This window comes from Diplotaxodon limnothrissa, linkage group LG17 (genome assembly GCF_057381915.1).
Source record: "Diplotaxodon limnothrissa isolate DT_005_m linkage group LG17, D_limnothrissa_male_GT1.1, whole genome shotgun sequence".
Classification (NCBI taxonomy): Eukaryota; Metazoa; Chordata; class Actinopteri; order Cichliformes; family Cichlidae; genus Diplotaxodon; species Diplotaxodon limnothrissa.
The window spans coordinates 6,151,494-6,295,672 of NC_140612.1; the positions used below are offsets into that span (position 1 = coordinate 6,151,494).

General features: G+C 40.8%; 4 protein-coding genes across 8 annotated transcripts in view; 1 reads left to right on the forward strand and 3 right to left on the reverse strand.

The window, feature by feature from the left end:
* Nucleotides 1-20,365: 20,365 nt before the first annotated feature.
* On the reverse strand, nt 20,366-71,587 carry lepr (leptin receptor). The gene is made up of 21 exons (XM_085376862.1): nt 71,391-71,587; nt 43,764-43,821; nt 42,515-42,567; nt 37,328-37,555; nt 35,975-36,092; nt 35,349-35,524; nt 33,574-33,722; nt 32,578-32,719; nt 30,784-30,944; nt 30,557-30,656; nt 30,194-30,293; nt 29,288-29,496; nt 29,019-29,173; nt 28,376-28,529; nt 28,104-28,186; nt 26,707-26,920; nt 24,426-24,620; nt 24,246-24,329; nt 24,054-24,147; nt 23,410-23,485; nt 20,366-22,306 (listed from the first exon to the last, which is right to left on the reverse strand). The coding sequence occupies exons 1-21, from the start codon at nt 71,461-71,463 to the stop codon at nt 21,386-21,388; spliced, it is 3,543 nt and encodes a 1,180-aa protein (XP_085232988.1). The 5' UTR covers nt 71,464-71,587; the 3' UTR covers nt 20,366-21,385.
* Nucleotides 71,588-84,803: 13,216 nt separating this feature from the next.
* dnajc6 (DnaJ (Hsp40) homolog, subfamily C, member 6) lies at nt 84,804-114,949 on the reverse strand. Of its 2 annotated transcripts, XM_085376109.1 has the most exons (19): nt 114,751-114,949; nt 107,127-107,262; nt 100,072-100,121; nt 98,127-98,275; nt 95,981-96,103; nt 94,037-94,170; nt 93,361-93,555; nt 93,013-93,130; nt 92,158-92,237; nt 91,831-92,024; nt 91,044-91,070; nt 89,876-90,247; nt 89,614-89,757; nt 88,848-88,949; nt 88,598-88,732; nt 88,185-88,517; nt 87,660-87,808; nt 87,080-87,256; nt 84,804-84,905 (listed from the first exon to the last, which is right to left on the reverse strand). In XM_085376109.1, exons 1-19 carry the CDS (start codon nt 114,947-114,949, stop codon nt 84,804-84,806), a joined length of 2,919 nt encoding a protein of 972 aa, XP_085232235.1. The 2 variants fall into 2 exon arrangements, with proteins under 2 accessions (XP_085232235.1, XP_085232236.1); XM_085376110.1 differs by lacking the exon at nt 91,044-91,070.
* A 7,144-nt stretch (nt 114,950-122,093) lies between these two features.
* Nucleotides 122,094-129,394, reverse strand: ak4 (adenylate kinase 4). Of its 2 annotated transcripts, XM_085375843.1 has the most exons (6): nt 129,077-129,394; nt 128,847-129,001; nt 128,045-128,164; nt 125,678-125,850; nt 124,798-124,916; nt 122,094-124,210 (listed from the first exon to the last, which is right to left on the reverse strand). In XM_085375843.1, the coding sequence occupies exons 2-6, from the start codon at nt 128,986-128,988 to the stop codon at nt 124,084-124,086; spliced, it is 681 nt and encodes a 226-aa protein (XP_085231969.1). In that variant the 5' UTR covers nt 128,989-129,001; nt 129,077-129,394; the 3' UTR covers nt 122,094-124,083. The 2 variants fall into 2 exon arrangements, with proteins under 2 accessions (XP_085231969.1, XP_085231968.1); XM_085375842.1 differs by having other exon boundaries at nt 128,847-129,393.
* Nucleotides 129,395-137,770: 8,376 nt separating this feature from the next.
* jak1 (Janus kinase 1) overlaps nt 137,771-144,179 on the forward strand; it is a 31,158-nt gene continuing 24,749 nt past the window's right edge. For 2 of the 3 annotated variants that reach the window (XM_085376290.1, XM_085376292.1), the window contains exon 1: nt 137,771-138,027. The gene's annotated coding sequence lies outside the window, so the exon portion shown is untranslated. The remainder of the gene's footprint in view (nt 138,028-144,179) is intronic. The other variant, XM_085376291.1, reaches the window with a different exon arrangement.

The window sequence follows — 144,179 nt, forward strand, 5'->3', positions numbered from 1 at the left end:
TGTGCTGACATCTTTATTGGTTGATTTGTGAGCAGTACGCGGAAGACTGAACACAATCCGTGAAGAAAAGCAATATTTCCTGAAGGCTGTCTGCTGGCTTACATAAGCAGCCTCTTCTCAGCAACTGAAATTTAATAATACTGTCTGATCTTCAATAGATGACAGTGCTACTAATGAAGGAATTGTTGTTCCGGTTTTTTTATGTGCATGTGCGAGAGAAAGACACAGCCGGCCTCCCAGGTATGAATAAGAATAGATGAATCCCAAAGGATCGCAGATTTTTTCAGCTTACTCATCACAATGTAACTACATCACTCACCAGTCTGCAGTTATTCATGTTAATGGTGCAGGGATGGTGCAACACATGTGGTAAATGGAGGGGAACATATTACATAATCTGTCCAGTTTCTTTCAGTGCCTGGAAGTGTTTGAAACTATTAAATATGAGTGTTGATAAAATATGAGCTTTGATACTGGTTCCAACACAAATGGGCATTTTTCATACTTTCTGGACATTTCAGTCATCTTGGTTCCATAACAACATAACATTTCATTTTTCTTTGAAACAACCAGATGACTATTCATGCAGCCATTTTGTATCTGAATGGTCACAGATTCTATTTTCACATGCCACATATGCAGTTTGGGGCTCAGATACACAAGAGTTAGCTTCTCATTTCACTATTGCTAGCTATAAAATTTTTCTGCACTGACCATAACACTATGACTTATTTATTTTGGAAAAAATATCAAGTAAGGAGGAGTTTAAAAATGCACACAGGAAGCTACATAAAGGCTCAGTTGCACAGGCCTCAAGCCTCCAGCTCCTTGCAATTCCTCTGGTAGTTAGCAGGCTCCTGCAGTTGTCCATGGTTTGTATGGAAGACACAGACTGGTTTTACTTTGGAGGTGAACAGTATTTTGTGTGTCGCACTGTTCAGTACTGCTCAGCAAGCAGCAAGTGTTGGCATTTCACATGCAAATTAGAGGTAACCATGGCGGTCTGCATGTGACCAAAGTAATCGCAAGGTTTTAAATGCAGCAGCATGTGTCTCTTTGCAATCAATTTAAAAGCAACATCAAGCAACCATTTGTCAAACAGTCAGGCTATAGACATTATATTCCGATGACCCGAGGAGCTAGCCGGGCTCTAGACCTGCGTAAGTGCAATTTAGCAATAAATGTTACTATGAAACACCCATTTTTCTTGGTTGTCAGCAAGTGGTCTGTAGGCCTGTGTTACTGAGGCCTTGGATAATATTGGCTGTAGATGCTGGAGGCAAAATTTCATGACTAACTGTCATAGGATAATAATAAAGAGTAAACGTGCAAGTTGTGACCTGAGCTTTTGTACGTAACCTGCTGCCAGTCAGTGTCACTTTAGCTAGATAGGACAAGTTCGCTTTCTGGTAAAAGCTCTATTTTCGTTGACATAATTTAGAAAAGACATTCTAGATTAATGAAATGATATGTGATAAAATAGCCTATCTGGCTCAAATTTTGGATACAAAATTCTCCCAAGTGTACTATTAGAAAAGAGAATGTGATGACTTGGCGTCAATTCCCTCCATCCTAATTTAATCATGTTCTTAAACTCAACAGCTCCATTTGTTTTAGCCACTGAAGTGTTTCCTCTCTCCTCCTGCTTTTCTTTTCGTCCTACTTTCCACCACCACACTGGTTTCATGGAAATGTTCAGTCAGTGCCAACACACATCATGCGCACACAATGCCTTCTCACCGAAGACAGCACCATACAGCCGGCACCACAGACGCAGTGACTGTAGGCTAGTCCTCGAGACTAGGGAGGAAAAGTGAGATGAAGCTCAACCTTGAACTGACTGTGAAGATGTTAAAAATCCCATCTTTTTTATCCCTAAAGCCAAGCAGAGCATCTTTCCATCCCAGGATAGTTACTTCAGCCATGGTATATCCTCCGACCACAGTATAGACATGAAGTCATTTGAAACCATTTCCCTTTTTAACATATGCTGGCTGTAAAGCTATGCAACATGCCAAAAAAATGTCTGCTCCGCCAGTTTGTGTTTTTTTTTCCAAATTAGCGGAGGCATATGGGGAAAAAAAACTACGTTTAGTTCAGGGAATGAGCCTGTAAAACACATTATATGAAGCTATAGTGTGTCTTTCTGAAGTTATACTCTGTCCTCTAATGGTTTAATGTGTTTTCACTGGGCACAGTTGGAACATTTGGAAAATGGACGATGTTTTAAACCTCTCCTTGGCAGAGAGTGTTGACAGTTTAGGTGCCAGGGGGAACTGCTTGTGATCTGACTGTTTTTTAAAGTGAGATGATAACGGCTGTGTGCATTAGCAACAATGGAAGTGTTACTAAGTTCTGAAAATCTTGTGAAAAATACTTTTAATCTAGAATGAGAGAAATGTCCTCTTTCTTTCTAGAATTTTTCATAGGGTATGAAGGTGAACATCACTGGGCAGATCGTAAATCCTTCTCTTCTGCTCTCTCTGTGTCCAAGATTTATCAGATGGCCGGTGCGCAACGTGTTTGCATTGGCTTCAGGTGCTTTTGGCTTCAGAATACCTCCTCTGGCTATTCTGGGTGCAAGACAAACAGTGTGATTACATAGACGAGCGGATACCCACACGAACATGGTTGCCATGACAATGAGGCCAAGCAGGCTTGAGCTCTAGTGGCTACATAAAACAATGTTTACTGCAGTGCCAGTAACAGCATAGCAGTACAGTCTAAATGAAAGCAGGTGAGATAAAATCTGTGATAAATGCAGACAGCAGACATCCAAATTATTTGACCATTATACGTAAGGTCAGTTCATAAAAAAAGTATCAAATGTAGTTAGTAACAATGTAAAAGACTTTTAAAAATATGATACTTTTTAAGTGATTCTGTTTTAGAACTCATTTTTAATCCAGTCTGTCGAGTACCAGTGACAGATTACATGTGACACATGTAATCGTTGTAGACAGCCCCCTATGTATGTTAAACACATGAAATGCAAAACACAGATCTTTCTCACTGTATCTAAAAATTGTGATCTGTACTTCCCAGTGATAACCACATCAAAGCCCCAAAGTCCATTTTTTAAAGCAGAGAACAGAACTTTTAGTGTCCTCAAGAGGCAAAAATAAAATTCAGTATCACCCATTCATTGCTCTTCTATTACTTTAAAAATGATACGAATTCTGCATTTTGGGGGGAATGCTGCAGAGGAAATTGCTCATTTCTGTTTTTTTGACATTTCCTGCTTCACCCTTGGTATAAAGCTCAGCTATCCTCTCTTTCAGCCACCTAAAATTCGCCCAAGAGGCCTTTTTCTGCCATTTTTTACCCATTTTTGAAAAGTGAGAAGGCAAACTGGTGTGTCTCTCTGGAGGCAGAGTCAGCGGATAAACAGTGAGCCGAGTGCACAGCGTGCAGCTAAAAGGAAGCTTCCACTCCCAGAGTCTTGCTGTTTTCTTCCTTCCTCTTATGCATACACAACACCCAAGCACAATTTATCCTGGGACTGATATGGGTCTCTAGATAGCTGACAGCATTTCCTTCTTTTAAGGTTCTTTTATATTTTAGTCTCATGTTTCTGTGTATTTGTTCACATCTCAGAATGTTCAAAGTAAATGCAAGAGAACTGAATCAAACCCTACTGGGTGCATGCTGGGTGCTGACCCAGGTCCAAAACCTGACTTAAGCTAAACAAAATCTAGAGGATTAAAAGACAAAGGCCAGAGAGACTGACTGCAGTTCAGCTGAATCAATAAAGTTAAGCTTTATTTTGTTATGCAATATGCCTTCTAGAAAAAATGTTTGTCTTTTTTTCCTTGTAAAGTCAAAATGTTCAAAAATTAACAGATTATGTTCATTGATGTGGGCGATATATATCATGAAGTATGTAAATTATACGAGTGTGTCTAATAATTAAAGCTATTTTAAATGTTTGGTTCGTGCTATCATTGCATTTTATTTAGAGCATTTTGAAGATCACAGTCATATAACGCTGTTTTCCCTGAACACTCATTTGGGATCAATTTGAGAAAACTTTTCAGTTTATCAGATTCCACCAATGAGAGCAAACTAACTGGAAATTCAACACCAGAATCTCCCTGATTAGCTGCTATTTCAGCTTAATGTAAACTACTGAGTGCTTTCAATAGTGGATTCCTGATCAATATTTAGCCCGACCAATGAGTGCAGCGAAGATCCATTAGCACTCAAAGCATTCATGGACTCCATTCTCAAGAATGTCATCGACCACAATACTGGTATCCATGAAACCACCAATACTTAATATATGCACAGCTCTGTAGATGCACTGATATGTAACGCACAAGAATCTTAGACATTTCAGCTTCACCTAAATACCAACAGAAGATACCTGCATTTGAAGAGCGAAGTTCATTACTACATTAGACTGTGATGTCACAGGCCTAAACATATTGTTCAAGGGTAGAAAGCATAAAGAGTGCATACGTGCAAACATCAGCCCATACCAGAATTCAGTTTGTGTTTGTGGCAAACCCATTTATTTTCATACATCCATTCATTCATTTTTCTAACTGCTTATCTGAATCATGATCATGAGTAATGACGGCTCTCACAGCTGTGGGAGAGTAAACTTTGTAGATCCCATCAAAACTCCTCTAACTATATTTTTTCCCATGGACCATGTTTACTAAGAAAGTCTTTCCGGGCTAGATCATGGATAAGGGAAGGCTGGGAAACAATATAAGCTAGTATCGACAATAAGATGGTTTGCACAGACACAGCAGTGCTAACAATGTCCGTGCAGACATGCAACAACAACTGCTGGTGAACAGCATAAAATCAAGAACTTTTAGTATTTGAAGAAATAAATTAAAAGTATTGGTTGAAAGAATGCTGGCCTCTTGATGGCACCAGATAAAAAGGAAGCTTTTACAAAAGGTGTGAAAAACGATCCTGAAAAAAAGGGAGGGGGGGAATCACAGCTGCTCAAGGGTCAAGGCACAAAAGCCATTACTATGATTTTAGGGGGTGTCAAACGAGTATGTAGTTTTTAACAGCTTCATAAATCAGCCAGTTCAACATATATGAATCCACAGGGATGTATGTATGTAGTTGTTTATTTAGAAATCAAGTATTCTTCTAGTTTAGATCCACCAGAGAGGACAGGGATGTAGTCTAACAGCAACCTCTGAGCTCCTGTTTGCTGAACATGTTTAGCTGAGTGGATTAAAATGATGGTAGTTGTGTGTTCTCAACTGATGTAAATGTAAATGTTAGGCTAACAGACTGAGGTGATGTTAGCGAGGTGTGACGATGCACACTGGGTTGGTGAGCACTGAGACACCCAGCTGCCAAACCGCAGAAGTAGATAGTTAAAAGTGGAGCTTGTCTAGACCAACAAAAAATCCTTTTAAAACCTTTAAGAACTTTAAAGCTTATTAAAATATTTTAAGCTTCTTTTATCTACGATTTTTAAGTGTGTAATTTCCCGATCAAGTTTGTCCACTTTTTTTGCACAATATCGGTTATACAAATATCTTATTAGTTTCAGCTATCACTTAAGTGCTCAATGGGTGCAATCCACGTACTATAATGTACTAATAATGTACTAATAATGTACTAATAATGTAATATTTACATGGTGATGACATTCTAATATCTTTGCCGATGGTGTTTACTTTTTTCAAAACTGTATACTTAAAAATAAAATAATTAAATTCAGATATACTCATATCAGCCTTCCACTCACACAGTAATTCTCACACCAACTCTCGCACGTCTGTGGTGCTTAAAGTTAATATCTACAAGGATAGCGCGTTTAATCTGTTGGGCTGTGTGGTAAAATTCCATCATGAAAAAGAAAAATGCACAAACGGGACAAAAACATCCACAGAACCACCTATTAAAACCTCTAATTCTGACAAACATGTACATAATTAGAAGTGAATGTACGGCATGCCTGAGAGTTTGCACATTAAAATTTCCCTGGTAAGTAATAAAATCATTGCTCTCTCGTCCAGAGAAACCAAAGCTGTGTTGATGACGTGGAGCTCTTACGGGCTGCTGCCAGTGTCAGTGTCAGCCATTGATTTTCCCTGTACAGGAGACAGTGGTTTCGTTTGGAAATGCACATGTCTGCTAATTGAAGCAGGCAGTGTTTGCGGCTGGTGTTTATGTCTGTGTCAGCAAGGACTTTAATTTTACAACCTACAACCACAAGAAGCCCCACAGATGCTTAGAAGGCTGTAGAGAGGCAACTTTTAGCTTGCAGTCAATCGACTGATCGTGTTAACCTGTATTCAGAGCACTGACACGGTCTCTGTTTTTTTCCACTTGAGCATGTTTTCTTCCACAGTGGGTGACTAGTGTATAGACTGCACATAGATGATGTGAGATGCCGGAAATAAGGAGGACTTCCTGCTTACATTGTCGTGCTTAAAAAAGAATCTTCTTAGTATATTGTCTTTGTTATCCTGCTGGACATGAGAAAGTTGTTACCACAGTCATTTTAGAGTAAAGCTAGAGCCACAAGGCTGTTAGCTTAAACACTGAAACAGAGGGACATAACAGAATCTTCCCTCAGCAAGGAAATAACTCAACAGTGCATAACTCCTCCTGAAATTAAGACTACTGCTACTTCAAGTTTTACTTTTTCAAGTTCCATATTTTTATTCCTGGACTCTGCTAGAGCATTTGGATTTGCTTACATGGACTACTTGTTCCATCTGCTGCCCTCAGGGAGAAGGTACAGGTCTATACAGGCCAGAACATCCAGACTGGCCAACAGCCTGTATCCACAGGCTGTGAGGCTCCTGAACTCTCTGCCCCCCTCTCACGGACAATAACCATATCCAACTTCTTAATAGCAATGAACTGGTCTGCATTGGTGCATCATATCTTTATTCTCTTCCCCCTCCTGCCCCCCCCCCCCCCCCCCCCCCCCCCCCCTCTTTCTTAAATAGATAACTATCATATCTGATATCATATCTCACAGTACAATAATATTGAATGGGTTGCATTGTTGTATTTTGTCATGTTTCTCAGGTCTTTGTCTGAATTTCTACGAACATTATTGCTAAGGATTGTCTTATTGCATTGGAGTCACACTGGGTTAAATATGTACACTTGGGTTTTAAGGGGTATTTATTATTTTCTTCTTTTTTTTGGGTTGTATGGAAGCCCCAAACGCAATTTCATTGTTCTTGACAATGACAATAAATAAATAAATACTAAATACTAAATACTACATACAATGATGTCATCACCTGGACATTAGACATGTTTAAAGTGTGTATCTACCTTTTGTAACATAAAATAAGGAAAAGCATAAAACATGCTCTACAAACTTTGTAAAATTGTTTTATTTTTCAGCTCATGTCGTCTCTAAACTAACTTTCTTTCTCATCAGAAATATATGACGGTAGTAACGGGTAACGAGAATCCATGATCCACATTTCCCCAAATCTTTTAATGCTATATGGAAAAATGTTTGCAATCAGAACACATGAATAACAGATTGACAACTGCACACTGTTAGTATATGTCTCTCATTCCAGTAATAATACTATTTTTTTTAAATAATATCAGTAAATAAATTAATGAAGTTATGATGCTTTCTGACGGATAGTGCATGATTTTTTTATTATTTCTGTCAGCAGACAGTGATTTCCCATTTCTATCCAGTGAAAACTGTTCAGTCCTGTTATGTGAGGAGTATAATCTGAATTAAAGATAATAGTTATAATGAGCCACAGATCCCAGCCACACAGCATCACCAGTGTCCTCAAGCACCACTCGATTTCATGACAGCAACCATTCAAAATACTTTCAATCTTCCAAAACCAGGAAGAAAAAGCCCACAAGGTTTCCCTTTTTTCCCACTCAGCCACAGTGTGGTGCGCGAGGAAACCACAGATCAGGACTGCTTCATCTTTTCAAACCCAAAAAGTAAAATATATTTATAAGTTAGAGTAAATAAAATACTGATTTCTAAGTAATTTATCTACTCTTACATGAAGACAGAAATAAATTTGCCCATTTTATTGTTATTATTCTTTTTTGACTCCTACACTCACTTCAGGTTAACACATTATACCTTTCATTTAAAAAAAAAAAAAAGTAATTCGCTTGTTATTCCCATTCTGTATGTGTGATCTTTTAGTTTTATATCCACTCATGTCTTCCTGTTAACTACTACTTGGACCCTGTGACAGTTTGTTAGGATGTTTCCAGATGCTGGAATGTGCAAGGACGTCCCACGAGCTGTTTGCTACTGTTGAGTGTTTTTCCTGCAGAAATCTGTGGGCTCTATGAGACACCAAGGGAAGAAAACAAAGAGGCAGAATTAGGCTGTGGTGTTCCCACAAAGTGACGTAAACCAGAATGGGTCAAGGTCACCAGAGGCCAACTATTCAGGAACTATGGTTCATGCTTCTGATGGCTACACAAAGATTTTGCAGTGGAGTAACTCGTTACATGGGATGAGGCCATCTGTTTTGTGTTAACGTCCCTGTGTGTGTGTGTGTGTGTGTGTGTGTGTGTGTGTGTGTGTGTGTGTGTGTGTGTGTGTGTGTGTGTGTGTGTGCATACTCTGTAGGTTGCTGCTGTTGTTGTTTTGTCATTCCATCAAAAGATACAAGAACAGTGACAAAGGATGTAAATATGATATTACTTTGTGGTCATCTGATTGTAGGAAACACGGACAGGCAGAGAGCTGTAATATTGGACATTTCTTTCATTAGACAGGCTTAAAATGTGTTTTACATAAAAAATATTCCCTTCATGGATGTGCATACAGGCTAACATGATTTGAAGTTATGGATAGATAAATAAATAAGCAGTGGACTGTTCTGGAGGGGGGGGGGGGGGGGGGGGGGGGGTCAGTTTATACTCTGTAATGAAAAAATGTCAAACAAAAATAAATAAAAGAAAATGAATGGTTCATATTTCACATTTTGCTTTAATTTTCAGAGATGTTAACTGATAATTACCATCCATTTCTTATCCGATATGATCATCTCAAATATGTCTTATTGTGTTCAGGTCCTTTGACGCAGAGTTTTGAGTAGACCTTAAGTATATCTGTTAAACTTTAAGCCTTTATTTTCAAAGTAGGTGAAGTAAGGTCGAGTAAAGGTTCCCAGGACAATATGAGCTAAGGACATTTGCCGAAAAGGAAAAATTGCATATTTTTTTAGGAATACAAACAGTATATTTTTAAACAGCATGTTTTTTGGTTTACATAGTTTAGTCCCCCCCTGTCCACGTAGCTCCATCAAACCCTAACCCTAAGCCTTTTTAATGGAAATACTAAATTACAGTTTTTCTCAAATGTTAAAACACAAAAGCCAATCCTGTAACCCAAATGACCAGTAGTCTAAACACATTTACTAAATGTAGCCACCATATTCCAGTACCATAAACACATGTCACATGAAGACACAATTCACAAAACACAACCCTCTGTACTCATAAATCTAAACACATTTTTCCTTGCTAAAACACATGTTGCAAAACAACTCTGCTCATATCCTCAAATGAAAGCCCATGTGATGCAAAATGCTTGCCACAGTCACCAATCTTTGAACACAGGGAACACACCTGGCGTCATTCACTACACACAATGACTCAAAATTGAAGACACTTGTTGCTAATGCTGTACCCACATGTAAAAGCAAGTTCAGAGTGCACAGTATGCTGAAGGTTCCAAACAAACACAATGGATGAAGGCAGAGTCAGGGGAAGAGGAATTTGATGCAGAGGAGGGAGAAGAGCTGGCCCTGGAAGAAGAGGAGCAGGCCAATGAGGAAGAGGAGTTCAAATGAGAGGAGGAAGAGGAGCGACCAACGAGGAAGAGGAGAAGGCCAACATGGGAGAGGAGAAGGTCCAGGAGGGAGAGCAAGACAACCTCGCACCATCATTACGGACGAGATGCGAGCAACAGCTCAGCGACATGATGCCGCACAGTGATTGTGGTGTGTGTGTGGTGTGAATAACGTAAATAAAAAAACTTCACACCCTGTTCATGTTTTCAAGATTACTGTTGTGTGCAATAGATTCTGTTTTTGCATTGAGTTGTGTTACAGTAGTGTACGTACATGCAGGATTTTCTATAGATTTATACTACTCATATGAAACTCACAAATCTAAATGCCTAATCCTCTGCAGGGATCTACGACGATCCGTTACTGTATAGTTTCTAAAATATGCATTGGCAGTTATGAAACAAAGAACCTTCTCACAAATTGAGCATTGTGTTTTCAATTGTTTTGCTGTAGTGTGTAATGCTGTGTATAGTGTTTATAGTTTTGACAGCTTCGAGCTGCTCTCTTGGTGTGGGAGTTTGAGTTTTGCAGTGGGAAGGTGTGGTTGTGTTTATGTAGCTTTAGAGAAGGGTGTTGTGTTTGGACATTGGGGGACCTGGTGGTAACGTTTGTGACATGTGTTTTAGCATTTGAGAAAAACTGTAACACTATCAACATATTGGAAATAAAACTGCCTATCCCTAGCCTGGTAGAGGAGTTTAAATGTGCAAAAGTGAGGCTTGAGATGTCATTCACGGACTTCCGGGACCCCATAGTGAGAGTCACTGCTCCCACCCTAGCAATGGGGAGGAAGTGGACCTCAGCCACATCTGTGCTACAGGCCAAATCTGCTCTTCGGCATTGTGACATGATGGGTCATGTCCAACAGGGCAGAGGAGGATTTGGTCTTGGAGCAGTAACGCCTCTGTGGCAACAGGCATCTGTAACCGAACGTGGAGGAGGTGGGAAGACAGGAGGAAGCAGCCAGACATGCTAGAGCCGTAGCACTGGCCAAGCAGGGTCGCTGGATGAATTGAGAGAGTGTTGAAAAGAGGAAACTCTCATCGAGTGAAATCTGGGGAATGGAGTCTAATAGACTAAGTTTCATCATCCGAGCGATATGTGATGTGCTACCTTCCCCAATAAATCTGCAGATGTGGTTCGAAAGGACCCAGCCTGCCCCATGTGTATAGTCCCAGCCACACTCAAGCATGTCTTGGTTGGTAGTAGGACTAGCCTTAGTCAGGGCAGATACACACAGAGACACAACCAGGTCCTCAGGTGTCTAGCCGAGAAAGTTCAGCGCAAAAGAAAATCCATTAACGCTCAACCTTTGACGAACCAAGAGGAACGTCAGTTTTCATCAACATTTGTCCGGGAAGAAGACAAACCTGGGCCCACTGAAGGTTGCCAGGGATTGGCAGATGCAAGTGGACTTGGATCAGAGGCTAATTTTTCCCACAGAGATCATAACAACTACTCTGCGACCTTTGGTCTAACTCCCAAAAACTTGTGTATGTCATTGAGCTGACGGTACCGTGGGAGGAAGCAATTGAGGAAGCATTTGAGCGTAAGAAGCTGCGGTATGCCAACTTGGCATGTAAAGAAAGTGTTTACTTTACTTTCTTTACTTCTACTAGTAAAGAAAGTGTTTACTTTCTTTACTAGTAAAAAAGAAAATGGAAACACGATTATTAATCATTGTCTTTCCACAGTTTAACGTGTCAGATCTGCATTTTGTTAGCAGAAAACTTTGTAGATACTTTGAGTTTCAAGAAATCCTGAAGTATAACACGTCAGTATTAGTTTTATAATACTCTGTCTCAGGATGATGCTAAAAAACTAGTTTGGACATATGCTACTTTAACACTGAGCTAGTCTAGTACTAATTTTTCCTAAAGAGACAGATGTTATTTATCCCAACATTAGCTTCTCTTTGATGTCTCCCTGTTGAACTGAGTCTTAAATCTTTTGTCTCACATCCAAAGTCCTGAAAGATCAGGACCCATTATGTCTTAAAAATCTCATAGTACTATAATACTATAATATCTAAGCAAAGCACTTTGCTCTGAAACCACAGGTTTAACACTACAGGCTTACATGCAGTTCTTAGAGTTTCTGAAAGTAGACTGGGACGGAAGTGCAGTTGGGCCCCTTTCCATAGAACCAGCTCATAGTTTGGATTCAGGAGAAAGTTTTTTTTAAGATTAGTCTTGAAATTTTCCTTGTTGATCAAGTTCATGGTTAGGGATGGATTAGGTGACTCTGAATCATCTATTAGTTAAGCTGCAATGGGTTCAGGCTGCTGGGTGTCTACATGTGAGACAATGAGAAACTATCCCTATTCTAATGTGTTTTGTCCACAAACTTTCTTCCCCTTAACCAGTCATGGCAGGTGCCTCAAATATTTTATAGTCTTTACCTTACATACTTTAAGCACCTTGAACTGTTAAATGGTGAAATATAATTAGAAGTGAAATTAACTACTTCACTTTTCCTGTGAGACTTAAAAACCAAAGTATAATGTAGGAGTTGCATGACTACACTAGTAAAAACAAGTCATAACCACACTGATATTTCTTCTATATCATGAATGTGTGGGCCTATGAGGAGCAGTGATCTTAGGAGACCTTCCAATAATCCATGATAGTAAAACACACACACACACACACACACACACACACACACACACACACACACACACACACACACACACACACACATAAAATATAAAGACAAATTAACTGTGCTTATACTGTGGATCCATATTAGCACTTGACTACATATCGTCACGTGTATACCAGTGATCCTAGGGTATTACTCTCAGTGCCCATTTAATTTGGGATTCAAATGAAATGTAAAAACACTCAAATTTGTCTCAGACTGCTGCCTATCTTCATGGAGAAATAAGCTGTCAGCTCCTTGGCCTACAACCTACTCTGTTTGCTCACAGATCAAAGGGATATTTCTGGAGGGGGGAGTCAGAAAATAGGGAACAAGTGCACGGAAGCCTGGGGTGTTGCCTTGCTACATGCCTGCATGGACCCCAAACCAATTAGGCTTTAATTGAGTGTCAGAGTGAAAAAAGGGGGCCATTCAGCCGAGCCTCTTTCACCCTGTTAGCTAGAGACAAGCATGCTTTGTGACACACATTCTGACTGATGTGGAGGCATTTCGTTTATTCGACCCACTTATAACAGACAAAGCTGGGTGAAAAGGCTGCCCCAGGTCACTTTCAAAATCTCATGTGCATCTCACGTTTTCACCTACAAACAAGTGGACAAAAAGGTTTTGCAAAAGATTGGGGAAAATTTGGTTGAATGTCTGTGCGTGCCCTGTGAATATGTAGGGTAACGGTTGTTTTCCACTTTTTCAAAGAAGCAGAATAATGGATCACAATGACAATGAGGATGAGCTGCTGGATGATATCCATCACTTTGACATTTTGGAAGGTTATGATCACGAAAGTCCTGGAATCTAGATGTGCGGTCTGAAACCAGCAGAGCTTTAATTACTAGGAATATGGGCTATTTAACCGAATTTAAATTACTCTCGGGAGGGGTTGTTTTGGAAGGGGGGCATGGGGAGCATGTTTGTGAGAAGGGGAAAGGCTAGACAGCCATGTGGCCTCAGTGGACTTGCAATGTGGCTGAACTTTGGCCATTTATAGTTTGGTCAGTGTATAGCAGTCTCAAGTGGGATTACATGCATATTTGACCATGTTATTTTCTGGGACTTTTAAAATGTTCATCCCCACCCACAGAAGATATTACAACAGTTTTTTAGTAAACGTAGTACTGCTTTTCAGTAATGTGGTGTAAAATGAGGGAAAATACAAGAAGTTTCTCTTTGAACTAGAATGTGCAAAATAAATATTTATGTACGCAATGCATTGGCGATCCGGCACCTCTGGAAACTCTAAAGCGAAGATAAAATTCTTGAGGAATAAATAATATTGGTCTCTAGTTCATCTGTAACACCTGCCCTATTGTATCAAGGCTCTTGAAGTTGTATACAGTACCTAGGATAGATCACTGGTAAAATTCTTGCTCTGAAATATCGCAGGTGTTTGACGAGATAGCAAAGGGCAGCAAACAGCTTGGAGGGCAGCACGGCTTCTGTCCACATGCTTTCTTCCTTACTCTGCTTTCCCTTGTTTGCTCTGCTCTGCTCACCTGTTGTTACACATATTGTTACCACATTTGTTTGATATTTCCTTGTCGATCCTCACGAATGTTGATAACGCTGACTTTATACCATTGAGCTCTCTCTGGAGATTACAGCAAGGGAAAGAAAGACATTCCTAAAACTCCAAATCTTTTCAGCATGCAGTGCAGCGGTCTCTCGCAACCAAACCAACTTTTCTTTATTTATAGAGATAATATCCAATGCAAAGCACACACACAGCTCTAAACCAGCAGATTTGCCTCATTTCAGTTGTTATCTTCTTATTTTTTTGGTGAACTTGTCACATTTTGACCTTTAACCCAGATGTTAAGACCTTCAAAGCCAACTTGGGCAAACATCAGTGGATAAAGCCTGTCACGATCAGTGCACAAATGAATGCCAGGCAATCAATGAGGGATTTACAATGAGGAGCTGCTAAATCGTTCTCCCGATTCACATTAACGGGGTTGATGACAACAGCTGGAGCATGAAGAGTGATGTCAGAACATGCAGACGTATTTGCAGTTTAGAGCAATCTGTCAGTTCACTGACGGTCAGGGCGACAAGGCCATGGTGTGCAAAACCTTTTCACAAATCTAATAAAGTCATTCTGTTATATCAACCTAACACATCACAAGTAATAGTATCAGTACTTGGTCTAAACAACAGTAAACATTTCATGGATTGCCAGCTTAGTTTTTATTTTCTTAATTTTCTTTTTTCTCTCTCTTTTTGGGCACACTCACCGGCCATCTGGTATTACACAAAATGACTAATTGTAACCGCTCTGTCTGGGAAAATCCAGAGGATTTTTGTAAACGCTTGTAATTAAACAAAAGTGGGTGTTTCCTAACCACAGTTAATCACCGTGCATTGCATCTGCATTTTAGAACCTAGCTCCTCCTGGGCTAAACATACTGCTGACACCATTTGAATTTCTCTTAAACCTCTAATGTAAAAGTTTCAGCTCATTATTATGCATTGTTGCTGGTTTTCACTGTTATGTAACTGTACTGTTTATAAGGTTTGGGAAACCTGCTGCCAGTTGAGACTAAAAAAGGCTGATGAAAATTTTCATCCAGATGAACTGAATCAACTTTATTGGGTGCTAAATGGTATCTTCTCCAACTTGAAGAATTATTTTGGTGGCTTGGTGACTTTTAGTTTGCAACCAAAAACCTTAAACTGGACAAATTCTGGTCAGAAGTTTTATTTATGTTGCGAAAAATCACAACACAACAAAACAATCGACTTAAGGAGCTTGATATTGTAAGGTAAAAACCCTACAATAAGAGAGAGAAGACTCCAAACTCAGACAACCCCCTGTGAGCAAGTGCTTTGGCGAGAGTGGGGGAAAAAAACTCCAGAGGAGGAAGACAGGACAAAAGACATGCAGTGGAAGAGAGGCAGAGATTAATAATAACTAATAATTAAATGTAGACTTGTGTTTAAGCGCAAATTGAGTAAAAAGGAAGGACTCACTGTCCATCAAGGGGAAGTTCCTGATCAGGTTTAACCATAATGAAAGTTTCAAACCAAAGCCTAAAAGTAGAGAGGGTGTCAGTCCCCATGATCCAAACAGGGAGCTGGTTTCACAGGGGATACTCTGCAAATGCAAAGAAGTCTGGTCTGCCAATGCTAAGATAAGATAAGATAAGATAGGACTTTATTAATCCCTCGGGTGGGTTCCTCTGGGAAATTCGACTTCCAAAAAAAGCACAGCAACGACCGAAGTTACAGTTACAGAATTGTTATATATATATATATATATACACACACACACACACACACACACACACACACACACACACACACACACACACATATATATAAATACAGAGACAAATATAAATAAAATATACAAAGGGGATAAATAGAATAAATAGGAATAAAAAATAAAAATACAAGTGAATTGCACATTTCAAGTATTGAGTCTATTGCACTGTTGACTATTTACAAAAAGTATTGCACAAGGTATTGTACAGTGAGGTGAAGAGGCACTACAGCTTAGTTGTTCCCCCCTCCTTTGTCCTCCTGTTTCCCCTCCCTCTCCCCTCCAGAGAGGAGTTAAACAGTCTGATGGCGTGTGGGACAAAGGAGTTTTTAAGTCTGTTAGTTCTTGTCTTGGGGAGAAGCAACCTGTCACTGAACAGACTCTTCTGATTGTTTATGGCCGTGTGCAGAGGATGCCCAGCATTGTCCATAATGTCCATCAGTTTCTTTAATGTCCTTTTCTCTGCCACTGTCACCAGAGTGTCCAGCTTCATGCTGACCACAGAGCTAGCCTTCCTGATCAGTTTCTCCAGCCTGGATGAGTCCCTCTTTGCTGTGCTGCTCCCCCAGCACACCACAGCATAGAAAAGTACTCCAGCAACCACTGACTGGTAAAACATCCTCAGGAGCTTCCTGCAGATGTTAAAAGACCTCAGCCTCCTGAGGAAGTACAGTCGGCTTTGGGCTTTTTTATACAGGTGCTCTGTGTTGCATGACCAGTCCAGTTTATTGTCCACCCACAGCCCGAGGTACTTGTACTTGTTGACCACCTCCACCTCCTCCCCCTCTATCTGAACCGGCAGTGGACCTTCTCTGGACCTCCCGAAGTCCACAACCAGTTCCTTAGTCTTTGAGGTGTTGAGTTGCAGGTGGTTTGTGTGACTCCATGCGACAAAGTTCCTCACCAGACTTCTGTACTCCTCTTCCTGATCATCCCAGATACACCCCATGATGGCCGTGTCATCTGCAAACTTCTGAATATGGCATAATTCAGAGTTGTAGCAGAAGTCAGAGGTGTACAGGGTGAAGAGAAGAGGGGACAGCACAGTTCCCTGTGGTGCTCCTGTGCTGCTGACCACAGTGTCAGACGTGATGTCCTTCAGCCTGACGTACTGTGGTCTGTCGGTGAGGTAGTCGGAGATCCAAGCCACCAGGCAGGGGTCCACCTCCATCCTGTTCAGTTTTTCCTGAAGCATACAGGGCCGGATGGTATTAAAGGCACTGGAAAAGTCAAGAAACAGGATCCTGACCGTGCCTTTTCCCCCATCCAGGTGTGAGTGGGCTCTGTGTAGGAGGTACAGGATGGCATCCTCCACTCCGACACCCGCCTTGTATGCAAACTGTAGTGGGTCCTGGGCATGTTGTACCTGTGGTCGGAGGAGGTTGAGGAAGAGCCGCTCTAGAGTCTTCATAAGATGTGACGTCAGTGCCACCGGTCGGAAGTCTGACATCTCGATGGCAGGATGTAATGTACAAGAAAACCTTTTCTCTACAACCGATTCTCCATTAGACTCCTACATGCTTATGTTTACATAAACTGAAGACATCTGAGATGTTTTAGAAGAAAGTTTAATTTCCAGGGAGGTAAAGAAGCATCTGCGCAGAATAAGAACAAAATAAATGTTCTACATGTTATTTAAGAATACATATATTATCATCACAGCCCCTGTAAGCATGACTGTTTTAGAGGAAAAACATATTTTGAAAAAACACTTGCGGCCATGACTCTGAACAGACTAATTTCTGCCAGGAAAGTCCAGCATCTCATGCGACCTTCAAAATGTGAGTTATTAAGCATAATCTTATTTTTCTACCAGAGTCCACTTTACTCCATTTTCCACTAATGAGCAAAATCTTGATGTCAAGAACGAGATTACATACTCCTACTTTATTTAGTGTGGTGTGAGTTCAAAGACTTAATCAGCTTGTGAAATCTTCTTTCTATACAGTCTAAATCAAGCTTTAGTTGTGATCAAAAAGCATTTCTGTTCTAAAATCCGTTTTTAATACAATTTATTACAGTAAGGGTTTCTTGGTGGGCGGTCAGTCACCTTTTTGAACGCTTATATGTGTGGTTAATGTGTCACAGCTGAGAGATCAGCAGGGCACCACAGAACGTTCACATATGCAGCACTTTCCCTTCAGGCCGTTTTGTCTCACACCCCCTTTGTAAAGCAGCTGGTTTGCGCATCATGAAGCAGATACTGAGGTCCAATGCTGGGGGGCTTCTGGGGAATCTGGGTCATCTGGCTAGACATAGCATCACTCTGGTAGTTTGTATTTGACTTCAGATCGGTTTGATCACAAGTGGGATGTAGTTTTTTGAAGCCCTGCAGTAGCTTCAGATCAGCGAATAGAACAATGAGCAAACTTCTAAATAACCATATATGATACTAGGGCTGCTCAATTAATCGAATTTTAATCACGATTACGATCTGGGCTTTCAACGATCATTAAAAATGACTGAGCCGATTATTAGCCCCTCCCTCATTTATCCGCGACACCTTAAAGGCCGGTCCGTGAAAATATTGTCGGGCATAAACGGGTCCGTGGCGCAAAAAAGGGTGGAGACCGCTGATTAAGAGGACCCGAGGGAAGCTCGGAAAGCTAAGCAGAAGTTATTTGGAGAGTGACTGCCGTTGGTTGAAAAGAGAGTTAAAAAAAAAAAAAACTTCAGTGGTGTTGCACACCATTTTATATTATTTTTTAAAGTCATTGTTAACCCTTTAAAGCCGGTCAGAGCAGCACGCTCCGTTTTGCGTAACTATTGTTAAATCCCTGTAGAACCTGAACCGTGTAAGCTAGCGCAATAATTTGTTTTGCATATGAAACCGGAGGAGTTGTACTTACATCTTATGCCATCAGCTTGTCCTCAGTCACGGTTTCGTTCCACATATAGCTTTGCAAAAATTGCATAAAAAGCGCTTGCAGGAACAAAAACATAATATTCCAGAAACACGCTTTGCCGTTCCTATCAGCTGTTCGTAACACTTCCCACAGTGAAATGATGCACATGCTGTTTTCTTTGCAAATTTGCATCATAGGATTGTTTTTTGTTTTTCCTGCAGTATATAAAAATTGCTGTATCTCCAAAATAAAACTATGAAGACACTCAAAATAAATTTCCTGTGGTGGGAAACTATTTTTTGCAACTTTATTGTATTTAAAGTTTTGAGGGATAAACCTCTTAAACTTCTCCAAGTAGAAATATATGTAAACAAAACAAAAGCGATTTTCAATTTTTTTTGTAGTTTATTGCACTTTTTTGCAATTTATGTAATTACTATGGACTTAATGCATACATATTATTAAAATATGGGCTATAACAGTTGTATTGATGTATAGCAACTTGAAATGCTCCCACAAATAGCACTACAGCATGTAAAAAAAATAATATAAGCTCTGGTGGACTTGGTTCTATAGTAGGTCTTAAAGGGTTAAATAAATATCGTCAAATAATCGTGATCTCAATTTCAGTGAAAATAATCCTGATTATCATTTTTGCCATAATCGAGCAGCCCTATATGATACATAATCATATCCACAGTTTCTCCGCTATCTGGTGGTTCTGTTACTCTATCATATTCTGACATGGCCTCTGTGCTTTCAAAAGCATCTCCTTGCCAAAGCTAGCAGCCATTCTCACCACCACGTCCTTCTTTGGGAAATACAAAAGCTTAAAGGGCCTTTAAGGATACAACCTCCCTGACATCACTAAAGTAGGAGCCCGCTGGGCTCCTTCCACAGTGCTTCTCTGTCACCTTGTGGATGAAAGATGCAACTGCATTTACGCGATACTCCTTCTTGACAACAGATTCTTCATGAATTTGACGACTCCTGCCTCAATCTTCAGGCTGTTTTCAGGCTTTTGGTCATCAGATTAATTATGGTGCACATTAGTGCAGTTTTTTGCACTTTTTGCATTGTTTTTTTTTACAGGTTATTACATTTTTATTTATTAGACGATCAGTCTGTGTTAACAGCTCCTGTGGTTTAAAGAAAGGAGAGATCGACTTGTCTGTGTTGTGCAGAGGGGAAAACAAATACATTTCAAGTGAGACTTTTTTGGTTTGTAACGTGATGACTAAATACAATTTCTTTTTAAATGAATCAGGTAATCATGTTGGACAATAAAAACCCTCTGTATGGCTTATATATTTTGAATATGAGGAAGGTATTGAATGAATTGATCAGCAAATACTGTCCTTCATTAAAAAATTTGAATAATGTGTATCAGACACCTAGTAATAACTTCAAATTGTGTATATGAGGGCATACAGCAATCGGGCTGGAGAAGTAACATGACTATGCAGACAGACCCTTTTTCAACAGCTAAAATATTGACAAAAGTTATCACATTTAATTTATGAAATTTACTGTGTGTGGTAGTTACCTATATATTTGACTGAAGTGACACACAAACCTTAGCCTGATGAAATTTTAATGTATTTACTGGTTCCAGCCACAAGGTGGCAGACTATTACTGCAGTTCAGTGTTAGCGTGTTGTGTATTGATAAGAAACGTTTATTTTTGTATCTGTATTTCCATGCAGTGTGAACCTTATAACAGTCCCTGTGATACAAAAAAAAAACACACTTACAATAAATACTTTATTTCACCATGAAAAATAGACAACATTCTCCATTTAGAACAACAATTTCTGTCAATCATATTTTTATATTTTCATTACTTTTCAATTTAAACATCCTCAGGATTCTCCTTCTTTAATCTTTTTCATTTTCTTACAGAATAAAGAAGCTGTCCAGTTAAGTTGTCAAGCAAAACTATAGCACAAAAATAGACGCCACGTTTCTCACATACTGGAACAAACTCTTAAACACGTTAAAGCACAAAGTGCAAAAAGGCTTGATGGTTTGATGGCTGAGATAGTCCATGCAGATGTTGATACAAAAGCTACACTGCAGTACATGAAGTGTCCAAAAGCGTTGCCTGCAGTAATTCACCACCTTCAGCTGTTCTCATTTAGTCACACCAATAGCTTTGAAGCAACATCCAAGCGTTGCTTTTACTTTACACTCAAATGTGTGCCAAGAAAGCTGAAAATATGCAGATGATGAGCCTTTTTTCTCTCTCGCTTCCTTGTTTTTTTTTTCCATTCTCTGTGAAACTCTTTAATCTTTCTGTGAATGTAGCAAAAAGGAATCAGTAGTGAGAATGAAAAGAATGGTTTTCTGTAATATGGGAGTGCAAACGTAGGCACAAAGAGCACCCTTTGATTCTGAGCATGTATGGTATGACCACCTGTGCGTAATCGGTTGTACGCCTATTGTAAGACCTCTTTTTTCCTTTCTTCTCAAAGACCGGTATGCTGCTTGCGCAGCCTTGCCTGTAGCTCTACTTTTTTTAACATCAGCCACAGATACGGCACAGTTGCAGTATGACACAGTAAAATCTGGGTTTTAATGCCCAACAAAGAAAGAAAGAAATGCCTTCTCCTGAGGCTTGTGCCCTCCTGATGTCTTTTCCAACAGCACACAATAGCAGCATTGATGAACATCAACTTGCAATCATACAAAGCTTGAGGTAATTCTTTTTTTTTTTTTTACTTTTTCTGGCCTCACACCTCATTATGCCCAAAGGAACAGATGCAAATCAGCTTTGGCAAATGCTGATGCGTCACATTATGGATTTAATGGTGCACACGTTAATCACAGCTGGGTTCAAGTTGTGTGTGTTGCACTGTGCACGTAGCAGTTCTGAACTGAGGCAGGTATGGCATGGCGAAGCCACACGTCGACGGTGACGGCAGGATCCCGGGCTCGCTCGGGTTATCTTGACTGAGCAAAGGATGCAACTCCACGGAACAGTGCCCTCTGTTCAAAGGAGTACTTTTAAGCAGCTCCACTTTGGCTTCTTCGTCTTCACTCTGCTCGTCGTCTTTCTCACTCTCCTCATCCTCTGCTGGGTAGTCCATTCCTAGATAATACAAGTCCTTCTCCCGTCTCACGCCATGCTCGTCTTCTTGATCTGATGTTTGAGAAAGCTCCTCCACAGAGTTGTTCGAGCAGGAGCGCCTCGGGTCATCCATCTCCAAACCACGACAGCTTTCCAGCTCCCAGAGGCCACCGGGAAAAGATCCCGAAATGTCAGAGTTGTTGGCAGAGAAATTTCCCTCATCGCTTGAGCTGTTATCACTACCATCCTTGTAAGGCAGATGAATGGGGGGCTGCTGGTCCTGACCGGGATTGGAGACCAGAACAGCGGTGTAAGTGACTGAAGACTGCCCAGAGTTGTCGGTGCTACCTGGATGTTGGTCCACTGAGGGATCAGCTGGCTGCAGATCATCTGCTCTTGGGCTTGAAGTAGTTAACATATCCAGAACAGCTGAAGAAGGACCCTCAACAGGGAGAGTCTCATTCTCCATGAACTGATAGACATTCAGGTCAAACCCAGGCGAATGGGAGCCAGCTAAGGCATCTGCAGGGTCTGGAAGTGGGTTTTGGATCAGGGCCGTAGTCAGAACTTTGTCCACTATAATGACCTGGGAGATGTTCTCAGAGGGCATGAGCAGCGGCCAGACCGGCAGACCTTCCTGAGGTCGGAACAGATAGTCAAAGGTGTCCACCTGGAGAAAGTTTCAGAGCTGATGAATAATGAAGCATATGGCCACGAGAAAACACTGCAGAGAATCCACTTATGATGGAAAAGACCGTTAAGAAGAGACTAAATGCATATTTTCTTGCTGTACTGATCCCTGAGGGTAGCAAACCGCTCACAAGCATTAATAACCTACAGATGGCGACAAACATGCATGACAAACATGTTGTCCACAGGTAGCTACAAAGTCATCGTGCTTCTGCCTCTTTATTTATCAAGATAGACAGGAACTACTGAAGAACTTGCATGGTAAGTGTTTTTAAATCGATTCATTTCAGTGCTCTTGCTCCTTTTCCTGGTATTTTATTGTTTTTAGTTTCTGCTTTCTCGTCTTTTTTTATTTCCTTCATTTCTTTTCTCTCTATCTTTCTGTTATTATGATTGTTTTCAAGTGTTTCCTGTCCCCGTTATCAGTGTTTTGTGTCTTTTGACTACTGCCTGTTTACTTTGATGGTTTCCTGTCTCATGTGTCTCTTTTTGTATTTACTTCCTGTCTTTGTTTTTGTCTCCTTTGCGATTTTCTGCAACATCTTCATTAGTTCTGCTTGTATCTCGTCCCTGCCTGTGTCTAATCACAAATCACCTTTGCATGTGTGTGCCTCTGCAGAGTGATTTTCTCGATTAACCTCCAACCTTTGTGCGGCACTTTTTTGAATAATTCTTTTTTGGCTGAGATATCTCTGGTCTCTTTTTAATTGACACAAAATCTAAAGTTAAAAACAATCACTTGTAATTGTAACACTTGTAAAACACTTGTAATTTAACAAAAGGTATATGTGAGGTTCCACTCGCTCTTTAAGAAAATAAGATCATGTTAATAAGCGATCGTGTTGGCAGGTAACAGCATCTGTCAGAGTCAGACTTTCTCCGACTTACACTAAGCTACCTTAGTCATTTTCCAGCATGCAGATTGAAACACTGATCAAAATTCTCTATTTTTATTTGAAAACAGTGCAAATTAGCTTCTTTCACATGATGTTGTTCTTTAGGGCTAGTATGACCTAGATGTTAAGATTTTAGGGTTAGTAAACGGATGAGTCAACAATGACATTCACAGTGTACATTTCATACCTTTTTGAAGTCTATTCCTTTAGCCCATGAACACTTCCTTGGATTGGGAACATCCTTCCATACAAACTTTCTCATCCTGGAAATGTAGCAGATATTCATGTTAGACATTTGATGCCTAAACGCTCCTTTCCCCTTCCTCTCTCGGCTCTAATTTTTCCACCTTTTATCAGCCAACATCAAGCGTAATTACACCCTGGTGACCTGTTAAATGTCACACCACTAATTTTTCATGGTCAGTGTCTCTGTGCCCTTAATTAGACTGCACCATAGAAATTACTATCATATATCATTTCTTACAGGTGTCTGTTCGGATAAAAAAAACTAATCGTGTATATTCAGGGTTAGTTTTACAAGATCAAACGGTGAACCCTAGAATTATCATGTTCTGGCTGTGTACCTCCACAAACCAGGCAAGCTACAGTTTACAGTACATCCAGGCCTGTCCAGACAAATGTAATTTACTAATTGACGACTTTTGATTGGTGAGCGCTAAAGATTAGTGTCACAGTCTCTCCTGTTCCTGAGTCACATCACTGAAAAATGGCCAGAGAGGTTTTTTTGCAAAAAGTCTGAATGTTTTATCGCTTTACCCTCTTACACATTTGTGTCAGTTTGTAAATACATTTTTCTGGAATAGCTCTTACTGGTTTTGGGAGAGAACCAGGGTGACAAACAGGATGATGAAAAGAAAGGAGATGATCATCAGCATCATGTAGGCCTCAGGATCTCCTCTGGTGGCTGTAACACACATGAGAGCTTTAACTGCGAGAACAACAAGAGGCATTTTGTCATCCTTTAGTGCTGCAGATGACACAACCCGTGCGCAGTGAGCATACCTAAAGTGTAAATCGGCTCCCCTTCTCCCTCAGCAAACACAGGGTACAAGAAAAAGCCGTACTCCTCTGAGGCAAAAAAATCACCTGATGGGATAAATGTAAATTGTTACAGCTTAGTTTACCTTAACATAACCAGACTCTGAAATAACAGTGCAACTAACAAAGAAGAGAATGTACTACCTCTCAGATAGACGGGGTGATCAGTGTAGTGCAGTCTGGCCCACGTCTCTGCTCTTGGCCCAGAGTCCTGCTGCTTGTGTGGCAACCACTCGACCACCATGAACAGAGGCACCAAGCTGTTCTCCAACAGGCTCCATGACAGTGACACACATGTGCTGTTGATAAGCAACACGTGGAATGAACGCACGCAGCGACCTGCAGTGCAGAAAGAAACAACTGAATTCATCCAGGGTCAGATGACCTCGACATTCACAGTGGCTTTTCTTTGCTTTTCTTTTCTTTTCTCTCATCTGTCAACATCGAAGGCTGAATAACGCTCACTGAGCTTCAGCTACCAACTTAAGGAGCATTCAGGACAGTGATGCTAGCACGTGCACGTGTGTAATCATGACTATTTATTTAAAGTTGCTGCTGACAGGAGCACGAATGTGCACTAATCTCACTACACATTAAACGTTAAAAGAAAAAAAGACTCTTGCAAACAGCTGTGAAAAACTGAGCCAAAGCAATTTTAGTTACCCCCAGAATCTGAATCTGAATATTTGAATTTGAATATTTTACAGAGATTTTTTAATGATAGAGGAAAGTGAAACAGCATAACTGACAGAAAAGAGTCTCTTAATTTCAAAGTGGTCGATGTGTCATTTAATTGTTCCTGCAGGGAAATGTATTTACAATGCTTTCAAAAATCAGCCACCAAAAAAAGAAGAAAAACAACAAATAAAATTCATTTCACTTCCAATTACACCAAACATACAAGCAAACTAAAATTAGATGTATGTTTTTTCAGCAAAGACCAATTCAATTAAGCGCCTTTCCACCTTTTGGAAAAGTGTTTTGTGGAATAATCTCGGAGCTGAAATGTGGGAACCACTGATCTTCCTTTTTTGCTGTGTGCAAATTTAAGTCGTCCTAACCTACACGACTTGACTTTTTAATTGCTAGAGAGTTTTCGACAGTTCTTATTCAGTGTGAGATTTGTTATGCCAGCTTGATTATGCTGCTGTAACTCACTGCAACCAGAATAAAGTGAAAGCGCTTATAAATTTAAAGAATTTTCCGAGTAAAACCTGTTTAATTCAAGTTTGTGGGCAGAAGAAAACTGGCGTGGAAATACAAATGCATATCCACTTGATGCTTGTTAGTCCTTTTGCTCTGTGTGGAACTCCACCAAAGGAGATTTCTAAGTCAGGTGCTCAATGATTTACCACAAATTTGCTGTGCTCTCGTCTTCAGGTTGCTGCTAATAAAACTCTTCTCTAATAATCAAATCATGAAAACAGTCCAGCTTTATGGACAATTAATTTATTCTGACAGTTATTCTCTGAATCATGATTAAAGGAAGAGAAAAATGTTACACAAACACGCGCGCACGCGCGCACGCACACACACACACACACACACACACACACACACACACACACACACACACACACACACACACACACTAGACATCAGCCTTGTTTCCTATGTTCCGATTACTCTTAGCACTCACTGCACTAGAACTAATGGATGTCGGTATCATGGCTCTTATGAGCTCCCAGAGATAATTATTTTAGATGTAGTCTTAAACTAAATGGATGTTTTTGGCCTCTGCTTTAAGGCCAAATATTTCGAGCATGTGTTATGAGGCTGGGGCAGAAGCACACTGGCAAATAAACACATACAGAAACATGAGTTCATCTTGGGCTTGTCAAAATCTCAACATACAAGCCTTGGTGATTATTAAAGCGCTGGCAAAAATGATGTTTCCAGTAAGTATTTTGCCATGAATGGACACCACTGACCACCTTGTTCTTTTCTTTCCTGTAAATCTGCACCTGTGTCTGTGCACGTTTGAGTGTCCATAAATCTGTAAGAACTGATGAAAGGTTCATGGACTGTTTGCTAAGAATCTTGCCCTTGCTTTTGTGAGCCTGTACATTTTTCAGTGTTCAAGAACACTTTTGATCTCAGCTAAGGTTTATATTTTCAGAGGAACGTGAAGCCTGAGATTGTTAAAACTGCCTGTCTCTTGATGAAATCCTGGATTGATTTAAAGATATTATATCAATATATGGCTTATGTGATTTATTTTATTCTTTATCTAAAACTTGACAGCCTCCAGCATGATCACACTGAGCTTCTTTTGGAATACTAATATAATGAGGATGGTGAGGGATATTATTGATTGATTGATTAAGAACAGCCTCAGGCTAGAGTGACAAGAACATCGCCTAATAGAATAAATTCACTGAGTGTGTGACTGGTCACACGTCCTGTTATATTCTCACTCACTCACCTTTGGGCTGTCTCTCCAGTGTCATGTTTATGTTGTCTGTGGAGGTCCCCAAACTATTGTAGGCTTCCACAGTCACAGTCTGGAGCTCCTGGTTCCACTCGAAGCTGTAGGAGGACGTCAGCTCGATCTTCTCCCTCAGCACAGATCCGCTTGAGGACCGACGCTGGACTATAAATCCATCCACACAATAGGAATTCCCAGAAGGTGGGAAATTCTACAAAACAAATTGAGAACATTTAAGCATTGAAAACAAGGGTCAATATGGCCAAAGCTTAGTAGTTCCTACTGAACTTTATTCATAAGAATATTCTAAATAGTGGCCTTGAATAGCTTTGCATCATACAAAAGATGGTTAACACGTGTAGTTATTTTACCAACACTATGCATATCTGGGAACTTCTGGGAGACCAGCTGCTTGACTTTGGGAGAGGAATGTCCCAGTTCCTGTCTGATAGAGCTGCTGACAGTCTATAGCAGGGGTCTCAAACTTAAATGAGCTGTGGGCCTCTGCTGGCACTGTCATCTCATGTGAGGACCACTTAAGCAGTACAAAAAACCCCAACAAGAAAACGCCCACAAATATTTCTGAAAATGTAGTGGTTTGTTTGTTGTTGCTTTTTCATTTCAAATATTGCATAACACGACAAAACTGCAAAGGCGAAGGCAGATTTGAACTGAAGCCTTTTATTAAATAACCAAATAAACACATTGGTCCTCTCTTTGTATCCGGACACGTTCGTATTTAACAAAATAAAAATGCAGACGTAAGTGTTCACATTCGTTTTTGACTATCTCACTGAACTAACAGAGCCAAACTCAGCACGTTTGTACTCTCTGCTCGTATTGCCTTCATATGAAATCATTTTTGGCTTTTTAAAGAACTTATTTTAACATTGACCTCAACAGCAAACAAATCCTCCCTAACAGAAAAAGTAACTTCAAGGGCCAGATTGCATTATATTTCTTCACGTCAATATATATTAAATTTGACTTTTGTCTGACCGCAGAACAGTTTCCACTTTGCCTCAATGCAGACAGCAACATTTCTGGGTCATGTTCATATGGCTTCTTCCTCATTATTGGATACTGATACCCAAAGACCACAGCTATCCAATAAGTGATTATCACCCTAGTCAATCAGGCACAGAGATTTCTCCCGATACTAATAAATAACCTAATAGGGAATAGTGTGGTTTATTGAAGTGTTTTCTTATAGCATTTGATCAAATAGTAAGCTTCACCCCACAGAGGAATAAAAATAAATAAAAATCAGGTTTAGCCACAGAGAAAATACTCGTTTAGCATCTTTTTGTGTTTTTAGAGGGACCTGCAGACAAGAAGAATATCACTGCACCTAACTCTTAATAAAAAAAAGCTGAATACTGTAATGTATGTACCTCAAACAGCAGCGTGATGTTAGACTGGTTTCCGTGTGGATCATCTTGACGTATTCTCCAGAAATCAGGGCCACGTTCAGGAGCTGAGGAGATCAATTAGCAAACATTACATCCACTCGCAGCCTTTACTTTTGTATTTCTCTGCTAGGAGATGGCATTTGTGTGCGCCATGTCCATTAGAGTAGAAATCACATGGTCAGATGCGACTGGAAACGAACATTCATATCAGAAGTCAAGGCTGCCACCGCTGCTGTTTCGATAACATGTTTTACCTCTGCTGTTTTGCGGAGTGGAGTAGACAGACTCGCTCCAGTCGCTCCAGTAGCCGGTGCCGTTGGTGTGCTTGCAGCGCACTTGAACCACGTATACGCGGCACATATCTGGCACGGCGACCTCTGCCCACAGAACCCGCACAGGATCCTGAAGCTGCGGACATTTTTGGAGCTCATTAAAGAAACAACACGCATTCCTAATGGAAAATGTTCGCTCTGCGCAGTACAGAGCGAACATTTGTCTAGCCTCCTTATTTTATGAAAAGACAGAAAATGATTTCTTTATATTTTTGGTATTTCGAGCAAATTTTGAGATGAGAACACAAATGAGAGCGTTTGTCCAAATCCAGGAGAATTTTTCAGTCAGAGGACTGCAGTTTGATCTCATAAGAGACACACAAGCTGAGGTTATATCAGAGCATCCTGTATCATTTAAAGAAATATTTCATTTGGCATATTTTATTCTGGGTGTTTCACAGGAAGCTAACAGCAGTAGAGTTCTGACAATCATCCAGTATCATATCATTGTAGAAATATCATTCATTCCAAACTTTAGAGGCTTTTTTGAATCATTGATTTGTGAACCCACCACACCAAGCATTCAGTCACAGCGTGTGGTTGCTAAACTGTGCGATAAGCTCACCTTCCACTTTGGCTGGGGGCTCACGGTGGATGGCGAGTAGTACTGAAACTGACACTGGAGACCATCGACTGGCAAAGGCGGAGCCTGCCAGGTCACCTCCAGGACCCCACTGCTATGGCTCACTGCCTTCACATTAGCGGGTGCGTGAGGCTTCACTGCAGGAAAGACAGAAGTTCGGTTTCTTTGTGGTAAACCTGGAGTAACGGTGCTGCTGAAGAACATCTAATAAGCCTGGAGCTCTTTAATTAAAATGAATCCTTCTTTCTCACCGTGATCTACAGGTGACAGGTAGACCGGTTTGGACCTGATGGGACCCAGTTGCGATGGCAACTCCAGCCAGAGTTTATAGCAGTTCATCCTCAGAGGGTGGATGGTGCAGGTTTTCTGCCTGCCCTCCATGCAGGCAGGACTCATCTCCCCCAGATTCTCACCCGCTCTCTCCCTCTCCTCCATCTCGTCACATGGCAGGTCGGCCCACCTGACATTAAAAACAAAAAGACACAGATGAAGTCGTGTTCTTTTTTTGTCTCCACATGAGCTGTTCTTGCACATCATAACGACTGTCTCTCCAGGACCAGTAATGCACCAATGTGATGTCATAGATTTGTTACTTCAAGGAAAAAAAAAGATTAAAATATTAAACACAACTTTACCAAGACTAAAGAACTGGTGACAACTAGAATAGTTGAAGTCTGAGCAAAACAATCTGATCTGAAACATGAAATAAGATGTTCTCGTCATCTTTAATACAACTTACATCTGCAGTACATCAGTCAGTTAGAACGAGCTTGCATAATCGTGTCAGGCCACACTGGTTTTAAAGAGAGGAGACTTACTATTGTAGTCTATTGTATTGTATAATACTAACGACTCACACTTACATTCCACTGTTGAAATAAACTTCCTGATATTGCTTCTCTAGTGCTAAACACACAGGTCGAGGGTGTGTTCAGTGAACCTGGTGTCCTGGTACACTGTGTGCGTGTGTGTGTGCGTGTGCGTGTGCGTGTGCGTGTGTGTGTGCGTGTGCGTGTGTGTGTGTGTGTGTGCGTGTGTGTGTGTGTGTATAGTAACTTCCAGCTTTTCATCACACAAAAGTTTTATGAGCAATGCAGCATCTTTTAAGAAACATAAACACTCCGGAAATATCAACTGGATTGGAAAAGGTGCTTTACTTGGATTGAAATCTGAGCTTATCCGGCTGTTTGTGAGTCCAACTGCAGTCCATGGCGTCAATGTCCCCGTTGGTTACACACTTTATATCAATGTCAGCTCCTGAAACACACAAAGAAAAACAAATTTAATTTGGGTGACAGTCACAAACACATCACCTGAGCTAGCCCCTGCACACTGAGGTTATTCTGGTTCACGCTGTTGTGCTTTCACAAGTCGCCGCTCTGCTTTGTCAAATGAACACTGAAGGGACATGGATTTCAAGCAACTTTAAAACATAAGAAACTGACTTTCGCTATAAAATAGGGAAGAGAAATACATTGGATAACACTTAGACTTGTTTTTACTGGTCCAACAAAGCTCACCTTCCACATAGATCTGGCTGTAAGGGATGCTCCACTCTTCGGTACACCTCAGGAGGTCATACATTTGATTCTCTGAAGGATGCAATGTGATCTTGCTCACCTGGTTTGGGTCAACAAAAATATTTACTGTACTGGAGGCTGTATTTCTTTTAAAAATAGGCCCACAGAAATGTTCCGAGCATCACAAAAACCTCTGCAGGGAGAGGGGTTTTTTTTGTACTTCTTACCCACTGGTTGACTGGGTGGTACAGGGTGGGTGGAGGCAGCGGTTGGAAGTTGAGCTTCCACACGGCCATGCTGGCATTCATTCTGTGGTCGTTGAATACACAGTATACTGTTACGTTCTCCCTGGGTCTAGCCACCACTTTCTTGGGGATGTAGCTCACCGCTGCACGCAGGAAAGAAAAAAAAACACGTCATTTTATGTTATGTTTACTGCCTCAAAGAAGAAATCTCATTTTTAACTTTTTATACTTTGAAAAGCCTTTTACAAAAGACACAAAGCCAAATGGATGTCACTCAGATGACAAAAACAAAGACCCTCAAACAAATCAAACACATGACTCATTCTCATTCACCCACAGTTGTCACGTAGACCTTTACAAAAGAAAAAAACAAACCTTTCTATGGAATTATGAAAACTTTGTCAAAGTTTGCCATTAAAAGAACGAGAGGGGAGCTATCCGACTCCTGTCACACAGCCACCTGAAACTTCTGTGAGGAGCACTGACTCACTCAAAATGTAACTTTTGTGAATGCTTCAGCAGGACGTCTGCGGCGTGTTCTTCTGTTCTGGCATCGTTTTAGCCAGAAGTTTCTGAGTCACCCTTCAAGCCAAGACACCTCACATCATCGAAATTACTGCTGTTTTACAAGGACGACTGTGTGGCTCGTTTTAGCGGGATTACTCAGAGCTGCTGAGTCTCACAAACTTTTAACCCCATGACACACACTACTGTACCACTGACACACAGTACATGGGCAGTCTTTGGGTAACAGTATCTATTATCTAGGAAAAACATCACAAATATGTCTGCTGTGACAATACAACAAGACGCCGTCACTTGTGCTGTGTAAAGCTTTTGGAATCAATTAGCCCAAGTTTAGTATGAGTCACTGATCAGCTGACATGAAGGCTTCTGATTTTAGTTCATGCAAACAATTGTTATGTCTCAGTTCTTGCTCTTGTTTTTCAACTTTCAGTTTCATAATTCATATTACTGTAGAGTCTTTACCTACAACATACAGCACCTTGATGCAACTGTTGTTGTGATTTGAGTTGAATAACTTAAAAAATGTTTTGCATGCACTAATGATACAGACAGTGCTTGACAGATTTATTAGACCAACACTCAGTGTTTTTACCAAAGCAATCCCATGTTAACACTTGTATTTACCTAAATCAATATTTTTTATGTTGAAATATAATTATTGTTGCTGTCCAAAAACTGTAAAGTGCACTATTAACTTTATTTGATTAGGATATCTGATAGGTTCAGTTTGTTATTTTGCCTAATAAATTAAAACTTAATTTTTAGTTTTTCTTGTTTTTGTTACAGGTGATCAAATAAAAAGACTATACAGTAAATAATCCCTTTTATGAGCTTTTAATGCTGATCATTAACCTGGAGAATGACCTCTGATGAAATACTCATATGAGTTTTTCAGTGACTCAGTCTAATGAGCTTGGATTGGACATAACTGCGCTCAGTGCTTGACCCTATCTGAATGAGCCTCTCAGAGAAATGTGAGTTGACCCACAGCCACCAGGACAGGTTTAAAATGTTAGGCTCACTGCAAAAAAAAGATAATTTTATACTTATATTATCCTTTACTCCCTGATGAATCTTACACTTACTAACTTCTTACACTTCCTTCTTATATGTTCTTATATGAAATGGAGTACCGGATCAACTGATGAATACAGTGACTATATGTGATTTTCAAACAATTCTAGAGAGATAAGAAGCTGGTCCCATGAATCATCTCCTAAGGTTCTGCTGTGAGGAAGCAGCTCTTACTATCCAGGCGGATGTGGTGAGGTTCACTCCATTCACTCCACAGTGGAGGCTCTTCCGGGCCGGAGCAGCGGACCTGAACGGTGTAGTTTAGTTTGGGCTTCAGATCCAAAGACACTCTGGGCTCTCCAGGCGCAGACACCACCTGGAGACAGATAAGGAATACTGAAGAACATGCACACATGTACCCACAGACTGCTGGGTGTTGTCCACTTGGAGTGATGACTAAGTCAAATCCATCGTCACAGCATGGCTGCTGCTTTTGTTTAGAGTCCTCTTAACTGGAACTGCAACTGGAACTGGACTGTTTCTACATGCAGCAGCTGATTATTATCGTTATGAAGCATGATGCATTTGATGAAGAATCTATTTTAATTGTGAAATGAAGCAGGAAAAAAAACATGCCTAAGAGTACACTGATGTTACTGAAGCAGATTGTGAAATCTTAGCTTGGCAGAGTGCCCAAAGCAGAGAGGGAAAGTCATTGGACAGTCTCGGTCGTTGTGTCCTTGGGCAAGGCACTTCACCCGTTGCCTACTGGTGGTGGTCAGAGGGCCCGGTGGCGCCAGTGTCCGGCAGCCTCGCCTCTGTCAGTGCGCCCCAGGGCAGCTGTGGCTACAATGTAGCTGCCATCACCAGTGTGTGAATGTGTGTGTGAATGGGTGGATGACAGGTTGTGTAAAGCGCTTTGGGGTCCTTAGGGACTAGAAAAGTGCTATACAAATACAGGCCATTTTATTTTTACCATTTATATGTGATTTATAACAATCACTATGAATCAAGAATTTTTTTTTAAAGCCGATATGATCCAAGCAAAAACACTCAGTAGATTAACCTGGGGGACTTGTGGTGAACAACCAGGCTTCAAATATTAGCTGACATTTTACATGCAAAGGTATGAAGAAAAAAAAACAGGAAATCCTGTTAATTGACGGCAAATTCTTAGTAGAACTCTCCACCTCTTATATAATCTTCTAAGTATAAATAGTTAGTATTTACCTGCCAGGCCGGGTGAGTGGTGCCAGAGGAGTATCGGACTTCATATCTCAGTGGACCAGCGTCAAAGTCGGCCGGGTCATCCCAGAGCACGATCAGCTCTGCCTCGATGGTCTGAGTGTGTGACAGGTTGCCTGGAGGACTAGGTTTCTCTGGAGAAAAAGATTACAGCAACGTAAGCTTCACAACACCATCAATATACAGCACATCTGACAAATTCATAAAACTACTCTGCAGTGCTGTCAGAGTGCATCATCACAGGTTACAACCAGACAACCCGATTTAGCTCATGGCCCATAAAAAGAAAACAAGGCCAAAAGCCTCCTTCTGGTACTGTTTGTTATTTACTGTCACTCTGACAGTATGCCACTAGAGCCATGCAAATCTAATGATAGCTCCAATTCTGAATTATTAAAATGAAATAAATGAAGCTGAATGCAATTTAATTTCTCAACCAGGCATAAAAGGCAAGTTCACTTTACACTTTAGTCTAACAGTAAAATGTCATCAAAGCATGCTACTAATAATCTATAAATCACATAACGTACACTACTGTACAAAAAGCTGCTTGTTTCAGGCGGGTTTCTCAGCAGCGTGGACCCAGACAAACATCAGACAGGTGGAGCAGGCCTGATAACAAAGCCCCGTTTCACATGTTCAACTATGACACAAACAACCTGAGATAATTAAGTCTCATAAAACCACAAAAATGCCCACGGGGCGAGAAGAGATCAATAAACATTATGAGTAACAGCCAAATCGTTCTGCTCCCACACTACTCCGCCATTAGGAACATGAAGTGCTTCTACTCCTCATCACAAAGCCTAATTTGCACATGTACATAAATCGAGATCAAGAAACAGTTACGCCCTCCCTAATATGACAACAACTGCAGCACCATTGCTTAATGACAGTTCACACAGTGCAGGTAACAGGAAATAGCCTCGAGTGCCAGTTCCTGGTGCTTCTTATAACTCAGTTGAGTCTGAATAAACTGAATCCACAAAGTGTTTTCTTTTTCCAAGAATACAGAGAAAACACAAAAAGGCAACAGCCACTTTAGCCATTTACATGATGCAAACAATATATAACACATTGTAAATACATATACGCCAAATGGAGAGCCTCAAACCTAGAGTTTTGGCTGAGAAAATGTAAAATCGACACCTCATTAAGGGGGCTCTATTTTTACAAGACATGAATAATACAAGTTTGGTTTCAAGATCACTGAAGTTCAATTAAATGAACCAAAAGGATAAAACTGCAGCGGTGCAGTGAAAAGACAGCAAAAGCCTGACTGTTACTACTCAGTTTCTTTTCTGCTCCGTGCCGTTTCATCTAAGCGGTCTGGTTGAACAAACTCAGCATGCAAAGTGCTTGTCTGTTACTGCGGAGATCTCACAGCTTGGCTGCACACACACGCTTTTAGCTGTATTCCGGTCACGGTGCAGCTATAGAAAGGTCTTTCTCCTTATCTGTCCATCATGTTAAGGTTGGACGTCAGAATGGAGAATTAACCAATGAGAGGTTCGGCATTACCGTCATACATAGACTAAATGTATTCTTAGGACCTTTCATGTGTGGAAAAAAAGAAGACTGTTTGGGAACTTGCTTCTTTGATTGGTAACCGTAATACACTTAAAACAGTGTGGTCACACATATAAAACACCAGAAAAATGACCAAATACCTGGATGTCACTGTCTTACAAGGTAAACTTATTAGCTGAAATTATTACTTTAATTAGTGTGACTCCCGCTATGAATCATGGCTTTCTCACCAGGTCGGGCAGGAACTCTGAGCAGAACTGGTGGAGCCACGGCATCAGAGATGCTGACAGTTACCATGGCGACAAAGCTTGTTGTTGGGTCAAGAGTGAGTGAGCACATGAAGGAATCCTGCGCCTCACAAACAACAGGATTTTCAGATGCGGGATAGTCACCATCTTGCTGAAATCTGTAAACAGATGGTAAAACAGTTCAGTCAGAAAGTTCTGGCATTTCTTGGTATGTTAGATTATCATGTTTCAGCGTGGTGCATTTGAGTGACATTTCACTATTCAATTCACTGTTGTGTTATATCTTTTGTTACATTTTCTTATATCTTTGTTGACTTGGAGAAAAAGTACTTTAAGTGCTCAAAAAAATGTCAAAACAGCTAATAAATCAGACTTGAGGGGGAAACCATTGAGTAAAATTCTCAAGTGCCTGTTAGGTCAGTGCTAACCTAATCGCATTAGCCTACCACAGTACAAGCCTGGAGCCAGTAAGATAAACACTTAACCCCCCAGTGAGCAGTTGAGACATCGCCAATCAGACTAAAACACACAAAGGCACACACAATCACTCATTCACACACACTCAACAGGCAAAACGCAGCCATTAACGAGAGCCGCTTCACACTCACAACTGCCGCCGTAAGCTGACTGCCATAAGACTGTCGGACGGCTGACCACGAGACCGAAGATCGCAGATTAAATTTTGCCAGTTTCCATCAATTCTGCAGAGGATGTCCAAACAGGTGCCTGAAACGAAATTACATTTGCATGTTAGGAGACTGTTGGCAGACCTCCAAATGAAGGCTTCTAAGAAAACAGCCTGGTTTAATATTCTTAGAAGAAGCCTGAGACTGAGTGGCAGTCTGGGGAGAGGCCTCCTCCAGCCTGGTAAAAAGGAACAAACCCTCTCTAGCACTGAAATCCTTAGCTGCATGAACAACCTTGGGCTCTTTGCTCAAGTAAAAGTTCTGAAATACAGTTAGCTTTCATGCCACAATCAGAAATAGAACAGACCATCAAATCTATTTACTGCACGTACAGGCTTTACATATATAGGCAAATGATCGGTTTTATCAGTTTCCCATCACTGTGGGAAACGTCTGGCTGCTGAAAGCAGTGGAAAAACATGAATGAAAGAGGCATAAGTGCGTGCTGTTTGTGTCTGTAAATAAAATGCACCCAATTCTTAATTTTCGACACCTACTTTGCACTTTATGCTACATTAATCCGTTAAAACAGCACGCTCTTCTTATCATACACAGTTGTTTTTCTGTTTTTTTACCAGTGTAAATAAGGGTTCATTTTGGGAGTGTATATCCTGCCCAAGGACACTTTGACAGGTGCCAGGGATCAAACCACCTACCTGATCTCGTCTAGCTCCAGTGTTTTACAGAAGGTGAATCACTCCTGATTGTTAGGCATCATAAAGAATCTCGAGATTTAAAATTCACATAAAGCTGGAAGCCCTTACACAACACAGCACCTAATAGATCAGTGCAAATAAACAAATTCTCTGCACCATTCCCCGTGTACTTTCAGATCCATACAACACAGAGAGGGGATTTTATAATTATGAATCCTATGTGCTGAGTATTTTTTCTCCTTGCAAAAAAAAAGAATAAAAACACACGAAATCCTAGTGAGATAAACCTTATGAACACTGACTCATCAGCCACACTGACAGGAAAGTGGGAGCAACATAAGTACACAATAGTTTTTCATCAGATGTTAATTTCTGCATCAACGCAAAATAAAAAAATACACTTTTTAGAGGTTTTGCAAAAACCTGACGACCATAATTTAGATTTCAGTATGTCAACGTACAGAAATGAAATGATCTCATTCACGTTTTGAGTAGACCCGTTTGGACCTGGACGTGATTCAGTGATCACACAGATGAGTATCTACACACAACAATGACAGACACTTTGTATTAAGGCCTAATGTATGTGTTATGAAACATGTTGGCGCTAAACTCTTACCGCCAGAGGATCGGGGATGATGTGAATCAATTCTCGAGCTCTTAAAAGTGCAGCCGGGACTGTGTGGGAGATTTGATTGGGAGAGGTTTGCTTCTGGTGAATTTGCGCTGCCTCCCTCCACACCAAGGTGGGCTGAAGGTGACTCACAGCACAGCTCATCTTGCCACGGGAGGTCCCCGGCACCTGAACGCAGAGAGGCTCCATCCTCGGGCTTCAAACTCTGAGCACCTGCTCACAGGGAGGCAATAAAATTAAGTGGGGATGACACACGAGCAGATTTTTAACAAGACCTTTACTGTGTATTACAATTTTTACTTTTTTTTTAATTTAAAGGCAAAATATGTTTTATTTTATATCTCATTAAAGTGACAGCCTACTTAAGGTCAAAGCTATCTGGAACATTTGCTTCTTTTGACTGTTTCTGTTCCCTAAAATGTTGTGCAATAGCAACGGCTCTTTCATGGAAGTTGGATGCTGAACATCTGCCGAATGTGATGACAGTCTGTGTTTGTGTCTCAGTGACAAAGGCGAAAGGAGAGAGAAGCAAGAAGCCTTTCTTAGAAAGAAAGAGTAGGGGAGAGTGAGGTAAGATGAGCCAGTGGGTAAGTTGAACCACCCCTTGTATCTAGGTAACTGTGTACATGTTTTGTCATGTGACCATAAATCCAGGAAGCACTCATCATTTCCATCCTGCTATATTAAAGAGGAGCACATTGGAGAAGGGGTAAGTCTGTATTACACAAAAAAATGTTTTTTGCTTGTCAAAGTAAAATTTCTGCCTATCAGGTAAATTGACTGTAATATTAAAACAAATGTATCTGTGTCTAAGATGATATATTATACATGTTGGTGGGTTTCTAAAATATAATATCATCTGAAGAAGTTTTCTAAAGATTAGCCTAAATTGCTAAGCTAGCCCGTTTTTTTCAAAATGGTGGCTATGGGGCAAAGTGAGCCAAAGGCTATGGGGTAAATTGATCCAATGGTTCAACCTACCCCACCATAAGGCACTGAAATTTATTTAAGGCTCTGACTTATTAAATAGTATTTTAGTTCAGTATACTGAACCCTTTTGTTGTATTTGTCATATGTTAACTATTATAGAAAAGATATCATGCCAAGGACCTACAGACGGAAGACCAGCTGGGGCTCAACACCCCTGGAGGAGATTGAAAGGGCAGCGAGTGAAGTCAAGGGAGGAAAGTCCATAAGATCAGTGGCTAAAGAAAGACAAATTGACAGGTCAACACTCAGGAGATATATTAAAAAGAGGGACACACAGGAGGTCAAATCGGTTGGCTATAGTGGAACAGCTTCAGCAAAGAGAGTCTTCTCTGAGGAGGTGGAGAAGGAGCTATCAGAGCATATCAAGAAGCTTGCAGAGCAGTTCCATGGCATTTCCCCAAAGAAATGCCGTGAACTGGCATTAGAATTGGCAGGCAGAAACAACATTCCTACTCCCAGCAACTGGACAGAGAAAGGTTTAGCCGGTAGGAAGTGCAAGAAACAACATTTCAGTAGGTTGGCACAGACTAATGTATTTTGTGTAGTTTATTACTTTACCATTACATTTTTTAGGTAAAGAATGGTTCAAGAATTTTTTGGCACGCCACCATCTCTCTTGCCGTATGCCTGAGGCAACATCTTTGGGAAGAGCTACAGCCTTCAATAAGACTACAGTTGGGGAGTTCTTTGACAATCTGGCTAAAGTGATCGACAGGTAACAGAAGTTATCTAATTGAAAACATTAATAACTATTTATGACAACTACAAACAACAGTTAAGTGAATAAATATGCGTACTCTCAGCTAACATTTTTTGCATTACTTAAAAATTTAACTAATCATCATTGCTCTTTTTTTGTTTGACAGGTATAAATTCCCCCCAAACATGATTTTTAATGTTGACGAAACAGGTGTAACAACAGTACAGACACCAAAGCAGGTAGTGGCAGAAAAAGGAAAAAAACAAGTGGGCTCCGATGAGGTCCAACCCAGGCAAAACTGCCAGCATATACCAAATTGCTGGTTGTGTGAATGATGCTTTCATGTCAGCAATGACACCACGAAATATCTCCTCGGGATTTAGAGCCACTGGGATTTTCCCTTACAACAGAGATATCTTCTCTGATGCAGAGTTTGAGCCATCCATGGTGTCAGACAGGCCCAACCTGGAGCAGCAGCCTGCCGCTGAAGGTGTTGCACCTGTGGTTTCAGCCTCTCTTTCTGCTGAGCTACCTTCACCAGACCCTGTACATGCATGTGGTTCACGAAGTGACCCCAACCATGCTCGATATGTGTCTCCCACTGATATTCTACCCTTCCCCAAAAGTCAGCAGCCCAGGAAACAAACAAATCGAAAGCGTGTGAAGACACGAATCCTGACTGATACACCTGAAAAGCAGGCAATTGAGAGAGCCCATGAAGAAAGGACAAATAAACTGAAAGGCAAAAAAGAAATAATCCACAAAAAGCAAGGAATGTGGAAGAGGAAACAAACCCAGACAAAAATTGCAGTGGAAAGCAGCTCTGAGGAGAGTGATGTTCCCATCCCATTTGAAGACACTTCTGAGTATGAGAGTTCCAGCGATGAAAGAAGTGAACCAGATGTCTCAGACCTGGTAGTTGGTGACTTTGTCATCGTAAGATTTGCATCCAAATCCAGGAGCCACCATTACATTGGCCTGGTTGACAGCTTTGCAGACAACGAAGTGAGTGCCAGATTTCTCAGAAGAATCCGAGGGATCACTAGCAGTAAGAAACCCACGTTTGTGTTCAAGGAAAATGATGAGGCATCTTTCCCACGCAAGGATGTGCTGAAGAAGCTACCTCAACCTCAACAGGCTGGAGGAACTGCAAGGAGGGAGCAACAGTTCATATTCCCCTGCAACCTTGATCATTGGAATATTGAATAGTTCTTTTGAATAAATGGTTTTGAACTGGTGGTTTGTTTAGAAACCACCAGTTTCCAGGTTTGTTCTCACAGGTTTACAACTGTTAAAATGGTTTGTTTTCACAATATGATCAGTTTTACATTTTAAAAACTACATGGTCAGTTTGCCCCAAGATGGCTCAGTTTACCCACTGACTAGGTTCAATTTACCCCTAATCTGGGGCAAGTTGAGACAAAGGAGCATTTTTTTTTAATAGGTCATTATTTTGGGCAGCGTCATCAGACATAGATTCTGATAATTACATTTGAAAGGAGACATCCTGAAATAAAGGAATATGTTATCATTCTATTTCTGTGTTATTTTTTTCTCACATCCAGGGCAACATGAGTAAAAAGTGGCTCATCTTACCTCACTCTCCCCTAAGCGTAATGCAATAAATAGGGATTTACTCAAAACTGACATAAGCAGAAATTACGAGCAATAATTGAAAAGATAAAAATAATAGCGCCTCAGATAAGACTCAAGTAAGTCTGCTAAAGACAATTCTGTTTACTGATAAATATGACCGACAGATTTTATTCTTTTGATTTGTGTGCTACTTGTACTCGTGTTTATGAAAAGCACTGTATACATAAATAATTCTTCCACACTTCTTGCTTGGCCATTCTTCACACGTATTAATTTGATCAGATTACATAAAGATAAAACTGGACCTCTGTGTAAGAGGCTACATAACCAACTCTGCCATTCATGTGAGCATCCCAGACATTATGTCTATAGAAAATTAATTACATCTTGATTTAAAGAGGACATGAAACGCTACATATATAAAGGCTAATTTACACCATTGAGCCCTGCTCTCAAAAACTGACAAACATTAGCTAACAGGTGGACTTTCCCGTCTGAGTGTAGCTAGCCAAACAACAGATCAGTGTTGCCAACTCCTAAGTAAGGAAAATCGCTATTGGGTGTCCTAAAAGTTGCTAGAAGTCGCTAAATGATGTCATCGCCTAATTTGCATAATTGGTCATGCTAATATAATTGTAACCTAAGTTGTTGAAGAGAGAAATAACAACGTGGAACGAGACATAAAGTGAGTAAAGTAGCTTGCCTCCACCAGTGTATGAATGCTAGAGTGAATGAATAGTGGCATTGTAAAGCGCTTTGGGTGCCTTGAAAAGCGCTATATAAATCCAATCCATTATTATTATTATTATTATTAAAGCATGTGTTAAATGCATTTAGAATTTATTTAGAACTACAAATTAAATTTATTTTAGCAATTATTGTTTTTTAATGTCACAATTCCAACCGTGCTCCTTTATCCGGGCTTGGACCTGTGCAAAAGTGACCCGGAATAGGCACTCTGGTGGAGTTACTTTGTGTGTGTGTGTGTGTGTGTGTGTGTGTGTGTGTGTGTGTGTGTGTGTTTATAAGTAATTTTAAACCTTGTGATCCACAAAACAGCATAACAGTAAAAGAAGAATTGACTGCGTTACAGTTAGTGCGCGAGCGGCGGCTTTGCTCGTGCGCGTTTCATTTGCTGTTTGGACGCATAGGTGTCTTAAGAGCAACCTGCACTTTCACGTCAAAAAGTCGTCATAAATAAGTCTCCAATAACACCAGAAAAAGTCGCCAGATTTGTCGCTAGTCGGTTTTTAGAAGAAAAGTCGCTAAGGGGGTCTGAAAACTCGCTAAATATAGCGACAAAGTCAGTAGTTACCTAACATAAGCTAATGTAAGTCTATTAGCTGCAACCAACCAACCAACCACATTGCCTCACGTTCGTAATGAGAGAAGATGGCATTAAACAAGCTAAAACTTTAACTTTAAGCACTTATTTTTCTAAATCCAGCTTCACAGACAGTGTTGCATCTATATCAGTTTTTGAGAGCAGGGCTCAATGGTGTAAATACGCCGTTATATGTGTAAAAGACCAAAATCTTTCTGCCAAAATCTCAAAAAATCAATTTTTACAGCCTCTTACTGATGTGGATGTGCATCTTAAGTAGAAACACATCCACGGATGGTGTACAAATTTAGTGTGCGAGATTGATAAAAGACACGTGGTGACGTGTGTGTCTTTGAAGTGTTTGGAGCATATACTTTCTCTAAAATAAACACTTTCTTAAATTAATCTTTCAGTAAACTAAAAAAAGTAAACTTTTTTTGTTCTACGCACACCACACGTGAGAAGCACTGTTTATTTAAAGGAGAAAAACTATTTAAAGGCTAGAAGAGGTTAAGCTTACAAGCTGGGAGGTCAAAGATGATGTGCTGGAGGTGGAACTCACCGTAGGAGACCAGGAACACAGACACAAGGCCTGTCAGCATTACAGACTGAACCCTGTAGGGAAACAAAGCAGGAATAAGAAATAGGAAGATGGAGCGATGGAGAGAAAAAAGAAAATGCTGAAGGATAGATTTTCATTTAGCATGAAAACAAAGTAAGGTTGTGCAAAACTCAGTGTTTTATGAGTCACTGATTGATTACTATCACTCAATCTAAAAAGGTTTTTCAAGAACAGATATGGGAAAGCAGTGGGAGTAGAAGGAATGCATTCCAGTTTTCTGCAGAAAGGGCACTGGAAGAACTGGACCGACTTCTCTGCAGACGTAATCATCTGACATAAAAACCTGGGCTGTTACAACACAAGACAATGACAGTTCACAACCGCTTAATACCATTTAAGTGCCAAGAGGTTGGTGCCTGAGGACAGGTTGAAGGTAGCTCACATTTACTTTAACTTGCTCCAAGTTGCAACATATGTAACCATGAGCTGCTCCAACAAGACACTTTCTCATGGAGTCTCTGAAAAACTCATACAGTTTCTAAAGTGTTCATCTCACAAAGCTTTCAGAAGGCAAATAAACACATAATTTAAAAAAATAAGCCAATGTTTATGTCTGTCTGTGAGGTACGAAATTTTTACTGTGCAAAAAGGGATCTCTGACTCATTTGGACCAGTGAAACGCAGGACCAGTGAAACTCAAATTTCTGTCAGAGAAAAGAAGTTTAACAGCACATTTAATCCTCCAAAGATCTTAGAAGGTTTTTTTAATGCAATTATAAGAGAATTTCTCTGTTTTTCTACATACTGTAGTTAATCTATAAGTATTGTTCTTTGGACTTAAATTGTAAGAAATAAACGTGTAAAATTACAGAAATGTTCTGGTAGCTTTTTTCTCCACTTTGGACCCACTGAATAAAGCTGAAATCTTCCACAGTAGAAGTTTTATGTCATTTAATTGTTTTCTATTACTTAATTACTTTGGTGTAGTATGAATGTTCATGGGAGTCATTTTTTTATTAGTAGGAAAAGCAATAAAAATTATAAGACTGTCCAAAATTCTTTCTCTTCTTCACATTTTTCAAAGCTGTCCAGTGGCCAAATTCTTGCCCCCGGGTCTTATGTTTGAGATCGTCAGACTACAAGTTTGTGGATACAAAATCAAAAACTAGTGTTGCTACTTCTGCATATGCAGCGAGCTCTTTTCAACACCCCACGAACAGAAGATTAGAGAACAGACAGTAATACTTACATTGTAGCGGTCATCACGAGAGCATGGACCACATAGGCTTTGGCTGTGGTGAATCTCACTGAGGACAGAAAAAAGAGACACAGCTGTTTAAGGTGCTTGGATCTCCAAAGGGACTGTGAGTCAGGACTTTGTCGTGACCTGAATAAATAGTGACAATTAAAAGTCTTTGCAAAAGGCAGAGCCAAGGAGATTCTAAATGCAATTTTTCTATTAAAAAAAAAAAAAAGGTCTCTCGCTGATATGAGCACCTCCCTCTCTCTCGCCTCACACTCAACTGCTTTTCATTCATGAAACACACCAGGCAGGAGGAATGAATATTACAGGGAGATCTTTTCTGTATTTTGCCCATGTAACTGTTCACTAGACGTCGTGAATATAGATGTTAGATAAAAATAGGCAATTTGCTTTCTTTTCTTTTCTCTCTAACAGAAATATAATCAAATTCAGATGTTTTCTGTTTATTTTTTTTCCATCGACCATCATCGTGAAGCTTTCCACTTCTGCTTGTTTCTGTGCCAAACAAGAGCAGCGAGGCAGTAAATGAATACAATCTTTTAATTCAGTGATACACCAACCCCAGACACACAGCGTCCTGGTGAAAAACAACACCACAGATGCACAGCAGGCACTGTGCGTTTGGTCTGAGTGTAATACTTACAGCACTTCTGTACAATACATCCAGCACTTCTGGATGGATGCAAACTGCATTTCGTTGCCTTGTACTTGTGACATGTGCAATGACAATAAAGTTGAATTCTATTCTATTCTAATACACCAATCATTAGCAAGCCAATCTGTGGCCAAATTTGTAAGGATCCACTGAAAATAAGAGCAAACTGGCCGACAGGTTTGTTATCTGGTGGAAACAGACCATAAAGGATTCAATGAATTCATGTAAAGCAGAAACATCAGTAGAGGAAGCATCTCATCTATTTAAAGGCACGTATACACCTGCCATCACCTTCATGTGATTCTTGGAACAGCTTTGGGGAAAGTCTGTTATGCAAAGCATTGTTATCACTTCAGTATAATTACTGAAAGAATCATCACAAAGGTTTCAGTTTCACGTTAACCTAACAGGAATCCTTTATGACGATATTACTGTATTTAACTAAAATTTCCCCCAAAAAACTCCAAAATTTTTAATGTTAATCCAATCCAACAACTTATGCTGTGCATTTCCTTTTTTTTTTTTAGCAATTTTTTATTTTCTTAACTTACAGGGAAAAAGGTAACTCAGTTCACAAAAGCTATGGTGGGAGTAAGACTGCATATAGTGTATCTCAGTTATTATAAAACAGTGCTCATGGCAGGGTCATGAAACACTTGAAGGCTTAAATGTTGTAGAGACAGATTTCTCACCCACAGTCATTTGCATGTGAGATGGAAAACAAGGATTCCCTGCTTGCATCCATGTTACAGCATGTGGAATTTGGAGCCAGGATGTTAACATATGTTGAGAAACTTCTATGGACAAAATAGTGAAATAGGAATCTGCCATGCATTTAATACCTGCATCACACTCCGTCGCACAGAAGAATTCAACACTGACACGATTCTCGCTGATTTGCAACACCTCCTACAAAGACTTCAGATTAATCACAGATGTTAATAGGATCGCAGTCACGGTGTAAACAAACTCCTCTACCATATCACAGTGTACTGATTCGTTAAAGTACGCAGGCCTACCAAGAACCAATCAAAATCTCAAAATCACAAAAAGATTCTTCCAAAAACAATAAAGTAATGAATTCCATGTGATCAGCTGTTGCACCATCTTAAAACAGGATAAATAAATCGTGCATAAATACACACCCACGGCGTCGGAAAAAGACGTGAATGTGTTCAAATAATCCTACCTTTGCCCAGCGTGCAACCAAACATGTGCAGCAGAGAAAAAGCTCAGCTGTCAATAAAGTGATGCTCACTCATCATCATCATCATCATCATCATCTGCAGGTGGAACTGAGCAACTCAGGGCTGTTATTCATGCCCTTCTTCCTACTCTGAGCACTGTTGCCCCCCCCCCCTTCTTTGGAAACAATTTAGATCAAGACGAGCATCTGAAACTATTTTCCACTTGCAGGACTCCTATCCGTGTCCTCCAGGGACTCCACCTCGCCAGCTATTCATCCATGTCTGACTCACACCCTGACTGAAGCTGCTTTGCACAGAGGCGCGCAGGGGCTTGTTTCCTCCCCTCCTTCCCATCAGCAGCCACAAAAGCAGGAACATGGTTTCTGCCAAGCTGCATCACAACAAGTTTAAAAAGTTTGGCTATTCCATTCTTAGACACTTTACAGAAAAATGTGCTCTGGAACAAGCATATCATAAAAAGTTCAAGTGAAAAAAAGTGAGAAATTAAGAGAAACTAAGAGAAAAGTTAGAGATGATGCCCAGAAATCACAATCTAAGAGAAAAGTAATAAAAGGCATTTATTATCAGGCGGCAGGTACAGAAATGACGGAGGGGGAAACACATGCCACTAAAAAACGTTAAAGCTGTCAGTTTGTCAGAAGTGGGCGACTTAACTCAGCAGTTATTCCTCACTTCTGTGTGGAAAAATAGAGGACCGCACAGGAGCGTGAAAGGTCACAGGCAGAAACACGATCGGACACGGCTTTAGTAATAACGAGAAAGGGTTCTTACGTCGCTGCCGAAGAACTTCGTGTGCGCTTCATTCAGTTGAATTTAATCCTTTCTGAAGACCTGCGCGCCTCTATCACAGCTCACTCCCCGCTAACTGAGACCGAGGGTAGCGATCAGGATTTCCCAGTGACAGACGGGCAGTTTCCCCTCCCTCTCGCAAAACGAGCCGCTGCCCAGAACGAGATTGAAGGCGGCTGAAACAGCTAAAGAGCCGAGGGAGGAGGGAGAGCCTCCAGTGCCCGGCCCATCGTGATGCGTTCAAGACATCTGCGGGAATCCCACAAGAATCTACTACGCTGTTGCTCAAGGTCTAAACTCGAGTGCAGTTTTGAAATAATTTAACCCTCCTCCATTATTATATTGAATATAAAACATGCTTTGTAATAAGTATGACAAGATAAATGGAATCATTTGTTTAAAGTTAAAACTGACTAAATCCATCTATCTATGGATGAGTCTAGTTTATGCGTCTCTTTAGCCTGCTATATGTTTATAGATAGGGTAACTACTGTATCTGGGAAGTCTTTCACACCAATAACTGGAATACTGAAAGCCACTTGCACTCGTGGGCCATGAAAATGTGCAAAACGTTAATGACTTGGTTTGCCCTCTCCTTCCAGGTTTTCATTCCATTAAAAGCCCATAAAGTGTGTGAGCCAAGTAATTTTTTGCATATCCAAAATATCTGAGTGAAGCAGTAACTTGCTTTCTCTAGTCACGGTTCCGAAGCACCACTGTTATTAATTCTTCTGCTGTGAACCTGAATCTCAAACCTGAGTTTGAGATATATGTTAACTTTACAGTAAGCACTTGTTATACCCAGTGTTGGGACTAACGCGTTATTAAGTAACGCGTTAGTCCCAACACTGGGTATACCCGAGGGCTAAGCATCACACAGAATAAGGGCTTGTCTGATCCCTGCGCTCAGAGGGTCTCGCTAATAATTAAATAATTAATTATTTAATTATGAATAATTATTATGAATAATTAAAGACAGAGAATAAGAAATGTTACACCTGGGAGAAATTAACGGCTTTACAAGAGCACCATCACGAGGTTTTTTTGTTTTGTTTTGTTTTTTTGACAGTAAGTTTGTCATTGGCCTTATGCGGTGATAAGCAAATTTTACTCCCTTCTTCTTGAGTAAAAAAAGAAAAAGACTGTCACTAAAGCACAAGTGAAACTGAGTCTGCTGATTGTATATGTGCAAACAGTCCAGTAGCCTACTTAGGGTTATTGTGACATGCAGCTTTTTCCTTTAATTTTGAATTACCTTAACAATTTCTTCTAGTCCTGGAAAAAAGAAAAAAGTTTCCCTGTCCACACCACGAAGTCAGCCTACTTTTCCAAATGCAAACAGGCAGTCTGTTATTTGAATGGAAGGTATGTCTGTATTATGATTAACTATACAGGGCTTTCACAGCAGTGAATGAATTTGTTGTTCTGAGTGATGTAGCACACAAGTGAAAATACAGAACTTACTTTATATGTAATACCCGCTGTTCATTCATTGCCCCAAATGTGCCCCAAACAGAACACGTGGTAAATACACAGGCATGCTTTAATTTTCTGATTTGGCACTGTTTAAAACGTTTTGCAATACACCAGGTTTCCAGGACATCGGGACACTTTATCAGTAATCTTAATTCTGGCTGTATCCTGTCTGTCACGTGCATTGCAAATGATATTAAATGTAATGTAATAGCATTCATTAATCAGCAGCTGCCAAACTGACCAAAGCATTGTAGCTACATTTGTGGCAGCGCATGAAGTGAAACATAATGCTACTAATTAGTATTGCAGTTGGAATATGTGGTTATTGAGTTGACTAGTCTGTCTATAGGTGTGAATTCTAATTAGTTTAATTTAGAATCTGAGACATATGATTATATTCACTGTGACATTTCTTAAGGGGCACAGTGCGTGGGTGTATGTGAATAGTGTGACGATCCACAGTCCACTTGTGACTGTTAAGTCATTTTTCGGGTTCCAGTTTGCTTTTTAGATTTGATTTTTCTGAACTCTGACTAGGCTTAGGTAAGCCCAAGAGCAGCTCGGTTTCAAGCTGAAACTGCTCTCACATTACAGTTGATTGTGCAAGCAAATTATTGAGAAACATAATTGTGTTTCCTTGTGACAGTGACCTTTAGTTATCATAATCACTGTCACAGTGATTATGTGACAGTTTTTTTTTTCGCCTGTCCTGTTTGGCTCTTTTGCCATCAGAATTATTGTCTAAAGGTGAAGAAAGATGCCCAACGGATTTACTTTACCAAATGGACCATCCCAGCCTTGCCATAATGGTCTATTTGATTCACGTTTTATTATTTATTTTATTTTATTTTCACTTGTTAAATACGAGACAGACTTCACTGGGGAAAAGAAAGGGGAGAAAGAAAGGGAAAGAAAAACAGCAGGGAAGAGGGACGGGGATAAAGGGCAAAAAACAAAAACCAACAAAATAAGCAGACAAAAAATACAAATATCTGGATCACCTATTGAAAAAGAAAAAAAAAGAGAACAAGCAGAAGAAAAAAACAAGAGCAACATAATAAACAACATCACGATTATCTATGTGAATATAACAGTAAATACTAAATATTAAACATTATTGTGCAGCACGTAAGATCGACAGCGCACAGTGTGCTTTGAGGTAGGAGCCAAAAAGGGTGTAGTTTGTGTGTGTGAGCACCCGTGTGTACACCTGTAAGCATGAGCGCGCTTGTATTTAAAAGGTTCCTTCATGTAATGATCTGCTAGATGGTGTGGGGAGCCACAGCCCCGTCCACCAGGGCATGAAGCAGGTATGGAGGAGATCAAGACTCCAGACATCCAGAGGCTCTCAGAACACAAGAGACCAAGGAAGACCAACAGAGGGGCAGCCGCGCCACTGTCCCAGAAAGAGCTGAGGAGAGTCCCAGATGAGGGGTCACTCAGCAGCCGCAGCGGCCAGCTCCCCCGCTGACCCCAGTAGGCACCCCCATAATCTACAACCCGCCAGGGAGAGGGGGCCCAGGCCCCTCCGGACCGGGGCCTAGTTCGGCAGCGCCGCCTGGCCCCACAGAGCCCAGGACAGCCGACCCGACCCCACCACAGAGAAAACTGCACCCACCCCGTCATCCACTCATCTTCCAGACTACACAAGACAATAGACGCCCAGGCTGAGATCTTCCTCCACCTCTCCTGCATCTCCTCCTCCTGCAGAGAGAGTTCCTGAAGAGAGGAGACCTCCTGCAAGATGTAACAGCCTCCCCCACCAGTTGAAGAGCCCCACAGGTGGCTCAATGAGCCGGCGGAACCCTGCACCAGGGCTGGGCCCCCATACACCCACCCACCCACAACCCTGGCAACACACCAACCGGGACCCAATCCCCCAAGGCCAAGCCAGGGCCCCAGCCCAGAGATGGAGCGCCCCCAGAACCTCACGCCTGTCCCGGACCCACCCAGGGGCAGCCATGCTACCAGGTCAGTAACCCACGTCTGTCAGCACAGACCCTCCCCTAGCCCCGCTGCACGCAGCCACGAGGAAACCGTCACCGGAGAGCCAACAGAGCCCTTAACAGGCCATGACCGCAACCCCGGGTTGAACCCTCCAAGGAAGATGCTCCTGGCTTTTCATTTCCAAATGATACTTTCAGCTGCAACGTTAACTGATTAAAGGCTTTTGCCTCAGTTTCACATCCTTCAAAGCTGCATGGAGAACTATGACGTTAATTAGATGTTTATTATTGTTACAGCGACGACAAGAAAGGTTTTTTGGTTTTACTCAAACCCTGACATTTAGGTGAACACAAAATATATGCAGTAATACACTCCTTTGAATCTTGTTCAGGAGGTAGGGACAACAATCATATGTGAAAGACTCACTGAGCAAGGCTGGAAATGCTTTTCAAAGATATCAATCCATCAATTTTAGCGTAAACACTGCAGAGAAACTTTAGAGCAGAGAGGACACTGAAAAGCTAAAATAGGCTAACAAAGACATTCACACTTACATTCTTATATGCCACATCATCTGACTCGCATGCCTTTGGATTTTCACAGGGAAATGGAGCATGTGGATGATATCCAGAGCGACATGAGGAACAGATTAAATGTTGTCAGAGACTGCAGCTGGCCCAGCAGCTCTTTACTGAGTGGCAGGAAGGACGGATGTGTCAACATGTGCGTAGTAACGTTTGCATCTGGGGACTAAATGACAGATAATACCCTCACAAATATAGTAGTGCTAGTGTGCATGTGTATGTGTGTGCCATAGTGAGATAGTGCCTGCAGTCACTATAAGCCATTATGACGTAGAAAGGATGCGTCACTGCATAAACCGCCTTTGCAAAAAAATGAGGAGATTAATTTGCAAGGGGAGTTCCTTGATCTGCGTCATGATAGAGGTGCATCACAGCCCACCGGTCTTTATGGAGATTGATTTGGCTCATTGTTTTCAGCAGCCTGCGCTGCACTGTTGCTATACTATACTGCAGGGATGCTTGGAAGAATCTGGTTTCACACATTCAAAATCCACCCACATGAGCGTCAAACAGGAGTAAAAGGACGAGAGATGACAAGTATGTTTGGTTTTCCTGCTGCTGCATTTGTCTTTAGTTACTTTTTGTCAATTTATGTGAGAAAACATATGATTCAGCTGCTTGATGGAAAACAAGTGTAAAATGCTTTTTTCCTACTTTTGGACCATTTTTAAATGGTAAATGGTAAATGGTCTGTATTTGTATAGCGCTTTACTTGGTCCTAAGTACCCCAAAGCGCAAATGTTTGAATAGTGTTATTCACACTTACAGACGACATTACTCATAAAGACAACATGCTTTGGATTGTGGAAAAGCAGCAAACTGCTGCCAAAGTTAATAGCTTTTTTTAAACCCAGATCTCTTCAGCGCTTCAGCTGACATTCTTGCTGTTGGGGATATTTGACATTTTTCATGGCACTTTCAAAGAAAGTTAGTGAAAAATTAGATGTGTAGTGTCTGACATTGTACATAAAACTGGGTTAAAATCTAAGGTTCAGTGATTAACAGACCAGTGGAAAGACAGCCTCACCAAAAGCATGACATCATCCTCTGGAATGACATCATGCTAACGTGTGTGCAGCGGTGACAACACCAACTGGTATGCTGGTATTAATAAAAATAATCTAATTATAAATCTAATTTTTAAAATTACAAGCTCAGCATCTGATGAGTGACAGGAGCAGTTTCTTTGTTCTTTTTTTTTTTACCACAAGGATCCGGTCTGCATGTGCTTTCTGTGCTGATGTTCAGTCTTTGAGGTGGTTGCTCTTTGTTGAGGGGATTAGACAAACCCTGATGTTCAGTAAGAAAAGGAAGAAGATAACTGCTCCTACATGCATCACATTACCATGTGAGTAATTGTTCCTTATACAAACTGAAACGACCACTATTACTATTAAACTAATGCACATCACATCATGGAACACATTTTTTTAAAAATATAATAGAAACCTCAACTAAAATCCACCAAAAAAAAAAAATCTCAGTTGATCTAATTGATCAATATCTTTTAATAGTAAAAAGTTATTAAAAAAACAAAACAGAAATGTCACAAATAGTTTGACGTGACGCCATGCACCATCTCACCAACAAGCCAAATGCTGTCAGAGAAGGGGGGGATCAATCCATGTCCGTGCTGCTTATGTCCACATGAATTGTTTGTTGTACAATATTTTGTATGAGCCACTAAAAAGTAGGTGGATGACCTGACAAGAGATCTACAGTATCATTGCTGCAGCAGATGAGTCACACACGGTCTCAACATTATGAGTGGATGCTGTCTAACAAACACCCCCCAGTGGCTTGAAGCATAAAGATGCCTCTGCGTCTCACAGGTTGGGAAGCCATTCATGAATAGTTAAACACATGGCATGCTGAAAAAACCTTTGGGGAGGAGATTGCATAGCGAGAGGATGAGGTCATCCTTAAGTCTGGTAAGGATGATGTCACTTGAGGGGAATGATATCATCTCTTCATTTTAAATGCATGATGTACATGTTTTCATCCCCTTCTACGTGAATTCAAATCACATTCAAAGAGTGACTTCAAATTCATGCTTGCTTTGTACCCTAGCTTTCCATATTAAGCTGTGACCCTTGCATCTATAATTTCAGCATGAAAGAGAGGAAATAAGGCAGGAAATAGAAACAGATAAATCGCTATTGTTAGAGTGTGTGTTCCACAGAAATTACTCATCTGCCATGTTTTTGTTTTCAGCTATTCTCTGGAAGGAACCCGTTTGCAGTTGGCAGGAAGGCTTATCTTTCTATAGAAATTTTATACTTCTTCAGTATTCTTAACTGTGAATTTTAAAGGAGTAAAGAGAAGACAAAACAAAACACAACTCACAAACACGCGTTGTCGTCCTGGAGCTGCTTTTTCTTGGAAAGAGAGAGCGATAGGGCAAGAGGCCAAATTATGCAGAGCAAGAGGAGCAACAGTAAACTGTGTAGATATGTGCATTAATTCATTATTTATTTTCTACACTTCTTGTGTGCCATAAGTGATCCCATAACATAATATAATATATAAAATATTGTGTATATTGCATTGTTGTGTCTATTAGACCCCATTCCCGCAAGACTGCTCAAAGAAGTCCTACCATTAGTTAATACTTCAATTTTAAATATGATCATCTATCTCTAGATATCGCTAAGTACTGCACTCCTTTAAAATGGCAATAATTACACATTTACTTAAAAAGGCATCACTTGACCCAGATATCTTAGCTAATTACAGGTAGTTGTAAAATAGCTGGCTGATCATCTGCAGAGGAATGGTTTATTTGAAGAGTTTCAGTCAGGCTTCAGGGCTCATCAAAGTACAGAAACTGATTTAGTGAGGGTTACATGTGGTCTTCTTATGGCCTGTGACAGTGGCAATAAGAAGGATCAAATCTGTGCTTCTCCAGCTAGACCTCAGTGCAGTGTTAGATACTGTTACTGTTGACCACAGTATTTTATTATAGAGCATGCTGTATGAATTAAAGGTACTGTGCTGGTTTAAATCATATCATAGACTCTAATTTGTTAATGAGGAGTCCTCTTCACACACTTTGTTTAATTATGGAGTTCCACAGGGTTCTGTGCTAGGAACAATTGTGTTTGCATTACATATGAGGTTTCTTCCTGTTAAAAGGGGGTTTTTCCTCCCCACTATTGTCAAGCACTTGCTCAAAGGGGTCATTCGATTGTTTGGGTTTTCTCTGTATTATTGTATGATCTTTTCCTTCCAATATAAAGCACTTTGAGACGAGTGCTGCTGTGATTTGGTGCTATATAAATAAAATTGAACTGCATTGAATTGTTGCCTTTTAACAAGAAGATCCTGGACTCTAATTCACTATCTGGTCTGTATGCAGTTTGCATGTTGTCCCCGCATTTCGGTGAGTTCTCCGGCTTCTTCCAACAGTCAAAAGACATACAGTTAGAGGGGTTGGGTTAACTTATGGTTTAAATTGGTCATAGGTGTGAGTGTGATTGGTTATCTAGGCCTGTCGTGACTTGTCCAGGGTGTACCCTGCCTCTCACTCCATTGCAGCTGGGATAGGCTCCAGCCCCTCTTGGAACCCTAAATTGGACAAGTTTGGAAAAATGGATGGACGTAATATAACTAATTTATTTATTATATGGTATTTTCCACTGGGGAAATTTTCGGCCCATGCTTACGGGAATACATTTTCCCTTCCAACTCCCATCTTGAATTTTCTAATTCTAAAGATGTGAATGAGTATCTGTGCAGTTCAATACAGAACATCAGATGTTTTTAGTGTGTTTGTGCTCAGTGTGCCGAATATACTGTTGAGCTCTCTGTTTTCATGTTTGTGGAAGGTCCTTGGACTGGACATCCTTGTTTCCACTGGCATTTTGCCCAGGCCACACTATGAATGTCCCTGTTAGAAACGCAGTCACGCCTAGCAGGCAGCTGCCTTGCTGCTGAGCAGAAGAAATCCTGAAAGTTTGCCAAACACACACCTTTGCCCTCATGGGTTTTTTTTTCTGAAAAGACATGACCACTCAGTAGTTGAGGGCACATGCTTGTTATATCATGAATTTGATTCTTCATCATATGTGCAGCAGTGTGTACTGACAAAAGCGTGCTTTCCCAGTTCACAGCTGTAACACGTGTTTCCTTACGGGATGTGCTGGCAGAAATACAAGCTGACACTGCTTCTGTCATTAGCTCTTGTTTGTACAGCCAAAATCTAAAATAAAAACAGGCCAATCTTTGGAAGCCACACCAGAAGAATATTACTAAGACACATGCTACCCACCTGAACATTGTTGAGACAAGCACACAACACAGTCTGGAATGTGGGGCCTCCCTGCTGCTGCGGAATCAGGGCGGTCTGCTTCTCCCCACCCCAGGGAAAAGGGTAACACCACCTGGGTCTGGGTGCAGTTTCCCCCTCCAGGGGCAAGGGTACCTAGACCCAGGGCTTAGAGTACGCTTGGGGAGTGTGATTGTGTGTACAGTGTCTCTCTATGTCCATCTCCACGTTGGGTGAGTGTTGAGTAATTGCATATGAGAGCATGAGGGTGGGAATGGATGTTTGTATCTGTGTGTGCCTGTTTGTCTGTGTCCATATGTCAGGTTGGGTATCAGACGCCACCTCTCTGGGGACATCCCAGGTCCTCCGAGGTATGAAGGTCTATCTCCCCCCACCACTTCCCCTGCCAGTGGCAGACGCCCTCAGACATCGGTGCGTTGGTGGTTCTTTGTGTCTGGGGATGGGCACCCAGGTACACACCGGCTCACTCCTTGGTGGCTGCTTGTCAGGGCCTGGAGCCTGGGGTCCGCTTGGGCCACTTCGGGGGTGGGGTGCCCTCAGCCTCTCGGCCTCGGGCTCGGTCACTCTGGCACAGCTGGCTGCCAGCGGAGCTCACGGGCACGTCACTGCAACCCCTCCTGGCTTCTGCTCCGCGGCTGCTGAGTGACCCCTCATCTGGGACTCTCCTCAGCTCTTTCTGGGATAGTGGCGCGGCTGCCCCTCTGTTGGTCTTCCTTGGTCTCTTGTGTTCTGAGGGCCTCTGGATGTCTGGAGTCTTGATCTCCTCCATACCTGCTTCATGCCCTGGAGGACGGGGCTGTGGCTCCCCCACACCCTCTAGCAGATCATTACATGAAGGAACCTTTTAAAAACAAGCTCACAGGTGTACACACGGGGACTCACACACACAAACTACACCCTTTTTGGCTCCTACCTCAAAGCACACTGTGCGCTGTCGATCTTACATGCTGCACAATAATGTTTGATATTTAGTATTTACCGTTATATTCCCATAGATCATCGTGATGTTGTTTATTCTATTTATTCTCGTTTTCTTCTGCTTGTTTTCTTTTTTCGTTCTCAACAGGTGAAATTTAAAAAGTATCTACTGTTATCTACTGTTAGCTAGTTAATTGTAATGGTGTTGTTTTTATTATGTTGCTCTTTGTTGTTTGTTTTCTCTTCTGGTTTTTTATCTCCATACAGGTGATCCAGGTGTTTTGTTTGTTTTTCGTTTTTTTTCTTCTCCCCTTTCTCACCCTCTCTTCTCCCTTCTATTTTTTTTCTCTCCCTCTCTTTCCCTCATTCTTTCTCCCTGTCCTATCCCCCAGTCATGTCTGTCCCGCCTTTAAAAAACGAAAATAAAATAAATACATAATTATAATAAAGGTCAATCAAATGGACCAATATGGCAAGGCCATGATGATCCTAAAGATCCAAACGGGACAGGCAAAAAAAAAAAGCACACAACACACTGCAACACAGGCACTCCCTGATGGCACTAGCCTATCCCAGTGTAGGTAATCTGAAATATTTTGACATTGTTATTTTTTCACTTGCGCTTTATTTTCTCTTCAGAAATGTGCAAGTGTGTGGCACAGCTGCACATTAGATGCAGTGTCTGCCACTTCTTTTTTTTTTTTTTTTTGCCTGTCCCGTTTGGCTCTTTTGCCATCAGAATTATTGTCTAAAGGCAAAGAAAGATGCCCAACGGATTTACTTTACCAAATTGACCATCCCAGCCTTGCCATAATGGTCCATTTGATTCACCTTTTATTGTTTATTTTATTTTCACTTGCTGAATACGGGACAGACTTGAATGGAGGAAAGAAGGGGAGAAAGAAAGAGGGAAAGAGAAACAGCTGAGAAGAGGGACGGGGGAGAAGGGCAAAAAACAAAAACCAACAGAATGGGCAGGGAAAAAAAAGAAAAGAAAAAAAAATGCATATATCGATCACCTGGATCACCTGTTGAGAAAGAAAAAAGAAAACAAGCAGAAGAGAACAAGAGCAATAGAACAAACAACATCACAATGATATATGGGAATATGACAGTAAATACTAAATATTAAACATTATTGTGCAGCAATAATTTAGAAGTGTCTGCCACTTCTAAAAGAGACTGGCAAAGAAAATAGCCAAGAGGCAGAAAGAAAGTGTGAGTCAGGCAGTCCAGCTCAGCCAGTCACTTATGTGCACAAAGCCCCAGAAACGGCTCTGGGTGCCAATATACTTTCACTGAATTTGCAACAGGTGACGAAGCTTTCAACATTAAGGCCTCCTGGCCCACTCATAACACTGTTGAACCATTAAAAAAATAGATTTAGCAAAAAAAACCCAAAACAAAATAAAGATGTACCTTGGGCTCAATGGTGTTATTGCAATGTGTTTCTGCTCTTTGTGCTCTTTGATTGGTCGATAAATTGACTAACATTGGAAACAGTCATTTGTTTCTAGCTTTCTGTTCTTATTTTCTTACTTTGGTGACCCTCCTGTGTTTTTGTTGAACAGATTTGCCTTTGTGCTGCTACACAGATGGAGGTCGATGATATCATGTGCACAGTTATGACGTAATAACCCCACCCGCTCCGAACAGGTTGTGTTGTGCGTGTGTGACAGAGAGAGAGAGAAAGAGAGCAAGAGAGAGTATTAGTGTGCAGCCCTCAGGTCTCACAGGAGTCATTGAGAGAGCTGCAGCGAATACATTTCATTCGATTTGTAAAGATCTGTGCTCCTCAGCTGGCACAAACACCGCCTGGAAAACAAAAAGCACTGAGTTATTGTGTGTGTGTGTGTGTGTGTGTGTGTGTGTGTGTGTGTGTGTGTGTGTGTGTGTGTGTGTGTGTGTGTGTGCGTGTGTTGGGGATGGGGGGGGGGGTGGAGCGGGCATGATGAAAAACCAGTGACTGCCAGATGTAAGTGGATCCATCTGGCTGTGACACCAGGAAGGCTTGAAGATGAACTCGCGTGGGGTGGAGCTGTTTAGCATCAGAGGCCATAGCAAAGGCCTTGGGGGCCCAGTTGAGATGAGTATTGCCTACTCATCTTGTAGTCGTGTCTTTCTTTTTTTCTATCACCCTCTCTGTCCTTTTCCCTCTGGCTCCTACACATCAGCGCACAGTCCGCAGCAGCAGGCATGACAATGTGCTGACACGAGAACACTGTACTGACTCTCACTTTGTTGTCCATTCTGCCAGAACCACATCATCAGCGCCTGATAGAATGACTTATAAAACCACAGCCTTTCTCTGGTGCACAGTTTCACTCTTATTTCTGTGCACACACACGCGCGCGCACACACACACACAAACACACTGTGTTTTCATGTCTTGTGGGGACATCTAATTGACATAATGCTTTCCCTGGCCACTTACCCATCAAAAATGAATGCCTAACCTTAACCCTTACCCTAAGCCTAACCTTAATCCAAATGTAACCCTGACACTAAAACCATATTTTGAGTCTCAAAAATGCCTTCAAACTCGTGAGGACCAGGATTTTGTCTCCATAAGGGCTGTTGGTCCCCACAAGTATAGTAAACTTTGAATTTTTGGTCCCCACAAAGACATGAATACACACTCACACACACACACTGACACACTGAGCCAGTGTGTCGCTGATTCTGTCCAAAGTAAATTATGTTTTCAGACGCTCACACAGCTTCTCTCTTACTTTTTCCTTTGAGAGACGAGAAACTCTTTAAAGGATCATTTCTCTTCTTTCCACCTTCCAGGGCAGAACACAAATATGGAAAGAATTAGCGAGAATAGGAGAAAAGAGGATTCCCAGAGCAAAACTTGTGCGTCATCAGATTTGATTATCTCGAACCCGGTGCGCTGGCCCTCGCGGCAATAGTGATAAAACAGTAAAGAAGTGAAGTGGAGTCAGGCAACAAGACCAGTAGTTGACTATCATCTGACGTCTAATATCATGACAATGAGTCTTTTGTTTCCTGCAGTGATTTAGTATTTTAAATCTTTAAGTAGACTTTCAGGCTGAATAAACTGAAACAAATTGCCTGTCATTCCCAAGTCATGTTTGATCAAATAATTTATACTACTGTATTGTTTAAGCACATACAGAACTCATTGAGATCAAATCAGATTGTCTCTGGTGTCGGCTTTGGCAACTTAAACTCACACACACTCGGGGAAAAAATACTCCAGTTCCAAGGGAACATTTATGAAACAGGTGTGTGGCACTGGTAAAAATTCAGTCTGTGCAGCATGAACATATTGTAAAGCAAGTTCACATAAACCTAGACTTAGAGCTTTTTATTGTCATTGTGCAGTTTATTGCATAGCGAAATTGGTTAGCTGGATCACAAAGGTACAAAAGTAAGAAGAGAAAACGATATACAACGAAGGGAAAAAATAAATAAATAATAATAAAAAAATAAAAACCAATATATATGTATACATATATGTGAGTGAAACTGTATACATGATGTATGCGTAAGAAACATTGAAACAGAAACATTGTGTGGCTGTATACAAGGGCAGTTATAAAATGTAATAAATACATAAATAAGGGTGCAGGGGCTATGGTCATTTAGGAAATATATAACTCCTCTACTTCCTTCTAACTCAAGAAAGCCTACAGATAGCTGCAAAAGCAATAAGAAAGGGGAAACCGAGCCCATGCAGCATTGTTTCCCTTGGCCTGTGCCCAGCCAATTTTTACATATTGAGAACACATTATTGTGGACAGAAGGGCTATAACAGAAACATTAGTAGTAGTTGTAGTTGTTTACTGATTAACTAAGACTATCGATCAAACATATCTAGGAGGAAAAAGTAGCAACATGCCAGTGAGGAGTCTTCACAAACAGCCCAAGCAGGCAACAAAACTGGGTTAGAGTGTTTCTAAAAAGAAGCTAAATGTAATTCAGTCACTTCTCTTTTTGTAACACCAGCTCTGTTGTCTGTCTAGTCACTCCCACACTCATTAGCAGCTTCATATTCTATGTTTAACTCTAGAACTCTGCTGTCCTGCTGCTGGCCTGTTAAAACTACCTGCTTTAAAATATTCGCCTGTTTTTGCTCAGCAGCAAAGCTTCCATTTCTCCTTAATGCATTTGAGCATGTGCAGTTTTACTAAGATGGCTCAGATTAACAACAATAGATTTTTGGCGGGCTGATGTCAACGCAGAAAAACTATGTGAGGACAGGTTCTGAATTACCAGGCCTCTTTTTTTGACTTTGTTTCAGAAAACACAGATGTTGACGTCTCTATGACGGATTGTAAATATTCGACCTGAATAATGTGAAACACGTCAAGATGACCTTACACAGTGCGTAGCTGAAAGGTTACATTTGTTAACAAATGGCTCTTTGAGGAAGTTCTGTGAGAAGTAAAGCAGCAACAAACACACAGACATTAATCCAACAAAATCTAATACCAAAGTCTCTGCACATAAATAAATAATATAATCAGGTCAACAGAGGAGCCTTCATCGCTGTCATCTACGCTGCTCTGCATCCTGCACCCCTGACTGGATACTAATAGGTAGCTAAGCAACTGCTGAATGCTAATGGCAAACCTAATGTCAATAAACATATCCAGGGCCATTTTTACTGAATACATGACACTAAAGTCTTTATCAACTCAAATTAAACTGGAAAACCAGGCTATCAGTAAGTGTAAATGATACTCACTCACTCTGTGCTGCTGATTTTGTGTGTGGCAAGCCTCCCATAAAATAGCAGCTTTAGGATATAAAACTGGAATAGACTATTGAAAAGGTAAAAGCCAATAAAAAAAATTAAAGAAAACCACTCTCTTCCTTTTGCACTCCACATAAGCACAGGAATCTGCACCACAGTCATCATGAAACTATAAGTACTTGGCTCAAGAGTTGGGAGTTCGCCTTGTAATCGGAAGGTTGCCGGTTCGAGCCCCGGCTTGGACAGTCTCGGTTGTTGTGTCCTTGGGCAAGACACTTCACCCGTTGCCTACTGGTGGTGGTCAGAGGGCCCGGTGGCGCCAGTGTCCGGCAGCCTCGCCTCTGTCAGTGCGCCCCAGGGTGGCTGTGGCTACAATGTAGCTTGCCATCACCAGTGTGTGAATGTGTGCGTGAATGGGTGGATGACTGGATATGTAAAGCGCTTTGGGGTCCTTAGGGACTAGTAAAGCGCTATATAAATACAGGCCATTTACCATTTTACCATTTACTTACAGGAAATTAAAGTTTGAAACAGTTAAACCAGGGGGGGGCGAGGAGCTCCGATAAATGCTGGAGTTTGTTTTATATCAATAAATCAGAATCTTGTGTTTACCAACAGTTTGGCTTAATGTCCACAATTCCCCCAGTTTTTCAGTTGCCTGTATGTGAGTTTCTTTTTCATTCTTAAGGTACTCGTGTTAAATTAGTCAGCTGCAAGCTGTCAAGTGCACGCAATAACATCCTTGTGGGTTTCTGTTTGAGTAATGCCTTAATGTCTCACTGCATCCGTTGAGCACCACTGAGAGCATCACTTTGGTTGTTATAACGCCTCGCAGGGACGTATCATTTGAGATGCAAACTTTCTTCCAGTGCCATCCTGAATGAATGCTCTATATCTATTCTTTCAAATCAAATTCTCCTGGCGCAGGTCATAGAATCCCCTTTTTTATTTCAGTGTTTTCCAAGCAAAATGGCTTATTGAACCTCGAGTTATATTTGCAGTCTGAAGCTGTAAACCATTGAGGCTATCGGTTCAGTTTCAAACTCATTGTCATTATAATCAAGCTTTCCTCCAGGCTTAGAGTGACATTTAAAACATAAAAACTGTGTAAATAATCATTTTTAATAAGAGTAAAACACTTACTGCAACTCACTGGAACTGCAACACTTACAGTAATGGAAGGAACAAAACTTCTAACCAACGTATTTTTTCACCTTTTTGAGTATAGCTTGACCTTTCCTATGGCGTTCAGCAGTGACTAAGCAGAGCTTGGTAGAAATCAGTATGTGCACGTGTAACTGCACATGGGTTTGTGTGTGTTATCAGAAAACAGATTATCAGAAAAATAAACGAACCACGTCACATAACAGCCTTAATAGAAATTGTGGGTGAATTAGTGTCCGAGAAAGAGGAACAGTGTATGGGTGCCTGTAAATGGCATATAAATGAACGAGCAAACAAAACGAGGACTGCGATAATGGCAGAAAATGGAAAAAGTGAAGCCAAAGCAACACAGAGAATGAAGCAAAGCACAGAAACTCATTTCATTATATTTATCTACTTGGAAAAATATATATATTTTCCAATAAGTGAATACTGGGTCATGCCTTCCTTCCTAGAATATTTGCACCTCTACATAGCTAAAAGCATTAGCATCATATCACACTGACATAAACCGATATAAACTCATAAACAGGTGGGATGAAGTATTTTGTTGTGGGACGCGCAGCACCGGAACATTTGGTGATCATATACTTCAAGCTGCTGATTCACAGGAGAGACGGAAGACAAGCAGACACACTGAGGCATGGGAACATCAGAATGGTACGCTTCAAATTAGCGTCCTGATGAATGCCAGGACCAAAGGGTTCTCAGCAGAGCAATGCACTGTAACAAGATGATCAAAGGTATTCACATCATCCATCGGGGGTTTATCTGATCGGGGTTCTCCAAAAGAAGTAAAAGTTTCTTTGTTTTGTTTTTTCAACTTAAATTTGCTGCATATATGTCAAATTTTATCTTCCCGTATCCTTTTTAGACAGGAAGGATTTGTATTTCAAATAATGCTTCCTAGGTTACTTTCTTTTTTTCCATCTAATCTCTTGCTCATCCTTTGCATCTGTCAGCTTTCAGACTAAACAGAGCTGTGTGTATCCACACAGAACTCCCTCACACACACACACAGAGTTTATCTTAATGTTTACACCGCGGGCGGGCGGACGGACGGACGGACGGACGGACGGACAGACAGACAGACAGACAGATAGATAGATAGATAGATATTATTTAGACAACTGCGTTTCAAGTGAGCAAACAGCATCACCATGGAGATGTCCGTAACCATTACCTCACCTTTTGCTCTCAAAATTTAAATAACAGAGTTTGTGCAGCTGGCTTCATTCTGCATCCAGCAGAATAGCCACAGCTCTTATTGCTAACACAGAGTGAAAAACTATAGTGGCTCCTTCTCCAAACGCCAGCTACTAAAGTGTCGATCGAAGCCAGACAGTTTCTTGCCTCAGGCTTGTCTGAAATAGTTGTGTGACATGGGCACCTGATCTCAGCCTAAAAAGCACGAGTATAAAAATGTTAGTGTTTTCACTGCTGAAGACACAATGCTCCTGATGTGAATCTCCACGCACATTGTTTTACATAAATGAAATGTGTTTGCCATCCAACCAGCAACAGAGCCATGCTGCCAAATTTACAGTTTTTTCTGATTGCTTAAGCACATTTTTTGTAACTATTGGCTAATTTTGCAAAACTCTACACACAAATAAGAAAACCTGTCACCCAATAATCAAAACATTGTAGTTCTCTTGCAAAAGCAAACACAGCTAGATTAACTCTTCACACCTTCATAAAAATGGTGTTTCCGTATCAAACAGTACACACAAGCCATCATCTACTAAGCACACAATGCGCCAACTGCACACTGATGGTATGAATACAAAACACATCTGGCTTTTGCTTTCTCTGTGCACAAGGTAGGCTATGTCAGTTTGAGCTCATACTTCTGTCATAGATCCATAAGCATAGAGGGATCCAAACTTCAAGTACTGGTGTTTATTCAAACACATCAAAACAAACACAAGTGTTTATTTCCAAGTATAGGATTATTTGCAATCGCCATAATGACTATATGGGTTACTTGGTCTGCAGTGAACATGCTTCCTCTGCCCCAGCATCTGGTCATCTAGCAATTCTGTAAAGTAACAATTTCAGTATTTTTACATCAATGGTATTGGTGTGTTTCTCATTGGCATATGGCAGTGCTACAAATCTTTGTGCGAAGTGACTGTACTCACCGATTCTCATTTCAAGATGTCCTTATGGTACTTGCTACAGTGTAGCGGCTCGAGTTAGGCTGGACCCGTTGGCCAGCTACCCTCAGGGTCATTCCACGGTTGATTACATGGTCCACTATTGTAGCTCTGATGTCATCAGCAATTCTATTTCTTACTCTTCCTACCCTTCCTCTCCCCCCCTCCTCATCTTCCTCTCCCCCCTCCTCATCTTCCTCTTGCTCCTCCTTGTCCTTGTCGTCCTCTTCATCCTACTTCTTCACCTCCACGTCCTCTTCCTCGGCCTCCTCTACTTCTCACTCTTTCTGCTCCCTCCATTGTACTCCGCACACACAGCTTACCTGTATTATAGTGCTTAGGCTGATTGCAAAGTGAACTAATTATCTTTTTTTCTCAAAGATATTTTTATTGAGTTGAAGCAACAAAGAAAAGCAAATACACGCAGAATTGACAAACACCAAACAAGCAAGTTTCACAGCGACTGTTAAAACTGAAATATCAGAATACAGATTAATGACACACTCACATGTCTTATAATTGCTTCCAGCAGTTTATCCCCTACCCACAACACTTAGAACCCCTATCCCTCAGACCAGGAAGGAAAAAACCAAACAAACAAAGCAAGAAAAAAGAAGCAAACAAATAAAAACAACATCACAGATAAATCAAAAACAAAATAAGAAAAACACACAAACGACTAACAATAAATAAATAAATAAATAAGTAAATAAATAAAAAGAAGAAGAAGGGGGGAGGATTTACTGAGCAATGCTGGAAGTCGGGTTTGTAGCCTGGAGGCTGGAAAAGTATTTCAGGAATTGCCCCCACACCTTGTAAAACTTACCGCTGTTGTTGCTAATCGCATACCGGATCTTTTCAAGGCTCAGATAGTACATAAGGTCCCTCAGCCACTGAGCCTGGGTGGGCAAAGGGGCACCCCTCCATCTTAGGAGGATTGTACGTCTAGCTACAAGGGAGGCGAAGGAGAGCATGCAACGCTGTGACGAGGTCAACCGTGCATCAGCCTCTCCAGTGGTGCCAAAAAGCGCAACTAAAGGGTCAGGATCCATATGGTGTCCAACAAGTAGGGATAAGGTCTGAAATATATCTCTCCAGAATCCTTCGAGGCTAGGGCACTTCCAGAACATATGAATAAGGGAAGCCTCCGCACTCCCACACTTATCACAGGTAGGGTCAACGTTCGGATACATACGGGATAGTTTGACTTTGGAGAGATGGAACCTATGCACAACCTTAAATTGTAAAAGACAGTGGCGGGCACATAGGGACGTGGAATTAACTAATTTGAGTATTAAGTCCCATGTATCCATAGACAGGGACTGATTTAAATCTTGTTCCCAGGCCGTTTTAATCCGATCTATCGAAGAACCGTTCATGCTCACCAGCCTGTCATAAATAAGAGAGATAAACCCTTTACGTGTTGGGATTAGGGTGAGGAGCATATCCCCTGGGCTTGCAGCTGGTGCTACCGGAAAGTTTGGAATCTGAGATTGGAGGAAATGTCTGGTCTGCAAATATCTGAAAAAATGTGTACGTGGGAGATTAAATTTTTCAGAAAGCTGGGCAAAAGATGCAAAAGTATTGTCAAAAAATAGATCATTGAAACATGTAATGCCCTTATCATGCCAATCTCGAAATATAGGATCAGATAGTGATGGCTGAAAAAGGGGGTTAGAAAGAATTGGACTTAGAAGGGAGAAACCTGTTAATCCAAAATGCTTCCTCATCTGAGCCCACACCCTCACCGTGTGCCAGACAACTGGGTTATCGATTGTCTTGTTTGGGGGAAGGGGGAGTGAAGATCCAATCAGGGCCAGGACAGAAGAGCCTGTGGGCGAGTTCAACTCCATGAGCACCCAGGATGGGCAATTACCCTTGTTGTGGAAGTAAAGCCAAGATATAATGTAGCGCATGTTTGCTGACCAATAGTAATATCGAAGGTTAGGCAGTGCCAGGCCTCCACGACTCTTGGGTTTTTGGAGTTGAGCCTTGTTCAATCGAGGGCGTTTACCCCTCCATATATAAGATGAGATAATTGAGTCCAAGGAATCAAAGAAGGATTTGGGGATAAATACTGGTAACAATTGGAAGAGATACAAAAATTTAGGAAGTATATTCATTTTGATTGAGTTGATTCTTCCCACCAAAGAGGTGGAGAGAGGGGACCACTGTGCCAGATGTTTTTTTGCATTATTTAACAGAGGAAGGAAGTTCGCTTTGAAGAGACATTTATGTGTCCTTGTAATAATTACACCTAGATATGTAAATTGATTCCCTGCTATTCTAAAGGGGAGGGTAGTATAGTCAAACACTGGTGCCCCTCCATCCACAGGAAACAACTCACTTTTACATAGGTTGAGCTTGTATCCTGAAAACTGGCCAAATTGGCGAAGTATGGATAACATTGCAGGTACAGATATTTTGGGGTTTGAAATAAAAATTAAAAGATCATCGGCATACAAGGATACTTTATGTTCAGCACCTTTCCTCCGGATCCCATTGATCTCCCCACAGCTGCGGAGTGCAATGGCGAGTGGTTCTATAGCCAGATTGAAAAGAAGAGGACTTAAGGGGCATCCCTGACGGGTTCCTCGTTGGAGGTTGAAAGGCCGCGACTGTATGGAATTAGTAAAAACTGAAGCGTTAGGGCACATATATAATAACCTTATCCATGAAATAAATTTCGATCCAAAATTGAATTTATCTAGGATCGTGAATAAATATTTCCACTCTACCCGATCAAATGCCTTCTCCGCATCTAGGGAGAGAATGCACTCAGGACCCTGATTGGAAGGGGTGTATAATACATCCAATAGTCGGCGGATATTGGAATAAGAGTAACGATTCTTAATGAAGCCTGTTTGATCTTCGGATATAACTGAGGGCAAGATATTTTCCAGCCTACGCGCCAAAACCTTGGCCAAAATTTTAGCATCAACATTTAATAGAGAGATTGGCCTAAAGGATGAGCATTCCACAGGATCCTTACCTTTCTTTGGGACAAGAGCAATACTTGCCTCGTAAAAGGATGGCGGAAGTCTACCACACTTCCATGAGTCGGAAAGGGTTAAATGTAGTTGAGGTAAAAGCAAGGGTGAGAATGCTTTGAAAAATTCTACAGGAAAGCCGTCAGGGCCAGGGGATTTCCCAGGCTGCAATGAGGAGATGGCTGCGCTCAGCTCCTCTGGCGTGATGGGTTCATCCAATCTGTTTTTACTATCAGAGGAAAGCATAGGTACATTCAAAGTCTTTAGAAAGTTATCCATTAAAGTGTTTTCCTGCGGGAATTCGGAGGTGTAAAGTTGGGAGTAAAAAGCCCTAAACGTATCATTAATTTTGGAAGGGTCCGAAGTGATATTACCATTAGCCATTCTAATCTTCGTGATATGTTGTTTTGCCTGGAAGCCCCTTAACTGGCTGGCAAGCATCTTACCCGATTTATCGCTATGAATATAAAACAAACTCTTACTCTTCAGGAGCTGACGTTCAATTGAGTGCGTTGAGAGGAGCTCAAATTTAGTCTGAAGCTCCACGCGCTTATTGTATAGGTCTGGGCTTTTTACCTTAGCATAGAGCAGATCTATTTCTTTGATTCGGTTGACTAAATCGAGTCGTTCTATACAGGCCTTCTTCTTCATATTAGCAGTATAGGAAATAACCTGTCCCCTAAGAAAGGCTTTTAGCGTATCCCAAATTATTAAGCTAGAAGTTTCTCCTACGGTATTCGTTTTAAGAAACAAGTTTATTTGTTCTTTCATGAATTCCAGGAAGTTGACATCTGCCAGGAGAGTCGAATTAAAACGCCAGTGTCGTCTGGATTGAGGGATGTCTGGGAAACTCATTGATAGCACAACAGGGGAATGGTCTGATATCACTATGGTCTGGTATTCACAGGATCGGACCCATGGAGTCAGCTGCTTATGAATAAGAAAATAATCGATCCTAGAATAAGTGTGGTGTACCTGTGAGAAAAAAGAATACTCTCTTCCGTGGGGGTGTAAGCAGCGCCAAACATCAGAGACACCACAGTTAGATAAAAAGGATTGGATGAAAAGAGCAGATTTACTGACAGTGCAGGGATTCGGGGAGGATCGGTCTAACACAGGGTCCAGCCAACAGTTGAGGTCACCACCAAGTATAAGAGAATATGAGCTCAGATCAGGCAACAACGAGAAAGCACGCTGGAAGAAAGCTACATTATCAATATTAGGGGCATATATGTTGGCCAACACAACTTTCGTATTACAGAGTTTACCCGAAACAAAAACGTACCGGCCACTCGTATCAGAAATTACATTATGTTCCTCAAAAGGAATATTTTGGTCAATTAGAATAGAAACGCCTCTGGCCTTAGCCTGAAAGGTGGAATGAAAGTGCTGCCCTGCCCATCGGGACATAAGACGAGAGTTATCCGAATCACGGAGATGTGTTTCTTGAAGAAAGACAACAGCTGCTTTAAACTGCTTTATGTGTGAGAGCACCTTCCTTCTTTTAACAGGGTGGTTTAAACCTTTGACATTCCAGCTTACAAAGTTCAAGCGACTACCCATAGTCCCGCACTGAAAATGTAAGAAAACAGGTGCAGCTGAAAACAGAGTACAAAAAAAATGACAAGCAAGCGACTAAAACAGAGAGTAGAATGGTTCCCGGATCCCCCAACTTGACAAAACAACATAAAACCACCCCGGCTCTGAAGGATGTCTCCCCCCTCCCCCCATTCCCCATCCACCCCCCCACCCACAAGACAGCTGCCAAGGAAAAAAGCAGCAAGCTCTCCAAAACACACATTGTGTACCCTCCAGAACAATAAACTCTTCCTGTCTAACACTAAGAACAGACTTTAGCTCCCATAACGATGATTACAGTAAGCACAACACTCCTCTATGAGCAGTAGAAATTTGTTAAAGCAGTCACCATAGAACCACAACAGAACCAATGATCAACTTTGGGGACAATAGAAGCAATGAGATATGAATAGCCCCCCAGCTAGTAAATAGCAGAGAAGAAGGGGGGGGGGGGAAAAAAAGAAAAAAAAAAGGAAGAGACGTCGGTAATGCCTGGATATGAACGAAAGTCCTTCCACATCCCAGGAGACGAAGATAGCCAGGACAATCTACTCACAGGGCTGACCCGCGGACAAACGTCAACACCAGATAAGCAGGCTCTCAGGGTGATTCGGCTGTAGCGGGTAGGCCGTCCAAGTACCTCCTCGCTTCATCGGCCGAATGAAGCCAGCGTCTTGCGCCGTCAGGAGACGTGATGCGAAGTCGTGCAGGATACAGCAGAGCGGGCTTGAGACCCCGTTTGTACAGCTCGGACATCACTTCCCGGTACTCCACTCGCTTGCTCAAAACTTCCGGGCAGTAATCCTCCACCACGCGGATCTGCCGACCATGGTATTCTAGTGTCCCTCCTCGCCGGGCCTCCCGGATAAGAAAGTCCTTTACCTGGTACCGATGAAGGCGTATAATTACGGGTCGCGGTCTCTGACCTGGGGCTGGCTTAGCGGCAGGTATACGGTGGGCCCTGTCGATCTCCGGGCGGGTCGGGAGCCTCTCCTTCCCGAAAACCTCACAGAGCAAATCTGCAAAGAATTCTGTGGGATGCCCACCTTCAACGCCCTCCTCGAGTCCCAGGATACGCAGGTTCTGGCGCCTACTTCGGCTTTCTAAGTCCGTAACTTTAGCCAGGAGTTTAGTGTTGGATTCGCTGAGATTGGAACAAACGTCCTCGAGATCTCTAACCCGCTGGCTTAAGTCGTCCACTGCTAGCTCTAGAGATCCGAGCCGCTGGCCATGGTCTTCCACCGCAGAGCGGACTTCGTCAAACTTCGACTCCAGTAGACTAAAAGATGTTTTGAAGTCGCTGGCCAATGCCTCCCTATGCTGCTCCAGAAGGGAGGAGATGGCCGCCATGTTCAGCTTAGGTGCGTCGTCCTCCTTTTCTGCCGCTTTAGTGCGTTTCGAGGCCATGTTAGAACGAGGAAAAACCAATTTCGGAGACCGTAAAATAAAACGTACGCAGTTCAATAGTTTTGTTGTGAATTGGCTGGTTCAGGAGTGGAAAAGGTAAAAAAGTTAGCGGAGCAGTCTTCTCCTCTACCTGCTACATCCCCCTAGCGACCGGAAGTCCCGTGAACTAATTATCTAAAAAAGTTTTCACATGTGAAAGTGTGCCAGACAGTTGGCAAATTAGTGTTAATGATAGCCATACATGTGTATACTTTTGCTAGGAGCGTGTTGGAAATTTGGTAATTGAGTGTTGTGCAGTGAATTGTGCCTACAGTTTTGCAAAGTGTGTGTTACAAAATTGCAAACTGAGTGCAAAGCAGTTTTTGTGCTTTTAGTTTTGCAGACTCAGTGAGTGGTTTTGCTATAAGTCTGAATAGTTTTAGAGATTGTGCTACAGGAATCACAGTTAGGGTTTAAGCATTCAGAAAAAACTGTATTTCCAAGTCAAAACGAAATAGTAATTTCACTGAGGAAAAAAAAGAAATCAGTCTACATCGTGTCGTCTCTCTGGATCTGGCCACAAAATTTTTTCTACATCACATGAAATGTCCTCTAGTCGAAGGCACTGGGGAAAATATCTTCTGGACTTTTACATCTATGGTATTGTTGTGTTTCTCATTAGAATATGGCAGTGCTACAGATCTTAGTGCAAAGTGACTGTACTAACCGATTCTCATTTCAAAACGTCCTTATGATGCTTGCTACAGTGTAGCGGCTCAGTTTAGGGTGAACCCGTTGGCCAGCTTCCCTCAGGGTCATTCCACGGTTGATTACATGGTCCACTATTGTAGCTCTGATGTCATCAGCAATTCTATTTCTTACTCTTCTTACCCTTCCTCTCCCTCCCCTCCTCGTCCTCCTCTTGCTCGTCCTTGTCCTTGTCATCCTCTTCGTCCTACTTCTTCACCTCCACGTCCTCTTCCTCGGCCTCCTCTACTTCTCACTCTTCCTGAATATATATCTGAATATCCCATCATTTCCTGTTTTATTTTGTAATCCTTGGTTCTCATGCATCCTAGCTAGTTTAACTTTGGTACTTTGCTCTTTTACCAACAAGTTTATCCCCCATCTTTCCCCTGTTCCTAATTATTCCTCCTAGTGCAGCTCCCAGATGGTCATTACCCTCTGCAGTCTACTTTTCCCAGTCTCTTTTTGTTTAGTTTTCTTGGGTTTTTGCAATTGATCTATTCAAATATTTTTCTTTTCATTCAAATACCAACTCACTAGCCTCCTAAAGCGAACACTACTACACTTTTGCTTGTGTCAACGCACAGATTGAAAACAATTCAATCCCACTTGATTTCTGGCCACAGGTGTAAGTGTGCCACTAAAATTTGGAGAGAAAATAAGTAAGAACACAGCGGAGCTCTGACATTTTATCAAGACAGAAAGTTTGTGGTGATTAATTAAATTAAAGTGAGGCAGAATGAAAGAAAGTGAGAAACTGTACATATAAAGACCGAGGGAGGGGAATGTACCGTTTCAGTATAACAAATGGAGCGCAGAGTGATGAGAAACACAAGGGAGATCAACCATGTATGACAGTTACTTCTCCAAACAACCAACCAACGAACCGTCAACACAAAATCAACTTCAGTGACACGGGCGGCCTTTGCAGTCTGTCAGGCTTCATACAAGATTATGTTCAGTCTTATGAAATGTTGCGGTGTTTACAGTTACTCACCAGCAGCCCCACACCACCAAATATCCAGAAGTGAAAGATAAAAAAGTTTGTTTCCAGCTGATACGGCCAACATTTGAAGTTGGACATTTTAAAGTCCCACACGGAGAGAGAGCGCTTTATGCGGAGCAACATGTCGCTAGGCATCAGGTGCTATTTCTGATACAGGCTATCAGAATACACACCAATCCCTCACAACACCACACACAGGACAGGGTGTAAATACACGAGACAATCATCCATGTAACTGTTGGAGTGGGTGCCACTCAAGTGTAGATGGCACTGAGGATAAAAGCCATCTCTATTTTTGTGTACATGTAAGTGGACTGGATGTGTAAGCCTCTAGCTGTGGGCACACAGAGATCTCAGTGACAAGCCTACCTTCTGTGAAGGGCCTCCTCAAATTTTCCCCTCTGCCTAAGCTACTGTGGGCTTTGTGTCTGTGTGTGTGTGCATGCAGTCCAATGAGTGATATTTGATCCCATAAATCTTCTGACGCACAGCCAAGAGCTGGCTTTGGGTTGTGAGCCATTTGCAGCAGCTCTCCCCTCACTGACCCATACTGATTCTGACCAGGCCAAACAAACCTTGCTTTATTTACTTGTAAGATGGGGGGGAAAACCTCTTACATGATATTCTTGTAAGTCTAAAAATACATCCTGTTTGTGTGAAAGGGAATGTTCACTAAGCTGCTGTACTACATTCTTGCATTATACTATATTCTTACATATCATTCATACATGATGAACAATGCTGTCTAATGCAGAAGTTCCTTAAATCTATATGTTTTGTACTGGCCAGATTGAGTCATCTCCACTGGTTACAGGAAGAAGTCTGAGTGTGCTGAATCCAAAGCTAAACTGGCTCTACTTTTTTTTGTGAGCTCAGTAAGCATTTTTTAAATGGGTTTATTATTTTGAGTCTGTTTCAGTTCAACAGCGAGAGAGAAACTGAAAATCATTTGCCCTTTTGCAGTAAAACAGAAAGAAATGAGGGCATGTGGACCCTGTGGTTGACTGGTCGCTCACACAGAATAACACATCCAGTATCCTTGAGTTTCTTACAGTCCCAGTTTGGTAAGATCCCAGAGTTTGGTAAGATTCAAAGATACTTTTAGGAGTTGGCCATTTATATACTTCTCCATTGTGTTTTGTTTTCAGTCTGCTTTTCATTTCATCACATGAAAATCAAATAGATGATCCTTCCTGACCAAGCTGGCTAGTGGGGCAAAAAAGTATTTAGTCAGCCACCGATTGTGCAAGTTCCCCCACCTAAAATGATGACAGAGGTCAGTAATTTGCACCAGAGGTACACTGCAACTGTGAGAGACAGAATGTGAAAAAAAAATCCATGAATCCACATGGTAGGATTTGTAAAGAATTTATTCGTAAATCAGGGTGGAAAATAAGTATTTGGTCAATAACAAAAATACAACTCAATACTTTGTAACATAACCTTTGTTGGCAATAACAGAGGTCAAACGTTTACTATAGGTCTTTACCAGGTTTGCACACACAGTAGCTGGTATTTTGGCCCATTCCTCCATGCAGATCTTCTCGAGAGCAGTGATGTTTTGGGGCTGTCGCTGAGCAACACGGACTTTCAACTCCCGCCACAGATTTTCTATGGGGTTGAGGTCTGGAGACTGGCTAGGCCACTCCACTCAAATGCTTCTTACGGAGCCACTCCTTTGTTGCCCAGGCGGTGTGTTTTGGATCATTGTCATGTTGGAAGACCCAGCCTCATTTCATCTTCAAAGTTCTCACTGATGGAAGGAGGTTTTGGCTCAAAATCTCACGATACATGGCCCCATTCATTCTGTCCTTAACACGGATCAGTCGTCCTGTCCCCTTGGCAGAAAAACAGCCCCATAGCATGATGTTTCCACCCCCATGCTTCACAGTAGGTATGATGTTCTTGGGATGCAACTCAGTATTCTTCTTCGTCCAAACACGACGAGTTGAGTTTATACCAAAAAGTTCTACTTTGGTTTCATCTGACCACATGACATTCTCCCAATCCTCTGCTGTATCATCCATGTGCTCTCTGGCAAACTTCAGACGGGCCTGGACATGCACTGGCTTCAGCAGCGGAACACGTCTGGCACTGCGGGATTTGATTCCCTGCCGTTGTAGTGTGTTACTGATGGTGACCTTTGTTACTTTGGTCCCAGCTCTCTGCAGGTCATTCACCAGGTCCCCCCGTGTGGTTCTGGGATCTTTGCTCACCGTTCTCATGATCATTTTGACCCCACGGGATGAGATCTTGCGTGGAGCCCCAGATCGAGGGAGATTATCAGTGGTCTTGTATGTCTTCCATTTTCTGATGATTGCTCCCACAGTTGATTTTTTCACACCAAGCTGCTTGCCTATTGTAGATTCACTCTTCCCAGTCTGGTGCAGGTCTACAATACTTTTCCTGGTGTCCTTCGAAAGCTCTTTGGTCTTGGCCATGGCGGAGTTTGGAGTCTGACTGTTTGAGGCTGTGGACAGGTGTCTTTTATACAGATGATGAGTTCAAACAGGTGCCATTCATACAGGTAACGAGTGGGGGACAGAAAAGCTTCTTACAGAAGACGTTACAGGTCTGTGAGAGCCAGAGATTTTCCTTGTTTGAGGTGACCAAATACTTATTTTCCACCCTAATTTACGAATGAATTCTTTACAAATCCTACCATGTGGATTCATGGATTTTTTTTTTTCACATTCTGTCTCTCACAGTTGAAGTGTACCTCTGGTGCAAATTACTGACCTCTGTCATCATTTTAAGTGGGGGAACTTGCACAATCGGTGGCTGACTAAATACTTTTTTGCCCCACTGTAGTTCTAGCATCGCCAACTATCTCTACCGTCATATTCAAACATGGTCACAACTCCAACACGCCAAACGTATAAATGGAAGTCCAAAAACAAATGGACGACATCATCATAGCTAGGTTTACTGTTTATCTACATTGTAGGTCAAAGGTGGGCTATTCATTGTCCCAAGGAACCACATAAGAAACCGGGAGTGTTGTGAAGGACCACATTTGTAAATTGATAAAGAGATAAAATCAACCCTGTAAAGCCTGAACTATGAAATATTTGCCAGAATTGTTTATTATTATTAAATATTGGAAATATTTAATATTTATTGAACCTTTTATATGTAGAACTGGGTTCAGCTCATTTACACGAACCACCACACCAGTCGCATTTTCTCATGTGGCTCCATGGGAAAATTAATTGTTTATCCCTGCTGTATATCAACATATATGTAGTTATCACCCTAATTTGCTTTCCAGATTGGATTTGTTTGTTCTGCTCCAGTGAGTGCCAAACACAGAAGAAATACTGATGAAAAAAGGTATACTGGACTACAGGTTGGCACCATCCACAACAAATGTATAAAGCACAAGCCTTTTGTTGCCCCACTTCCAAGTGCCAGGATCTAATAATCTAACAATAAAACAAAGAAAACTCCCCATTTAAACTCAAAGTTAAACATACATAAGACTGTCCAGAAATACTTTGTACACCTGCTACAAAATCTTAAGAAGTGGGAAAGCAAAACATCAGGGTCAAGTGGCAACAAACCCCAACAACAGCTGTGCTATTTTAAAGGAGATTTGCCTGTAAAAGTTATTATTATAGTTCAATTGATTTCCATCACAGCTGCAGCTGGCAGCAGAGCCAAAGAGGGGAGAGAAGTGTTATTTTTAAACTGCCAGTAAGACAACAAACCTCTGCTGAGCCCAGCAGCATTATGGGGTCGACCTCTATGACACCTGGAGTGTTTAAAACAGCCTAAAATCTTGGCAACTGTTGCGCTACGATGGCTTGGCTTCCTGTAACCAGGTGTGATCAGTAAAAAAATGCACACAAGATTTATCTTTGAGTTTTCTGCTGATATGTTTTCAGAGATAAAGCTGACGCTTGGCAGAGTATGTGTAAAGTTGATCAGTCTCCAGTTGTCATACATAAAGATGGTGTTCGTAATCAGTCAGTAATAATAGAGGAGAAAAGACATTAAAAAAACACAAGACTGAAAAAAAGAAGATATTCTGTTTCTTGTTGATGTATGAAATTAACACCCAGGCAGCAATATCTCAGTGTTTTGCTATGCAAACCAGACATTCCTATTCATCTGTCGCGCACGTGCACATTGTTTGTGTGAGTGAGAGACTAATAGGCACACACACACACACAGACGCACACACACATGCGCACGCACACACACACACACACCCTCCCTCTCTTTCTACAGTCTTATTGCATCAGACAGGATGTGTTGCAGAATGTTCCTTTCATTCAAGTCGATGCTTGTAGCACGGGGATTTCAGATAACCATTTATGAACGGAAAATATGAGGGAAGAGTGATAACGAACTTCAGGGTATGAGAGAAACATAAAAAGAACAGCCTTTAATCTGTCAGAACCGTCAACTAATGTCACAAGTGAAGAATAATTCACCAAATCATTCCACACATGCCTCTTGGCTACACACTTGCTCCACTAACAAAGAAACTTGAGGACAGTTCATTGAGGACATGGAACAAAGGGTCAAAGTTCACAGAAGTCAAAGAACTCTAAAAACATGGATAAGCTGGACTTTCTCACCTCCTTGATGAAAATTATTTTTGGCTACAAGAAACAGAAACACTGGGGTTTACATTAGACTGACGTACATGGATCGGACACTCATGGCATGTTGAGGTTGTTATTTTTGCTTTTGATTGACTTGACCACTTGGAATTTAGTCTCACTATAATGACTCTAGTGATTCATTAATTATCAACAGAATAAATCTGGCAGCGGCGAACAAGCTAAAAATCTATATTCTGGTGCTATCTGTACTCATACAGCTGTGGTCACATTTACAGACATTTAATTTGGGGCTTTTAATTTTTTCTTTGAATTGTTCTTTTTCGTAAGTGAAATATTTGTAAAGCATACACCTTTAATAACTTAAGGAACAACAACTGGTTGAACAAGTTTGACTTTATTTTGTATTTTTATCAAATCCACACGGGATCAAAAGTATACATAGAGCCTCAAGTATATACACATACACACTTGAATGTGTCTCTTTGCCAGTATAAAAAGGATGCTGTTGATCTGATGTGAAGTTAAAGATTTTGGAGGTAGTGTAAGAAGTAAGGAGCAGTAATTCAAAAGCCGCAGCCTACCATTAACTTGAAACAACTACAACAGCAACATCACTGTCCACAGTGATGCGAATTTTATACCGGCTTGAAATGAGAAGGTGCTGACCAAGTAAGAAGTCCCTGTTCCAAGTTCAACATCTTTAAGCTTGACTGAAATTTGACGCTGTCCAGATGAACAAGGCAAATACCATATGGAGAAAAGTGTCTTGATGCGTGCTCAGTCATCCAGGTAAGTAAATCTCCTAAAGTTTATTTGTTCATCTGGACATAGCGTTTTGTGGGAGAAACGTTTCGTCACTCATCCAAGTGACTTCTTCATTCTCAGCTGACTGCAGGTTTCCCCAATCATATAAACAGGACATTTGCACAATGACTGAAACCAGCACCACTGAATACACAATGGCTGTGAGGTGAGTTAATTGATCATTAATATGCAAATTGTTGTGACCATTGATCAACAACCACTGATCAAAGACAATTGGTCATTGATCAAAGACTGTTCTGGAGAAAGGTTTTAAAGTCAGATGAGATAAAAGTTCATCTATTTGACCACTTTGACATGTTTGGAGGAGTAAAGCTGAAGCTTAGAGACCTGAGAGCTCTGTACGAGCTGTTAAGCACGGCGGTGGCAGCATCGTGCTGTGGGGCTGTTTTGATGCCAGTGTTATTGATACAATGTACAAAGTGGATAAAATAATGAAGAAATTCTTCTGCATCACTTCAGATCAGATGGTTAAAACTTGAACACAACTTGGTTTTCCAACAAGACAGTGATCTCAAACACGCATCAAAACGTTTTTCTTTCTTTAACTTAACCAGGCTAATATAAGCTGCTGGAAACCAGTACATATAAATGAACTCTGCCAATTCTGCCAAGAAGCACATCAAAGAAGTGGGCAAATATTCAGCCAGAATGATGTCAAAAGCTTGTCGATGGCTTGCTGAGGGACATTTAGACAAATATTAGTGGGGATGTATTCATATATTTGATCACGTATGTACACTTTTGACTCCGTTTAAATTCGAGAAAATCCTAAATAAATCCAAACTCCCCATTCCTTTGATTTTTAAAGTCATTAAAGATGTAGGCTGTACAATTGCGCCTATTGATGCCCGTCATGTGTACGTAAACTACTGTTCACAACCGTATTTAAAAATATGTCTACATTAACATGAAAATCATATTTACAGCAATTTATCTCAAGACTTAAACAGAAACCATTCACATTTTATTCATATTTTTTCCGTAATGAATGATTTTATGATCCTTTTCCACTATATTTTTCAATAGAATCAACTTTAGTAAATGACAATACTTATTGTATGTTGCCTTGAATATAATATTGTTAAATATAATAAATAAATATAGTACTACTTTTTAAATATAATATTGTCTTAAATATGATATAATATTGTTAACAGTAAATCCACTAATCAGCTCAATAAAAAAAGGACTCTACCAGTTCTAAGCCCCTAGTATTTTTGTTTGTTGACCACTGACTGGAAAGGCCATGTGAAAAGATATTTTTATGTACTTCTAATGTTCCCACACTGAGGGAATAGCATCTCTAGAGACATTTTCCCAGGAAGCGGCAGTTGGATCACAGTTCGCACTGTGCTCGTGCAATTCTGAAGTTGTCTTAAATACATTTAAGACAATATTTAGTTACACAAAGCAGCACACGACCTGTTTTTCCAGCCATTCCTGACATCACAGGAGTTTCCAGCATAAATAAGTTTTATCCTTTAAACTGACGACAGTGCTCGCCACAGACCAATCTACTTTTTTTTCATCGTTGATGCAGAAAAACAATGTTCCCTTGTTACCATCAGTCTCTTTGTGAGAGCAATTTGTGGCCAGTCCAGGTTTATGTTGGTTATATTAGAAAGATGATTAAGACCCCCTTTTTGGGAACTGCACGTCAGTGTTTACCTTGGCTTTATATTTCATTTCATTTCATTTCTAAAATCTAGATAATCTGATTGTGTGAATCAGGCTCGCAGCAAACAGCGGATCTTTTGGCCTCTTTATATATAGAGTGAATTACAGGGTGCATTAAACACTGAATGTGGAAATGTTCACATTGTTCACAAAAAGATGAGTGAATAACGAACTCCAATAAAACAAATAACAAAAAACAAAGAGATGAGACTCGCTTCAGCAGCAGGTGAGCTGTGATGAAACCAAGCTGGCTTTTCTGTGGGCAGAAAAATTGGATTTACGTTAATTTAACTGTAATAAAAGACAACACTTTTATTAAAACCCAGAGCGAGACTGTCTTCTTACTCTGGGGGCTACTTTACTTTCCATACATAATGGGAAACCTCTCTCAGAGCTCCATTCATTAAATTTACAGTGGGGCAAAAAAGTATTTAGTCAGCCACCGATTGTGCAAGTTCCCCCACCTAAAATGATGACAGAGGTCAGTAATTTGCACCAGAGGTACACTTCAACTGTGAGAGACAGAATGTGAAAAAAAATCCATGAATCCACATGGTAGGATTTGTAAAGAATTTATTCGTAAATCAGGGTGGAAAATAAGTATTTGGTCAATAACAAAAATACAACTCAATACTTTGTAACATAACCTTTGTTGGCAATAACAGAGGTCAAACGTTTACTATAGGTCTTTACCAGGTTTGCACACACAGTAGCTGGTATTTTGGCCCATTCCTCCATGCAGATCTTCTCGAGAGCAGTGATGTTTTGGGGCTGTCGCCGAGCAACACGGACTTTCAACTCCCGCCACAGATTTTCTATGGGGTTGAGGTCTGGAGACTGGCTAGGCCACTCCAGGACTTTCAAATGCTTCTTACGGAGCCACTCCTTTGTTGCCCAGGCGGTGTGTTTTGGATCATTGTCATGTTGGAAGACCCAGCCTCGTTTCATCTTCAAAGTTCTCACTGATGGAAGGAGGTTTTGGCTCAAAATCTCACGATACATGGCCCCATTCATTCTGTCCTTAACACGGATCAGTCGTCCTGTCCCCTTGGCAGAAAAACAGCCCCATAGCATGATGTTTCCACCCCCATGCTTCACAGTAGGTATGGTGTTCTTGGGATGCAACTCAGTATTCTTCTTCGTCCAAACACGACGAGTTGAGTTTATACCAAAAAGTTCTACTTTGGTTTCATCTGACCACATGACATTCTCCCAATCCTCTGCTGTATCATCCATGTGCTCTCTGGCAAACTTCAGACGGGCCTGGACATGCACTGGCTTCAGCAGCGGAACACGTCTGGCACTGCGGGATTTGATTCCCTGCCGTTGTAGTGTGTTACTGATGGTGACCTTTGTTACTTTGGTCCCAGCTCTCTGCAGGTCATTCACCAGGTCCCCCCGTGTGGTTCTGGGATCTTTGCTCACCGTTCTCATGATCATTTTGACCCCACGGGATGAGATCTTGCGTGGAGCCCCAGATCGAGGGAGATTATCAGTGGTCTTGTATGTCTTCCATTTTCTGATGATTGCTCCCACAGTTGATTTTTTCACATGAGTTCAAACAGGTGCCATTCATACAGGTAACGAGTGGGGGACAGAAAAGCTTCTTACAGAAGACGTTACAGGTCTGTGAGAGCCAGAGATTTTCCTTGTTTGAGGTGACCAAATACTTATTTTCCACCCTGATTTACGAATAAATTCTTTACAAATCCTACCATGTGAATTCATGGATTTTTTTTTCACATTCTGTCTCTCACAGTTGAAGTGTACCTCTGGTGCAAATTACTGACCTCTGTCATCATTTTAAGTGGGGGAACTTGCACAATCGGTGGCTGACTAAATACTTTTTTGCCCCACTGTATATATAATAAATTTTAAGCAGAGGGCTAACAAACAAAACAAAACTATTTTGGTGGTGCTCAGGCTCAGTGACAGGATTGGCACCTCTTTCCACAGACTGGTGCAAACAGTCCAACCATATTATAGAAAAAGGGCAAATGGATTACATTTCAAAACAGCTTCAACTAGTAAGATTATGAAGCAACTCATACAGTCAATTTGCTTGCAATAATGACTTCCTATAATAATTTCCTAGGGATCAATAAAGTATTCTGATTCTGATTCCTATAAATTAAATACATTTCTTCTCAGCGATCATTTTGTGGTGCAAACATGCTTACTCATTTCTAATTTCATCCAAATCCCCTCTGCTCATAGTTTTTTTTCTTTCTTTTTTTCAAACTCTGTGTGTGTGTCTAACAGCTTGACACCCAAATGCGGCTGGTGTTTAATGGTGTAGGATATCATGAAAATAAAACATCGGCCTGTGCTGATGGTAAACATCCATCAGCACTGGAGTCTCTCGAGAAGTGCGTCAGCACTGTCAGCAGAGCGAGTTGGAAGAAGGAAAAACTGTGTCCAGCAGTAACTTTGTTTTACAATGAATCACTGATTGGGGGGGATTATATTCAATTACCCTAAATTTCCTTCTGGATAATCTAACGCTGGCACCGCAGCCATGTTTTCCCGAAACTGGGCCCCAAGGGGAGAACTATCAGCCCCAGATGGTAACAAAGCCGGAGAGGCTGGAGCACGAGTAGCAAATAGCAGTGTTGTGCCACAGCTTATACTGTAATGGCTCATTAGCATCAGAGCAGTCGTGCACTGCCACAAGTTGACATTGATGATTGCTGCCATTGTGAGTCTGTATGTTAAGGGCCTTTCAAGAAACCCAAGAAGGTCGCTTTCTGGTCAAAAGTCAAAGCCCAAATGCCTGACATCTCAGGAGGGTGGGGGATGGGGGCATGAAAGGCTCTGTCCTCAAAAGATTGGAGTTTGGTGTAGAGGGATGCAGAGTATCTGTATCTTTATCTGTGGAAAGCAGAATCCAGGCTGGGGTGCAGGGGGGGAGTAGATCAGATAAACACTGGGGAACAAGATCACATAGGGATTTAGAGGTGAGGAGAAGGATTTTACTGGAGATTCGGGACCTGACTGTGAGCCAGTGCATGATGGTGATAAGCTGGTGAGGAGAAAAGCCTTTTTAAAGTTGCAGTACACCATCATATTAATTAATATTCTTCTAAGTGCTTATAGGGTGGAGATGGCAGCACAGTTAACTTGGGTTCCTTTCTTTGCAGCGTTCCTTTCTTACTCTGACAGGTTTTCTTTCAGATTGAAAAAGAATACATATAAAAATAAATTCAAGGTCTTTTTTAGATGTTTACAACTTGCTGCACCTGCAGCCTGTGACAGCTGCACAGGTAGTTCAGCTGTCAAAAGAAGGTTTGCCGTGTCTCGAGGCACAGTATCAAGAGTGTGGAGGGAAAACTAGAAGATGCGCAGTTATAAGAGACTCGACTATAGCAAGACTGGTATCTGCTCCTTTGGGCGAGGAATATGAGGAGCACATCACCACCAGCAGGGTCCTCATGTGCATGTTTCTGGCCAAACTCTCAGAAACAGACCCCATGAGGGTGGCACCACATCCTTTTACTGGGACTCTCAGCTCAACATGACATATAGTTCATGTGCTGTACAATGCAGCCCTCTAGTGGTTACAAAGACAAAGGCCAAGCGAGACATAAAAACAGGAATGCTGCTCACCCTGCTCCGGTTTCTGTTTACTGTTTATTTCTGTGCGCTGCACTTGATCATTATGTACATCCTGTAACCGTAAACAGAACTGAAAAGAACAACATGAACAGAATTTTTACACAGCTTAAGTAATATTTGAACAGGAGACAGGCAAACACATAACTTACAGTACTCTGTATCCAACTCTGAGCTCCTCCATACATACCACAAGTTCAAACAACACACATCCACTGACGACAATATAGAGGTTAGCTTTTTAACATAGCTGTAAGATCGCAGATTCAGTCAGCGAGGGAGCCAATGAGGGTTATTTCACATGTAGGTCCTCAGTGTAAATAAAGCATAGACACATACTACACACTTCTCATATCTTGTAAAACGACAAAGAAAGCAGTCACCTCCAGATTAAAGTTCAGTATTTTCAGCCTGAGACCCGGAGTCTTGTTCGGCGGCCCAGTCAACACTTGTTTTGGGATCCTTTCGGGGTCCTCAGCCAGCTAATGAAACCACACCTCACATAATTCTCTTACGCTGGTCAGAAGTCAGTCAGCATCCTTAATGCAGATGAACAAACTGGACAAATGAAATCCAGTGAAGGGAAAAGACAGTATGATGCCAACAGAAAATCACCTTTGACCTTACTATGCAAATCAGAGAGCATGAAGACAGTTAACAGTGTCAGGATCTTCAACTGCTCATGAGCATGAGAAGGTAAACACTTGGCTCAATTTGTGTGTGAAGAATAAACCTAAACAGCCTAAACTGTTTCACCCTGAAACAGCTTAAACTGTTTCTGGGGATCGTGTAGGAACATATTAGTGTTTTGTGAAAACCTCATGTGCTTGAAAGAAATTGATCATTGCCTCTCTAGTTATTGCATATTTTATTGTTTTCTCCACTTTGCTCTAAAATGATGAAATGCTTTTAGCACTAAGAACTGATTTTGTGAATAATTGCACGTAAAAAGGGGCCAAATGCATCCAAAATCAGCAAATGTTTGTGTTAGGTTAGTACACATCAGCTGCAGCATCTACTGCTGTTCACTACTTCTAATGCATACCCCATTCTTTTATGCTGATTATGAATAAACGTGTAGCAAATGAAGTAAAAAGTAAACAAAACAAATCAATAAAAAGTAAATTGTTGTAAATCAGTGTTTTGATGAAACACACTATGATCTGCCTGACGTGAAACAGTGATATACAGTAAACAGAACTCTTATTGCGTTCTTGATGGTTTGCGTTTAAGCACATTAGTGTCACTTCTGTGGTTCAGAGATTACCCCACCCAGTCTCAACCTTACAACTACCTCCCTAATTTAATGCAGGCTCCCCTCTATAACGTCTCTGACTCATCAGAGCATCAAGATGGGATGTTTTGGGGTGTCTTACAAACTCTGGCACTGGGACAGAGGCAAATTTTTTGAGTCCTCTGGTTGTGTGGAGGCGTCTGTTAGAGTGCGTCCCATGGATCCTTGATCAGACGTGGGGGATCTGGGGAGTCTGAAGGATAGGTGTGATGTTAAGGGCGTCACATTCTCATGAACTGCCTGATGTTTCCCAGCAGAGAGCTGCACTGTGATCAGATTTCCTTTACCTGCCAGTGGTTTTTACTGTTTTGGCTGACGACTGTGTTTGACAGACGTTAAAAGTCTTTAAGACAACAGCCTCAAAGTCCTGAACTCTTTCTCACGAGCAGATTGAATTTGAACCAATATTTTAAAGACAAACAAAGCGATTTAATAAATTAATTCATGGATTGCCTTCCTTGAGAGCTGCACCGATTTGATTCATCAGTTTGTGCTTTCACAGAGATGTAAAGCAAAAATATATTATTATATGAGTGAGTGTGTGAGGCCTCAAGGTGCTTCATGTAAGGAACTGTACATGTGCTAATGCTAAAACATACAATCCCCAGTTCCCCACAAGGCTTCAGGATATCAGACACACCTATTCTTATTAAACCTCTTCATAACAAAACCATTCCACATGATATCATATATGTCACATAACAAGTCAAGTTATTGTGTTACTGTTTTTTTTAACTAATTTTGTTTCCTCAGCTACACTCAGCAGACGACATCTTCAAGGTGAAACTCGACCTCTGATCAAGATTTTCTAATCCAATCACCTCCAAACAGCCTATTTTAACTTGACACTGCTGTTTGTGTTTGTTATTTATAGGGACATTAAATAGTGTGAAAACTGGATTTGATATGACGGAACTGATCTTGAATTCAGTGTTCGCTCACAGTACAAAAAAAATGGCTTGAATGCTGTTAAATGCTTGTTGTGCCTCACAGACTTCTTCATGCTCCAAAGCTCTCGCAAAGAGCAGTCTGACAAATGTTTGCTCAGTTTATTCTCGCGCATTTCTTTTTCCAGATCAACAGCTCTCACCTTGTTTTGATCCGTCTCTTTGACGTCCCAGTGATTTTTAATTTTTTGAATGGGATGGTTCATACATACAGTATGGATATTAGAGCTACAGAGAGTCAGCTGTTCGTCTGAGCTTCTAGTCCGGGCACGGGAGGCTGTTCTATAGCCTGTCATCACTCAAGTTCTGCGTTTTTGTTGCAAGAAGAGAGACACGAGTTAAAGCATGGGTATAAAGGCAGATGTTGCAGGGTGTGGCTGCAGTATGCGGACAAGAGGTGGTAACACTGTAAGGGTTAGATGATGGAATCAGCAGGGACATCATCTCCTCCTCCTTAAGTCCCCTTACGTTTTATTCAGTAGAGAGGCTTTTGTCCTTGGGTCTCAAATTCTGACCAGGCATCATTTAGTTCCATGAAAATCATCTTGGCATATTGTTCGTATGGTTGTCCCGTCGCCTACGAAGTAGGAGAGAAAAAACACAATAGTTATGAACCCATAAGTAAAGCATATTTGAGACATGTTGGCCTTTTGGGATTCCCACTTCATTTGTCTCTCATTCATAGCTTGCTTTACTCGAGCATTATGTCATCATGCTACAATGTAGCTTGCCATCACCAGTGTGTGAATGTGTGTGTGAATGGGTGGATGACTGGTTGTGTAAAGCGCTTTGGGGTCCTTAGGGACTAGAAAAACGCTATACAAATACAGGCCATTTACATAATATTATTCACTGTTACAGAAAATTCAGGTAAGACACTAACTTGTCTTTCAGTGCTGAGAGTCAGGAAGTATACCCCACTCTTTCTATAATACACACACATCCCTGCATGGATGGATGTTTACAGGTATAACTTGAATCACATGTTTAATTCTGATAAGAGTCCATGTTAAGCCAAGCTGCGTTGTTTTAGTGGGTGCAGTGGGAAAGGCCCTGCCTAATGCTTCAGCTGACCACATGGTAGCTGCTGTACTGCATAGCTGTATCTTTAAGTGGATTACAAGGAAAGCTGTGGCCTGGCTTGGCTTGAGAGTCTGAGAGTGACGCACTCTCCGCTAACAGACTCTTCACTTCACAGAGTAAAGTGCAGAGCTTCAGATATCTTTGTATTTCATTATATTGTTCACACGCTCACACATACTTTTAGTTTGGTTTGGTTGTTTTCTTGTTGCAACATCATATATGCAAAAACTTCATCCTCCAGCACTTTGAACACACAGACACTACTGTGTGTGTGTGTGTGTGTGTGTGTGTGTGTGTGTGTGTGTGTGTGTGTGTGTGTGTGTGTGTGTGTGTGTCTAAATTTATGTGATCGGTCTGTTCATTTTAAATTTGCATGTCTGTGTTTGTCTTGTAATGCTTGGGATCATTATTGTGCATGACTCAGTACTTGGCCAAACTTTAGCTGTTAGATAGATGTCCTCAAATTTGACCCTAGAATATTTTTCGTATAAAGGTTCGTAGGTCATCTTGCGGCAAAACAACCCAAAGCATCACCCCTCCACCACCGTGCTTATCAGTTGCTATGAGTATGAGCTGTTTGTGGTGATACCCTGTGTTTGATTTTGCCAGATATTGCGTTGTACTTTATATATCTTTTTTCTGATACAGAATTTCTCTGACCACTGCATGGTCTGAGTTTGGGATGAATTTGGTTGGGTGTCCCCTTCTGTGGCATTGTGTTAACACACATGGATGACTCAGACCAGCAAACGGGCAGAACGTCTTGTTACACACAGGTGCTCAAACTTGTTGATGACCACTTACTCAAGCAAATGATTATCAGCATCTGGCTGCTACTTACCCCTTTAATTCTTATAGAAGCAATAGGAGTTGTACTTAGTTTTTTACAGAACGGCACAAAGTGCTGTCAAATCTTTCCTTTTCCATCCCTGTATATGCATGCTTGTGAGGAATTATGTTTTTCTTTTAAAACCAGTTTTTATTTTCATTATCATTTTCATGTCACAATATGGCCACATCACATCCAGAATTGCTTATAATCAGGGGTGCACATAAGTGGTCCGCAGGTGCGCATGCGCTGTCAAAATAAAAGACGCGCACCAGATAAGAAGTTGCAACGCGCGTTTGCGTACATAAGATTTTCTGGAGGAGGACAGACATTTGTTTAGAACTCTTAAAGATGTTGAAGAAGCAAGCTCCTTTAAGCAATTACTTTGGTGTTCCTCCACCTCCAAAGAAATGTCAGAAGGAGTCCAAACTGCAAAAGAAGCACGTATTCTCGGAAAAGTGGTTGTAGGAGGTGAGCTGGCTTCAAACAATGCACAGAGATGTGGTGCAGAATGTGCCGTGAAAATCCCACTCTAGCAGACAAAAACAATGCCTTTTATATGTACGCAAACACGCGTTGCAACTTCTTGTCTGGTGCGCGTCTTTTATTTTGACAGCGAATGCGCACCTGCAGACCACTTATGTGCACCCCTGCTTATAAGCCTGATATAAGGAGAAGAAAGTGAAAATAAAGACAGTCTCTATTTTTTCATCTGACTTTACCTTCAGTTGCTTTTAAGTAAAGAATGTCTCGTTATTGCATTTGATTTATTCTGTACATATGGATATGCCTCCATACAGGAAGCATAAAGATCCCATTCATCACAAATTCTGTCTCACCTTATCTGGGTGAACAACCAGGACTGCTTTGCGATAGACCTTCTTGACCTGCTCTGGAGTAACCAGGTCAGCCATGCCCACAGGCTTCCAGCGTGTCTCTCCTTCCCAAAGCACAGTGTGCATGGTGGAGAGCAGAGCACGGATGTTACGCTCTTTCCCCTCTATCCAGTCCAGAATCTAGGGCACAGAAGAGGGAGGCAGAGGAGGGGAACCAATAACCAGTGAGGACCTGATTTGAAACAATTATTAGCATAACTGCTTTCAGTAGTTCTGGCTCTGGTTTTATCTAAAAAAAAAAAAAAGCTTTTAAAGGAGCAATTAGATGAACCAAAATTTGGTCATGGGAGACCTACATTGGACGCTTCATTAACTCTGAAATAAACAGAAAAAGTTTAACAGCCAAAGGTTTTCGAGTACATTATCCTACTTTTGGGAATCACTGAACTGCTTCTGTTGAGCTACACTGGATAAACAGGCGACCACCACCAAGCGAAATGTCATCAAAAACTAATTGTAATCAGACACAATGAACCAAAACTTATTAGTTCAACTTCATTAGTTTCAAACAAACAGCTCATGCCTTTAGTTTCTCAGGGTCCATTTCTTTGGCCATCTCCTCCTTCCTCATCTCTGCTATAGTCCTGGGCCCTTTCTTCTCTTTGGTCCCCGCAAAGCCCTGAGCAGACAGCAGGTCGTCAAAGTTGGCGTCTGAGGGTTTGGGCTTCGGACCTGACAAAGAGGCAGACAAACACAAAGACAGAATACATACTTGTTAAGCAACAAATGTACTAATTACTATACGGTGAGCTGAAGAACAATGTATGTGTGCACAGCATGAAAATTTTAATGGATAAAAAATGCGGCGCTGTCTCTAAATGTTTGCAGATATTTTGTTAAACATTTAACTTTAAAAATCAAACAAAAAAACCTTAAAACCTTCAAAATGCTCACAATTCTTAATAACATTTTTAAACCTTATATTTTGAAATATAAGTTAAGTGTAATCTCTATTTTGTTTTAAAAGAAAAATGTCCTTTTATGTGAAATATACCCCAACTGACCAGCCACAACATTTGGAGCGTAACAATGAGCCTGTCGAGCTTACCCATCCCAGCCTGTGCTTTTCCCCCTGCGCTGGGTGAGCCTCCTCCCATTGCGGAGAAGCTAACATTGTAGTTGGGTCGATTCTGGGGCGATGTGTGCGGCATGGAAGTGTGGCTGGGGCTGGGCTTTGGCTGCGGAGCAGGACCCTGTCCTTGCGGTTGCCACCCTCCACCACTTCCACCAGCCTGCCACGAGGGGAAAGTGCCTCCTGCGTGGGGCTGCCAGGCTCCTGTGTGCTGGGGAGATGGCGGAGGCCTCGATGGGGAGCCCATTGGAGGAAAGGGAGGGGCCGTTCCAGTAGGGGTGGTGGGCTTGCTCGAGAAGCCAGAGCCTCCTGATCAAAAGGACAGAGATTATGGCATGCGAGGTAGTAGCAAAAATACTAAGAACTTAGGAGCATTACCAGCGTCTCACCTCCAAGGCTTCCCCCCAGGTTGCCAATATCAGCGAATGGGTCCAGAGTGTTTGGCTTGGTTTGGTGGGTGGGGGTGCTGTGGACTGAGCCAGTGGGACTGGTAGTGGCTGACCGACTGCCCATACCAAAACCTCCTGAATGAATCGGCCATCAGCAAAGCAGGAAAAATAAACGACACTGATGCCAACGTGTTTTACAAACAGTGTGGTATCTGCTTGTATGTATGTGTGGCTGTGTGCTTGGGAGAACCTGTGCTCGTGGTAGCAGGTCTGTTCCAGTCCCATGCTCCCATGACGTTTTGCTGCTGAATGTTGACAGTAGGGGTGGTGGGTGGGACGGGGGAACTCCGACCTGTTGAAGCATATAACCATCGGTCACGGGCGGAGCACACGGAAAATGGGAATTGAAGGACACGAAAACATTAAGCCAAATAAAATAACAACAGAACTGAGCTTCAGAGAGCTGTTGTTTCATGGGTGTGGAAACAAAATTTATAGTTGCTAACTAAAAATTGTCCACAGAAGACTGAAGCCAGAAGGCTCTTCTTCATGCACACATCATGCCCTAAATCCTCAAAGTATAAAAAGTGTAAACCTGAAGTTAAGAAAAACTGTTTTGTCATGTTTAAAGTTGAAAATACTGACTGTGAGCTGAGGAAAAGATTACTAGTAGGAGCTTGTGCTGGAGTTGAAAAATCAAGCTGCGCAATCCCTATGAGATGACCTGCAAACACTTCACATACAGCATGCAAACTCGTGAATTACAAATCATACATTACATGAGCAATACAAGAAAAATGTGTGAGTAAGCTAAAAATGGATATATACTCAGCAGTCGGGTTTGGGTGTCAGTTTAAATAGACGCACAGATGAAGGGAAATTATCGTAGTGGCATCTTGCAAATATCTGAAAACATGCCTTACCCTAATTTGGTTCAGGCTCTTGAAATGCTTTAAGTGCACCCAAAACGATGGTTTGGGAAAATGTTCAGCAGAGCAGCAAGGAGCATGCCTTACCGAGGCTTGTAGGCTGCAGGGTGGGTGATGGTGAGCGAGCAGCATGCAGGAAAGGGTCTGGCTGCCCCACTTTACCTGGTCCGAGGAATGAACCCATCACGTCCTGAGGTTTAGGCATCGGACCCGTCCCAAAAGGATCAAATGCTGAGGAGAACCATCCACCAGTGTTATTGTCTTATGCTAAATTGCAAGAGTAATTGTGCCTATTTGAAGTCTAGTTTTAGGTTGGACCTAAAAGGAAATGCTTTTTCAAACTTCTCACCTGGTGGGGCAGGTGAGGGGCATGGTGAGGCAGTGTTGGGGGCGACTTTGTGTGGAGTGGACTGGGCAGATGGAGGCCCGCTGGTTGACTGAGGTGGGCCCCCGAACAAGTCCCCTAGGAGGTCAGTGGTTGCAGCTGCTGTAGATGGGGGCTTAGATGACGGGCGGTTGACCTCGTCACCATCGAGGCCGAGAAGATCGACTTCCTCGGTGGGAGCAGGGGTGGCAGAAGTGGGAGCTGGGAGGTCAGGTTTCTGATGGGCTGCACTGGCATTGCTTTGCTGGCTGGAGAGAGAAAGCATTTCATCATCCGACGGCTCGCTCTCCTCGCCACGTACCCGACCGTCTGGACCTCCGTGGGACCGACTTGGCTCTGAAAATGATGAGATGGGAAAAACAGAAAAGAGTATCATGAGAAAGACACATCAATCACGAACAAAGCAATGACTGAAGAGATAACAAAGCAGACAAAGGGAATTAATTTGAGGTTCAGATATAAAGGGACAAGAGTGAAGCAGAGGATGATGGTAAACTACGCAGGTCATTGCTTCTACAGCCAGAACAGCTATTTGTGCTATGAGGTTGCAAACATACACACAGTCTGCAAATAAATTCTAGCTAGTAGTTGCTAGTTGGAGAAAACGTCTTAAATGTGATACATTTCAACGTAAAAGAATATGATAAAAAAAAAAGAAGCTTGTACATGGGATTAAACAGCTGTATAAATCAAAAGCAATATTTCACTTTGGTAGAACATTTTAACGTTGGATTTGTTTACTCCCCAGGCACGTTTTCCCTTTATTTCCTTTTGGGACTATGAGTTTTCCCCTCTAGTTCTCCATATCCATAAAAAAAACCCTTAAAAACCTGTCTCTGTATGCCCAGGAAAAAAAATGCTGGCATACATGTTATGGAAATTGTGTTAAAAGACTGGTGTTTATACAAGACACAGGACAAAATATTTCTACCAAAATGATACATCATGGGCTACAAGAATGGGCTAAATTTCAATTCAATCAATGCAAATCACAGTTGGAAACCACCAAATGGATTTTCCAATAACAAAAAATCTTCCTGGGTAGAGCATGAGTGAATTGAAGCAAACCCTGGGTAACTACGCTCACAGTATAGTTCCTCTAGCAGGTCTGTGATCTCCTCTACCGTCTTACCCTCAAGATCCAAGCCCTCCATCTCATCTTGCAGGGACAAAAATGAGTCACATTAGTTTTTATGACTATGTGTTAATGTAAATTGATTAGCCACAACAATAAAACCACTAACATTGCTATTGGAAATATTTCCAAACATCCGTATGATGAGGTGAGGGAGATCTTCACAATATTAGGCAAATGGCTTTAATGTCGTGCTGGCTGGTTCATAAATATTAAAATAAGTCATAAAAAAAATTAGTAGCAAGTTCTCTTTCCCTAATCTTTATTTTGGTACCAGGTAAACTTACGTAAAGTCAATCCAGGTGTGGGGTTAGAGTTTGTTATTAAGGTTAATGTAGCATTATAATTGGTTTTAGGAAAAGGTATGATTACAAATTGTAAAGGCTAACAAAACAAGCAAGCAAAAATGCCAACTAAAAACATTTTCAATACAAAATTCCACATTGCTTGTTAGTCAAGCTAACTGCTAATTTGCTAGCAGCTAACCCATTTTGCTTCAGCATTTTCAGTTCTTAGCTAAATATTTTTAGTTTAGATAAGATAAGATAAGACAAGATAAGATAAGATAAGATAAGATAAGACTTTATTGATCCCACAACAGGGAAATTTTTGCGTTAATTTAATTATGTTGGTAGTAAAATCTGACAACAGATTAAACAAAGCAGTAAATGTTTGATTCTAAACTTAACATCTGATTTGAGTTTTTAAAAAATCAAAACTTAATGTGTCGTATTTTATAGACTGAACACCAGTTGTTGCCCCAGTGAAACCCTCCCATTTTTACCAGCAATCGCCAGTGCATCCTGATGTTCCTGGTGGCCAGAGAAGAGCACATTTGGGCTCAAGTCTTTACAAGGAAACTGTTCCCATGGTGGTGTCAGGTCTTTCTGTTTGTCCACCCCTTCCACTTCCACTTCCAATATCACATGGAAGAGCTGGGGATATTTCTCTGGAGAGTCACAGGCATCGAGCTCTGGTCTGAGAGGAAAATCAATATGTGTGAGAAAGAAAATTGAGATGGTAAAACAGTCAACAGAGTGGAAGTCTAGCAATATTATTTTTTATAGTGAGAAACCAGAATTCCCCGATTTTTGTAAGAGATTTTCCTTACTTGTTAAACTTTAACATAGTGGTTCCAGGAGCGATGAAGCCAGTGTGGAACTGAATCTGGAAGATCTGTGTGTTGGATACCTAACACAAGCAGGAACAAAGATAAATGTTGGTTACATTATATTTTATCAGCACTCTCCTGCAGTCAGTTACCCCTTACCTGTTGTTCTGAAATGTTTTTAGGTGTTATGTTCAAGTTTTGCATGTGATAAATCTTTGTCATGTAATAAAATAGAAGCAGGTGAAATAAGAAAATCCAGTAAAAGAAACAAAATAAAAGGAAAAATGTTCAAGAAAAAAAAGACAAGCCCACTTTAACCATTTTAGCTGAATGGATTTTTAATTATTTTGTACTATTGATCTAGGTTTTAGTACTAATGTGCTATATAGCAAAATAATGAAGTCATTAAGCTACATATGCACATATTATTATAATGCAACGCATGGTGATGTACACCTATGTGTCAATAATCTGTCATAAGATTACTGAAAGACAATAATACCCAGATGAAACACCTGGACCAAACTAAACCAAAAATAGCATAAATAGTGCATAAATGCTTCTTGCAGCAGTGATGAGTGAGTAAATCTGCATATTTCTATAAATGAAGTAAATCATTAAGTCAAAAACCTTCATCCAGCTTCTTCTTGTCTTAAACAATGTAACAATGAGACACAACAAGCTGTTGAAGCTACCTGAAACTCTACAATGGCTTATACTTTAGCATGATCTTATCACCGCAATCGTTCCAATACTGTCACTGTGACTTAGTTGGAGTTTGCTGCTTGCTAGTTAGATTGAGATGTTGATTTTATCGACATTTTATCTTATAAAGCAGACTAAGCAGAAGCGTACCTTGGCCTGCAGTCGTCCTCCAATGGTTGACCTCATGTGGTAGACTGAAACCACAACATCTCCTTGTACGCTTACACCCAGAGGGAAAACTACCTTGCCGTCCTGGACCCTGTGCTCTCTAGGCGTGCAGAGAAGGTGCAGCAAAGTGTAATTGAGGGAAAGTGTTACAGAGTGAGAAAACGGAAGGGGATATAATGACACTTTGATTACTTTCATTCATATCATACTCAGCATAAAATCTCTGAGACATTTGTAGTTATTCTATTCCAATACAGAACTGCAACGCTACCGTGCTCTCTGCGGTTCAATGCTGTCAAATTTTTTATTAATCTCGCTAATGTTACTTACCTCATCCTTTCATACTCCTGTGCAGTGGTGAAGATCTTCGTCTCTCCAATGAGAACGTCACAGAAAGGTCGACAGCCACTACGCTGCTTGTTGAAACAGGGGATGGGACTCATAGTGAGGGCCTTGATCACCAAGGGCTTGGAGTGGGGTAGGCTAGGCTTCTCTGATACCATGCTACATACATAGCCTATGTACCTGCAGGCAGAGAAAACAAAAACAGCAGTTTTCAATTTTCAGCACTCTGAATGATGCATTAATTGTCACTTGTGAGGAGACGCTTGCACAACCATCGACTGTTAGCTTCTACAAGTATGGCAGGCGGACTCGTGGTTCTTCTTGCCCAGCAATCAAGAGTTTATGTTTATGCTGAGACAACTAATAACTGTTGGCTTCAGTGATGGCTGTATGTAAATTTCAACATGTTATGCCTGTAACAGCATATGATCTGAAACTGTGCTCTTCTTCTTAAGTGTGAATGTGTTTTGACCTCATTTAATATGTGATTCTTTATTAGAAGTGGTAAATGTTCATTATCTATGAAAAATAGACTGCAGATTTATTAGACATTGAAGAATGTAACATCAGCAGAACCAAAGGACGACAACCGAGCACAAGGCTCCCACTTTTCTTCTTCTCTTTCTGTCACATTCACATCCCCATGTTCACTGATGCAAACCTGCGGTGTGAAGGCCAGAGGCCAGAACCTGGTCTTTTGGCGCTGAGCAGCTGCATGGCAGGAACTGGATTATTGAAGAGGTGGCAGAAGCAGAACATGGCACAGACCAAAACACCTGAAGGAGCGCGACCATCCTGAAAACCCAAAACAAAGATAAAATTACATGTACATCTTATCATAACTGCAATTTGAGCCACTGGGGATTTTTTCTTTTGAATAAACACACGTATTATTTTTCTATGAGTCTATTCATACATATGAACTGACTCTGAGTTCATTTCAGGTTACATGGATACTGTAACACTGTTGTTAACTGAGGTGAAAACACAGCTTTTTTAAAAAAGGAAGGGTTTCGTGAAGATTATGCAAGAAGGAGCAGTTTGCCAAGGCAAAGCCAAACCCACAATGACTTGGTAATAACATGCCCCAGCACATGCCAGTCTATAGTAGTCATGTCACTGAATTCCAATAAACAGAAACTCAGTTTCTATTGAAAAAGTCAGATATGGTTGAATTCCCAAATGTGTCTAATGCAAGTGGCTGATATTGCTAAAGTGTGATGATCCACGCACTAAAAGTGCCTTTCATCCAATAAGCCTAAATAGGACACCAAAGAATACACCATTCTGCAATAAGCATAATAAGATGACTTCTATCATTTTTACTGAACATCACAGACCAAAATGCAAAAATGAAATATTCTTCTTCTTTGCTTTTCATTTTCTTTTCAGTACCACCTGCTAAGTAACAACAGTGAGGAAGCTCACACGGCTGATTAATAGAGACCACCAGAGCAGTCTGAAGAGCTCCGAGCGGGAATGTATTTGGAGAAAAAAAACTGTTACTCCAGCGTCAAGCATTGGCAACAGCCGTTGAAGAGGAAGAGAAGATTTCTGATCTGGGTGGTAACATAGCCTTTATCTGGAAGAATGATCCCTTTTGCAAAACTGTTTTGATTTATGTTAAAGTGAATTGTTAAATGTTGTCATTTTTATGCTTACCATCTCTACATTGTTTTAACTCTGTGATGAAAGGAATTCTTTTATCCCCCTCCCCAGCCTCTCGAGGTTCTGGGGTGATGTAGTGTTTTATTGCAGATACATCCTATCTGGAAGAGCTGTTTCTTGTGGTGTTGCTTCCTGCTTTTATGACCCTTTTGGTCAGCAGGAGGTCACACACACACATTCTCACATGCATACAGATGTTTACACACACACACACACATATATACATAGTGCCTTGCCTTAGAACCATTTGGGGGGGGTTTACGTGGGCGGTGCTTTTGCTGTGATGTGTATTGTGTGAACTGTTGTCCCAATAAAAGGCAGCAAGCGGAGGCCGTCGTTGGGGTCATTTTGTGGTAGATACCAACGACGCCTCCCTTGCAAGTAAATCGATCGATCGCTGACTGTCTTGTTTTCTTCATGATGAATAAGTCTCTAAACCAGCGGGGCTTGTGGAAACACAGACCCAACAATTTATGTAGATGTGGAAAAAGAAGGTGAGTCATGTTTGGAAATCTGTTGAGCAGTTGTTGTAGCATTTAACAATTTCAGACTTTAGAGATCCGTGTCTTGGAAGCACTTCATTTGATGTGAAAGCAAAGTTGACATGTAATCAATGATGCCAATATCATTGTTGAGCAAAATGTTTTGGAAGGGCAACAAAAAGATTCTGACACTAAATATGCTTCGGTCTATTTCAGACTCTCTGCTTTGATTCAAAAGTGGGTCACAGGACATCAAACAGCTCAAAAATTAACGGATGTGTTGTGGGACCAACAAAAACAAGTCCCTTTACATAACAATCAAAAGTACCTCACTATGTACTTGTTTTTCATGGGAGAATGATTAGTAATAATTTCATATGAATCCTTAATAAATTCAACTATACAAAGGAGGATGAAGAATTTAATATAGGGCTAATGTATGTGCATCTCCTTACCGAGCATGTGATTACACAGACGTTCTTGGGATTCTGTTTCAGCCAGTTGTACATGTTTTTGCACACAGCGAACAGGTTGTGGAGGCTGGGTGCTTGGCGTGAAGGCCAATTACACTCTGAAACCTGTATTGAAGTAGATGCCAGGAATAAAAGGAGGGAGAAGGAAAGGGATTCCAGCAAAAAGAAAAAAGGAGGCAGATCAGAGAGATAAAAGGGCAGGAAAGGGTTGGGGAAAAAAGGAACAGAGGAGAGGAAAGGGGAGTGGTGGAAGTTAGTAACAGCACTGCAGCAGCAGAGCAACACAACAGACCAGTTGCCATGATGAGTCATCTGCTAAAGATACAGTGACTTCACAATGCAGACAGGGGGCCAGCTTCACCATGTTAACAACAAAGCATGACTCCTAACAAGCCTGACTCCTTAGCTCCCACATGTGCCTTCTATGCAGTAATAGGAAACCTAGCTGCGGAAATGTCCCGATGCTGAAAGATAAGCATAACCATAAAAGCAAAATAAGATACAATAAACTGTGTGTTCCAAATGTGGTAATTTAGCCGTAACACAAATTAAATTCTGAATAATGAAATGAGTGCTGAAATACCAAAAACTGCAGTTTCAGGAACAGCCAGATGAGGTTGATCGCTGCTAGCTGCTTATTAGGCCTTGCATCAGTTAATTTGCATCATTACACTGGATTTCTCAAAGGTGTTTGAAGTTTTGTTGTATTTTGTGAGATTTTTTTTTTTTGAGTAATTATTCAACTTGCTGCAGGGTTAATTGTATATTTAAAAAAACTATCCTGTTTTGTTTTTTTGGTAAGAGTAAAATTCTACCATTTATTTATGTGTTAGCACAAATTAGCAAGTACTGATGTCATGTGTGATGCAGCCATGCTCTGGTTTTGTTAGCGATCTAGCTTGTAAAAAAACTTTCCACCTTCTTGTCGAAATGTAGTCAGTTCTGGCTTCTAAAAAACCAAATGGTGACTGCCAAATTGACGGGTTATACACAAACCAGCTGATGACACTGGATACTTCATATACTGTTTGAACAACAATTTTATGAAACTCAAAAAATTATTCTCAAGTTTAAAAAAAGAAAGAAAAAATGTACTTTTTTAGCATTAAGCTAATGACTAGGAATAGGACTCAAGTACCGGCTGTTGCAGAGAGTTGGTTCACAGTAGTTCAATGAAATTGTTTATCTACTTATGCTTATTGATTGTGCTTATCGGTTCCTCTTGCACTTGTGCTGATATCAGTTTTTGCGCTGGAGGAGAAAAACTGCGGTGCAGTCTAAAGCGTTGATATGGACATTCATTTTATTTTTATCACATAGGACGAGAGCTCGATGGTAATGGCAAACTGCATTCAGGACAGAAACATCTGAATTATGGTGCTAAAACAACTTCAGCTCTTTTTAAGTACCTGCACAGAAAGCATGTTAACACTAAGGCAGCTAAGAATCCAGGCTGATGTTAAAAGTGAGCAACTGCTGACCCCAGCCTAGTAGCCAGACCCTGAACTTCCACAGGTAACAAACTGATGGCCTGTCATGCTGCAGTCTTCATTTCTACCTGTTCATGATTCTAAAGTAGACTCATGAGACAATGCATTTTAGGTCATTTTACTGAAAACCTTGAAATATTTAAGTAACGTACTGCATTACCTTTATGCAAAATATTCTACGTAATATTGTGTTACCACAAAATTAACACTGATTACAACAAAGAGAGAAAATACCTGCAATGTGCACAAACATTTCACCACACAGCATGCAATTAATTTGCCTGAATGTAATGCGGTTGATATTCTGCTTAGTGATGGTGGTAACTCTCAAAGCAGAGCCATTGAGAACCCAATGAGAACCTATAAGAGATTCAATAAGGAATCAAATGAATAATCCATACAATTAGTGATCCGGTAATGAAATCGGAATCCTTAGCTATTACAGACCTGATAAAAAAAGCAAAATGAAACTTTTCTCTGGGTGGTTTGAGACTATCAAGGAACAATCACGCCTAAAACTGTAATTAAGCCCTCCTATTTCCCTTCTATATTTATAAAATGAAGAGTGCGAAAAAGGTGGAGCAACCACTACATGAGTAACAGCTTCATCGAGATCCATGGGCTACAGTCACACTCACCCTGTTGGAGAATTTGGCCCCACGGTAGTTACGCTGTGATAGGTTGAAAACAGTGTAGTGGTCCGCATGCCGGCTGTCAAGAAAAGAGCGGATGTCTTCGACATGGTTCTGGTAGCCAATCTGCACCGACTCAGCTGGATAGGTCATCACTGAAAAAAAGTTTGACATGTTCACATCCATTCGCTTATCCTTTTCAGGGTCGCGGGGGGTGCTGGAGCCTATCCCAGCTGTCATAGGGCAAGAGGCAGGGTACACCCTGGACAGGTCGCCAGTCTGTCACAGGGCCAACACACAGGGACAGACAACCATTCGCACTCACATTCATTCACACCTAGTGACAATTTGGATTATCCAATTATCCCCACAAGCTGCATGTCTTTGGACGGTGGGAGGAAGCCGGAGTACCCGGAGGGGAACCCACGCAAACACGGGGAGAACATGCAAACTCCGCACAGAAAGACCCCGGCCTGATGGTGGAATTGAACTCAGGACCTTCTTGCTGTGCGGCAACAGTGCTAACCACCGTGCCACCGTGCTGCCATGTTCACATGTACAGTGCAATTAAGACAAACTCAGTCATGACAGAGAACATTTTAACAGAACTCTAAACAGTCTCGTTCAAAACTAAGCACAGCCTATAATTCAGCAGCTTGTAGAACCTCCTTTAGCAGCAATAACATTTCAGCCATAATTTTGTGGATTTGCTTGTGTACGTAGGAACATTGCTGTTTCTGTTGTATGACCCAATTTCAACCAAGCATTAAATGTCAGAGATGGCCTCACACGTGACTCTAGAATACTTTTACCTAATTCACCACTATTCTTTAAGGTTTCTATGGTTGATGTAATTAAATCCTGTACAACCTGCATGAAATTCTTCTTGAGATGACATGATGCGATCAAGTAAGAGTGGTTAGTTGCCTGGATTTGCGATATCATGAGATCATGCAAGATTTCAGTCCACCAGAAAATCACTGGGGTTAGAAGAAAAGCGCACACCTTGTGTATGCCATTGCTATTTATTGTGGTTTTACCTGTCAAGCACAAAAACGTAAAGAAAATTCTGTATCAAACCTTGTAATCATACCTTTCCTACTTTTTCTTGACTCCTCGAATTTAAAATAATCATGAAAAGGATTTCCATGTAAATAAATATCTTTCTATTAGCATTAAGTACTTTTGTTGGGCTAACATAATTTGCATGGATTGGATCAATTCAATGAAATTATGATGGACTTAACTCCAGTAAATAAGTTGATTTATCATTAATTAATTAAGTTGGTCCAACTCTAGTATGTTACACATTGGAATAACAGAATTGAATAACACTAAAATAAAGCAATTTAATCGATTTTTTTTTTTTTATGTTCATTCAAAGAGTTTTTTTCAGTGAGTGTCAGTCTTTAACATGCTAACCGAGACCTGTAGAATCCAAAACATAACTCTGAGAATTGTACAGTCTGACCTGGAGTGAATTTTCCATGACCCCCGCTCCTGGGAAGACTGTGGTATTGTCTTAAAGCACACCAGACCATCAAACTGATCACAAATTCCACTTTTACGGAGGTACTCACACTTGCTGATGTTCAGTTAATTAAGTACATGGCTGCTACTTACTGTCTTAATTCCTATGGAAGCAGTAAGAGTGTGCTTAGTTTTTCACAGGACTACAGAAGGGTTCTGTGAAAACTTTTCATTTCTACATAACTGTCTTTTTACCCACTGTGGAGTACAGGATTGCAAAAAGGTGAGCTGAGTAGCTCTGCACTCCAGCATGACTACCATGGGATATAAAGCCCTCGAGTGACAAATGTCTGACTGACTTTGCCTTTTAAAGGGCACATTGCTGCCCAATCAAAAAACTGGAAAACAGTCCAAGTAACATTGTTAAAGTTCATCTATCTACACACATGCGTATATGCCCATTCGCTAGAAATACATTTACCTATGATCCGTGATGTTATGTAGGCAATGTCCAGCTCTCCTTTGGTATAACTGTAAGGAAAAAAGAAATCTTTGAAAACACGTTTTATTACATCATATATGTAAAACCAATATCCACTGTCCACAAGCATCTCAATAAATGTTTAAAATATAAGTTGTAGTAGGCTTTACAAAATCACCTTGCTTTTGTATTTCTGTGATTTAGATATGAAATGTTAGAGATTCATAATGACTGTTTCTGTGCATTTAGCTACCAAGACAAAATGATGCATATATAAAAAGTTAGTATAAGAATATCCAGCATCCAAAAAGGTTGATCCACCTTTCTGTCATTCACAGGTTGAACTGCATTACAGGCATATCCAAGTGATTAACTTCAACAGGCTTTAGAGCTGTTATCTTGTTCGGGCTCACCACTCTAGGCTGAACTGCCTGGGATCAAAGAAATACCATATGTGAATTCTTAAATTGAGCAGCACTGCCTTTCATTGCCAAATGTAGCTCTGCCATATGGACCTTTTTTTTTTTTTTTCGACTGTGGGGGCAGCTGTGGTGCACTCACATACAAGCAGTCCACTAGTGCTCCAGCACAGCAGTGGTGGAAACACGTACTAATGAAACACTGCCAAAAAGGCTCAGGGTGGGGTTAGAGTGAGAGACGAAAATTTGTTTTTGGACAAATGACTCACAAAAAGAAAATCTCACAACTGACAGCAGCAGAGGAAGGCTCAGCTCACTGTAGTTGCATTTATCTTTCAAGACAGGTTTGTAGGCTAATGCGAATCAAATTGAGTTGGCTTGTTGCCTACTGTGTAAATCCTGCAAGCTAGGCCTAGCTGGGACCGTCATTCCGTGTGATCATGGAGGAGTGCCATATGGGCCTGCTGCAGTCCTAGACCTGGTTATGTAATGCAGTCCTTCTCAGCTAGACTGCTAAATGAGTCATGGGTTTTTCTGTAAACAAACCAAGCGTACCATATCACGTGAATGTGTCCTTTGATTTAGGCCGTTTGTGTAGTTTAGCCTTAAAAAAAAAATGTAACTGCTAATATACTACAATATAACAGACAAACAACCTTAATTAAATCCAACAGTGAGGGCATTGCATGTAAGTCCTCTATAATGAGGTAATTGGACCACAATTGAAGCTTCTATTTTGATCTCAGAGTGTTTGTTGTTCCCAGAGTAGAAAAGCAGAGTCAACGTTTGACCAATTTAATGTGGAAAAAAAGGTCAGTTTTATCTTTACATTATACTTTTATTAGTAAATCGGGTCTGGGAGATCAGAAAGGTGACATTTCTGCTGGATATTAACACTTCTGTGTGTACATATGTGTGGTTTTTCCTATTTCTATGCTGAATAATACATCTATTACCATGGAAACAGGTACACAATTATGAGCCAACTAAACTGTGTGTAATAGAGAAACGCATCTCCAGTATGAAAAATAAAAAATATTGTATTAATGTGCAATCTGAACACCCCCCAACTAGCTAATAACAATAACACCACTATCAACACCTGACAAGACCAATTTAAAAACGGTAACGACCAGCTGATCCCAGCTGTGGTGGAGCGTTGATCTAATTACTGTGGAGATGCTAAATGCCAGCAGATGTTTTTTCAGACTGCTATAAAAAATGTCTTGTCAGTCCTTTGTGTTACACAAAGACATTTGATAAAAGCTGTTGATATGCAGTCGATATCAGAGCGCACAATCAAAAACAAGCCCATGTCTAACAGACAGGAAGTTAAAAGATAATGACGAGACTGGTGCAATTTCCTCTTGCTGGAAAATGATTAGATACATTTTGATGTAAATTGCACATAAATAGTCAGAAGGTTTGATTTTGGACTCAGACTTTGTTTAATCTGCCACTGAATCCCTTTTTTTTCCCACCAAGTGGGCAATTTATCTAAAGGTAGTCAGTCTAGCAACTGTGTGACTAATAATTTGAAGGACTCACTTCTAAAATTGTGGTTTACCAAGATACTAATCATGCTAGCTCATTAAGATAACATAATGCTTATTCATTAACTTATCATCCCTGTACGGATGTTAGTATTTCATACCATTAATATATCATTCCACATCTTAGTTTTCTCTCATATGTATACTGTTACAATGGGGGATGTTCCAATTAAACATAGTCAGAGTTTCAAATAAAGAGGTCATTTATTTAGTGTCCAAATAAGCCCTGTGAGCCACATTTGAGACTGCTTGGTTTCAGACATAGACAGTGTTAAACATGGAGGTAGCCTTGGTGACGTCACCCACTGGTTTTGGACTTTACATTCTGAGCTTCAGGTTTGGCTAAAGCTCAGACATTTTGCTTCAGCTATGGACATTGCCCCTTAAGGCAACGATCCCCAACCTTTTTTGCGCCATGGACCGGTTTATGTCCGACAATATTTTCACAACCTTTAAGGTATCATGGACAAATACAACAAATAAAATCAGTTCCGGAACCAAAAAAAAAGAAGATTTATTGTGAGAGTTGTAGCACCCAAGCCCGTGAGAGTTGAGGACCGCTGCCTTAAGGCACATGGTACTGGCTGTAAGCACAGAAGCCCCACCCACCTTCTGTTCAAACCTCCTGTTTGTGAGTATCAGCCAATTAGAAGAAAGATGTCTACAAAAGTGAGGCGAAAGAGAACTAAAACACTTTTTACTATTGTACTGATGGCAGCAACAGATCTCTAAAACATTGGGACAGGGGGACAGAAGGCTGGAATGGTAAGGGGTACTAATAAGAAACAGTTGGAGAAACATTTTGCAACTAATTAGGTTATTTGGTAACAGGCTGGTAATAAGGATCATATTACCAAGGCAGAGTTTCTGAGAAGTAAAGATAGACAGATGTTTACCAATCTGCAAAAAATGTCTCTAATTGTAAAACATTTTCAGAAACATATCAGAATATTGTTCCTTGATGTAAAAGTACTTTATCTGATCTTTTTCAGAACACAGTAGCTGAACATCCGAATCAAAAAGATTCAGAGAATCCCCGACAAATCTCTTTAAATGACAAGGCTGAAAATCAGTTCTTCAGGCCGATGATTTTTCTCTGGGTCAGAGGTTGTTTGAAATGGAAGTGGAAAACTGTTTAGTGAATATGAAACACATTGTTGATACATCTTTCAGACTAAAAAGGAGAGAGACTATCTGGCTTGCTATCAGCTCTCAGTTCAAAAGTCCACATCTCTGTTGGGATGTTGGTGCACTAGTGCCTATGGAAACGACTGCTTGAACAGTCACCTTCAATGCTGAAAGGTATATACAGGCTTTAGAGCAACATACTCTCCCATTCAGACAACGTCTTTTTCAGCAATACGATGCTAAACCACATACTGCATCTACCGGATTACAACGCACAGTTTCATAGTAGAAGACTCCAGGTGCTAAAGTGGCCTGCCTGATGTCCAGACCTTTCACCAAGAACACAAAAGAGAAGACACAACGGTAAACGCAGTTCTGTCTCAACTTTCTTTAGACGAGTTACTGCCGTCAAATTCAAAATGAGCTAATAGTTTCTTTAAAGTGGTACATTTTCTCATTCCAAAACATTTTATCTATGTTTTCTACATTCTATTGGTCTATGACATTTCCAAATGATTGCATTCTGTTTATATTTACAGTTTACACAGCATCCAAACTTTGTTACTGTAGTGGGCTTGTAGCAGGTCCCCCATCATTGGCATCTTTCTATGGATTACATGATCACTAATGGTCACCACTGATCTTTTCTTTCTTCTATCTGACCTGAGAGACAAAACAACAATTTTTAGCAGTTATTAATTTTTATGTGACTTTCTTATTGCTGCACTACTTTATTCAACTTGATATTGGTATTAACTCTGATGCAATAACTCACATTTTGTGATAAAAAAAAAAAAACAGTAAAACAAACCCCAAAAGGTAAACTTGCTTGGGTTGGTGTATAGATGTACCGGTATGTTATTAAACCCATTCTGAGCAGTACAGCACTTCATGTTCATGCTTTCCTCCGAGAAAGTAAACACCCTGAGCTTATAAGACATTTTAGGCTGAATACATGAGAAGTGAGGTGCTCTATTAGAACCTCTCAAGACTACACAAACATAGTCTCAACCAAATCAATGTAAGTGGGTTAGATCCCGATGGATATTAGAGTCGGGCTCTCTACATTTCCCCTATGGTCTTCTCTAAAATTCACTTGTCTTCATTTTGTTTAAGCAGGATTTTTATAGCATGTCTGCTTAAACCAATTTAAGTGGCTACATAGTGTTTGCACTGCAATCATCTATCCTCGGGGCCTGATTTATCTTCATTCACTCTTCAAAATCACAGTGGGATTTTTTTTTTAATTCACCAGAGTTTCTTATTTTGTAGATAAGATGTGCTGTAAGTTTGTGTTCTGTATGTTTAGGTGTCTGAAAAATGACATGGATAATGAAATTGGGAAAACTGGAATTTTAGATGCAGATCAAAGCTTGAAAACTTGAGGGGAAAAGGCAAATTAATGTGTGTCTGATAGGGAGGTCGGTGGAGTGGGGGTTACAGCCTGGGTGCAGACCAAGCACACCGTGTTATTCACAAAACCAGCACAGCCATCAAGGCTCCATATTCATTGCGCTTCTCACAGACACAAACACATTGTTGCTTCAAGTCGCCTGCCCTGCAAATTTTTCTTCTTCAGCTACGTAAAGAAACACAGGTTGGTTTTAATAATTCAGAAGCAGCTCTTTCCCTTGACTACGCATGAGAACAGAAGCAGAGAGGAACGGATCAAGACCTGTCGGGGCATTCAAAGAAGGCCCGTTTAACAGCAGAGGTGTCACGTTATACCGAGGAAGCTCAAGGGAATTTTTTTTCCCTTGGTTGACATTCTTGTATCTCATTTAAACCTGCCTTAACACTTTGTCCATGTCAGCAGACACGGTTGAATATTGGCAGTCACATTTGAGATAAAGTCCAAAATTTGCTTAAAATCTATTTACTCATCTTCTGTTAAGCAACAACTTAACCAAAAGACTACATAACAAGAAAATATGGAATGTTTTGCTGGAATAATGATATATTAATCGAAACAGAATTGTTTGGAAGTGGTCTGAATGCATACTGTTTAAGAAAGCAAAAGGTATGAGCTAGCCTACTTCTCCTCCCTCCATTATCCCTTATCACACATGCATATACAGTCCCCACAAACACACTTCACATCGCATCACACAGGTTCCTAATGAAATGAATCCTTCTGTATCAGCAGTGCTCTGGCCATTTGGCACAATGAACCGCCATGAATAATGCAGCCAGAAGTGGGGCAATAGACACCAAAGAGGGAGGCAGAGAGGAAAGGAAGAAAGGTGGAGCCAAGCGGGCAGTCGATCAACCGAAAAACACAAGGGGAACGAGAGGACAGGAGAGTGGGAGTTTGCCAAGATGTGAGCGACAGAAAGGGAGAGACCCTGGAGAGGAAATTTCACAATCAGACTTGCTGAGTCAATAGTGAGGGGAGCAACGTAGGGTGTGTGTGTGTGTGTGTGTGTGTGTGTGTGTGTGTGTGTGTGTGTGTGTGTGTGTGTGTGTGTGTGTGTTTGATAATACAGAGGCCTCTTTGTGCCGCCCTGTGCAGATGCCTGTGCACAAACACATTGGGACGACCGAGCCGTGCCAGACTCTGAAACCTCACTCTTTCCTCCCTCCATCCCAACCGCTCTGCTGCTTCACTTCTAAAGCTAGTTGGAGACGCTTGTGATCAACATCTGAAACAGCATTCGGTTAACCAGTTCGCTCACTACTGAAGCACAGATTTAAGCTGGACTTGTGTGCAGTATTCATCTTTAGCTGTACAACACTAGAAAAATATCTACAGCGGGGATGTCAAACATGTTTTAAATTGTTTGCCAAATACATTGGCTACTTTGATCTGAAGAGGGCCGAACCAGTGATGGTTCCTTTTTTATCAGGGTAAAGAAGTGAATTACACATTTAATTTCATTTACGGTAATATAAGAAATGCTGCAGCAATTAATGTGAGACATCTGTTAGCATTTCTAAAATTATAGAAAAATTATAGATTATTATTTATTACTTTGGTGTGGTTTGAATGACAATAGGGTCCCTGGTTAGTAGAAAAACTGTAAAATTTAGGAAAATAAAGTTAAAAGTCCAAAATCTATGCCCTCCTTCACATTTTCCAAAGCCATCCAGTGGACCTGATTGGAGTCTCTGGCGGGCCAATTCTGACCCCTGGCCCTTGTGTTTGACTGCACAGTGTATTTAATTCAGTGTCACATGGTAATAAACTCAAGATAAACTAGATGTGATCACAATGACTAAAAATCGTATCTGTAAAAATCAGAAGCACTGACTGAGCTTATATTCAAGGTCATCATTTTGAGCACTTCTGGGCTGTTTTTGTTCTTTTTTTCTTTTCTTTTTGTCTCTTGGTCAGACTTTGTTTCTGCGATGCTTTAACTTGTTTTCGTTTTTGGGATGTGAACAAAGTTGCAGAGAGCTGATCACTCCTGTGAGTGATCCAGGTATTGGGCAAGGTCTGGGTTAGTTTGGCCAAAAAATGCTCGGATGAATGAGACATGCTGGTAGCACCAGACACTCGCCCTCAGGTCCATCCATGTTCCAGCAGAGCTCTGTATTGACCATCTGACCCAGTGAAGTACGATCCTGGTTTTGTTCCTCACTGGATGTGCTCCCTTCAGGATTGAAAACCTCAAACTCTTCACCTGAAAACTGCTGGAAAGCATCAACAGTGATGATCTTTGACAATATTCAGGTCAGTTTGAAATAGACGTTAATGTGAGGCTAAAAATCACTGTCTGGACATAAACAACACGACAACCTTGAACATAAGATCAGCCACATTTTTATCAACTACCGTAAGAGTTTTTTTTATTTTTAATCATCACTTCTATACAGTTGCAGTAGCCGACCAAGTCTCCATTGCTTTTGTTGCACAAGTCTCTCGAAAAATAATCTTTGCTTATTAGTATAACATTTGAGCAAAACTGTATTCATTCCTGTAATATGAAACCATATGAATGCAGTGGTCACTTACGTAGCAACTTGATGCATGACTTTGGTGGAGGTGTCCTTCAGCGTGTCTTTCAGGTTGTCCTTAAAGTTGCTGAAGAACTTGCCAGCTCCTCCCTTGACCATATCCAGCAGTCCTCCGCCATAGCCTGCATCCATATCTGAGAACAAAGGAGCAAGAAGCTTTTCAAGCTCTGATGTCACTAATGTCCTACAAATTCCTACTTCATTTTGCTTTAGGGCAGTCATTGCAGCTGATCCCACCTTTGTGGTGCAGGGAAAGCGTCCAAAATTACACGTGAGAGGAGGGCAACCTTCTGCTGAAACGTCCCATCATACGTTTTTGCGCAAATGATGGATTTACACACAGTCCTTCGAGCCCTAATTCAGAGGTTTTTCATTTGGTGATGAACATGAGTCACTGCTCTACACACTCAGTAAACATGTGTGTAGGTGTGAAGGAATGATGGAGAAGGACATAAGAGACAAAACACACATTAAAATGCACACCAGCTCATGCGCATCTGTGTGTGTTTGCATATATTCTTAACTTTGGATGAGGCCCATGTGTTTAATCTGAGTCACTCAGACCCTCCCTCCTCTGTCTCCCCTCTTCACCTACTGTGCATAGAAACCACCATGTCATTACTTTATATCATCTGGCAGTGCTGACTAATCTACCGACATTAAACATGATGCCGCAGACAAACACCCACAACCGGATTTTAGGCAAAGTATCGTCCTAGCATCATGCTTCATGCACAACCTGTCTTGTCTGCAGAAATGTGCACTTGCCGACAGAGAAGCATTCAGTCAGTGCTTGAGTTTATGATCTGTGAGGAGTGAAAAGAGCTTCTCCCAACCAAACCGGTCAGTGGGGATCATTAAGCTAGCTGAGCATCAAATTTTAGATCGGGCCCAGAGTAGGGTTGTTTTTTGGTTTTCCTCATCTATAATTCATCTTCACGTATGTGCAAGTGGGTTTTTCCCCATGATTAAAAACAAAGAAAGCTTAGTTTATGTGTTGCACTGGCCTGGATAAACTAATGGAAGTATTGCAAAATATTTTTAACAGGCAACTTCTTCTTCTATTTCAAAAAGAAAAGTCCCAGTGATGCAGGAGAAGGAACACTGTGCACTTATGCAAAAACAGACTGAGTCTGTACAAAGTTTTTCTTTGGTTTAAATAGTTGGAAATGTCAGATTCACACTCTTAAAGATGTTATGGGTTTATCGATGACTTTCATCTGGACAGTACTGGGGAAAAGGGTTATTGAGGTTACACAGATGGTTCATTATAACGAGAAACTACTGTACCACTAGTTAGTAGTTTGTGGGATGTTTCTAACTCTGAAAATGGAATATGACAGGAATAGCTCATAGAAATAGCTAATGGGCTATGCAAGGACATATTTGTTTTCATGCTGGTTGGCTGCCGTGCCTTTCATGTCAGCCAACCAGCATGTCAGACTGTCAGGCCAAGCTCAGAGGTTGTCAAAATCAGAAGCCAAACAAAAAATTTCACTTTTATCTGAAACATCTACCCACATACTTTTGCTATGTTATCAAAATGTCAAAACTTGACATTTTGCTAAATGTTTTCTTTGCAATTGGATCAGAAGCTTGAAAGCATCAACTCCATCCTTATTTTAGGAGCTTGGAAAGACGCAAAGACATTACAAACAACGTCTAGGAGAAAAGCTGCGTGCAAAGTTTGATATACAACCACATACAGCAGCTGCTTCAAACTCCTTCGACAGAGACTCCTTCGCCACATGCATGATGTATTTGCAGCGATTCTTCACTAAGTTCCAAAATTAGACTTTTGGTCTCTGACTGCTGAGGCATGATGTGCATGACAGGGATTTATTTTTACTGAGAAATAAAACTCTTGCAGCCTGTGACACACCAAAATTCCCCCATGCTAAAAAAATTGAATTGGGCGTGTCTACACTGAACAATAAAAGCTAAAACAGTCCTCTTTCCTTTTTTTAGGCAAGGCTGTGATTTCAGTGGTACGTTTTGACCCATTTTAAGCTCCTTGGCATACACATCTGCCAGTCAGTGACCTTGACAGGATTAAGAAAACCAGGATCCTACACTCTACCCTGACATCAAGAACTAAGTGTATGTGTCAGTCATGTTTGATACCTGTACAGATGGAGAAGCAGCAGTGATGCTGAATGAGCAAACATTCATAAAGAAATGTCACATCCAAAAGAGCTTTTTCACTTAAAGAAGGCCGGTCCGATAGCCTACATCGCCCCTCCTCAGCTGCCTAGTATCACATTCACTAAGCTGACCAATAGAAACAGGAGGGGAAGACAGAGGTGACTGAAGTGAGAGGAAAAAAGACAAGGCAGTTCTATTCATGTCCAGAGGGATCTGTTGGCTGTCAGCATATGTCTCCCTCCTTCTATAGCCTCAAACCTTACTCCCTCAATATCCAGCATAGTGTTAACGACACAGATAGATGCACAGGGACAACAGTAAAGCTCGAAAGGCAAAAACCCTGCACTTAACCTCAGGGGTACCATAATCATAGGCCTTGTATCTTCCTGAATTTCAACAACTGCAGTGTCAACCCGACGCTAATCTGCTTAATTATAGATGCTGCTGATAAGACAAGGAGTCTATGATTAATCATCTACTACACAGCTTAACCAGAAGTGTATTCCGCTCCCTTGAATGACAAGCAAGCCTTTACATGCTGCTGAAAGCATGACACGCTGGTATTACAGCTCTGACTAAGTGTAGGAGGAAGCTGACAGAGAATTAGGCAAACTGATTCTTTTACAAAAGTTTTGAAATTCATAATTTTAAAAAAGATTGTCACGACTTCTGAACCTTCAGATCCTTAAAGCTGCTTGGGATAGTTAAAAACAAACCCGACTAATCTGTGTCATCTGTGTTTTAAACTTCATCATTACATACAGTCTTGTGAAAGACTTTTTACAGGACCTAAAGTAAACCAGAAGCTTTGGTCAGTTTGCTGAAATGGAGCATTCAAGTGTGTGTTAACACACGTGCCAAGGTTGGACTGTGCAACGCTCAGGAAAACTGCAAAAACCACAAGAGCTAAATCTCGGATACTACAGGCCTCAGTTAGCATGCTAAACGTTAGTTTATAACAGTACAATTAGAAAAAGACTGAATAAGTGCAGGTTGTTAGGATGGATATCCCTTCTCTCTAAAAAGACTGTGGCAGCACAGCACATGCTGGCAAAGTTGCATCTGAGCAAATCACAAGACTTCTGGAACAATGTCCTTCAAACAGACGAGACAACGTTTGGTGAAAATCAATCACAGCATATCAGCACAAACACCTCATGCCAACTGTCAAGCATGGAGGTGGAGGGGTGATAATCTGGGCTTGTTTTGAAACCACACAACCTGAGCACCTTGCAGGCACTGAGTCAAACCTTAAGTCGTCTGTATTCCAAACTCTTCTAGCATCAAATGCTAGCTTCAGCTAACATTCAGCTAACCCTCTTAGGGACACTAAAGTCCAGTCTACGTGGGCAGGGTCCTCAGAAGATTGGGTAGGCCGGAAGTAAACGGCGGTCTAGCCTTCAGATTTGCGTCACTGCTGTCTCGGTGGAGTTTAATAAACTCAGCTGTCTGCTCCTTGCTATCTGAAATATAACATGACACTGGCGTAAATTCTCGACCATCTCACACTTCTGTTTAATCAGTTTTCTGTTTGACGTTTATTCAGCTGTGTGAAAACCAAGGAGGAACCCACCAGAGCGATTAATAAAGTTTTATTTTATCTAATCAAATCAATAAACTTTAATCTCAGCCAAACCGATTTACTCACGAACAAATAAAACACTGAAAAAAGCCAAACAATAACATTTTTAGTTTATCTAAGTGACTTATATATCACATTTAATCTGAGTAGCGAAAGACCACGGTGATCTGAACATCATGTGCCGGGAGTTTGCCGTTCTCGCCGGCTCTAGTGACCCTCGAGCTCCCAGCTAGCTATCAAGCTGTTGGGTAACAGACGTCGCTGAAAACGTCGGAGCACTTTTGCAAATATGTGATATCTTGATAAACCAAGCAGATATATGAAGTTTACACAGCTACATTCTCGCCTGAAAATATGTTAAAAGTTTATTTTGTGACCCAGAAAGAGTAATAAGAGTAATATTTAAACTTAGAAGCAGCCGCCATTGTTGAAAACTGGAATTGAATTCTGGGATATAGTGGGCCACAAAGGATACACCCAACCCATCCTTCAAATTCGGGGAAAAGGAGGATGCATTTGTCAGCTGCATTCGGAGGAGTCTACGAATTTGGACAGCCTTTGTCGCATTGCTGTGACGTAATCGGTCTACAAATGCGGCCTCGGGAGGATGCAGCCCATTAATTTGGAAACCATTTAGGGACACTCCCAATAGGGCTTAAAAAATCTGGGACTCTCCACCAGTTGCTCTTGGAACTGAAAAAGCTCCTCAGCTGACATGTTAAACGTCTTCAAGAAACTTCAAGAAGTCCAGACACTTTTCTTTTCACCCTCCTTAGCTTTAGCTAACGCTTGTCCAAACTGGATCTTGCATTAAGGCAACAATCCCAAACATATCAGCAAATCTACAACCGAATGGTTGAAAAAGAAAAGAGTCAAGGTGTTGCGATGGGCCAGTCCAAGTCCAGACCTCAACCCGATTGAAATGCTGCAGCGAGCTTAACAGAGCTGTGTATACACAAATGCCCACAAACCTCAATGAGCTGAAGCAACGCTATAATGAAGAGTGGAAGAGTTTCTATGGGCACTGCAGTGTCCACAGAAACTATTTATCGTCACATGTAACACGTTTGATAAACATACAATGACAATACAAACAGCTGAGTTATTTAAACAGATGTAAAACTGTGGTGGGGTTATGCCATGCTCTGTATAAATTAGCCCCAGTAAATGGCAGAAAGTGTTGTAGTAAGATCCTACAAGGTGATGTTGGTTGGTTTTTTTAACCCTTCACTCAAAAGATAAACAATTGCTTATTTTGGGGGAAAGTACTAGGACCCTGCTGAAGACTGAAACCAAACTGGAAAGCGAACTTGGACCAGTGATCTACCATTTATCTGTTCACACGTCTATATTTTTTCCATATTCTAATTATCCTAAGTGGTTCCCTTTTTGTCAGTTTAATTGCACAGTGTCAGCTGTATCAGCTACTTTACACCAAATGACGTTTTATAAAGCTGACGCAGTGATTCTCAAACTGTTAAACTGAAGCAGCATCTGCTTACAACAACAAATTGTTTCATAGGCCTGGAGATATGATCATTTCAGACAGACTGTGAAATGCCAAACTCCACAGGACTCACATTAAAATAGGCAATGAAATCTATATTTAAGAAGAAAAATTGTATTTAACATGATTTCAATGGCCCATTAATCATCCTGTGACCACAGAGTTTAGAAACCCCAATCTAGATTAAATTAGACAATAAAAATCTAAGCTAGCTACACGATAACTTAGAAAGTATTTAGCGGTGGTGAAAGAAAAGTAAAGATTGGTGTATTCAGCAAGATCATTAGGGCCTTTAGTTTTATTGTATTGCTGAAATATTACAATCAAAATGATACCAGTGCTTAATTAAGCAAGTTATATTTTTTTATTTTTTTATTGTGCAGGCTTACTTTATTTTCTATATATTTCCTAAGTTGTTTTTATCTATATTTATTAGAGTGTGGTTACCTTGTAGTCATACACCCTCAATGTGACCCTCACCTTTGCTTCAGCACATTTTGCCTATCTCTGTTTTTTTCAGTCATTATCCCCCTGCAGATCTGTTAGAATCTGCCTGTTTGCTTTCCTGTTGGTCTGGTAGCTCGCCCATGTGCCTCTGTGTCCATGACCAGATGGATGTGGGAGTCTGCTGGCTAGTGAGCCAACTACAGTGACAAACCCTGCTAATGGAGACACCAGAGGAGGCTGTGATACAGGCTCTATCAGGTAATAGAGCAGCGGTTAGCCTGGCCAGTTAGAGGAAGAGAGCACAGGAAATCAGCAGCACAGAGGGCCCTTGGCTTTGTGAGAAAGATCAATAGCTTGTTTGGATGTGGTTCCCTCCTCCTAGAGTGCCAACCTTTACCCCTCCGCATCCAGCATTGTGGGGAAAAACAGATGGATACATAGACACACACATGCACACACACGCAGATCAAAAAGGTTGTCTGTACACACTGGCCAGGCAGACATCTGACACATCTGAGTGCCCCCGCACACCCACCCCATTCCCCACCCACAATCCCCTTTCCTTACCCCTCCTCATCCAGCTTCTTTTGTTTCACACAAATGTTCATCTCTGGAGACTGGCTGACTCCACAGAGTACTGCAGTGTGGTGAACACACATTCTACAAACAGGCCTCACAATCTAGATACGCCTATCAGCCTTATGTTATTTATTTATTTTGCATATGTTTTAATTGTTGTTGTTATTCTGTAATATAGGTATTAATAACTGCGGTGCTAATATTTTTGGACAACTGTGTCGTCATTTCAATTTTTTAAAACTGGAAATTATTTTTAAGTTTGAGTTGGTTGTTCACACTTGACATGTTCAAATTATTACTTGTATACATTTATAAGAGAAGGAAGCCTGATCAGCATTCATATTCACATTCATCACATGACTCTATATAGAGGTCCATAGGATGTTATGCTAATGCTTTGCTATTATTAAAAGTGGCAGAGTGCATGGAAAGAGCCAAATGTCTGGCATGTGACAAAAATTTATATTTGTATCATGAGCCAGGTATTTGGCTCTTATCATGGAGTCTGCTATTTTAGGAATAGTAAGTATGGAAGGAGCACAGGCAACAGAAACTATCCCAAAACTATACCACCCTATAGGACTTATTTTTAAACAAAAAACTGAATCTGTCAAAACCAATGAATTCAAACAGCTGGATTAAATTACAGCACTTTGGTGGATTGGAGTACTAACATCCACGGGGTTTTTGTTTTTCTTATAGATCAGATATGTGGGGCTTATAATCTGCCATCAACAACTACCAGATTAAAACCTAAACAGAGAGGATTTGTGCTTCTACCGCCCCAAACTAAACAAGATTTATCCTCTTAACTGTTGACATGTGATATTTCCGCTACAGTTGCGGTAGAATTTTGGTCTTAAAGCCCATGTGCAAAGTAAATAAACCATGAAATATGGTCTACGTAGCAGATAGCACCCAAATATAGCAATAAAATTACTTTGCATAGACTTTTCCCGTAATTTTAATAGAAAAAATTTGATAAGTGTTTAAAAAATTCAGAACACATTTTTGGATACAGTAAACATCTGAATCTATAGAAGCCTGTTTGAAGTTGATAGGGACAGATAGGTCATGCAAGAAGAGTGAGGCGTATTTACAAATTCATATATGACATATATGTTTACATCTATTTTACAGTAGCAGCTCAGTACAGTCTCTTAGGTGGGGTCTGGGATTTTAGGATTCCTCTGTAGGCTACTTTCACTTATGTTAGCCATTATGTTGTCCACTGCTACCAAGACAATTACAGGCCGCGGTAACACTCAGTAAAGTCAAAACACCTTCATTAAAGCCCTTTCCGCGTCCACGAAGGCTCCAAACGCCATTCGTAAAGCAGCCGGAGGCGGTAGGGGCTCTTACCTGAGCTGTCCATGGTACTGCAGTCCTCCTCTCTCAGCGGGCCCGCCTTCGGTCCGAGGGTGGCCGCTATGGAGCCTCCAAGTGTGCCGCCGCTGCTCCCTCTGCCGATGCTGAAGCTATCCCCTCCGCTATCGACCAGCTGCAAAGATTCATATCCATCGTAACTGCTCTTTTTCTTGTAGGCCCCCAGCAAGCTCATACCCAAAGGAAACAAAAGAAGGGAAATTAAACACAAAAGAACCCCAGAAGACGTAGAAAGCGACGCCGTCACCGCCGCTGCTGCCCGAGCTGCTACTGCTGCTAGTGCCTCCTCCTCTGCTGCTGCTGCTGGGTGCACCACATGTCCGGGGATGAGAGGGTGGCCGCTCTCCTCTGTTTGTGATAGAAAACCGGGTGGTCTCTCTCTCTCTTTCTCTCTCCCTCTCTCTCTCTCCTCTATTGCGTCCTCCTTTTCTCAGCAGCGCATTCTACTACGACGATTGTGCTACTGCTGTAGTCCCCGACTGAGTACAAGGGAAATCCACCCCAACTCACTCACAGTCGTCCTGCGTTAAAGCTGCACTCACACTCTCTAATAGGCTGGTTGAGACTAGAAGCATTCGTTTAAATCTGGTAAGTAATATCCCAAATCTTTCACTTGTTATATCATTAATGCAAAATATTAGGACAATTGTAAAGAACTGCACTTACTTCCAGTGTTTATGCTGGATTAAATCATATTAAATGTCCCAAAATAGTTCAAAATGCATGTCACGGTATAACAGAGTCCATGTCTTTAAGTGACTTGTTTTGGTCAAAACTAATAAAGAACCCAAAGGTATTAAAATTTACAATAAGACAGCAAAATATGGACTTAAAATGGACTCACATAATCAACAGATGATTTGAACAGTGGCTTCTTTTCTCCCAGTAAATCAGTTCATTTTTTAAGTGATGAAGGGTACAAAACTGTTGGATTTCCACAATCAAATGATGAATCGTGCTTACAATGACATGTGCATAGTAGAGGCAGAGATTTGAATGGTCTGAGGTGTGTGTGTAGATGAATTATTGATTTAAATGATAATGCTCCCAGTGTTGCAATTGAACACCTGAATTTATTTAGAGCCGCTTTTGTTTGTGTAAATAAGGTCCAGATTAGAAGTCTGGGACCGTAACTGAGAACAGTTTTCATTTGACTCCTGCACTAAAAATGAACAGGGACTCCTGGCTCTGTCAGAATGAATAAGAGCAGGGGCACAATAGTGCCATGCTTTGCCACAAAAAGGAAACTCTTCCTCATAAAGATTTTCTTTTCTTTTTTCATTTTTTCTTTTTTTGGACCAACTTGGATTTTAATAGCCATTAAAATTAGGCAGATTTGTCTCTTAGCTCCAAATTTGTCCGTTTCATTTTTGTGTTATGACCCCAAGTCTGTGTAGGACAAAGCACTGACCAGTGATGGCATGCTTCCTTCCTAGGCCTTGTCCCCTGGCAACAAAAACCATGCATGGTTCTGAAAAGAGGACATGAGCCTGGGAAACCCTTTTAGGAAAACAGACGGGAGCTCAAAGCGCAGCGGGAACGGAATGTCCAAAAGGGAAGAATGATACCCCGGCCATAACCGGATGCAACGTGCTGCTCCTGCATTGTTGCAAAGGAGCTTCCAGTCTAGTTCCGAACCGTGCCTTCCAGTATTTAGCCAGTGATGCCCTGCATGTTGAGCACACAGCAAGCAGGTGCAGTATGAGCTCTTTGCTTTGTCATTACACATGAACTTAAATACATATTTGTAGCATGTAATGTGCTTTAATTCATCTCGTTGTGTTTGTCTTTTTGTCTGTTCTGTATTCAGATCTGTATTTTATAATATATAATATAATCTGTAAAAAAGTTTTCTGGCTTTTTTTAAAAAAAACTCACTTACATTCAAATTTTAAACTGATTATATGTGTGTGTGTGTGTGTGTGTGTGTGTGTGTGTGTGTGTGTGTGTGTGTGTGTGTGTGTGTGTGTGTGTGTGTACATGTTTAGACACCTTTGTGAGGACAGACAAATGACATGCTACTATATTTGTGGGGACCAACATGGGGACTAAATGTCCGTTCCCACGATTTTGAAGGCATTTTTCAGACTCTAAATTTGGTTTTAATGTCAAGGTTACAATTAGGCAAAAAATTATGACCACCTCCCTAATAGTATGTTGGTCCCCCTTTCCTGCCAAAACAGCCCTGACCCGTTGACTCCACTAGACCGCTGAAGGTGTGGTATCTGGCTCCCAGATGTTAGCAACAGATCCTTTAAGCCCAATAAATGGTAAATGGTAAATGGCCTGTATTTATATAGCGCTTTACTAGTCCCTAAGGACCCCAAAGCGCTTTACATATCCAGTCATCCACCCATTCACACAATAAGTTGTGACAAGGGGCTTCCATTGATTGAACTTGTTTGTCCAGCACATCCCAAAGATGCTCGACTGGATTGAGATCTGGGGAATTTGGAGGCCAACTCAACACCTCAAACTCCTCAAACCATTCCTGAGATATTTTTTACTTTGTGGGAAGGCCTTCTTCCCATAGTGCATCCTGGTGCCAGGTGTTCCCCAGGTAAGCAGCAAGCACAAACCCAGCCATCTACATGATGTAATAGAAAATATGATTCATAAGACCAGACCACTTTCTTCCATTTCTCTGTGGTCCAGTTCTGTGTCCATTGTACAGTGACGTACAGGAGTCAGCATGGGTACCCTGATTGGTCTGCAGCTATGCAGCCCCTTACGCAACAAACTGTGATGCACTGAGTACTCTGACACTAAAGTGAGCTACAGTAGCTCATCTATTGAATACATGGGCCAACCTTTTTGCTGTGACGTGACAGTGCTAACCACCGCACCACCATACACCTCTTATATTGTTTTCCATTAAATTTTAAATGACATGGGAGAAGCCGCTATTATGACCTTCTGGGAATTCATTTCTATTTCCACTGTACTGCTATATGGCAACTGCTGTAACGTGAAAAGAAGCTGTATCACAGTTTATAATGGTTTTACCATTACCCTCAAAGGTAGTTTGAAGATTAATCATTATCCCTATAACAGTTAAAGCAGAATCCAGGAATCTGCTGCATCAGCTGCACGACTCTGCTGATAAATCAGGTAGCAGACCTGAATCAACTGCTGAGCCGCTGTTGCATCAGTTCTTACATGTCTGAGTAAATATTGTCGCTGCTGGAGTGTGCATTGCTGTAGCTTTCATCAGCACTGTCATGAAAATCTACAGAATGATGCTGCCTGTTTATCTGACTTTCTCTTCACTTAACCATAAAAAGCCTTAAAGCCCTTGTGCATACAATTTATACTGAGCCATAATGAAACCATTTACGCCTGTTTGCATTAAACAAGTCCTCTAAATCCTGAGGGGTGACTATAACATCCTGGTGCGAAAGGTGAAGCAGTGGTTAAACATCAATCCACGCCAAGTCCTGTAATCCGCTCACGTGGTGTGCATGACGTTTGGTGATGTAAAGGTACGCTATTGGATCAAAACAGAGGAGCCTTCCTCTCAACAAGAGCGAGCCCTCGGTGATAAATATGGTGCATGTGATGGAAAATACATAGCACCCTTTCCTCCTACAGCATTATTTAACATCGGTGCTCTGTTTCTTGAAATTTGTCCTGCGAGACTGAATTGAGGACGGGACATACAGGATGTGCTTTTAACTGATTTCCTGAAATGCAGTTATGGTCGAAATCACCTGCCAATAGAAAAATCTAAATACTACTAAAAAAGAAAAGTGCCAGTCCTCGTGACGTGAGCCAGTCACCTCAGGTCGATGCCACTACGAGCAAAGTAACAATAGCTGTGATTTTCTTGCAGAAGGGACACGATGTCTTATATGCAAAGGGGGGAGGGAAAAATCGTTGCCCCTGACAGAAATAACCCAAATGATGTCATTCATCCTAATCGTGAGCGCATCTTGCAAAATATAGGCCAACTGCACAGAAACAAGTGTATTTTAATTTGTTTAACTCTAATCAATCCTTCTCTTATGCTAACTGGGAGGAAACATTTCTCCTTGGAAGCGAAATCTGTCCACCGAGCAGGGATGAACTGTCAGGGAAGTGGCCACAATCTCCGGAGGTAGATATTATGTAACATCCACACACGGATCGTGATGCTCTCCGCTTCTCTTCCTGCTTTGAGGCAGAGCCCGAGACGATAAATTGTAATTCTCATAAACTCAATCAAAGAGTGCGAATAGAAAATCCAGCGGATGACTTTACCTTTCTGAGCGCCTTCTACCATCCTCCCGGGAGCGCCGTCTTGTGCCGAGGTGGTGATGCGCTTTGCGCTCTGCTCACAGACACCGACCTTTGATTTGTCATTCGCTGCCAGTCAAAGGTCAGTGCGTTAAAAACGCCCCGTGAGACCTGCTGTCATGTAACAACTCCCCGGTAACTCCAGGTTAACCCGTAAAAAATGACAGAAACAACAGGAGGCTACGGCATCATCATATAATCACATTTTGGAACATGATCAACAAACAAAGTCCCGCGATGGCGATTGGTAGATCTGTAGAAGATGTGGATGAGTTAAAGACGAGGCGGTGGTGGGAGCGTGGATGTTCGTGAATTTGTACAGTAGAAACTGCGCCGCTCAGCGCAACCTGCCTGAACTGAAGGGGGAAAACCCGGAGTGGACTGCACGGAGAAGCGAAGGGCAAGGACAATGTTTCCGTACCACACAAAGATGCGTTCAATAATTGTAAAAATCTGCATAATTCATAAATTCATAAAGCAGATTAAAAAAAACAAACAAAAAAACCCCGCAATAGTCACGAGTCAGCTAAACGACACTAAAATGCAAGACATGCTTCAGATTTGGCACACATTGCAATCAGTGGCGGCCCTAGCCTGTTTGGCGCCCTGGGTGAACACACCCTCTGGCGCCCCCTCCCCTCCCCCACCACCACACTCTCTCTCTCTCTCTCTCTCTCTCTCACACACACACACACACACACACACACACACATTAAGGATTGTCCATTGACATAAAATTGGTGTCGGAACCATACTGAATTTCACCAGAGAAACATACACACACACATATGAAGAGAGAGAGAGAGGCATAGTATGCAAACGGCTACCAAACAGCCATCATAATTTGTCATACAATGAGAACAGAACAAATCAACAATTGACAATGACTAATTAATATTAAAATCTGTAACATAATGTATTGTTTGTGTTAGGATGCCTGGGTCGTTGACCCAGGGTTTTTGAGTTTACGATATTATTTATACTGTCTAGTTTTTGGTTTCTTTGAGTTGTCTTATGGCTTATGTCTCTGTCTTCTTTAGTTGCTCTGTCTCCCCTATCACCTGCATCCCCTTGTCTAGTTCGCGTCTATGTGTATCTTAAGTTCCTATATCCCCTTGTTCAGTCAGTGTTTGTCTGCCCTGTTCACACGTCTGTTCCCTTTGTAGTGCCTGCATATGAGTCTGTGTCTTTGTTCAGTCTGTGTTATGTGTTTCCTGTTTTACTTTGAAAGTCCATGTCTGATGTTAATGTGTCGGGTTTTGCTTCCTCTTGTCTCGTTAGGCCTGATTTGCCCCAGCTGTGTTTCCCTCCTGTTACCCATTCCCTGATTGCTCCCTCTGTGTATTTAAGCCCTGTGTTTCTCTGTGTCTGTGTCGTGATCTACCGTTTTCTTAGCTGTGTGTTCTGTCATTTCTCTAGTTTAAGTTTGTTTTGAGTTTTTTTTAGTTTTGTTATATTTTGAGTATTAAATTAAAGCCTTTTTTGAGTTCACGTCTGTCTCCGGAGTCTGCACCTTGGGTCCTATTCCTGCCTGCACACAGCCACACCTAACAGTTTGGAGTTTAGTCTGTTACTGTTGCTATTTTAACCATTTCTTCTTGGAGCAACTGTAACCCACATAATTTCTTTAGGCATTAATAAAGTATTCTGATTCTGATTGTTTCAGGATGACCTGCCATTATCCAATGACACATTTGCTTACCTGCATCTCCTCCTCCTCTTCTTTTCTATTTTTTCTAAACTGAGCACCTGATGGATTTGAACTTTTCTTATCCATCTTCCATTGGTTTTAATTTTGCACTCCAGTATGAACACAAATCCCCCACATCGAGGATCACCACAACATAACCTAGCACACCTACACCTTAGTTCACAGATTCACTTTGTCTAAGGTTTATTTCTGGGATTTCACACAACCCAGGATTCAGATCATGAATACATAATGGGCTTGGATTTACATCATTATGAATGAAATGTGCTCTATTTGGAAGCAGCAGGGCCCCTCCCCTTTCGACGGGCTGTGTGTGAGACTTTAAATCATCAAACTGTAAAATATAAATTTTAAATTGTTATTGATCCCTTTATCCCTGGTCCTAAAGTGCATATTTATTTTCTTACTCTTCTTATATATATTGTTTGTTTACTTGCACTGCTGTAACTGGAGCCTCGTCGTCTCGTCTCTCTATATTCTGTACTGTAGCGGAGTTGACAATAAAGTTTTACTTTGACTTCAGCAGCGAGCAGGCGCACCGAGGGCTCTCGCGCTCACTTTTCGCGTACAGAATTTCGAAAAAACATCGGTGCAAATTATAAGTCTGTATCATAATGTCTGGTGTTTTCGTGTTTGTTGGTTTGTTTTTATTTTGCGAGTTGGTTATTGGATGCTGCTCCAGCCAGCCAGAGAATCCCCCGCCGCCCCGCCCTCTCCTCCCTCCTCCCAAGCAGCAGGCGCGCCCTTACTCCCAGCAAATGGGCGATAGAAAACCGATCAGTGCCTATGCCATTCCCAATATACGCTGGCATGACGTCGGGGCAGCATGAATACGAGCAATTTTTATTTTATTTTTTTTTGCCGATGCCCGTGATGCCGCCCCGGGCAACAATAATAATAATAATAATAATAATAATCCTCGTGTTTGGTTTGGTTTGTTGCAGGTGAGAACATTGTTCATCATCCAAATCTGAATCAGGTGTTCACAGTCGACCCTGCTGCGCCTCCCGTCGAAGGTAAACACAGCAGATGAGACGGTAATCCGCGACAGTGGAGAAGGCCAAGCTCTAATTCACGTGGGGTTGATTCACAGATCAGAGGGGATTAGACACGATGGGAGGACAGAGATAGTATTCCTAAGCATGCTCGTGTGGTTTCAGTGTGTGTTAGCGTTGGTCTTTTAAATATGCCCTGCAGCTGGCACACATTTAGATTTTGGCGTTTTGCTTTCCTCAGAGGATTTGAGAGATACAAGATTCACACATTTATATTTTCTAGAAAGAAAGACAGACAAGAAGGAAGAGACACTACCACAGTATAGACAGAAGCGTGCACTGTATTTAAGTCCTAGGAGTAGCTATTGCATAAGTTGTTGTGGTCACACAGCCCTCTTTATTAAGTAGAGAAACAGTTTAAAGAACGCACTGTACACACAAGGTGTGTGTTTGTACACCCATTATTGTCATTCATTTAATTATCTCCTAGGTCTGTTACACAATATTGCATGAGCTTAAGAAACGTATCTAGTTGTGCACAAGTGCATGTTGCCAAGCAAGTACTGGCTTAATCGCAGAGAAAAACAATGAAAGCTGACTGAATGAATGAAAGCTGGAAAAACAGATTTAACATGCCTAACATGTTTTGACAACACTTTATGAACACAGGGCAAAAACCCATTGCCACATCCATTCATTTAAGAAGCATTCAGTCCTACACAGCACAATCTAAACCCACTTCCCTCTAAGAGTCTGGATTTGTCCTACATTAGCAAACATGTATCAATTTATTTTGCTCCTTCCCCAGGCTCTGTTGCACTCTCATGTTTACTTCCTCTTTGGTCTTCTGGTTACAATATGAGAGTCAACTCATAATACTTTTAAATCAAATGTACAACATACCCATACAATCAAAACACAGATAATGGAAGAAAAAAAATTACAAACCTGGGATGTAAAACAAAGAGAAGCTCATGGGAAATGTGCTGCAGTGAATAAAACAGGTGCTAATTTACATACAAGTTTTTAAAATGGTTGGACAGCACTAACAGAGCTACATCAAATATTTTAGAAACATATTTGATGATGGATGTGTTTTAGTTATTAGTGTGGCTAAATTACTGTCTTAGTCATCATTTCATAAGCTATTCTGTTTTGTGAATAATCACTGCGACTTTCAAACAATCACATGAAACAAAAAAAGCTACAAAGCAAAGTCTGCAAAGACCTAATATATTTTGTTCACCCTGCAGCACTGATTTATACATTCAAACAATCCAGACATGAGAACATCTTTGCATCTATGACCATATCAGAATCATAAAAGTATTTAGCTGAACAATCACTGCAAAATCATTGCAGCATACCAAAAATATCACATTTTGGTGATCAGAATCTCAAGGCAACCTTATGGCATGTTTTAAGGAATGTAACAATACTGAAGGCACTGATCTTCATCCCAGTGCCGCTGAGTCACTGTACAGGATTCTTGTACAAGTCCAAAGATGACTGCAGACCAAAGTTAACAGCATTTCAGCAAAAAAGATTAGCAGTTTGTTACAGCTTGCACTGTCTGTGTAACTGATGGCTATAGTGTACAATCACAAATACATTTAAATAAAAAACAGTTCTGTATGTAACAGATGACTTTGCATGTAGCACACAGGCTTTAACAGGTTTCTAGTGTATAAGAAAAAAAATGACTCAAATGATGTTTTCATATAAGGGGCGATGATGAACTTTACTATTGCTCAGTTAAAGCAATGGCATGAGAATATTTACTCTTCGTGTGTGTTTTCTAGGCAATAATGTGGTGATATTTTATGTTGTGATTTATATTTAAAAAACTGTAAGTGTTTTTAATCATGTGAGTATTATTTTCCCCCATCGTTTTTTGGTTTTACTATAAAAAAAATCAGACATTAGTGTTTACTTTTTGCATATTGGCTCATTCAGTGGTTGGACCGGAGCAACTGAAGATCAAAATTCATGTGTGATAAACTGATTAATGAAAGTGTTGTGCAGAATTTGGATGTTTAAGCATTTTGGTTTTTAGCACACTTGAACGATCTTGAATGTTTTACTGTCAGGATTCTGAATCTGAATTTGTCACAATCTTCATTCTATAAGTTTTTGAAAATTGTCATACAATCTTTCATTTGGAAAACTGGACAGTCAATGAGAAACATGTGTGTCAGTGACCTGGTCCATTGTTCTAAAGTTCACTCTTAATGGCCAAACCGAAAGCTGACACCAGGCCAGTACATAAAGGCACCACTGCACTTCTTCCCCCCCTTCCCCTTGGTTTTTTGTTCATTCGGGGTAGACTCATGGTGTCTGAGCTTGGCAGGTATCTGATGGCTGTGTGTGCATCTTGGTGCTGAGGAGAGAATTGATATAAGGCCAAATCCGGTCTGTCTCTGTACCGGAAAATGAGTGCAGGATTCCTTGTGACCTGAGTGAAGGAATAGGAGAACTAATGAGAGGAAAAGCGGGTTGTGGGTACAGTTCTTACATTATCTGGAGGCTGTACCACAAAATGGACAATTTAGAACAGATGCATCAAGTGTATTGACTTTTCTATTAGCTTACTTCCTACACTCCCCACATTTCAACTGAACTGACAATAATTTGAGAGTTGGCCATGTCATGCTAACTGTGACTAATGCAAACTTGACAATGCAGAGATGAAGTAGGGTAATAAGAAGTCACTTATTTCTAGCTCTGTGACCAAACATTCACACACATGCAACTGTAATCTCCAAAAGTTGATTCTGTTCATCTGGACGTAGCGTTTTTAGTGGGAGAAACGTTTCAAGATGTCCAGATGAACAGAATCAACTTTTGGAGATTTACATACCTGGATGATTGAGCATGCATCAAGACATACATGTAATGTTCAAACCCAAGCTGTATTACTTGTATTAAATTATCATACTTTATATTTCCTCTAGAAGATATTTAAATATGACTATGATTAAACAAATGTCAAAAATAACAAAATATAAAGTAAGATCAAATGAAGTGCAAGTATTTACTGACTTGTACAAATCAATTACGGGTTTTGCCACATCTTTGTAATGTCTCAGTCTGGCCATCAGAGCCTGCGGCTTGTCGTCATCGTGCTGAATCAGTGGCTCTCCTGTGATGTCATCCTTACCCTGAAGAAGGCAATGCAAGGTTACAACAACGCAGCAAAGGCAAACACAACACAAATCAGTGAAATGACATTTGCAAATGGGATTGAAGCACAGTACAATGCACTAATTAGCAAACAACAGTGCATTTGCCTCCGCATGCTGCATTACGTCCACAATATGCAGTCAACATGATACCCATATATTGATCTTAAGGAGCTTACTTTCAGGAATATTATAGTCGACATAAAATAAAAGTATGGCAATCTGATTCCATTGTAATTAGTTCATGCTTACATGCAGTTGTTTTAAGAACATTTTAACCATAAGAAATACTCCGTAAAAACAACAATATCATATTTGTGAATCGCTAATGTGCACTGGAGTCTTCATATCTTCACGTCACACCACTATGAGTCACACAATGTTAAATATTGCATATTTAAGATAATGATAAGTCAGTTATATATAAGATAAGATAGTTGTAATTATGTGCTAACTGGGACTTTGGAAACTTAAAAAAAAACTAAAGAAAACCAATCACAAAGCTGTGGTGGTGGTGGTGCGGGAGTGTGGCAACAATCATCCCCCTCATCTGGTTTCAGCCTTTCATTTTGGCAGGTTTCCACCCTGTAGAAGAAAGGCACTAAATCCCTAACAGCTTAAAAAAAACCCACAATGACACAAAACCCGTCGGGAAGAAACATCCACACAAAAAATAAAAACCTAAATTCCAAACTATTTCAAACTTTGTGGCTATGCTGCCACTTCCAGGCTGCTGACACCTGCACTCGGGGAGGGTTGAAGCCCATGTTGTAGACTCTGCCGCTGGCTGGATGGATCCAGCGGTCGCTCAGTCTCTCCTTGAGAGTCTCATAGGGGATGTTTAGGCTGATAACCAAGTCTAGCTGATACAAATTGTTGAGGGCCAAAGCCTGTCCGAGTGTGCGGGGGAAACCTAGGCACAGTCAGGGAGAGGGAAGGGAAAACATGAGTCATCGAGTGGTCAACCAGGAAAAACCAATGTTACACACTGAGTTAGCTAAAAGACTAAAAAGTGAATGTGCACTTTTGAAGGCATGATCACAGCTCAGTCAATAGCATGAGTAAGAAACAATGTACACGTGAAATATTCTGTTTTACAGTTTCAGATGCTGTTATTTCCTCTTGCTAATATCACCAGCTGGCAGAAGATGTTTACAGTTTTCCTGTGGAATGGCTTGCAGTCATGATATTATATCAGGATTTTGCACTTGTGAATGAATGGGGTGAAAAAACCCCGAAGCTTTCAGTTACACGGCTTTTATCAAGCACCAGCAGAAATGACAAGCCAGCGCCTTTCATTCATGCTGCCAATGCCTGTGTCTAACTGCTGCACCTCCAATCACTATGCTTTCAAACTTCTGATGTTTGCAGACAACATGACCCTTATTGGGGCCATCTCAGGTGGGGATGAGTCTGCCTACAGGGGGGAACTGACAGTCTGACAGCCTGATGTAGAGACAACAACCTGGAACTAAACGGTGTCAAAGCAGTGGAGACAACTGCGGGCTTCAGGAGGGGCTCAGCCCCTATTTTATGCCATGTTTTTGTTATGACACTTGCACATTAAAAATTTGTTTTGGGTGCTTTGATCTTTATCTGGAAACTTCTTCCTTTCTCTTTTTTTACTCAGAAACCACAAGCCAAGAAACCTACGGAACACAAGGAATCGATACAAAGTTTTTCAAGGACGTACAATGGCAGAAGTCAAATCTACAAATGGATTCTGTATTTCTAGTTCTGTTGGCTATGACAATGCACTTTTTTTACAGTTGACCTTAAATGTTACATTACACAGTGTCCCTGGTTTGTACCTTTCCTCTGTGTCCAAGAACTGACAGTTCTCGAACACTCCTGTTCTTTTGTTTGGTTAATAATGCACCGTTACAACTCTAACCACCAGGGTTAGAGCTGCCATGCCAGAGCCCACAAATGAATCACAGAAAAGCACTAAATCAAAGATTGCAACACAGAAAGAGACACAAAATACTGAAGACATGCCGAAGACTGGGAGTCTATAGTGCATGTATGTAGCTAGGTAAATGAAAGCATGACATGAACTTTGAATGGTAAAAACCAAATATCCAGTTGGCACCAGCAACACAGACTATCAAAGGCATGATAGAGGCATGATCGAGGAAATGCAGGCGTGTATGTCTGTCTGTGTGTGTGTGTGTGTGTGTGTGTGTGTGTGTGTGTGTGTGTGTGTGTGTGTGTGTGTGTGTGTGTGTGTGTGTGTGTGTGTGTGTGTGACCTTGATTTGCTTTCCCTCTTGCTCAATTATTTGTTTAGTGATCATGCTTCAAGGTTTGAATTGGTTTAACACCCACTAGCTTGTTTCGTCAATGTTTTGCATTTCTCTTGATGGCAGTGGCTAATATTAAACCTTGAAAAAGACACGGTAACCTGCAAAGTCAGCGCTTTATTCATGTAACAAGTTCTTCCAAAAGTATGAATATCCTGTATAAAGACTGCTATTAATGACTGACTGATGAAAAGTATGTGATTATTAGCATATGATTAGAATATCATAAAAAAGTGATCTTTTTTTTTGGGGGGGGGGGGGGGGGGGGTGAAAGGTAATGGAACAATGCTATTGCCTGTAAAGGGGAAAGTGTTTTTTACATTTTATTTTACCAGTGAAGCAGGGTACACACACTTGCAAAATCAGTACCTTAAAAGTCTGTGAAGGTTCTTCATCCAGGTCATCAGACCATAAAACTTTATTACTCACACATGTAGAATAGTGAGGAGAGTATTTTTTTAATCCCCTCAGATTTAAATAAAGCCAAAGCATATGACTCTTTGTGGTTAATTTTTGAAAATGCAGAAGTGTGTCTTTGCTTTCTTTCTTCTTTTTTCTCTCTCTAGCTTTCAGTGTCAGGATTTGAGGGGTGGCACCAAGTGGTGGCCAATCAGATTTGAAAGATAGCTGGCAGTTCCTAACACTGCCATGAGGCTGCATCATGAAAACATCCCTCCCAACCTCACTACAAACAATAAAGACAGAGTAGTGGGGCAGGGTGCTATATGTAAGTGTTAATGAAAAAGTAAAGCAAAGAAAAGAAAGAAGCATTCACTGTAACAAAAAACAACCCAGTTCTTCTTACCATCCAGCAGCCAGCTGTGACCGCTCAGCTGTTCCAGTCTGGGCAGCATCAATCTGGTCATCACATGGTCAGGCACCAGCATGCTTCTCTCTACATAGGTCTTCACCAGCAAGCATGCCTCTGATACACAACAGACAGGTGAAAACAGACAACATGTGTCCGTTTGTGATTCCAGATTCTGAAGTTCTTAAACAAAACAGGACAGGGCTTGTTGTGTCAGTGTGGAGGTTTATTTATTTATTTATTTTCCTGAAACATGGCAGCAAGGTTTTCTTAAGGCACATGTGTTTTTACTTAAGCCCTCCATAGTGAACTAAACCTTATTGTCAGTGTGAGCTTGGCACATGCTGGGAATTAAACTGACTGTGCTTTTGTAGCCACAATGAGGAAGTGCAGAGAGACACGTGCACGCAAAAACCAAAAAAAAAGAAAGAAAGACAGAAAGAAAGAAACGGTTTTAGGCTGTTTGGAGAAACTGCTGGAGTTAGTGCTCTGGGTGAATTTGACTGAAATCAGATACAGTTGATAGTAACAATAAATGTCTTGCGCGGTGCAGTTTGGATAGAGGGCTAAAAGTTTACAGTGAAACAACTGTGGACACAAACAAATGCGCACAACTTCCTCCTGCAACCTTAGCAGGATTGGTATTTTTGCTATTTTTGCATTCGCGGGAGAAGGGGGGGTCGTGAATTTAAGATATGCAGCGAAGAAAATTAAGAGTTGCATCAACTTTTCCCTCTGCGCGCGGTTTCTTCCTGTTTACACCACAGTATTGCCGTTTGGGTTGCTGTGCATATCCTACCTGTTTTTGCCGCTATGCCCTCTCGTAGAAAATGACCACTGGACAGATACTGCAGGCCAAAACTTTGCGCAATCCTCTGGGATATCGTTCCTTTCCCTGATCCCGGTGGACCCATGATAGCAGCTCGGAATAACTTGGCCATATCTTAAAAGCTACTGTGAAAACAAAAATTCTAAGATGCTCAGATGTCACTTCTGCAGGTTGTGCGTCAGAGACAGAGATAGGCTCACCTTTTAATTAAATTCCTCATCAGTTGCAAGCATGAGCAATCAAATAGATCTAAGGTTAGGGCGCTTTAAAAAAAAAAAAAAAAAAAACTCTGCCAATGTAAATTTCAGCCTATCTCTGGAGACTGTGGATCTTTACGCAGACAGAGCCCACTTTCTGCGCACAGTGGGACTATCCTGCTCTCAGACTCGGATCAAGTCGAAACACCCTTTTTTCTTCAGGCTCTCTTATGGATACGTTACGCTACGCCTTCGTCTTTAAGACTAGCGATTTGTCTGCAAATGAATGAGGGAGTCTCCAGAACGCCCTATTTTACTGCGCACATTCATCCAGAAAAAATGCGGATGAGAGAACGTCGCAGGGTAAACTGGTTACTGTAGTTTTCTTTAAATATACAGCCCACAAACATATGTAGACTAATGGGTCACTCTAAGACAGAGAGGGGAAAGTTTACATTAATTTTATTATTATATTTAACAACGGCATAGAAAAGAAATACTGCTGTTCTATCCATCCATCTATCTGCCAATCTATCATAGCCACGTGTTAAAATAATAATATTTACCTCACGTAGGCGGTACAAATACATCAAAATAAAATAAAATAAAAAAACAAGGAAAAAAGGAAAAAGATTATTTAAAAAATAAAATAATTATTGTCGGTCTTAAAAAAAATAAAAATAAAAAGTGGGTTTATTTGTATTACACAGTTAATTGCTTCGCAGTGGGAAGGTCACTTTAAACCAATGGTGAGAGTTCTGCTTTAAAATCGTGCTCGTTACCCCGCTAATCATTAAAAGTAGTTGGTTATGCTTGGATTTCACCACTTGTTGACAGCATTTTCAGCCGATCGGAGCCTTTACAACGCCGCTTAATTTCTCACGCTTTCGCACTGCTGGCATGAGGCGCAGAAACAAGCAAACGAGACGCCGTCATTCCGCGAAACATTTGCGCACGGGTGGAATCTAGGGAGTACTTGTTGCGAGCCATACGGCGGAGGCAGCGTCCCGGAGCTGTCAAATACTGCGCACAACCTTGAGTCTTCAGTGGAATAACCAGACTAATCCATCAGACCAGCAGCTCAGAAGATTAACCTTTTTTTCCTTCCTTTTAATTTTATTCTATTTTATTATTTTTAATTTTTTAGCTTCGGAAAAGTAGTTTTTGTCCGCGAAACCGGAAACCTGATTTTAAAATCACGATCTTTTTTTCTCTCGCTTTTTTTGTCACATGGCTTTGGAGAATTCAATAACAACAAAAAATGGCGACAATCACGTTGCTCTGTGTGGTCTTGCTGCGTCATTAAAAATATTCATGTAAACACGGGGCGTTAAACAGGGGGATTGCAGGTAAGCGAGCTCGTTGTTCGTCACACGTTAAATGCGAGTTGGATGCAATTAAAAAGAAATGATTATATTTAGATTCCACAGCATGCTGATTGTTTTTGCCCAGAAAAGGGGTGTGTGTGCAACGCTGGGCGTTAACGTTTGGCTGCACAATATTCACTGCGAACGTTGCACTTATGTGTAAATATATATATGTGTGTTTTTGCATCAAGTCGCTTTTTCACGTGCATATTTACGCTAGTGAAAACAAGCGTGCATGTTTGCGTGACCTGACGTAAATAACAGTGTTGTTTCTCTTTGGCCAACTTTTAATTTTTTTCTTCTTTGAGGGGAGAAGGCAACGACAAGCTTCGACAGTGTTTATTCCTCTTTAGTTCGCTTTACTGTCTTTACTCCTGGCCTCCCTGCTGCCTTCACTGTTAGTGGGTTATAAGCCATTCCTCGACTATTTACATTAAGGGTTTACGCAATATGGACGCGCTTTCATCACAGGGAATGTTTTTATAGTCACTACCAACAGCAGACGTCGCTCCGAGCCTGACACCGCTGCTCTGTCTAGTTGTTACACATGTTGCTTTGCTGTCCACGTCTGACACGGCCATTTTTATTTATTTTGTATTTATCTATTTATTTTTGGCTATAGTGCCCCTGTGCAGTGGGGCTAATGGAGTTGTTTACATGAAGTACGGAGGGCGGGCAGACGACGAGGAGGAGGAGCAGCTACGGCCAGCGACGCGACTGGACTGCTCGAGAGGCTTCTCGCGCCGCGCGCGCGGGGGAGGGAGGGGGAAGGGGAGGAACCCGCGAGGAGAATCATAACAAGTCTGACATCACTCGGCCTTGTGCTGGTACGAATAGCCTATGTACAGTAGGCAGTTTGTGTCGAAGAAGTCATGGCGGGAAGGCGGTGAGGGAGTGCAGTGTTGTTGTTTCAAGATGGGAAACGTTAGCTAGCCTTTGTGTGTGGCAAATGGAAACAAAGATGAAAAACCCGAGTGGTTTTGTTTTTTTTATGTGGAACGAGGACTACGACTAACTAAGCGGATCAAACCGCATGCGCAGTCTTGTGCATGATTAATTGCCCCCGCCCCCTTTTCAAGGCAGGTAAAACCCCTGTGAAAAAAAATCGTCTTTCCTTCTTTTCACAGCTTTCCACCGAGGCACCCGTGACTCTCACTGTGCAGCTCTCATACCTGAGCAAGGAAAAAAGGGTGTAGAAACATTATTAGGATATAGCTTAATGCATCGATAAGTGAGGGGCATTAGTTTGATTGTGCAGGTGGTAAAAAACAAAAAAGCCTGAATAAACTGACACACTACTGTAGCATCATCTGGCTCTCAGATGGATTTCATACAGAAGACGCCTGGATGAGGAGGATCCTGTGACTGTAACTGTCTGCAACTTTACACATGGTCCAGATATTTGTTTCTCTTAAACATATAGGTTGTTTTGTTTGCTTTTCCCCCCTCCCTCTGTCTGACTTTATTATTTTACCAGTTTTCTCATGTTTAGAGAGCTGAAGACCATTGGTGTAAAGGACACTTTATAAATATCACATGTTGCGTTACATGGTTGTTAGTGTGTAAATGAAAGGTTATTTCAAGTGATTCATTTGTAAGCAAAAGAAATTTGCAAAACTTGCTTTGCATGAGGAGAAAACGAGCTGCAAAAAATGCAAATGGAATGTTATCTTTGCACCTGCTGACCTACAGCAAGGATTTTATTGGTGGATGACAAAGTGGAGTGAAGTCTTGGACTGCTAGATTTGACAGGCTGCCCTGGTTCAGTTATCACAGTGCTGATGCTGTCCCCATCGAAGGTACAGTACTGTGATAACTGAAGGATGGCTGCCAACTTGACACTAGTGCAGTGGTCAAAGTGGCACATTCGGCTAACGAGGCAGAAGAACCAAAGAGAAGGTGGACAAGTGTGGGTATGTAAACGGCATTTGTTGTGATATGCTGAGTAATAAAGTTTGTAAAGGATGTCCAAGTGTCTGTGTGTGTTTTCATTTCCAAAATAACATCCACAGGTTGAATCTAACAGCACATTTGTAACAGTGTTCAGCACTTCAGCAAAAAGCCACAGAGCCAAAATCTGTAGTTTAGGATCGTCCTCGCTGAGTTATTTTCCCCAGCAGTACAATATTTATAATCTATCTCAACTTTTCAAAGGTCAGTAAATATTTAATCTTTATATCTAACAACACAAAAGCAGTTGAGTTCAGATGGATGATTTTGGTTCTTTATAGGTTTTTTATCTCTTGCATGAGAGCCCACTGAACATTATTATCAAATATTGAAAAGCACGTTAGATAAGAATGCAAGCATCGTTGACCCAAACCAACTTCATTTGTATTTTGTTTAGTTCTTTTATTTTTTAACCATTTGTGGCCCTTGTTCGTCATTGGCAGAATCAGCTCTGTTTTTTCTCATTGTTCTTCTGGGACAAAAGTAAACGTAATCTTTACTTTTGAAGAAAAGAAACATTTACAAAAATCAGAGGGCAGAACCATCCCAGGCATGACGCAGTGAATTCCTTAGAAGCAAACAGACGCATTGTACTTACTTAACACACCCAACACAAATGAATCCTGCAGTTTAGCCTTCTTCTGGAATTCATAAGCACAAACTCAGTTTATGGAGATTCTCCTAACTATGACCATAAAGGTCTAATAAGCATTTAAAACACTGGAAGCATGAATGCCTCATATTCACCACCTTAAATATGAACGAGCTTTGCATTGCTCGATCATTTGAGAGTGATTAAAAATAACTGCTCAAGTAGAAGAAGCTGTATTTGGTCCCGATCTGGAAACGCTGGTGGCAACTAGTTTCACATTGCTGCCAACAGGGGTCGCTACAGATCCATTATTAGTAGTCGTATTACTAGTATTATTATAGCGCTTTGTGGTGTGGTTGAAGCAGAAGCACACAAATGTTTCTGTGTTGTGTAATCCGTTTGTGAACCCTTATAAAGTAAAGAACTGCTGCTGAATTCCTCTGGACTAAAGCCGGGTTCACTTCTAGTGACTCATGGAAGACGTGAAATGACATGAAAGTGTGGGGTTTTGTTGTTGTTTTGTTTTTGCTCAGTCATCCAGTTTTGCTAATAGAGGGAGACTACTCCTTCCTTCCATTATACTGCGTGAATAACAACACAACGGCTTTGAGCGAGCATCCATTTTAGTACGAACTACCGAGTTGTTGTTTTGGTGACTCAGTTTGCGCACAGTTGCGCTGTAATCTGCGATCTATCGATGCCAGTTCGCTCCAAAAAATGAATCGCACTTCTTTTTTTTCGGAACGTACTATTTTGAATAATGCAAGCACTGTTTGAGTCATGTCTGATAAACCGCGGGGTCACTCTGCACCTGTCCTTCGTATGTAAAGGGTACATGCTGCCGCTGAAGCTGCGGAAAGCCCCTGAAGAGTCATGATACTTATTTTGTTTTTCTCTCACGTTAACCTCAATCTGCTAAATCCCGCCTCGAGTCGCGTGTTTTTCTCACTCGGAGCTATACGTGCTGCATTGTGGCAAGGCTGTGTTTTGATAACAAAATACGCAACAACGAAAAAACCAAAACAAAAAAAACATTTAAAGTCGCTTTCGAGACGAGGACAGCGTCTTCCCATGACCCTCCACCATGAGGGAATTTCTCCTCATACTTCCTTTAATGTGTGGCAGTAATTGCGCTTGCTTGGATGTGCCGAGGGAATTCCCTCCCCTTCATATGAGCCACATACTTTAAAAAAGACGTCTTTCAGGAGCTTTCCTTTCTCCCTTTGTTGTTGCAGGAAGAAATGCTTTTCTTCTTCTTCTTTCTTCTTTTTATCAACTCTGATCCCCATCTCAGACAGTGTTGCATCAGTAGTTCAGGTAACTCACAGCTGATAACTGCTGCTGTGAAGCCAACTCTCACAGTTTCATTAATGTGAGAGGAAAAGGTCGAGATAAGCCTACTTTGGCTACGCTTTCTGCTGCTGCATTTTTAGCATTCATGTGCACTAGAGCAACATTTGATGTCCTGTAAATGCAATTGCATTCTAGCCACACAAGTGGAGCTTTGTGCTGTGAATAAACCATAAAAATATGTCTCCATAGGACAAACTATATCATTACTCGCTTAAACTCTCCTTATAGCTGCAAATGCATTTCTACATTTGTGTTTGTGAGTTCTAAACCCATTATAAATGCTACACAGAGGGGCTTAAAGTCAGTGTCTGTGTTTACAGGGACACTCGTGACAGTGCAGTTTAAAAATTCTGAAACACATATCAGTATCTGCACACAATCACCCAGCATTGCTGTTTGATCCTTTGTCTGCACTCAGCAGGGAAACTCCATTTTTCTCTGAGCGCTGATATCACCCAGAGACGATGACTCGCTGATTCTTAGCTCTAAGAAGACAGTTAGTCACACATTTCTGCACACTTCCTGGATTCTGTACCTTCCAAGGAAGCCTTTCTCACTAGTTACAATTGTAGGACACATGATTTTAGATGTAAACCATGTTTGAGTTGCTCTTTGTGTAATCACAGAGCTGGTGTACATGCCGGCTGCCAGTCAGATGATTGCAGCTACACCTGAAGGAAAACAGATAAGGGGAAGTGCTTGCAAAGGGAATGAAGTGACATCCATAGCTTGCAGGTATTTCTTTGGTATGGGAATGCACAGACAGAGAGGCCGTGAACAAACCACAATCAAAAGAACACAGCATTCGGCCCCTTGGTGTTAGTTACAAGAAAAAACTGGGATATTAACGCATGCAATATTCTGGAAACACAATCTGAAAATAGCGGTCTAGAAGAAAGTGCCACCTACAGAAAGGCAAAGATTGAATGATAAGCCTCGCCGTCTGTACCACAGCAGTTGGTGAACTTGTACTTTACATAGCTTACTGTACATCTCAGCTTTTCTGCTGAAGTCAGGATGTTCTCCAGTGCTCACATCAAGTTTCAGCTAAAGGTGACTAAACTCAAATATAGCTAATCACAAGCAATGCAGACGAGAAATCTGGCAATATGAGTAGCAGGAGTGATGGAAACTAAGCCTCTGACACATGCACTGAAAGTGGGCTTTACAGTGAAATGAATGAATTCAAGAGATCAGTGATTCTCAGAACGCCAAGCTTTTGGTTTTCTTTTTTCTATTTTCTTTGTTGTTGTTGAGGGATTTAACTCTAAAATGAACACTGAGTGCTCATCATGGACCTTGAATCCAGGACTCAGTGAAGGGGATTGGGGCAGTCTCCTTATTGTGTTCTTAAGGGTTTTTATTATTATTATTATTATAGTGTCATTTATAGTATTTAAGTTCAGAGTTGAACTGAGAATATTAAGGGGGTATAATAAAGTATTTTTGAGCAAAGTGTCATCAACTGAGTTATGAAATCAAAAACATCAGTGTTGATACACTTCTATTAATTCTCCTCCTCTTTGCCGTCCTCCTCCTCCTCCTTCTTCTTTCAGCTGTTCCTGTAATGGCTGCCACAGCAGATTGTCTGTCTCCATCTTAGCCTTCATCCTTTTATCACACCAACTGTTTGCATGTCCTCCTTCCATGTACATCCACGAATCTTCTCTGTGATGCCCTTTTCTTTAACTCCTGCCTGGCAAATCAATCTTCTCCACACCCCCAAATCATCTCAACCTTGCCTCTCTAACATCCTTATAATGTATTAATTTCTTATCCTGTCCATCCTGCTCACTCTGGGTAAAAATTTTAACATCTTCATCATTGCCACTGCCTCCAATCATTACATCACTGCAGGGTCCCACAACCATCTTGTAAACCTTCCTTTTTTTTCTCTAGCTGCTATCCTTCTTTTTACATATCACCCAACACTCATCTCCACTGGCTTCACCTCTCTTGTGCACTCTGTTCCTTTGAATGAATAAATAAATAAATAAATAAATTTTTATTTATATAGCACCTTTCAAGACAGAATCACAAAGTGCTGCACATAAGATTACAAGTCATAAAAAGATTTAAAAAGAGAAAATAAAACAGGCATAAAATTAACCAAAAGCAGTTTTAAAAAGGTAAGTTTTGAGTTGTTTTTTAAAAACAGCTACTGAGTCCACAGTTCTTAATGCTTGGGGGAGAGAGTTCCACAGTCTAGGGTCCACAGTGGCAAAAGCTCTATCACCCTTAGTCCTCCTCTTAGTGTTTTTTATAGCAAGTAAGCCCTGATCAGATGACCTCAAAGACCTGCTAGGGACATAGGGCTGTAGCAGATCAAAGATGTAGGCAGGTGCAGTCCGTGCACAGCTCTGTAGGTCAAGACCAGGATCTTAAAATCAACTCTAAATTTAACAGGAAGCCAGTGTAACTGAGATAATAACGGTGTCACAATGGTCAACCTCAGTTATTTAATCTTATCCACCTTCACTTACACCACATCATGCATTTTCACTGTTACACCTGTCTCCTTCTCATTCACTACATTTCACAAGTAAATACTTTATGTATTTACTCTGCTTCTATTTGTACTTTAGCGCCATTACGTGCTTTTGTAGTAACTTAGATTTTTGTTTCATTAGAGACCAGCCAGAGTTTTTCGAGAAAAAAACACACTGTTGAATATCAAACCAGCGTTTTGATTGGCCCCTTAAAGGTGTGTCTCAGCTAAATGACCATTTTGGGGAATAATTAGTTAAAAGTCTACCTTATTATTTTTTTAAAAAAAGTGTGTGTGTGTGTGTGTGTGTGTGTAGGGGGTGGGCACAGCTTCAGCTAGTTAGCTAGCTAGTTAGTTGTAGGTAGTTCCATCTGCTCTAATTGCTGGAGCACAGCAGTTACAAGTGATGAATAATGCGTTTGAATACTTTAATATAATTCCCAATCTTTCTTTTTTATATAAATCTTTGCTCATTCACTTAACCTATAAGAAGCTTTAAACGCATGGCTTGTAATGGACTAATTTTACAGTGTTGTATTGGTTCTTAGATGGAGAATCTAAATGCGTCTTCCATAGTTGTAAGCGGATAAGAAAGAGGATGAGTGAAAGCTGGGTTTTACTTTTGCATAGTCACTTACATTACTGACATTCCTTGGCATTTTTGCATCGAAGATATTAAATGCAGTTAATAAATACATCAGTTCATTGTTTAATTTTACTTGAGTTTTTTTTCTTTCTGTATCATCATCATCACGTCGTTTAAGCTAAATCTGCGGCTGTAAGTAACCCACAATGCTCAGAAAGTGTGAATAACAGTTTAATGTATGTTTATCGCCGCTCAAGGACTTGTGTCGTCATCTCCAGTGAAAGGTCTCACAGCCAATCAGCTGCCGGCTTTTACCGCCAGCCACTGCGTCGTTTTCGGGAAGGGGACGTTTCTTGTCAGGAAGGGTTAGAGCTAGAGTCGAGGAAGGCTGTTTTCTCCACCGCCAGAAAATACGGTATACTAACGGGGGAAAACTGTGGAATTAACTTCGCACCGCTTTTCTTTGGGATATTTATACTTTTTTGGGACGTTTTGGAATTAATATACAACATCTGATACTCACGAAGCTTTTAGAGAAAGCGCACCGACTTGGTCGACGCGTCTAATGTACAAAACGAAACGGAAGTAACTTGCCAGCTGTCTGGCCAAGCTTGGTAGGTGAGTAAATAACCGTTTATTAAATATTTCCGTCGAACACAGAGCACGTCTTCTGGTCTGTTAAACACATCCTGTCGTTTATCATCATTCTCCGATGCTGCCAAGAGTAAAAATGTTGGCGTTGGGCTTTTCTTTGGCAATCTAAGTTAACTTACTAGCTAGCATGCTCACGTTAACCAACGTCAATGCACTTGATAGGAATGGCACCGCCTCCATTGTCCCTGTCACAATACAGGAAGATGGGTTAAACTATAATTATATTATTTAAACAATACAGAAGTACGGTGAAGGATAAGTAGGCTTAAGGAAAGCGAGGACGAATTATTAGCATATGTATTACACAATTTATGTAATCCGATTTACCGTAATATACAAAAAGAGTCCATTATGTTCCATTAAACATTTAACAACATGTCAAGGAAAATCGTGGATTAGATTGACATGGATACTCTGTGTTTATGATTGTTATAAAGGATTTGGTAATAATGGTTAATCTCAGGATTTGTATCTGACAAAGTGGACCCAGAGGTGACTAACACAGAAAAGGCAGAATTACATAAAATGATTGGCTTCGGCATTTTTATGAATTGTATTCATTAGAAGAGAACAAACACATGTGGGATTAATTTTGTATCCTCCACATGAAATTAGTACACTACAGTCGACTGATCAGTTTATAAATCAAATCTACACGTTTTTTTTAAAAGACGTTTCTTTTCTTTCTTTTTTTTATAGCAAAATGACAAAGCCACTAGTTTCATCTTTTCAAATGTGATTATTTCTGTTTTCCTGTTTGTGATTTATGCTACTGCCGTTGTTTTGTTGTTGTTGTTTTTTTCATTGTTGTAGACAAGACATTTAGCTTGGATTCTGGGAACTCGTGATGGGTCTTTCCCACGATTTTTGACGTTTTGTATAACCCACACAGTAGACCAGACAATTAACTGACGCAGAAGCCTTTGGTCCAGTGATAGTAAGTGAAAATAAACTCCTGTTTCAGGCTGGAAATGTCACATTAAGTAAAATAAAGCCACGCAGTGAAAGGTAAGTGGCTTTGAGGCTGACAGAGGTGGGCACATGTTTTTTTTTTTTGATCCACAGCACACAAAAAAACACATAACCAAAGAGGCATGTTGAACATTAATTAGAATATAGTTCCTAGAGCTTTTCCCCAGCTGTACTTTTGGTCGAAAATTTATTGATCAGATTGAACAAGCAGCAGATTTATCTGCAATGATAACCAAAAATGATGAATAGATTAGTGTAATTCAAAAATATTATTGATGACATTTTTTAATGTGCATACATATGGAAACGTGATCACAGTTGAACTTTACTTTGATATTGTTGATCTCGGTATGCCCACCTTTTGGTATTCACCCTGATATTTGACATCAAAGAGAAAGTTATGATGACTTTTTCTCCTGATAGCTAAGTGGCACTTTTGATGGTAATGCTTGACCATATTTGAGTTTCTCTGTATTGTTATTTAAGTGAGACACTTATGTAACGCATTATTGATACCTAATTAAAAATTGTTACAAAATGGTCCTTCCTTTTTTTTCTTTTTGTTTTAAGTTTAGTTTCACTCATTACCTACTTCTTTTCTGTCTTATTATTAGTTTCTTCTGAAATCTTAAGTGCAGGTACTGTATGGTAAAGATTTAATTCTATTAATTCCATACTGATAAATGTTTAAAAAATGTGGTCTGGAATGTATTTTTTTCACCTTCTAAACTACATAACATAGGATTCAAAAATAATAACTAACCTATAATAAAAACAAAGTCTGTATCCCTTGCCATCCAATCACTTCGTCATGCTTCCATAAGTTAACAGAAAATAAAACAGAGCCAGGTTAATGAACAGTCTATGAAAATACTTTTATCTTTTGACTCATTGTGTTGTGGCTTAGACACAAGTCATATGATTATGACAAAAGTAACGGATTGAATGTGAATCATCTGAAACAGAAAGTAAAATTTAAGTCTTTCGTAGAATTGGGCACCACTTAAATGATCTTTTAATTGCTTGACTTTCCTTAGACCCTTATAATGGATTAATACTGCTGTCAGAACCCAGTACTTCTTGGTCTTACAGCATTAATAATTAAACTGTAATTGAGCTATAGCTAAAAGTTGTTGATCAGTAGACCAATTATTTGTTAACTGATTAATCATTTGAGCTGATTATAAACCCATAATGAAATGGGTGAGGAGCTAAAAAGGATTTTTTTTTAACTGACAGGATAAACATAGGGGATCCCCAAAATAAGATGGATATTATTATCATTATTTTGAATTATGAAGCAAAGCTACTTTGTAGAGCCAACTGTAAACTGCAAATGAGCTGAATAGGTTCCCTTTAAAAAACTTGTCTTGGGCACCGAATGTACTTGACATTTGAATAGAATTCAACTGAAAAAGAAAGAAAAGGTATTGAGATGGTGAGAGAAACCACATCATCCGGTGGGGTGTGAGGCCCAGACTAGGGAAGGCAATTGTGTGGCCTGTGTACTCAGTCACAGGTAGGACCATTTGACTTCCTTTAGTTTGATTCTGATATAATAGGTTGATTCCAGCAGTCTACTGGCAAGCACTGGTTTACAAAATTTGTCCCATGAAGGACTTTGGATTTTGGTCTTTGCAAACACTGACAATGTAGGCTATGCTCTTATTTGCACGTGTAGCACTGGAGCTCCATCTGATAATCCAAGTAACATTTTAATTGCACTCCATAAAACTCATAAACACCTGTGCTTGCTTGAATGCAGCTATAGTACATGTATGCAACAGTAGAATGTCATAGGGGGGGAAAAAAGCTCTTTTTTTCCATTTTCACTTTCTTGATATTCACATGAATTTGTTCCCATGGTGCTTTTAATCCATATTTAAATCCATTTTAAATCAGACAGTCTTAGTTTTCAGTAGTTAGGGAAAAGTGACCAGTGATTTCATCATTTTGGATTCATTGTGGATGGTTAATGCATGAACTGTAAGTTATACAGTAATGTAAAGTGTGCATTTAGCGCCCTATGCTGCCTAAGTGATCCACACAACATTTCAAATGTAATTGAGTTTATAGGAACGTAAGTAAAAACATGTCTAGCCTGTATAATAGTCTGTATTATGTTGACCTGTGTGGACATATCACAGACATAAGGATGTCGGTGGGAAATGTGTTTTTCGTTATACAACATATACTTGGGGAAATCAGGAAATGGTTTCGTCCCATAGTTTGTCCACCTCCAACTCTGTTGTTCGTAATACTTTGAGCACAGGTAGCAAAGTATGCATCACATGCTGAGCATGTCTTGACATTAACTTTTCTAACAAATATCTTAACTACATTGCCTCATCATTTTCCACATTCAACAGAACTCGTCAATACCTGATACAACGTGAATAGAACTCACTTCTCCAATAGAATAAGAACCTGAATTGCAGTTAGAGGAGTCCCGTCAAGCACTTTGCAGATATATTGCTAGTGGTTTTCACACATGAATCATATCAGGGCATTGCTCAAAGTATTCCTTTCTCAGTGTAGTGAACAATATAGTTTCCTTTAAATGTGTTACTATTAGAAATGCTGGAAAAAAAGAACTGTTAATTACTTTATTGTTACACTTGGACACACGCGCAATTGGACTTTGTATTTGGGTTGGGAGTTGGCAGGTTAATGGCAGTTTAATGGGATTGGTTTTGACTTTTGCATTGTCACACATAGATGGATAATGTTGAGAAAGGTTAGGGCTACAGTGCTTGTGTCAAGTATGACTCCTGTCTGCAGAACATCACAGGGGAACATTAACGACAAGGCTGGTGGTGACTAATACATCCACTGTTGCAGCTTTAAGGCAACACATTCTGTCTTTTTTTTTTCTATGAAAATGTGGGCACAAGTAGAGGCATTCTTTGTTCTGACTTTTGTGAAGACTTTTAATTTTAACTACACCTCAGAAAATTCAGCTTTTACTGTCAGACAATCGTAACATCATAAACTCTTCCAAGGTCTTGTTTTGTTCAGTGAAAAAAAAATGCTTCAGACATAATGTAGACGTGAAGTTACCGAGGGAACCAGCGCTTAACAATTTGTTTTTTCAACTGCTGTGGAAAGTAGTGGCGTAATCATTGCAAAAGCCTCATCGAACTGGTGTCACAAGTTTGCTGCCATGTCATTTGTGTTTGCTTTATGATAAACTTCATGATAAACTGTGTTTATCATTAGGATGAACTTTGTTTGTTGTAAAATGTATTTCTCATAGATACATCTTATGCATTTTTACATTTTAATATGAAACAAAAAAGGGATAGTGACTTTCTAAAGTACTGATGATAACTGAAGTAATAATAATAATAATAATAATAATAATAATGGATTGCATATATATAGCGCTTTTCTAGGCACCCAAAGCGCTTTACAGTTCCACTATTCATTCACTCTCACATTCACACACTCAGTGCTCAGAGGAACACTGCCTGAGTTACAAATAAAAAGAATGAGTCATTGAAATTCTCTTCTTAAGAAACTCAGCTGTAACAGTGATGAAAAGTGATGAGAAATTATAAGTGCTAGATGAAAGCTGGTGTAGGGGAAACAAGCTTAATGCGGGGGATATGGCATTGAGTGGAATTATTAAACACCACCACCAATAATAATAACAGTAATATATACGGATATGAGCTTGATAGGGATATATAGCGTTAGGAGGTCAGCATTATGAAGTGTAGCCCTAGAATGATTAATAAATGGAAGTTTTTCTCTTTTAAGTAGCTAAAAGAAACTTTAGAAGGGAAATTTTCTCTAAATAGAGGCTACAAAGAGACTGAGACGTAAATAGATAAACAAACGCAATTAAATGTTAAATATTTATTTTTAATGCTACAATAAAAAAACAAAGAAATATGATTAACGAATGACTCTGAAACGAGAGCATGCAGGGAAAAATGTGCAGCATAGTTGATAAATGCAGCAATACAGTGAATTTTTAATTGTATCAATACAGAAAACTGAGTTAACTGAGAACAAGGCTAGTTATGGTACTGCTGGGTGCTGAGTTGTGGTGAGGTGGGATTGCTGGAATGTCAGCTTCTTGCAGGATGTTGATATCTCTCGGTAAACAAAAAACTCAAAGTTGCTCAAGCTCATCATGGCGTATACGTGAAGTATTGGCAGCAAATTCCAGAAACCAAATATTATTTTGTGCTTTGCTCCTGATGACCTTTTTGTTCTTAATTTGTCAAGTGAGGCTTAATTCAGTCTTTAAGGTTAAATTCAAGTTTGTCTTTTTTTCCAATAATCGTTGCTCCCGTGCCTGGGCTTTTATGCAATATTTTATTTAGAAGTGTGTTGTATTCCATGCTGAATAATAGTTAATTGTTTTGTTAATTGTGTATGTTGAGTAGGGCTGAACGATATATCGCATTTGCAATAATATCGCGACATGATCAAGTGCAATTTTCTAACCGCAAAGGCTGCGATTATACTCTGGACATGTCCAAATTCATGGGCTGCATCCTCCTGAGGCCGCATTTGTAGACCGATTACGTCACAGCGACGCGCCGAAGGCTGTCCAAATTACTACCATATCCCAGAATTCATAGCGCGGCCCAGCCAAACTCCAGTTTCCAGCAATGGCGGCCGCTACTAAGTTTTAAAATTACTCATACTAATCTTTCTGGGTCACAAAATAAACTTTTAACATATTTTCAGGCGAGAAAGTAGTTGTGTAAACATCAAATATCTGCTCGGTTTATCAAGATATCCCATATTTGCAAAAGTGCTTCGACGTTTTCAGAGGCGTCTGCTACCCACCAGCTCGACAGCTAGCCGGGAGCTCGAGGGTTACTGATGCGGCCGAGAACGGCACAACTCCCGGCACATCATTTTCAGATCACCGCGGAGTTTCGCTGCTCGGGTTAAACGTAATATATAAGTCACTTAGACAACCTAAAAATGTTATTGTTGGGCTTTTTTCAGTGTTTTGTTTGTTCGTGAGTAAATCGGTTTGGCTGAGATTAAAGTTATTAGATTAGATAAAATAAAACTTTATTAATCCCCCGGTGGGTTCCTCCTTGGTTTTCACACAGCTGACTAAACGTCAAACAGAAAACTTATTAAACAGAAGTATGAGACAGTCGAGAATTTACACC

Bases quoted from the DNA above. Each gene is read 5' to 3' on its own strand.
- dnajc6 (XM_085376109.1), bottom strand. From the start codon at position 114,949: ATGAGCTTGCTGGGGGCCTACAAGAAAAAGAGCAGTTACGATGGATAT. The intron at 88,950-89,613 runs GTAAGGCATGCT...ATGCTTCAACAG, and splicing joins CCTGCAGCCTACAAGCCTCG to GTCGGAGTTCCCCCGTCCCA. The intron at 88,733-88,847 runs GTTCTCCCAAGC...CGATTCATTCAG, and splicing joins ACCTGCTACCACGAGCACAG to GAGGTTTTGGTATGGGCAGT.
- lepr (XM_085376862.1), bottom strand. From the start codon at position 71,463: ATGTTGGCCGTATCAGCTGGAAACAAACTTTTTTATCTTTCACTTCTG. The intron at 43,822-71,390 runs GTGAGTAACTGT...TTCTGTCCTCAG, and splicing joins TTGGTGGTGTGGGGCTGCTG to TGAGATTCACCACAGCCAAA. The intron at 28,187-28,375 runs GTAAAACATGTT...TGATCTCCTCAG, and splicing joins CACTCCGCAAAACAGCAGAG to CTCCTGAACGTGGCCCTGAT.
- ak4 (XM_085375843.1), bottom strand. From the start codon at position 128,988: ATGGCCAAGTTATTCCGAGCTGCTATCATGGGTCCACCGGGATCAGGG. The intron at 124,917-125,677 runs GTGTCAGCAGCC...TGCCTTCTTCAG, and splicing joins TCAACCCTCCCCGAGTGCAG to GGTAAGGATGACATCACAGG. The intron at 124,211-124,797 runs GTCAGTAAATAC...TCCTTCACTCAG, and splicing joins CCCGTAATTGATTTGTACAA to GTCACAAGGAATCCTGCACT.